This window comes from Labeo rohita, chromosome 8 (genome assembly GCF_022985175.1).
Source record: "Labeo rohita strain BAU-BD-2019 chromosome 8, IGBB_LRoh.1.0, whole genome shotgun sequence".
Taxonomy (NCBI): domain Eukaryota; kingdom Metazoa; phylum Chordata; class Actinopteri; order Cypriniformes; family Cyprinidae; genus Labeo; species Labeo rohita.
Genome location: NC_066876.1, coordinates 20,388,585 through 20,496,451, shown reverse-complemented (window position 1 = coordinate 20,496,451; position 107,867 = coordinate 20,388,585). Strand labels below are relative to the sequence as shown.

Below are 107,867 nucleotides of genomic sequence, written 5' to 3'. Positions count from 1 at the left end.
TTTGTCGGACATTGCAACAGTAACAAAGGAGGGCGCCAGGGCGGGTTTTCGCAAAGGGTCAATTTAACTCAACAATAGCAAGTTTGTCAATTCTGAGGGAAAAAATCCAGAAGTGTCATATCATGAGTTGATTTTTCTTATCAGAATTGTGAGATATAATCTAGGAATTGTGAGAATAAAGTCAGAATTTTGAAATATAAACTCAAATATACCCTTTTTTTTTTTTTTTTTTTTTTTTATTCCATGGCTTCCATAGACTGCTACTTGAAAATTGTCATTTTCTGTCCCATGTTTAAATCCTGACTCGAGGACCTTACCCGATCCAGTCCTCTATCGCTCTCCCACTTTGTTTCCTGTCCATTCTGATCTGTCCTGTCATAATAAAGGCTAAAAAATGCCAAAAATAAATATTTTTTTAAAAAAAGGTAATTTTCTGCCACCACATAGGCTCCGCCCACAAAAAAAAAGCATCATCACTGTTTGCAAACACCTAACTGGTCTATAACAGTGGTTCTCAATCCTAGTCCTGTGGGTCCACTGCTCTGCACATTTTGCATGTCTCCCTTATTTAACACACCTGATTGAGATCATCAGCTCATTAGTTCAGTTCATGGATCTCTCTCCTAATGAGCTGATGATCTCGAAGAGGGGTGCGTTTCCCAAAACCAACTATGGTCGCAAGTTCCGTCTTTACTAATAGAGTTCAATGGACCTAACCACCGTAGTTAGCTAACGATGCTTTTGGGAAATGCACCCCAGATGTGTTAAATAAGGGAGATATGCAAAATGTGCAGAGCAGTGGACCCCCAGGACCAGGATTGAGAACCACTGATCTATAAGAAACTTTTCTTAAGCATCAAATCAGCATATTAGAATGATGTATGGAAGATCATGTGACACTGAAAGGATAAATTCTCTTAAATTTTAAAGCAAAAATGCTCAAAAAATGCTGAAATTTTGAAACAAAAATGCTCAAGAAAGGGAAGAGAAGAAACTGTTGAATAAAGTCTTTTTTTTTTTGTTTTCTTTGCGCACAAAAATTATTCTTGTAGCTACGTAAAACTACAGTTAAACCACTGGTGTCACATGGACTATTTTAATGATGGTCTTACTACCTTTCTAGGCCTTGAACGTGGTAGTTGCATTGCTGTCTATGTAGGGTCAGAAAGCTCTCAGATTTTATCAGAAATATCTTAATTTGTGTTCCAAATATGAATGAAGTGTTTGTTTTTTGTTGTGTAGCTGAAACATTCCAATACAGCTTTGATAAGATATACTTCTCCAGCCTCTCTAATTAAATTATCAATTCCCCCCTGGCTTTAGACTAAATTATATTTATGGGATTATTATTTTGTTCCACACATGAATCTAAAAGTAATCCAAAAAAGCATCCTTTGTAAATCAATAACAAAATATTGTCTTTTAAACTGCTTCATATTCTTTTCATAAATGTTTTTTTTTATGTATTTTGTGGGAAGGAGTTGCTGCTGCATTTACATCAAACCACATTAGCATCGGTTGGTATCCTAGAGTAACAGGATTAGCATTCACTGTTTTCTGTGGGATAATTCCTCTATCATAGCAGCTCAATGTGCTGTTGACAGCAGCAGGTTTGTAGAGGAACTGGGAATTAAATGACTTTACAGTTAATAGTAATTCCAAGACAAAACGTTTGAATGTAAAAAAAGATTGTAAACCATTACTGATTTAATGAAAGATTGGAATACAGCCACTTTTATCGTAAGGTGCAGTGTGTGTTTGTAGTCTTGGAAGTGTCTTTAGAGGTTGGGCATTTTTTTACATGAGGGAACATCTGACATTTCTGACTCTGCGTAGGAGTTCACATAATGCTTTCGAGAAAACCGGTAATTTTTAAAGCTTCTAACTCGCCTTCCTATTTCCTGCCATTAGCCTTTTTCATAGCAGATGACATATCTGCTGTAGAATGGCAGCTGGCATTGAATGGGAAACAAGTAATGATTTTGCAAATGCTTGTGTACGCTTGGCACTTCATGGAACTGACAAAGAAAATTCATTGCAACAGAAAATGAATATAATTCTGCTTGGTTCCCTTGAAATCTTACCTAACATTTCACCTTGTTTTGTGATAACTCTTGTGCTGTATTGAAAATCCTGTATCTATTTTGGTGTTTCCAGCTTTTTTAAAAAATGCTTGTAAATCTTTCATTAGATTGAATCCTGTATTTGGTAATAATATAGCATAATAAGAAATTTACAAGCAATTTTTATAGGCTGGTAATTTTTGACTGGGAACCCCACAAGTGTAACTGAGTGGAGAAAAAAATACAGAAAAAAGTACAACAATTATTTATATAATAATTAATTTGTTATACCCAGTGTGAGCAAAATCAGTAAAGTTTTCACCCAATGCAGGTTTTTCATCCAATTTCCAGGTCAAAATGTCCAGAACACAACATGAGACTTATTTGTGTGTTCATGTGTGTTTTTTCCATGTAACATTTCAGTTCATATTCTGAATATTTTTGAATTTTTGATGTCATCTTTATTCAAGACTTCAATATTGCTTTTACGCTAGGGTATTTAAAATGCAATTTATGGCATTTTTTTTTCCCCTTGGTGTTTCCCAGTACCTTTTTCAATATTCTCTCTATCTCTCCAGGTATCTCCCTCCAATTAAAAAAATATGAAAAACATAGCTCCAGCACTATGTCATTGTCATACACGTACATCTCTTTTATTTTGTATCCAACCCTTAATGAGCACTCAGTGCTCTTTGAGCCGGCTGGTAATAATTAACATCTCCTCTTTCGCGCATGCATATGGTTGGTCTCTGATTAGTGAGTTCATGAATATGTATACGTGCGCTGAGAGAAGAGGTTGAAATTGGGTCATAATGGCGTGATATTCTGTACCGGTGCTATGAGTGAAGCATAGCTGCGCTCTCTGACACCTTAAACCGCCTTCGTACCTTGAACCTTCCTGACCAAAGAACACTGTGTTCTGGAAAGCTCATTGAAACTTCACAGAATACTTTTGACTTAAAATTGGCTACTAGAATCTTATGTCAAAGGACATCTGCTTTTTCCACATTTACAGAATACTCCTTCCTGAACTACACATTGTTCCTCATTGGGCCCTGCGTTTACTTTATAATGACTGAATGAACACTATGAACCTCAACATCAAATCTTAATAATGTAATCTTAATTGTAATCATTAGAATGGCCAAGGATCGGCAATCTCTATGTAAAACTGATCGTGTGAACCAAACCATAAGTTGTAGAGACTTGAAACTTGGAGGGAGGCTCCCCCCCAAATGGCCTGACAGGGACGCTACAGTGATCAAAAGTATGAAATCGCTCATGACTCCTAAACCATCAGTTGCAGGCTCAATTGTCTTATGTTGTTGAAATCCTTGGTTCACGCAGGACAAAATGCATGCCTCAGATTTGATCGTGAGCCTGCCGAAATTTTCCCGTATTTTAAAATTTTTAGAAAAACCTACTTTTGCGAACTAGTCCTAGGTTTTTCACCCGATCAGAACCAAATCAGTGCAAAAAGATTCTCTGGAGAGTGAATATCAATAATTATTCAAAAACATTGAACTTTCGCCATCGCAAAGGGACACCAAAACGCAGCCCCAAAGGTCTGTGAGAAATTTGAAAGAAATCAGCCACTGGGGGGTGATAAACGATTGTAAATTGTAAACAATTGTATTGTACATTGTGGGTTTTTTTTTTTTTTTTTTTTTTTTTTTTTTTTTTACATACACACAATATTTGTATCATATGATACTACAACTCATTCTGGACTACTTTGCCTCTAGAACCACTGCTGTCAATGAAATCATTTACTAAATGATTGAGATGATGTAATAAACCTACTTTAGCGAACTAGCGAAAAACCACTGCAGTACAATTCTCAGGACTAGGTCAATGATTATCCAAAAAATAGTTGAAATTTACCCTTTGGGAAGCTATAACGGGTCATTTAGAAAAAGGGGCCTGTCCAAATTTACTTAAAATCCTATAAAGCCTAACTCAAAACTTCACGAAACCTGGCGAGCACATGCAACAGGTGATTCTAAACAAGCATGCAAAGTTTTAAGGAGATCGAACCACAATTGGCACTATAACATTCATAAATGTTAAAAAACTTATTTATATGGTAAATTACCTGTAATTGCTTTTTTTAAATAATTGATTTAGGTGGTTACAGGCTTGCTAAATAATGTCTTTTTCATATGTGCTTAAATGCCTTAAACTCTTAAACCCCCGGTAATCGCTGCTTGCAGCTATATTTACTTATTTATTATTTGTGTGTTTATTTATGTATCTCCTTGCACATACAAGTGCTGCTTGAAAGTTTGTGAACCCTTTAGAATTTTCCATATTTCTGCATTAATTTGTCTCAAAAGATCCTCAGATTTTCACACAAAGTCCTGAAAGTTGACAAAGAGAATACAATCAAACAATTGAGACAAAAATATATACTTTGTCATTTATTTATTGAGCAAAATAATTCAGTGTTACATATCTTTAAATGGCTAAAGTATGTGAATCTTTGCTTTCTGTATCTGGCATGACCCACTTTTGCAGCAGTAACTGCAGATAAAAGTTTCTTGTAACCGCTGATCAGTCCTGCACAAAGATTTATAGGAATTTTAGCTCATTCCTCAGTACAAAACCGCTTCAACTCTGTGATGTTTGTGGGTTTCCTCCTATGAACCGCTTACTTCAGATCCTTCCACAACATTTCAGTCGGATTAAGGTCCAGACTTTGACTCCGTAACATGAACTTTGTTCTCCTTTAACCATTCTTTGGCAAAATGACTTGTATGCTTTGGGTCTTTGTCTTGTTGCTTGGCCCACTTTCTTTTGAGATTTAGTTCCAAGACACATGTCCTGATATTTCCCTTCAGAATTTGCTGGTATAATTCAGAATTCATTGTTCCATCAATGATGGCAAGCCATCCTGGTCCAGATGCAGCAGAACAGGCCCAAACCGTGATACTGCCACCACCATGTTTAACAGATGGAATGCAGTGTTTTCCTCTCTCTAAACACAATGCTTCTCAATTAAACTCAAGACTTGGTCTCATCCATCCATTAAACCTTTCTTCAGTAGCTCTGTGGCTTGTCCACGTGATCTTTAGCAAATTTCAGATGGGCAGCAATGTTCTTTTTGGAACAAGGAGTGGCTTTCTCCTTGCAACTCTGCCATGCCCAACATGTTGTTCAGTGTTCTCCTGATGGTGGACTCATGAACATTAACCAATGTGAGAACAACCTTTAATTGCTTTGAAGTTACCCTGAGGTTCTTTGGAACCTTGTGGACTGTTACAGGTCTTGCTTTGGAGTGATCTTTGTTGATTGACCACTCCTGGGGAGGGTAACAGTGGTTTTTAATTCCATCCATTTGTACACAGCCTGACTGTGGATTTGTGGGGTCCAAAGTCTTTAGATGGTTTTGAGCAGTTTTAGTTTCTACATACACTCTTAAAAATAAAGATGCTTCACGATGCCATAGAACTTCTTTGTGGTGAAAGAAGGTTCTTCAGATTATAAAAAGGTAAGAAAGAGATGGTTCTTTAAAGAACCTTTGACTGAATGGTTCTTTGTGGAACCAAAAATGGTTCTTCTATGGCATCACTGTGAAGAACCATTTAAAGCACCTTTATTTTTATAAGTGTATATGCATTAGATTGGTAAAGATTACAGAAGTTTAGGAAAGACCTATGCATGATCTTCTGAAAAATTCAAGACGCCGACTTGAAGGTTTGAGTGTTTGAGTGTTGGTCGGCTTCAAACTAGAATATTTGTTTTGGTTTTCCATGTACAAAGGGCAATCATCTCTGAGCCCAAATATTATTTTGACAGCTCACTCTCTTCCATTTTTGCTGCTTCAGCTTGTTCCGTATGTTATCAAAGGTCATTTTTCTTTCTTGGAGAACAGTTCAGCAGAGATTGTTCCTGCGAATATACTCGGCCTCTTCAGGTAGGGATGTGCAAGATGAAGTTCAAAAACCTTTTTTGTATTAGAGTGTATTCTTTATCTCACAGAATGAAATTTAAAGGAATAATTCCACCATCTACTGGACTGGTGTAAAGCACATGCTCACTGCAACAATATTACTGTTAAAATTACTTACATTTTGTGTTGTGTTTCACCAAAGCTGGCCAGTACAGATGGAAAATGTTCATAAGTTTTGCTGTTTGGGTATTTTATTATGAGTTAAAGTGAGCCACAGGCTTTGTAGTGAATTCACCAAAATAAATACTTAACAAAGCTGTATTTTTGTTCCACAGAAGAAAGGAAGTCATGCAGGTTTGCAACGAAATAAGAGTGGGTAAATGATGGGTGGGTGAGTAAATGGCGTAAGCCTCAGTCAACTATGTTGTGCTCAGATTTATTTTGTTTGGAAGTGATTATAATGGTGGAAAAATGACTTTACATAAAAACATTAAAGAAGGAGACAGTTCTCCTGTCACAGAAAAAATCACCTGACCCCCAAACCTACTTGTTACTATGGCATATGTCACCATATCTGCCATCTGTGAGAGAACTAGCTTTGTCACTGTCTTTTATATTGAATTTTTTAAGATCTCTATACAGGGCGACAGCCAGAGCACTGTGGACAATGAATGATCTTTACAAAGCTATAACTTTGCCATCTAAAAGCTTTCATAGACCACTCTTTTTTTTATTTAACACTTACTTTACTTTTCAAACTGAAGTTACATTGCAGTTTGTAGGCTTATTGTAATATGTTTCTCTGAGAACTTATTTTTGACCTAGAAACCAATGACAATATCAGACAACAGTCTGTCTGATATTGTGTTGTTGCTGAAACACTAAATGTATTGCTTCGCCATATGTCTGTCTTTCTCGAATGCAAAATGACAGTTTTCAGAGAAGATATGAAGAGTTCAGATGCAAAACCAACTAAAAGCCATCTTGGTCAAAAATTAGATGAACGCTGACACATAGTATACGTCCTTCAAATTCTTTTACTTCAGACTCACTAAATTCCAGCCTCAGCCCAATCAGAAGTACCAGTACTTACATAGAAACCTATACAAAGTAGCCAGGAAGAAATGCTCATTTTAAAGAAATATGTAAGATGGATTTAGAGGCTTTTGCATCTGAACTCTTCATATACACTACCAGTCAGAAGTTTTTGAACAGTAAGATTTTTAATGTTTTCAAAGAAGTCTCTTCTGCTTACCAAGCCTGCATTTATTTAATCCAAAATACAGCAAAAGCAGTAATATTGTGAAATGTTTGTACTATTTAAAGTAACTGTTTTCTATTTGAATTTATTTTAAAATGTAATTTATTCCTTTGATCAAAGCTACATTTTCAGCATCATTACTCCAGTCTTCAGTATCACATGGTTCTTTAGAAATCATTCTAATATGCTGATTTGCTGTTAAAGAAACATTTTTTTTAAAAATTATTATTATCAATATTTAAAACAGTTGCGTACATTTTTTTTTTTTTTTTTTTTTTTTTTTTTAGAAATTTAGGAAGATCCAAAGATCAGCATTTATCAAAAATTAAAACATTATAGAAATGAATACTTTTATTTAGCAAAGATGCTTTAAATTGATTAAAAGTAATGATAAAGACCTTTATAATGTTACAAAAGATTTCTGTTTCAGATAAATGCTGTTCTTCTGAACTTTCTATTAATCAAACAGAAAGTTTTCAACATAATAATAATGATAATAAATGTTTTGTTGAGCAGCAATTCAGAATATTAGAATGATTTCTAAAGGATCATGTGGAGTGGAGTAATGATTTAGATTTTGAAATCACATGAATAAATTACATTCAAAAATATTTTCGAATAGAAAGCAGTTATTTTAAATATTGAAAATAGTTTAGAATTTTTACTATTTACTATTTTTACTATTTACTATTTTTGATGTACTTTGGATCAAATAAATTCAGGCTTAGTGAGCAGAGGGGACTTTTTTAAAAACATTAAAAATCTTTAATCTTACATCAAAAAACTTTTGACTGGTAGTGTAAACAGACTCCAGCCTGAGGATGACTGAGTTTAATTTGACTACTGACAAATAATATCCGTGTATCCGTTGAGCCAGCGGTGACAGAATCCACCTCACTGAACTGAAGCAACATGTGGCCAAACCCAGAAGGAATCCAGAGAGAGAATCATCTGTGAAGGGGAGATAGACCATGTTCTCACAGCTGCTTTGTTCAGCTTGTGGCAAAATAACAGACAGATGAGCTGCTAAGAACAAAACACTTTAGCAGTTCAGAATATAGTGTGCAATGACCCATCGGTATTAGATGAAATCACGATTTGTAACTTCAGTCAGGCTATTTTTAAAATATATTCAATGGGCTACTATACAGAATGAGTATAGAGAGTATTTTTGTAGGCCTGTGACCAAAAAGTGTAAATTCTGTTGGTTACAGAATTTATTTTTATACAGTAATCCAAAAGCTAATGGAAAAATCCTATTGGGTTTTTGTCCAGGAGACCAGGGTGGTTCTAACTTCCAGGTTGGCCTACAACATCATGTACATGTACACTGCTGCAGCAATGTATAAGACAACAACAGAAAAAAACTGTGCATTTCGGCATGAAATGAAAATGAATTTAGAGCTGCAAAATGATTAGTCACGATTAATCGATTGAAAATAAAGGCTTATGTTTACATACTTCATGTGTGTGTACTGTGTGTATTTATTATGTATATATAAATACACACACATATATGTATATATTTTTTTAAATATTTGTATGTGTTGTATGTATTTGTACGTAAACACTTGTATATAATTGATATTATATTTAAATATTTTACATATAAATCTAACATTTTTCTTTAATATATACATGTATGTGTGTGTACTTATATATGTATATACATAATAAATATACAGAGTGCGCACACATATAGTATGTAAATATAAACTTTTATTTTAAATCGATTAATGGTGACTAAACGTTTTGCAGCTCTGCTTAATTTTTATATATTCAGTAATATTCTTCAAAATGAGATACTATTAATACGTTACTGTCATGGATCACAGAAACCAATGCGTCTCAGCTGGAAAAACTGCTGTGCCATCAAAACTTTCTCAAGCGCCAGCTGTCTGTTTTCAGAAGAGCGCTTGGCATTTTTTCAGCTGGCTAAAAATGCTTTGGTGGACACACGTTAATTGAATATTTATTGTTAGGCATATGGCCGATTAGTCTTTTTTTTTGCATTTATACTGGAGCCAAACCTGAGAAGGGAGTCCAGAAGATTTCACTGCGTTCCTGGACATGTAATTTACGTAGTTGTAATTTAAAGGTGGACATGAAAAACATCCCGCAGCAACACTGTTAACCCTGGGGTTGAAGACTGCACCGGTGCAGTCTGTCTTGTTTTTTCTTTGATGACTGCGAAAGGAACTAAAAATACTCATAAAATAGTCATAATAACATAAAAAAATGTGCTTTTGTAAAATAAATAAAATAATGCCTCACAGACATGAGAAGTATATATGAATACACTGTAAAAAACAAAACAAAAACACAATTTGAGTCAACTTAAAATGATTTGTAACCCTGCCGCCTTAAAATTTTAAGTTCAGCCAACTCAAAAAAGTTTAGTTAACTTGAAATGTTGTACTAAGTGACAACTTAGATATTTGAGTTGACTTAACAAAAGTTTTGGTTTGTTAAGCTTAAAAGCTGGGTAAGTTACTCAGCTGCCTTCAAATTTTAAGTTGAATCAACTCGTGTATCTAATTTGTCACTTTACAACTTAACATTTTAAGTTGACTAAACTTTTTTCAGTTGACTGAACTTAAAGTTTTAAGGCACCCGGGTAACGGCTTGAAATGTCTGCAATTTAATGAAGTTATTCAGGTCGAAAACAAATATTCTCTGATAAAGTAATCCGTATGATACCAACGCGAGCTCTAGTTTTTCCCGTCTAAACTCATCACTAATGTAATCATGCCCACGAGCGGCTCCGCATTTCAAATTTAAAACATCCAAGTGAGACGCACAGACATGTAGGTAAACGCCCACATCACTAACGTAAACAAACATGAACATTCATCAAGTTCATCTCGACTACTTTTCGTTTCTGGAAGAAGACGCGCTGAGAGGATTAAGCCAGAATTTACCTCAGAAGAAGAACGCAACGTGAAAATTATAGTAACAACGCATTTTATTGTCAGTAACGGTAACGCCATTGTAACAGGGAAAACAGTAATTCATTTGATTACTCGTTACTGAGAGGAGTAATGCTGTTAGTAATTCCATTTATTTATAACACCGTTATTCTCTTCATTGGTCCCAATACAAAGCGAAAGATCAGTAGTTACTTCCTTTATGTGAACTGTAAGAAAAAAAATTAACATTTTCTCTTTTCAAATAACATAAATGTAGCTTTGGAGTTGGAGTCTATTCAACCACTAGCTGTTTAACTAAAAACACCCACCTCACACTGAATCCCATGACCTGAGGTCAAAGATATAGGATATGTGGTCTGTATTTCTTTGGGAAGTGATGGATGAAATGATGTATCGGGTTGCGTAGAGGGTCTGTGAGCAGATATGGCAGGGATGACCTGCTACGGATATCTGGACAGATACTACAGGAGTTTTCAGCTTGAGAAAGCACCGAATCTCTGATACACTCTCCCATTACTTTGTGTCCAGCCAGGCTAGCCTGTGGATAAATGTTGTCACGTTCAGGGAAACCACTTGACTAATGGTTTCCTCCATGCATGAAGCCATGAAATTATGTAGCAATGGCTGGTTCAGTGACGGTGCCTTGTTTTCCATTTGGTTTCTGATTTATTGTGGCGAGTGATTTTTGGAGACGGAAATCTAATGGAGGCAGTGTGAAAAGAGGTGTTTGTGTCTGATCCGCCGGTGTGTGTGACGGAAAGGCAGGGCTGGATGTCAATCTGTGAAGTCCTCTGTGGAATTGGATCCAAACCAAGGGGAAAGACTCTGAATGAAGTGTCTCTCCATTTTCACTCTCGGCTCAAGAGGAACAATAACAGATGCAGTTGATAGGAAATACGCATTCTGAGCAGCAGAGTAATTCAAGAGGGTTCTCATTCTGTCTCATATTCACTCTGTTCTCTCTTTATAGTGTTGCTTTTTCACACGCATTCCATCCAAGACTAAAAACCAGTGCAACACCATTGTGTCAGTCAGGGCCCCCCACTGAAACCTGGATCTCTGTGACAGTGGGACTATATAGTGTTCCAGCGTGCCATCCTGTCAGAATGGAGGCCACACACTGTCACCTTCAGCCTTCCACTAGTAACACCCATAATTACCCACTGGGTGGTTTGAAGGAAGTTGGGTGTGTGGGGAAAAAGCCCTGAAATGGGTCAGCAGGGCCACTGGGTTCAGGGTAAATAACAGCATCTGTAATTAAATCTGACAAGTGATTATCTTTGATTCTAAAAATCTTTTGTCTGTACTAGTATTTTTTTTTATTGTAACTTGTTTATGCATTTATTTATTTTCAATTAGTGTTGCTGGATGGCAGGAAAAGGGATGATGGAGCTGTCCAATACTGTGGTGCTGAAATGCAGTTTCAGCATGAAGAACTCTGGGTGGGCTGTCTCACGCTGTGCTTTTTATCAGCTCTAACTCCTGTTGCCCGCTAGACGTAAAGGGATTTTGGGCGATAATTATTCTAGTCCTTTCAAAATATTTGAAAGGAATTGTATAAAATGTTGTGTTATCAACAAAAGCCTCTGTTGCCTTGAAAATGGTTTAAATTAAGTTTGTTCAAAGAACTTTTAACATTCTTTTTTATAATTTATTATTTATGACCAAAATAAAAATGCAGTATGTTACAAGTGTTTTGGTACAGCATTTGCCTGAATTTGTCTGAAAATACATCTATAAGCCTATTTCTTTAAAAAGAATAGGTTATTTTACATGTAAAAAAATATATATATTTATATAAAGTTGTAAATAAAACAAAAACTTACTGGAGTACTTTTTATTAAAAATAAAAATCAGTTTCAGTTTTTCTGCTTCAAAATGTAACATTTAATTCAATGTAATGTAATGTCTTTTTGCAATACAATTTCTGAGTGAAAATTGTTTCTATACAATTTTTTCAGATTATGCTTTTACAAGGAACTAAGCCTATGGGTAAGACTTCCGGTTCATTATCCACTATAGGGAAATAATGAGAACAATAACAACGTGCAGTTAATGGTGAAACTGTTTGCACTACAAACCAGTCTGTTCATAATTATGCAATATTAAGCGGGTTGCTAAAAATAGCTGTACACTGTAAAACAAAAATTGTGGCTTCAACTTAAAACAATTTGTTACCTGGCTGCCTTAAAATTTTAAGTTTAGTCAGCACAGGAGTCTTACGGGAGGTCGATACGGTAAGGTGACTTAACTAGTTAGCTAGTTTGAGTTAACTGCACTGCTGCTATTGGTTGAGAACAAGATTCAAACTGAACTGATCTGGATACACTAGCTGAATTGAATTAATGTTGAACTCACATGAGCTGAATAATGACAATATTTCCTTCATAATTGATGGCTTTTGATTGAACAGAATTAAAACAATATCGAAATAACTGTATTCATTAACTATTTATTTAACTTGTGAATTTTTAACCAAAGTATATTATAGACTTCTCATTAAGACCCTAAAGAATCATATCAACTTGTGGAAAATGGGCATCCGATGACCCCTTTAAGTAAAATCAAAGTACTGCCAAGTAAACTTTGACAAAGTAAAAGTTACTCAAACATTTCCTGGCCAAGCTAAAGTTACTTAATTTGTTAAATTTATTTAACTTGGGTAAGTAGATTTTACTTAATTCTATAAGTGAAATTATGTATCATTATGTAATTTTTTTTTTTCCTTAATTTCTCTTATGAATGTTAAGTTCAATAGTAAGTTGTAATACTAAGTGTCTTTTTTTTAAGTAAATCCTACAAGTTACGTTTTCAGTGATACTGGATACAGTACACAGATGCGCGTTCGCTTTCTGACACAGTCCACGTGCTTGAGTCTGTCCTCAATAGCACAAATGGAATGAAAGAACGTTCGCTTTGAGATGTTTGGTTTAAACAGCGTGTTCGAACAAGTGGATAGTTGATTTTTAATGGAGTATTTTGTTTTGTAAACAAGGCACAGTGTCATGGAGAGATCACAAAGAAACATTTGTTGAAAGATGAAGCGGTACTAGATCTGACTGCAGCTGCATCAAAAACTGTAAGTAAATGATTGCATAATGCTTTGTCTGGAAATGACCTTTTTTTCTCATGTTGTCAAAACACTACTGCAGTAGCTAGAAGGCGTTGATAGTGTTTCCTATGCAATGACGTTAGCCAATCATAATAGTGGCCAATTCCTGACAAGCAGGTCGTTTTAGACAAAGGGTCAGAATGCCTGTTGAACGTAATCGGTTTTTCACACATTAATTTCTTTATATATATTTTTTGTGCGAAAAAATGTATTAACATTATAAGTAAACCTGAAGGAACATATTAAAATAATAATAATAAAAAAATCCATGTCATGACCCCTTTAAAACGCTGTGTTAAATACATTTGACTTTGACCTATCATAGTTGGCCAACTAACAGGTTATTAATGTACCATTTTTGCGTTAATTTCCTCTCGGTCTATTTTATAGTGTGCGTTGAGGGTTGTATTTCAGAAGTTAACCGCCGTGAGAAATAGCTCGGGCAGTAATGAGCCGTATCTGTGGATCAATAGCGTGATGCTGCGCCGAGCGAGAGCAAAGCCACGAATATGTGAAAGAATGCGCGAGGGGTGGAGTTCTGCTCTTTTACTTTCCACTCCACACAGCGCAGACAGAGAGCTCTCACTGTCAGAAGAGTCGCGCACTTGTACTCTTCCTTGAGTGTTTCATTCAGCAAACCAAACCCTTTATGCAGTCTTCTTTTTCTTTCTTGCAACATTGATAATTTCCTAAGATTTTTTTAAGCGCATCACAGGGCATCCGCGGTCTCCAGCGCGCCTCCAGCACAGACGCTGATTCTCTGTCACCCTGCTGCTGCGGTCCTGCGCGCGCCCGCGCATCGCTGGAGCTGAGAGATTTTAGTAAGCACCGCAGGACCCAGAACTGCAAAACTGTTTGAAGTAGAGAGCTTCCTCTTATCCCGTGCGCCCATGGAAGGCGACGTTATGGATAAACTGGAGGACATGGCCTCAGTGTGCGAGTTCGACCCTATCACGGGGGATATTCCCGCCACCAAAGTGGAGATCACCGTCTCCTGCAGGTATGAGGCAGAATCACTTTACATTGACTCACTCAGATGTCTTGGCGTTCATAGTTAATGCTGACCACATAATATCAGTTGTTTGACTATATAAAGATTCTTTAAATGTTGTTGTTGTTGTTGTTGTTGTTTTTTTCTTTTGGTTCAGCAAATAATTTTCTTATTTAAAAAAATTACATGGTTTTAGTGGTCTCAAGATGAGTATTTGGTTATTTGGATAAAAAAAAGTTTGATTTTCTTCATTCTGTGGGTTTTTTTTCCGACAAGCATACTGGTTCTCTTAACTGAGAGCATGAGAATTATAAGTATGTAGATGGTTTTGGTCTAAAGAATCATAGAAATGTTTTTCTTCGGACTTTATTACATATAACTGTTAATGGAATACACATTTGGTTATGAGCTGCCGTGAATGATAAAAAAAATAAAGTTTTAGAAGTAGCAGTTCACATGCAACAATTTTGATTCCAGACTTTCTGGCTCTGCAATATTGATATGAGCGTAAACGTCTAATATATCCAGTGCGTTGCTTCTATATAGACCAATTTTGAGTAGACGTCACAGTGACGTCACTTGCAGCTGCGCGCATAGTGGTTGCAGAAAAACACTGGTAACCAGTGGAGGTAAACGAGTAAATATTTTTGTGCCTTTTGATGTCAAAATCGGAATGCAAATAATTTTTATAGAATACGGTCGTCAAAGACGACATTTAAACCTAAACGCGGATGTTTAAACGGACACACTATGGATGAAACTGCTATGGTTACTCTACTTTTAAAACATAAATTTGATTTAAACAATAGGTCTACATAATATTCACATATGCTGTTCATAGGGGACGTATTGTATTAGCCCTACAGTTACATATTAGCCCTACAGTTACAGCATGAAATATTATGTAAACCTATTACTATTAACATTTTTACATAACTTTTTTTTTAATTTCATCTCACAGTTCTGACTTTTTTTCTTTTTTTTTTCTTTTACAAACGCAAGTTTATATCTCCTAATTCGGACTTTACAGCTCGATTTAACAAAACTAGTGAGTTTGTTAATTCTGAGGGGAAAAAAAGCCAGAAGTGTGGGATATAAACTCTGAGCCGAGGGGAAAAGAGAGAATGACGAGTTGTTTTTTCTTTAGAGTTGTGGGATATAATCTTGGAATTGCAAAAAACAAGTCAGAATTTTGAAATATGAAATCAAATTTACCTTTTTTTTTTTTTTTTTTTTATTCCATGGCTACATAGACTGCCACTTGAACCGCCCACAAAAAAACGTCATCCCTGTTTCGGGTCTGTAAGACTATACCACATTTTAAAAATGACATCTAATCAGTATAATCTATATTAGTTTTTAATCTAAGTATTTTGTGCCGTATCCATGTAATTCTTTATGTGTAATGGCTATCTCTCCCGGGTTTTCTGCAACCATGCTGCGCGCGCATCCCGACTGTTTACAAACAGATAATTGGTCTATAGGCTGCTTGCCCAAAGCACTTATAGTCTCCATATAGAGATGCCATAAGTTGTCAGATGCTTCCCCCAAAAAATCATCTTTTCTTTTCATCAATAATGTTATGTTTGTGTATTAGTGCTGTTACATTAACTGCTTGTTAGAGGAAATCCATCTTCAATTTTTAAAGTAGTTATTTTTTGTTGGCTCATAAAATGTGATATTACTAGTTTCCAAATCAAAGTTCTGAAGCAAACAGTGAATATGCATGAGATGGAGCATAAAACCCCCACCCAGATGTCTTCATGTCAATGCATATAGTCTTCACTACAGTACAAAATAGCAGGGATGGCTTTTTATATTTCGCATCTTTACTTTAAGAGCATACAATGTTGCTCTTATTAAGAATGCATCACTAAAACGCTGCTACTGGAAAAACTGGTTCTAAGATGCAGAGAAAATGAATTTCAGTCATGGGGCTCCGCAGCCAGGACCACAGCCGGTTCATTGCTCAGACTGATAGGTGGGCTATTGGTTTGGGTTTTCAATCATCTTGAGGAGTAATGGATACGGCTGGCGTACTCAACATCTGCTATGTCTTTAATAGTCGCTTATAGTCAATTATACACGCTCCAGTCCAATTTAGACAAAATGATTTTACTGAATTTCCCAACTTGACAGTCAGACCATCTATTTAATGAGAGCAATTTCCTGTGCAAGTAGCTAATAACCATAAGCTCGCCAACTTCTTAGCTGCAAGTTAATATTGCCTGCTGTCTGCATAGAGAAAGAAAGAAAGAATACTGATTATGGGTGTAATTTGGTATGATTGTTAGCTGAATAAATTTCTCTGTTAAAGACCATGACTTCATCACATTAGCTAAATGTGATCTCAACTGTTTTAATAAACTAGATATAAAGTGCTTTCAAAATTGAAGTACATTTGCAACTAAACGATTACATCAAAAAACAAGCAATAGTGCCAATTATACATTACACAAAAACTCTGAGCTCTTTAGTCTTAAATTGCATTTAAATTTGAACTTGACATGAGGTATATTTTTCTTATCAGAAAAAATAAACCCTGAAGGATTGCTAATGGATTCATTATCCATTATCCATTATAAACAGATTTATATCACATATCCATACATCTAATGCATTCAAATAAATTTTTAATGGATAAATCTGGAGGTTAAACTTAAAATAGGAATAAACATTTGTCCAGTAGGAAGATCACTTTTAGATGATTCTTGTTTGATCTGATTAGGATTGGTTCCCAGTTTTAATTATAAATTTCCATTAGCATTGCTTTATTGGACATTTTCACTCTTCTTGCTTCTACATCACAGATAAAAAACCTCATTAGTGTTATCAAATGTGTGATCATATTATAGATTTTTAAAAAATATTTTTGTCATTATTTTTAATTGAATTTGATTTTTGCTACCTTTGTCAGCGCAGAACGTTCTCTCCAGGTCTGTGATGAGACTCAGCATGGTGGTGGTGAAAATCATCACCTGCATTTGTTCTCTGTAATTGATTTGGTTTGGGCCGATTATCAGGGGATTGTGGCAGACATGGAACTGAATCGCTTCACTTCCTCCTCCAGATTCCCTCATAACCTGCTGATGTTTTTGGGGAGCAGAAAGTTTGGTCTGACAAACCAGAGGCTATGTGATAACCCTTATCACAAACACACAAACAAAAGCTGTGCTGTGGGTGAGAGATACGCAATTGATCCAGTTGTCTGGCACTAATTGGGTTTTGGGCTCTGATTGGTTTGTTTTTTACTATAGTCAAATGGCATTAAAAAGTTTTTGGATATACTTAATTGGTCTTAAGCATTAAAGATATACACAAACGTTTGTGCTCAAGAAATGTAATACTTCCATTCAGCAAGAATGCATAAAATTGATCAAAAGTGACAGTAAAGACTTTTACATCATTATAAAATCTTCTGTTTCAAGTAAATTCTCTTCTTTTGAACTTTCAACACACCAAAGAATCAAAGAACACAGTTTCAATAGAAGTATTAAGCTGCACAACTGTTTTCTACATTTATATATAAAAAAAGACAACTGAGGGACTCATATGCAACTATTACAGAAGGTTCAAATGTTCAGTGATGCTCCAGAAGGAAAAACAATGTATTAAAAGCCAGGGGTGAAAACTTTTGAACAGAATTAAAATGTGTACATTTTTATCATATTTTTTCCCATTTAATACTGCCCTTCAAAAGCTACAGAAGATACTTGTTTCCCAGCAGACAAAATAAGTTCAGTTTACCCTGATCTTCAAATTCAAAAAGTTTTTCCCCCCCGGCTTTTAAAGCATTGTGTTTCCTTCTGGTTCATCGGTGAATGTTTGAACCTTCTGTAATAGTTGCATATGAGTCCCTCAGTTGTCTTCAGATGGATCTCAAAATTATACAGTCATTGTTGGAATGGGTTCAAATGCACAAAAATGCTGAAAAAACAAAGACTTTGTTGGACCTGAAGGATTTTTTTGAAGAACAGTTTAAAAGAGCAGTTTAAATGTTCAGGATAAACAAGGGACTCCTGAACAACTATCACTAAACAAACAAACAAACAAAAAACACAGCAACACAGTATTAAGAATCAAATGTATGTAAACTTTTGAACAGGGTAATTTTTATACATTTAATTACAAATTTCTCTTGTGGACTATATGTAAATGTCTATTGTATGCAATATCTTATTCAGGACCGGTACTAAATAAAAAATAACATGCATTGTGTATGATCCCTCTTATTTATTTATTTTTTTTAAATAATTAACATTTTGCAGTTTCTGCAAGATGTATGTAAACTTAGATATTACATAGCTATTTTAGTATATTTGATGGAGTAAAAAAATAGAATTAGTCTTACATATACAGCGTTGTTGTTGAATTTCCTTCAAACGGAATAAATAATTTTCATATTGGACTGGCACTAAGCAGCTCTAACTCTTCTTTACAGCTAACTACACAAATATAAATGACAATATGGCCCAACAAAGACAAAAAGCAGTAACTACTGCAAAATTGGAACTGAGAAAATGCTTTTCAGAGATTTTTGATTGATTTTTTTGACACTTTTTTTCTAAATCTGACCATTCTTCAACTGAACGCACCTGTCAGAACAGATCATAGTCATTTTACTCATGACTCAAATGTGTAGATACACACAATGTGTAGTTACTGCTTTTTACTTACTGCATCCCCTATAACTAGAGGGGTAATGATAAATATCCAGAGCCGATTCTTCCTATAAGCAAAATACACAAGCTGCGTAGGGCCCCCCAAAACACCAATGGGGCCTTTTGCTCTTAAAGATGATTTATTTTTAGTTTTGTTTTTAAAGTGGGCCAGTGATTATCAAAATATGAATGTTCTTTCTTTTAATGAGCTGCGGAAAAGACAGCTGTTTCTCAAGCGCTTTACTTTGATCGCAAAGTGAACCGCAGACAAATGCAATTGCTGATAATGCTTTAAATAACAAATATGCTTTTAAACTAATAAGAACTGTTTACCGCTGCATTATACTATTAAGGATGCTTGATATTGCTCTTTAGGTTTCTTCACCTAAAACCATTTAATCCTAAATATATTGGACATCAACAAAGCTCCTTGCTGCTGGGAAACATGGCTTTAGCAAGGGTGTCCTTGCCAAAACCCACGTGTCCCTGTTGTTACTATTCTCCATGAGTAGCTCTCTGTGTTGTAAAAGTAGAGGAATAAAGTTGCAGTTGTTGGCAAGCTTCAGTTTCACTGCAGATCCACGTCCTCCTCGTAGTTGACCTTGCAGGTGAGGAACCAGATCATGGAATACATCTACATTCACTCTGCACCCCTCTGCTGCTAGACTCTCTAGGCTCTACTCTGTTGAGAAGGGCCCTGTCTGGTGGGTATTTGCAAACCTGCAGATGATTTACGGTTGGGGTTCAGCTCCATTCTCAACGTGTGACTTGATTCCAAATGGATCCGTGGTGTATTGTAAGCTGTTATTGTTCTGTTGCTATTCGTTTGGCTCCGGTGCCTTTTATTGCTGGATTTCCTCATCTGATTATATATGCTAGAAAAATGAAGCACCTCTAGTCCCAGAGCTGTGAATATTAGAACAGATGTTTACATATACCTTAGTATCCTGTTTCCAACATGTCTTCCTTCCTAGAGTTAAAGGTGTAGTTCTCCCCAAAATCGACCCTCAGGTGACCAAAGGTGTATCTAGATGAGTTTGTTTCTTCATCTGAACAGATGAAGCTTCTGGGCAAAATAGACTCCACAATCCATAATAATGCTTCCTAAAAATGAAAAAGTCTATCCCCTGTTATCCTCGAACACCAAAATCCACCAATATATTTGTTTAGAACTGTTTTGGACTGTTTTCTCTTTTGTAAACAGTGGCTGATCTGTTTACATTTCTCTCCTGATTTAGACAAGATGAGTTTTTAACAATATTATGGATACAGGACCTTCTGTTTTTAGCTGGAAGCAATATTTTTTTAAAGTTTAAATGTATTAATGATGAATTTATTCATTACAAACAGAGTTTTAACTTCATAAAACATTATTTTATGGACTGGAGTTGTGTGGATTGCTTGTGGATTATTGTGATGCTTTTATCAGCTGTGGACTCTCATTCTGATGGCACCCATTCACTGCAGAGGATCGATTGGTGAACAAGTGATGTACTGCTAAATTCTTCAAATCTATTCTGATAAGGAAGCAAACTAGGGATGGGCGATACCTCGTATTTTATTTTCGATCCGATACCGATATTTTCAAGCCAAGTATCGTCGATATCAATACCGATACCGATACCTCTAAACTAAACTGATCTTTTAAATTATTAACAGAATAAAATCAGTAATTATACTTACTTAACATTATATTTGAAAGTCATGTGTTTTAAACATTTCATAAGCTTTTTTTTTTCTTTTGATAACACTGTCAGATATAAAATGTACTAAAATTTTGTATTTTAGCTCTTTACTGGGCAGTAACCTCAAAGGTGCACCTTTCTTTACCCCTAAAGGCCAGGGAGCATACTAGTACCATACAAGTACACACGCATTAAGGGTAGATAAGGTACAAAGGTGTACCTCGAAGGGTACCTGATGAAAAACAACCATGGTGTTACATAAGTAGTACTAAAGTAGTACTAATGTTGTACCCCTAAAGGCCTAACTTTAACACAAATTGTTTCTTACAGACAGCAATTACAGGATATAACAACCAATTTGAACTTTTAACAACCAGTTTAGATAAATTTACTTACACAAACTAGCCTAATTAAAATAAATATTTCACGTACACTATACTGTTCAAGAGTCTGAGGTCAGTACGACTTTGTAATGTGTCTTTAACCATGCTAACAAAGGCTGCACTTATTTGAACAAAAACAAAACAAAACAAAACAAAAACAAAAACAAAAAAAAAAAAAAAAAAAAAAAAAAACAGCAAGATTGGGAAAATAAACAATTAAAATAACTATTTTCTATTTTAATATATTTAGAAAAATGTAATTTAAAAAGCATCTGTGATCAAAGCTGAATTTTTTTTTTATCATCATTACTCCTGCCTTGAGCGTCACATGATCCTTCAGAAATCATTCTAATATACTTTGCTACTCAAGAAACATTTTTTTTTTAAATAATGCTTTATTATTTCAATGTCATGAGAACAAGAGGAAGAAACATTTCTGATTATTATCAATGTTGAATGAAGCGTCAGCAGCGAACGCTATCTGTGATCGATTGGTTCTGTCTTACAGCATTTGCGTGTGTTCCGATGAGCAGGAGAAATAGTTCTATCCTACACAATAATTCGTTAATAGTCTGTTGTTCCTCTTAGGGGCTTATTTCATGCACCAAACTTCTTGTAAAATAAATAAAATTAATGGTTAAAAATTCAGTTTATAATCGATATTTTTATGTGAGGATCGATCCTTTCGATACAACGTCAGTATCGAAAGTATCGATATTTCAGGATCGATCCGCCCATCCCTAAAGCAAACTCATTTTTATCTTGGATAACCTGAAGGTAAACAAATCTAGATTTTTGTTTTTGGGTGAACTATTCCTCTAAATACTTTAAATGAAAAACAATCAGGTCTGATTTTGCAGATGATACTTGAACTTTAACTGCTAATGAAGAAAGTATCCGAAGTTAGACTGAGAGAAAGAGAAATGTAGAAAGATGGATAAATTAATTAATTGACTGGATAGATAGATGGATGGTGAGGTCTTCGGTGTGTGCTAAAGACGTAGAATCATTACCAAAAGATGTGAGAGGCCGAATGAGGCTGAGAGATTTACAGTCATTATGTATTCACACTGTAATCTACTGCAGAAGTGATTGTGTAAGTGTGTGTCCTAGTTTATGCATTGTTTTCATCCAGTCTTTATTCACATCTTTTCGTCCTGTTTTTGCAGTGATCTCTGTCTGTAGGATTGATTGGCATAATTGACATCTGGAAGAATCGACCGATATTACACTGTGGCAGTAATTTAGAATCTTTTAAGTCTGTGATATGGCCAATGTGTGATTAAAATGAAATCATATGTTAGTAGATAACAGTTTTTAGGAGGAGGGACTGAGTGTCTGACCTCTGCGTGTCACCGAGGGAAGCGCTTAATATGGTGAATAGTCTAACAGATGGTTGAGGAAAAAAAAAACAGCTGCTGAGCGGATGGATGGGCTGGGTAAGAGCCTGGCCAGTTGTTAATTGAGCTGGCTGATTTAGTATGCGTATAAATGTGTTAGTAGAGCGAGTGTGGGTATGCCTGTGTTTTGATAGAGGATGGTGTCGAATCAAAGAGCTCAAAACGGCTGTCTCACAAACCCAGAATTCTCTTGTGTGCTGTTCTGGAGCATCGTGTGATGTGACAAAAATACTGGGAATAACAAGAGACTTGTCTACACTTGTAGTTCAACTGTGATCATTATTGAGCTTATTCAGTTGAGTGCAGCTGACCCTTTATTGAAATCAAAACACATTGATTGGCATCATAGTTTTGAACGTTCATAGTCAAAACAACAACTGACTCATTGTGAAGTGCTAAATATCAGCTTTGATGCTTCACATTGCTACTAGTATTTTTTTATTATCACCAATTTGTTCTTGGTAGTTGTTGTGATGTTGTTTGTTGGTTGGGTGTGTAACATCACTATGGCTTAAAGGCAACATGAACTGACTCAGTTTACTTGTTTGTTTTCTTTAATCAAAATAGAATTACTTATTAGAATTAAAAAATTCCTTGATTAAAATGATTTTTATTTTTACTAACGTCTCAGGTGGAGCACCACAGCAAACACTATTTAGTGTAGCAAACAGAGATGGCGGGGAGGTCAGTTTTTGGCTTTTTCCTTGCGTGACTTGCATCACTTTTTAAATTTTTCCTTGCTTTGACCTTGGTTTGCTCTGATGAATTTCTCAAAGAGTTTTTCAGTAAATATTATCTGTGGTAATTATAATTTTGTATTCCTCTACCCCTTTGTGTAAAAATATCATTATTTGCATACAAAACAACAGTGCTTTCTCTGTTATCGCATTAAGGGATTAGTTCATTTCCAGAATAATAATTTCTTGATAATTCATTCAAGATGTTCACCTTTTTTCTTTCTTCAATCAAAAAGAAATTAACGTTTTTGAGGAAAACATTCCAGGATTTGTCTCCATATAATGGACTTCAATGGGACCCAATGGATTAAACGTCCAAATTGCAGTTTCAATGCAGGTTCAAAAGGACTCTACATGATCCCAGGGTCTTATCCATTTTCTTAAAAAAAAAAAAAAAAATTATGTATTTTTTTTTAACCACAAATGCTTGTCTTGCACCAGCTGTGTGATGCACGTCCACAACTTGATGCAATGTAATCACGCTGAAACGTCATGTGTGGTTCGTTCTTTCTCTGTGTACTTCAGGTCCAAAACTCTCACCTAGCAATGTTGTTTTATCTTTTTTTTTGGAAAGGTCATTTGACTTTCTTTGCATGTTTACTTTGTAAACACTGGGTCAGTACTTCTGCCAATGTCACCCGTGACTTTTCCAATGTGACTACATAATGTGTGGAAGATTTGTGGTTAAAAGGATATGCATTTTTTTTTTTTTTTTTTTTTTAAGAAAATGACACATCTGTTCACTAGATAATACCCTTATTCCTCGGTTGGGATCGTGTAGAGCCCTGTGAAACTGCAATTTGTACGTTCAACCCATTGGGTTCCATTGAAGCCCACTATATGGAAAAAGTACTGCAGAGTTTTCCTCAAAAACATTTTGACTGAAGAAAGAAAGACATCAACATCTTGGATGACATGTGGGTGAGGAAATTATCAAGAAATTTTTATTCTGGAAGTGAACTAATACTTTAATTTACACTCAATTTAATTTACGATAATATCGTGATATAAAGTCTATGGTACAATATTTATTGCGATATTGGAAGAATTGGAAACATTTTTGTACATTTTAAAGTTAAATTCTTCTATCTAATGCACTTTGAGAGTTCAAATTAAGGTCAAAGTCAGGAAAAAGTCAGTGAATCGACTTGTACCTGAACATTAAAGGGGACTCAACCCTCTTTTTTCTGTGATATAGTGTCTCCGTCTAATGTACATTCACAATGGTGTTTAAGGAAGCCAAACAAATTAGAATATAATAATATTAATAACAACAACAATGACAGTAATAGCCATAAAATGAATATTTCATAGGTATATTATTTTTGCTTTACATTACAGTAGGGAAATTACTTCTTTCCTAATTGCAACACTTGAGATAGTTTGTATTTGGACTGTTGTAACGTTACCCATTTAAACCGCTAGCTGTCAGCAATTTATACTGCACTTCAGTAGAGCTTTTATTTTGACAGGAATCTCACACGTCTCACTACAAATTTAGTGAAATGCTGTAAACATAACTGTTGGCCGTTGCATTCCCAAACGCACACTAAGCTCACAGCACATGCAGTAAATGAGTTCACTGTGAACAGAGACGTTCTGAGGTGCGGAAAGCACTGGATCACAAGCTGATTGCTTGAACGAAGTGTGCGCTTCGCATTGAAACACGCAGCGACTTGAATTAGGGGGTAAGCCATATTGCTCTTTCGGTTTTTGTTTGACAGACACCATGTCAAAACATAATGGCCCAAAACACAACTTTTATGTTAGAATAAGAAGTTTAAATATATTTTAAAAACTTTTTGCCTGGAAGACCTATATTTTCATATCATCATGTGACCACAAATATATCGAATATCGACATCCCTAGTTTTTAGGATTTTTTTCAAATGTTTTTTTTTTTTAAGTCTCTCGTGCTCACAAAGCTGTATTTATTGATCAGAAATACAATAAAAACGGTAATATTGTGAAATATTATTATAAGTTTAAACAGCTGAATTTTCAGCAGCCATTAGTTCAGTACTCACTGTCACATGATCATTGAGAAGTATTTTAATATGCTGATATGATGTTCAAGAAACATTTCTTATCATCATCATCAGTGTTGAAAACAGTTGTGCTGCTTAGTTTTTTTTTTTTGGCAGACTGTGATACATCTTTTCCATATTTTTTATTTAATAGAAACTTCAGAAGAACTATATTTTTGAAAATCTTTTGTAACATTATGTAATGTTAATACTGTCGCTTTTGATCAATTTAATGTATGCTTGCTAAATAAAAGTATTACATTCTTTCAAAAAAAAAGTACTGACCCCAAATGTCTGTATGGTAGTGCATAAATATGCATAAATATTGCATCAGAGCTGTTGGTTATTCAGCGTTACCGTCTGTTAAAATGAGTCATATAGTCCTTACAACTGGTGTAGACTGATAACTAATGTCTTGTTACTCTAATTATTTAATCACACAATTACCAACACTTTTTAATTGCTTTTAAGCAATTTCTGTTTTATTGCGCGATATGACACTTCATTAATATCTGACCGGCTGAACCTTTGTTTTATTGTTTGTATTGTCAGCTGTAATCAAATACTCAACATATCTATCCTATAAAGAGGTAACTCAACTTAAATGAGCACCATAGATCAGGATTTGCTGTGTAACAGTGATTAACCACATTAGTTGTGTTTACAAGCTATTGAGCGAGAGACATGCAAAACGAGATCGTTGGCCCTGTGGCTTCTGACTTCACTAAAGGTTTTTGTGGAGATTTATGCCTGGTTTATGAACAGCACTTGCCAGGATTTAATTACGCTGTTTCATTCTTGTTGACGAGCTGGAAAAATGCTGACACTCGTGTTCTTCTATAATTACTCCTCGAGGAGAGGACAGAGGGATTGTAGATCATATTGTATTTAATGAAACACTATAATAGGAGTTCCTAGGTCTTAGAGGTGGCACAGGACCTGTGAGAGACATTCTAATAATGTTCTGTTTGGTTTCCAGTGGCCAGTGTGCCTTTAGGTGACAGTTAGATGGAGCCCTAGGACGTTAAATTACACCCTGCTGGCCATCTTTTGTTTTGGCTCATGGGAAATGTTTCGGCTGGTGTTGTTCATTCTCAGTCCTGCTCTTGGCTTTGTTCAGAGTTCATCAAATAGCCATGATGATAAGCACTCTCCATTGACCTGAGAGTCTGTCACAGTGGTAATACCCCTGTCAGGGTGGCCACACTACAAGAGTTTTCATCCAGATGACATGATGAGCGGCACAATCCTTTCCTCTACCTCCAGGTCTGTGGCTTCGGGCTGAGATGCACTCTGAAATTTCTCTTTGCCCCTCTTAACCAGATAGCGACTTGAATTACTTTTTTCTGCTTCTTTGAACCAATGAGGATTCATTGGCTGGCTGAGGAGTTTAGAATCTATTTTGATCCCTCCGGCTGAAATAGCTTCTCCCGCATGAGGGTGCCAATTACAGTGCCACTGGGTTCTGGGAGAGTGGGGGTGAGAAGGGGATTGAATCACAAGTCCAATAGTGTCAGACCACTTCCTTAGCAAAGAGAAACAACTGATCTGTGGTGCTAATATCACCAAAGTGAGATGTGTTATAGCATCACAAACATCAACACAGAACACTGTGATCCAGTGCAAGGAGAAGTGTTTACTATGAATGTTTATTGATTAGAGATAAACACAGTTGAGGGCCAAATTGCAAGGAACTGAATCAAATTATCTAAGAGATCTTTTACACTCTACTAGTTTGTTGTACCATTCAAAACTTCCTCTTCAGTGAAAAAAGACCATTTATTAAAGCATTAGTTCACTTCCAGAATGAACATTTCCTGATAATTCACTCACCCCATGTCATCCAAGATGTTCTTGTCTTTCTTTCTTCAGTTGAAAAGAAGATAAAATTCCAGAATTTTTCTCCGTATAATGGATTTCAATGGGGATCAATGGGTTGAAGGTCCAAATTGCAGTTTTGATGAAGCTCAGACGCCTCTACCTAATCCCAGTCAAGAAATAAGAGTCTTATCTAGTGAAAAGATCAGTCGTTTTTCAATGTAGACACTTTGGCAAGGTAACGTGTGTGCTGGCGGAAGTACCGACCCAGTGTTTACAAAGCGAACATGCAAAGTCAAACGCCCTTTACTGAAAAGTTGAAGTTGGAGGAATATAGTTTTTCGCCCGACCCTATCTTATTGAGCTGAAGTATGCAGAGCTAGTGCATCGCAGAGCTAGTGCAAGATGAGCATTTGTGGTTAAAAATGATATACCTTTGTAATTTTTATTAGAAAATGAGTGATCGTTTCGTTAGATTAGACCCTTATTCCTCAGCTAGAGCTCTTTGAAGCTGCATTGAAACTGCGATTTAGACCTTCAACTGATTGAAGTACATTATGTTTTTCTCAAGTAATGTTTATCTCAAAAACCTTAATTTCTTTTTGACTGAAGAAAGAAAGGTATGAACATGGATGACATGGGGTGAGTAAATTATCAGGATATTTTCATATTTTCATCTGGAAGTGAACTAATCCTTTAATATTAAGCTGCAGAAACCATACATATATAAAAGTTTCATTGGTAGTAGCCTATATGTAGACCTCAAAAAGCATGATATGACAAGCAAGGCATTGATTAATGATTTATGTGTAAATGTATGATTAATGTCCTGTCTTTTATGGCTAAATTTAAACCTTACTTTACAAACTTCTCACATTTAAACTGCGGAGTTCTAGGGTTCCTTTTAAGATGTAGTCTTTTCTCAAAGCCCAAAGGAGTTAATTTGAACTTACGGTCTGTGTTTGAACATCACAGATCTGTCAGAGCCTCTATATGTTCAGACATTTAAGCCCATTTCAGCAGACTATAGCATAATGGCTCTCCAGAAGCCTTTATTTCAACAGTTTTAACAGCAGGTCACAATCATACAACAGTGTTGATTCGCTCTTAGTACTGCAAATTATCAGCTTTTCAACCTTTCTAAGGTCTGTATAATGTATTACAGAGAGAAAAGAAACATGGTTTCAAGTCTAATTGATTTTTTTTTTAATGTGAGTTTATCCTGTTTTTATAAAGCACTTCTTGGTTGCAGTTAAATATTTGCTTCTTGCATTAAAGGGATAGTTTAGCCAAAAATGAAAATTCTGTCATTAATTACTCACTCATGTCATTTCAAACCCGTAAGACCTTCTTTCATCTTCAAAATACAAATGAAGATGCTTTTGATTAAATCCAAGGGCTTTCTGCCCCTGCATAAACAGCAAAGCTGTTTTGCAACTGACATGTTGAAGGCCCAGAAAGGTAGTAAGGACAACATTAAAATAGTGACATCAGTGGTTCAACCCTAATTTTATGAAGCTACAAGAATACTTTTTGTGTGCAAAGAAAACAAAAATAACGACTTTATTCAACTGCCATGAACGTGCATTGAAGACTGCCATAGCAGAGAAGAAATTGTTGGTTAAATTAGTTATTTTTGTTATGTTTGTGCACAAAAAGTATTGTCTTAGCTTCATAAAATTAGGGTTGAACCACAATGCTGTCTATGTAGGGTCAGAAATCTCTCAGATTTCATGAGAAATATGTTAATTTGTGTTCTGAAGATGAATGAAGGTCTTATGCGTTTGGAACGACACGGGGGTGAGTAATTAATGACACAATTTTAATTTTTGGTTGAACTATTGTTTCAAGGTGGCAGGTTTTGTTCCTATAAATGGGCTCTTTTTATCTTGTGAAGCATTGAGAGGCTAATTTAGAATGTTTTCAATTGCAAGAAAGTTTAATAGAAGTGACTGATTTTATTTCTGTCTTTGTCTGAGGTTTGATACAACAGCACGCATTAACAATGTGTAGCTGACACTCATCTGTGTTAGAGAACACAATTTCTGCATTTTCAAACAGCCATTATACAGTCCAGAGCCACACATAAAATTTAATTAAAAGCCAGCTTCTCTGACATTGATATTGTGACAGAAATTGGATATTTTTTAAGCCTATCGAATCAAATCAACCTTTTTTTGATTGCTTTCATAGAACCCGTCTCAATTTTCTAGATGTACAATGATCTGTTTATAGTGATTTCAGACTCTCAGAGAGTTTATTGAAACAGCATGCCAGAATCGCTTTCTGATTCAATCTGCTGTGATTCAACAGTCCAGTTCATGATAATTAAATAGATGCCAATTGCTGAATGGGATGTAGCATGGTTAAATATGCCAAGGATACAGCTTTTGAGAATATTTGTGCATGACTTTTATATTATCATGTAACAAATGTAAAGACCGTGTCTTTATGTTTTGAATCATGACTTGTCATTTAGTCATTTAGCAAATTGTTTAATTCAGTAGTCTCCAGTGAGCAGTTAAATGAAATCACAGCGGCACACTGAGAATCTGTCATTTCAGCTCACTTTTGATCCCAGGTTCATTAATCAACAAGACATCTGAGATTATCAGGCTAACTTTCCAGTTAATGATGGACCCCTACCTGGAATCTGAGTGGCATCTCTTTTATAAATCATGTATATGTTCTATGGAGCATTGATAGCAGTAATTCTTCTTTTTTTGTGTTCTGCTAATGTTGTTGTAGCCTTATGTTGCTTCTCATGCTTTCGAATGGATCACTGAATTTTTGGAGTGACTGGAGAATAATGATGAAAGTGTATCTTGCTTCAAAACATGCTGAGAAAAGGATGAAATTTAATGTCAAGATGTTTTGGGCTGCTGCTAATGGAAGGGAATGGATGGAAATAACATGTAAATGAGAGCTCCATTAGGTGTATTTGTGAGGCCTTTGTATCATTTTATGCCTGAACTGTTTGACCGAAGTGACCTAGTTTATTAGCCCTTAATTGACTCTCTTTTTCTCCTTGTTTCCCCAGAAACCTGTTAGATCGAGACACGTTCTCCAAGTCTGATCCTTGTAAGTACCTCTCTTTTTTTCACAGCTGAAGCACTTGTTTTTGAACCTAGAATCTCTTTAAAATCTCTTTTTTTACACACATTCAAAAACTCAGTCTCCAGGCTTCGTACCTCTCTGACACGTTGTTCTCAGGTTCGGTCTATTCCACACACCTCTTTTGCTTTCCACACTTTACCTGCAGTTTGTCTACTCTGCTATTTCTCCAAGTTGCCTAAAACACATGCATAGAATTTGCATCACAATGTGACAGCTTTTCCTCACTATCCACAGAAATGCAGAAGTGCTTAATATATGCAGAGCATGAGCTTGGCCCCCTGAATACAAATGCTTCATGAGTCATGAGGACATTCAGACCTGTGTACAGTAAATCTCTCGCTGAAGACATGAGATTATAAAATAGAGAGCAATGGGTCAAATAGTCTGGCCACCATTGCAGTTCTAATCTTTGCAAGAAGAACATTTATTGTTATTCCTTTTCATCAAGGAAATTTAAAGGGATAGTTCACCCTAAAATGAATATTCTGCCATTAATTACTCACCCTCATGGCGCTTGAAAACCGTAAGACCTTCGTTCATCTTTGGAACACAAATTAAGATATTTTTGATAAAATCTGAGAGCTAAACAAAGGTCTTACGAGTTTGGAATGACATGAGGGCGAGTGATTAATGACAGAATTTTCATATTTTGGTGATTTAATATTTAACATTATTAAATGATTAGAATTCGGTTATGCTTAATTTAAACCTCATGTTGCACAATGTTGTATGTGTAAAATGAATATTTTTCTTTTAAACATTTTTATATGTACCCTTGACCCAATAAAAACCCAGTGGAAGGATATTGACTTTTTAACTTTATGGTCAATCCCAAAGCAAGTGTGAACTTTATGCCCCAATATACTCACAGCGAAGTTCTTTTCCGTTATTCTTTTAGGTGTAAAAAGAAGTTTAATATATGCAGCAATGCAGGGATGTTAGCAAACATCCTGACATTACCTGCTAAGAGTGGTGTTTGGATGAATATGTAAATATGTGCTGCACTTCCCTTTCAATAATAAAATATACACAACAAAAATTACATTGGTGAGAAAACAGCAGTGAAGAAAGCTGATCATAACAATATAGATATTTGCACAAGCTCTGAGATGCAACACTCCAGTAAAGTCCAGTCATGTTTATTTACATAGCATTTTATATAGCCACCTTTACAGTATTTAAGTGTCCAGTGCCACTTTCTGTTAGAATTACTGTACTTGACTACTGTACTGAACGTGACTTTCTATGATGAAGCAGCTCTCCACACTCTAAAAAATGCTGGGCTAAAAACAACCCAGCACTGGGTGAAATTTAGACAAACCCAGCGACTGGGTTCTTTTGACCCAGTGGTTGGGTTAAATGTTTAACTCAACCTTCTGGGTAGTTTTATGTTAATCAGCTATTGCTTAAAAATGACTATTTCGCATAAAATGCACCCAAAATAGGTTGAAAATTAACATGTATTAATATGTTTAATAAATGAACATTTATTAATAAAGTGAGTAAACAATAATTAAATAATAAATATATATTTTTAATTTCTTATTAATAAACATTCACCTTTTGATTATTGTTGATGCCACTAGTAGTTATTTGCCTGATTTTTAATTTACAACCGATTTTTCATTTTAAGCCAGCCATACAGTAATGTTTAAACAATAGTTGAGTTAAATAAAACTACCCAGAAGTTTGGGTTAAACATTTAACCCAACCACTGGGTCAAAACAACCCAGCATTTTTTAGAGTGCAGTGTAAAGCTGGGTAATGTTAAATCTTTTTATTGGTGAATGCAAGGTATTCATAATAGGTTTTTAAAAGAGATAATGTTCTGAATAAATTAGTTTACCTAAAAATAAATAGTGTTATCACTTATCTTTATTTTGTTCCAAATACATTCGACTTACAAAAGAGGATGCTGGGCAGAATGATGTGGCAATCAGTTAATTTTTCACTCAGTTAATTAAATGGTGAATGAGAATGTCTCTTTGTCTGTTATTCCATTGTGTGTACCAAATATATTTATATTGTAAAAATGATTGTAATCGTCTAATAGTAATGTAATTGTTTGGCATTTTTAAAAGCTGAAGTGATTAATTTAAAGTGCCCATTTTATGTTACTTTTAAGATTCCTAATATTGTTTTGGGAGTCTCCTACAATAGGTTTACATGCATTTAAAGGGTCAAACAACGTTTTTTTTTTTTTCTAAATATGCATTTAATGTCACCCTATTTGTATTTGTAATGGACAAAAATACATTATATGGGTCAAAATGATCGATTTTTCTTTTATGCTAAAAACCAAGATATCAAGTAAAGATCATGTTCTTTGAAGATGTTTTGTGAATTTCCTACTGTAAATATATCAAAATTTTGGATCAGTAATATGCATTGCTAAGAACTTAATTTGGACAACTTTAAAGTTTATTTTTAAATAGTTGTATCTCAGTCAAATATTGTCCTATTCTAACAAACCATAGATCAATGGAAAGCTTAATGTTTAATTAGCAAAATAATCATTTAAGCAGCCCTAAATTGTATAAAATAATTTAAAATATAATACAAGCCAAATAATTTGGCTTTGGAAGACTTTAATGAGAAATGTTATGATTTCTTCCAAAATTCTAGACACAAATGATAGGAAATTCTAAAGTCAGTTTCAGGAGAAAAATGTAAGCAGGAAACTGCTTGTCTATAAGAAACAATTAAGACCTCTTTTGTGATGTTTCTTTTCTGTGGGCTTCTTATTGTTCAGCTGTCCTTCAGAGATGCGTCTACAGTAGCTGTAACATAAAAGCTCTTTCTTAAAAATGAAATAGATGCTGATTTCTCTTTCTCTCTTCTTTTTCTCAGTGTGTGTTCTGTACACTCAGGGAATGGAGTCTAAGCAGTGGCGTGAGGTAAGTGTCCACGTTCGGGAACAAACCTACAATCAGCTCTGACACAGACTCCCTCATTTGCCCTAATCAGCTCTGCATATCCTCTCTGTCTCCTCGCCCCCTTCACTCTCTCCGCAGCCCTCTGGTGCCCATCACTGCCCATTGATTCTCCTGTTGAATATTCATGAGTCTGTCCCTATGGCCCAGAGTGATTGACTGTTAAGATGATTGTACACTTTCCGTTAGCGATTAGCATTAAAGTCGATCTGGCTCCGAAGTTACAGGCCAATGCATTTGCAATGCTTCCCAGCCCTCTAAACGTGATTTTTCACACTTAAATCGCGTTGAGCTAGAGGGCCCGGCACTTGAATTTGGCAGGTCATTGCAATCAGCTGAGAATCGGACATCCTCGGGCTATCACATCCGTCACTGAGCTAGCAAAAAAGACCTTGTGTATGAAAATTCGCATTGCGGTTCTCTTGGCTTGTGTTTTAGGCCCTTTTAACTGAATCCCTTGTTAGTGGGTGACAGTTGTTCTAGCAGGTGTTCTCAAGGCCAACGTGAATGCGTCAAAGCGGTCGTAAATATCAGGATGTGCACATGAGGAGCTGTAACAAGTTTTTGACCCAAAATAAAACCGCACCGGTGTTGATCTTCCCTCTTCACAGACGGTTTTGATGGCACACCTTTCTCCTACGATAAAAGACAACAGCTTGCATAACACTGAGCGGGTTGCTAACTCCGATTAGCTGCGTAGACTCTTTCTCCATGCCTCTGCCCATGTAAGATGCCTCTTGTTTCGGCATAATACCAGCCGCTGTGGAAAAGAGGCAGTCAGGCTGTAAAGGATTGATAAGGATGGAGTTTTCTTTGTGCATTTTTCTGTCTCAGCAGGAGATTTGGGAGCATGTGTGTCTCTCTCTTTGTTATTAACACAGCATAAGCGCCTTACTTTGACTGAGTGATTGTGTCCATGCTTCGGCTACGGTATTCCACATTCTTTTTTGAGTTTTTGTTTTTTTTCCCCTTGTTTTTAAAATATATTTAATTGTTTACACATTAATAAGCAACTTCTGAATTTTGCATTAAACCGATCTCACCATGGATAAGAGTATTCTTAGGTGCAAAATACAATAGTAAAATTGCTGTAACACACAGTCTAGAGTAGCTTAATGCTTTTAACTAAATTGTATACAACAAAGAAACAAAAAAGCTCATTATTTACATAATTTACCTTTTATGTCGTTCCATAAAACCTGTGTGACTTGCTTTCTTCTATGGAACATAAAAGAGGATATTTTCAGAAATGTCTCCGTGTTTTTTCTCTACGCAATGCAAGACAGTAGTAGCCAAAATTGTTTGGTTAGCAACATTTTCAAAGATATTTTCTCTTTCATGCTGAAAAGAAGTAAGAAAATCATTCATGTTTGGAAAAACATGAGGATGAGTAAATGATGCCAGAATTTTATGAAGCTGAATTTGGTGTTAAACATGAATGATATGCTTCAACTACCACGCTTTCAGCTTCCTGCTTTCCATATATGAGCTGTGATTGCACAGATTGATGGACAGGCAGAAAACTAATAGCTATATTTTTTGAGCATCATTCCAATATAAAAATCAAGTACAATACCTTTAAAGGGGATATTGCATGCAAAGTTCACTTTTACATGGTGTTTGCTTATAAATGTGTGTACACACCTACAATGATATAAATCCATTAATTCCTTTTTTTTTTTTTTTAAATCCGCAATTTTCGTTCTCGATCAGCTGTAGCGACAATTAAGTCTCATAAGCAATGCAAGTGTTTTGTTGTTGGATATAAATCAGAGACATAAGAGTCACTGAGGATGCGGTGGATTAGTTTTGTTTTTGATGGTAACGCACCACAAAAATACACAAAAAATGGAAGAGAGGGGCGGGGTGAGCAGTAGCTTATTAACATTTAAAGAGACATGCACTGAAATGGGTCACTGTGGACAGAGCCGTTTTTGACAAAGTAAAAGGGAGTTTTAGGCGACCGTTGAGGAATTTTATGGAAGTGCGCTACCAGTCAGAAGTTTTTGAACAGTAAGATTTTTCATGTTTTTTTTTTTTTTTTTTAAAGAAGTCACTTCTGCTCACCAAGCCTGCATTTCTTTGATCCAAAGCACAGCAAACAGTAACATTTAGAATTTTTTTACTATTTAAAATAACTGTTTTCTATTTGAATTTTAAAATGTAATTTATTACTGTGATTTTTAAAGCTGATTTTTTTAGCAAGCTGATTTTTTTTCTTTCTAATTTTCTGTTTTGCTGTTCAGAAGAACAGCATTTATCTGAAATAGAAAGCTTTTGTTCATTATAAGTCATCACTTTTGATCAATTTAAAGCATCCTTGCTAAATAAAAGTGTTCATTTCTATAATTTCTTTCCCATAAAGAATTTCAAATAATTTCAGAATTTCAGATAAATGCTGATCTTTGGATCTTTCTGTTCATCAAAGAATCCTGAAAAATGTACTCAACTGTTTTAAATATTGATAATAATAATAAAAAAATGTTTCTTGAACAGCAAATCAGCATATTAGAATGATTTCTGAAGGATCATGTGACACTGAAGACTGGAGTAATGATGCAAATACTTTAATATTGATCACAGGAATAAATTACATTTTAAAATGCATATGAATAGAAAGCAGTTATTTTACATTTCACAATATTACTGCTTTTGATGTATTTTGTATCAAATAAATGCAGGCGTGGTGAGCAGAAGAAAATTCTTTAAAAATTGACTGGTAGTGCATGTTACAGACATTTCATAAAGACCCTAAAGAATCATACCCAGAAGGTTGGAAGAAGGGCATCCGATGACCCCTTTTAAAGTCGGATGGATTCTGATTCACTATCAGTGTTTTTAATAGGCATCAGCTAGAAAAAAGTTCGACAATATCGCTCTAGTTTATTTGTGGCGGTATTGTTATTGTTGTGCTGCACACTTAGGATTTTCTAACAGAATTAGAACAAATATTAAAATGTTATAGTTGTAGTTATCCTTAGTGTGGGTGCTAATATAGTTATCCTTGTTGTGAATAGAAAACTTCTATAAATCTGAAATATCTTTACTCTGACTTTAGAAAGTCAATGTTTTCGCTTGTAATCTGACTATTAAAATTCAGCACACATGATAATTAATTTCACTTAAATCTTTAACGGTTTTTAATCACAGCCAGTTTCAACTCTAGACATTTTTTAATTTTAATTACATATTTTGCATAATGTCATTTTTTTCTGTTCTGTGCATCATAATTAGCTTAAACTTTATTTATGCACCTGTTGTGATTTCACACTCTTGTCTTGTCACTGCTATTGTGAGGTTCAAAATTTTACAAACGTTAGCCGCCCCCAAATCAGACAATGCTGTGTTTTATCCTTCTCTCTTTTTTTTCCTGAATGTGACCTTGTGCTAATGCTCCTGTAGAGTTTGTTTTGCACAGCAGTAGTCTGAACAACAGGTCCACCTCTTTTTCACTGTGCCTTGGCTGCCTCTTTAACACTCAATGGGAGGTAAAGCTTTTTCAAAAGCAGTTTGGTGATTTAAGTTGAATGTTTTTTTTCTTGCAACTCCTCTCTTCGATGGGATTTCTGTCCAGAGGCAGTTGTGACAAAAGGGTTGGAAACCAGTGCAATACTTGCAGAATAATGCACCACATGACAGCGTACAAGGCTTTATGGCTTTATGTACGGCAGCAGGTCAACAGAATGATTTATAGCAGATGTAATGTCAGACTGTAAGGTCGTATTAGCAGTACATAAAGCATTATGTTCTGAATGCTAATGACTCTGTGCTCTGCTATCACAGAGCTTTGCTTGAGAATGTTCAATCATTCATAACCTGTGCAATTATCAGTGTTTATGGGCTTAAAATATAACTTCATCCTAATTTTTACAGATTTAAGACTGTTTTTTGTGATTCAAGCTTTGTGATTTGGAAAATGTCTTTTAATACGAAAGTTTATGCATCTCTAAACTACAGCAGAGAGCATCAGACAGACACGCCTCGGGCACTAACCATATTACACTGAATGTTTGTGAGATAGTCGGTGTATATCTTTATCATTAACAAGAACACGGTGGGATGGACTTTACAGTATGTTTAAATCACCTTATCGTTCCCTTATCCCTCATAAGCCGTCTCCTTCATTTCTGCACGGCCAGGGTGTTGTAACACCCTTCTGGTGATTCATTTATTTATGCATTTCTCATCTGCCTCATCTTGTTTAATTATTCATGGGAAACACAATTAGCTGAGGGAGCGACTGCAGAGCATCCTTCAAGAATACAGTGAAAGACGACAGGCTTCTGTAATCTCTTCTCTTCTCTTCTCTTCTCTTCTCTTCTCTTCTCTTCTCTTCTCTTCTCTTCTCTTCTCTTCTCTTCTCTTCTCTTCTCTTCTCTTCTCTTCTCTTCTCTTCTCTTCTCTTCTCATATTGTATCGTAATGTATTGAATCATATCGTATCGTATCATAAGGTAGACATTACAGTACTTTCATTTCCTTCCTTCCTTTTCCTTTTTCTTAAACACGTCTATCATTTCCTTCCTTTCTTTCTTCTGTCCTTCCATCCTTCCTTCTTTTTCTTAAACACATTACTTTCGTTTCCTTCATTTCCTTTTTTCCTAAACATGTCTTTCATTTCTTTCCTTCCTTCTATCCTTCCTTCCTTCATTCCTTCTTTTTCTTAAACACATTACTTTCATTTTCTTTCCTTCCTTCCTTTTTCTTAAACACGTCTTTCATTTCCTTCCTTCCTTTCTTCCGTCCTTCCATCCTTCCTTCTTTTTCTTAAACACATTACTTTCGTTTCCTTCATTTCCTTTTTTTTTCTTCTTTTTCTTAAACACATTACTTTCATTTCCTTCTTTCCTTCCTTCCTTCCTTTTTTCCTTTCTTCTATCCTTCCTTCTATCCTTCCTTCCTTCCTTCCTTCTTTTTCTTAAACACATTACTTTCATTTCCTTCATTTCCTTTTTTTCTTAAACACGTCTTTCATTTCCTTCCTTCTATCCTTCCTTCCTTCCTTCCTTCTTTTTCTTAAACACATTACTTTCATTTCCTTCCTTCCTTCCTTTTTCTTAAACACGTCTTTCATTTCCTTCCATCCTTCCTTCCATCCTTCCATCCTTCCTTCTTTTTCTTAAACACATTACTTTCATTTCCTTCATTTCCTTTTTTCTTAAACACGTCTTTCATTTCCTTCTATCCTTCCTTCCTTCCTTCCTTCTTTTTCTTAAACACATTACTTTAATTTCCTTCATTTCCTTTTTTTTTTTAAACGTCTTTTATTCCTTCATTTCTTTCCTTCCTTCCTTCTATCCTTCCTTCCATCCTTCCTTCTTTTTCTTAAACACATTACTTTCATTTCCTTTTTTCTTAAACGTCTTTCATTTCCTTCCTTCTATCCTTCCTTCCTTCCTTCCTTCTTTTTCTTAAACACATTACTTTCATTTCCTTCATTTCCTTTTTTCTTAAACGTCTTTCATTTCCTTCCTTCTATCCTTCCTTCCATCCTTCCTTCTTTTTCTTAAACACATTACTTTCATTTCCTTTTTTCTTAAACGTCTTTCATTTCCTTCCTTCTATCCTTTCTTCCATCCTTCCTTCTTTTTCTTAAACACATTACTTTCATTTCCTTCATTTCCTTTTTTCTTAAACACGTCTTTCATTTCCTTCTATCCTTCCTTCCTTCCTTCCTTCTTTTTCTTAAACACATTACTTTCATTTCCTTTTTTCTTAAACGTCTTTCATTTCCTTCCTTCTATCCTTCCTTCCTTCCTTCCTTTTTCTTAAACACGTCTTTCATTTCCTTCCTTCCATCCTTCCTTCTTTTTCTTAAACACATTACTTTCATTTCCTTCATTTCCTTTTTTCTTAAACGTCTTTCATTTCCTTCCTTCTATCCTTCCTTCCATCCTTCCTTCTTTTTCTTAAACACATTACTTTCATTTCCTTTTTTCTTAAACGTCTTTCATTTCCTTCCTTCTATCCTTCTTTCCTTCCTTCCTTCTTTTTCTTAAACACATTACTTTCATTTCCTTCCTTCCTTCCTTTTTCTAAAACACGTCTTTCATTTCCTTCTTTCCTTCCTTCCTGTCTTCCTTCCATCCTTCCTTCTTTTTTCCTAAACATATTACTTTCATTTCCTCCTTTCCTTTCCTTTCCTTTCCTTTCCTTTCCTTTCCTTTCCTTTCCTTTCCTTTCCTTTCCTTTCCTTTCCTTTCCTTTCCTTTCCTTTCCTTTCCTCCCTCCCTTCCTTCCTCCCTTCCTTCCTTCCTTCCTTCCTTCCTTTTTCCTTTTTCCTTTCCACTGACAGAAGACTCTAAAATGTTCACCCACCCTCTCTAATTCCAAACTCTGGTTTATGTTTCTTACATAAAACCAACAAAGCACACATCCTTGCAGAGACAGTAGAAGATGAAGAGAAGCTTTTATTATTAGTGGATTGAAGGCCTTTTGCATTTCCAGAGGATGTTACACAAGGAATGTATTGAATTGTCAATGTTTATGGTTGCACAGTAATTCAGATGTAGCACAGAGAGCTGGAGCGAAACTATTATTTGTACATTAACATAGAAATCACAGCTGTTCACAGTATTACATGTGCTCTGGTGGAGGAATAGACTGTCGTTAAAGTGACATCCCAAGCATGAGCTCAGACCTCATGAATATTCCTGAATATTTATTACTTAATTTGCATGCAAACACTCACACACACACATATGTGACACACATACGTACAGATTACTAATTCTGAGCAGGGGTTCCTGTTATTCATTAGTAGAAGAGATACTTCACCTTTCAAAATATCACCTTTTGCTGTCCTAGTTTTTCCTAAAGCTGCGGAGTCACAGGGCAGTTAATGGACTGAACAGAGATGTAGACTTTCCCATGTAGTTGTTCTCTCTCTCTTTTTCTATAGTTTGGGAGAACTGAAGTCATCGACAACACCCTGAACCCCGACTTTGTGAGAAAGTACATCCTGGACTATTTCTTCGAGGAGAAGCAGAATCTGCGCTTTGACATGTGAGTTATTCCCTTTGATGCTGACACACAGGAATCTGCCTCGCTCTCCGATGAGCTGTCCCACTCCGGTCTTTCTGCTCTCGCTCTGTTTGTCTTCCTCTCTCCCAGCGAGTCCTCCTTGGTAATTATTGATGCTGCCTCTTGACTGTCATGTGTAAGGGGCTGGATCTGTGAAAGGGTGATAAATATTTCAGATGAGTTTTATCCCCAATCTTCACGCAGCCGTTCAAACGCAAATGTGTGACGCGGGATCCCTGATGATTTACAATGTGTTCTTCCTTTCCCGCGCCTGACTGTCCATCTCACTCTCATTTACCTTCTTAAATGGGCTCTGCTGAGTTGAAAAAGGCCTGCTGCACTGCAGGCTGGACTTAATTGGAGAGTTCAGTGTGCTGTCAGCGAGAAACCCCCCACGTTTATGCCGATTCCTGCTTATACCAATGCAAATATTCACAGAGCCAACCAGCTGTGTCCCAGAACTGTGCTTCCACTTAAATTTTAACAGCATCAAGAATTAAAATGCAGACTAAGGATGATTTGATTTAAAGGGAAATGTATATTTTTTTTTTTTCACTAGTAGCTAAATGAAATTTACAGTATGTTTTATTGTTTGGACAGAATTATTATGAAAAACAGATGCAAATTCAAGTTTTGATTGTTTAAAATCAAAATGCATTTGATAGATTACCAAATCTTTTCTTCTGTTATTGTGAAGTACATTTTGAGAGTAATATATCATTGACATTTATGACATTTTGATTAAATATTGAAACATGCACAGATGAATTGTTCTCAATATCTGTGACATGCATTTAGAAGGTATATGTGAATATGGGGAAATTTTCATTTCATGCTGTCTTTAAGAAATGTTCTCTACAGGAAATCAAAATATTAGCTTTATGGATGACTTAGTACATAGAAATCCCAGATCAAATAATATGAGGATAGCTGAGCATTTCTCTTCATAGCACGTAAAATGGAGATGTTATTGTCACCCAAGAGAAAATGGGACATGCCATCATTTAACAATAAAGACTGAATCTGTTCTGTTGGATTCCAGATATGACATTGACTCCAAAAGTCCTGATCTGGCCAAACACGTGAGTAAATAAAATCACTTTGTATGTGCATGTGCGTTTGCTTGGATGTATATGAAAGTTCTTTGTTCATTGGCGATTGCGCTCATATTTTGACATGCATGCTCTTCATTCTGCGGTTGGTTTTATGCAATATAAAATGATTGAAAACTACATTTTGTGTCATTTATCAAAGCTGTGCAAAACTGAAAAAATGAAATTAAACTCTCTCCTTAGCTTCTGAAGGTTCTGAATGTATCCTGCAGTGTGCTTGAATATCTTGGGAAATCCGTACAATTTGTTCCCTATTAAACTGATAAAAGACAAGCTAAAAATATAAAATGACAAGATATTAAGAGATGTGTTCATGAAACACCACTTTTTTGAGCTTAAAAACAAAGTCATTATCAGAAACTTGTTGTCTTTGCATGCAAATTAGGCTTCAACAAATTAGACACAAAACTGTTTGTTTGATGCAATTAATGAAATATATAAATGAAATTATTTTATACATAAATTATTCTTTTTGCTCTTACCTTATATAAAAGTTATGTAAATATTATAAAATAATAGGTTGATTTGTATAATTATATTCAATAAAGCAGGTGCCAAAACTGTGCAGACAGTGTGAAAATAAACAACATTCAGTAGGGGCAACTTATGAAATTATGATTTTGTATAGAACCACCCGAATGTTTTGTGTGCGCGTATGTCTATTGTTCATTTTTCAGTGAAATTCAGATTTATTTGTTTTTTTTATCTGGCTTTTTTTCTGTAATCGTGATCATCGTGGGTGTTTTTCCCTTTCTCTCTTCTCCAAGATCCTTTCTCACTATTCTCTAACTCTCGTTTTTTCTCTTCTATCCTCTTCGGCCTGACTTCTTCAATTCGTTTGTTTTTGTTTTGTTTTTTTTGTCTTTTTGGTTACATGATATGCTCTGTTGTTATTGTTATATTTGCGGCCTCACCTCCCTACTGGAAGCCCTCCGATTTCAACGTACGTCTCTGCCTTGCACTCCTAGACTTTTCTCTTTACCTGTACAATTCATTTATACCCAGAACCACCCTGACTATTTCTTCTCTCTTTTCTTTACTTTCTGTGTGCCTGTCCCGTCTCCTCTGGGTGTTCTTTTGTTCGGGCCACCCTTCTGTAGGACTTCCTGGGTCAGACCTTCTGCACTCTGGGTGAGATAGTGGGTTCACCAGGCAGTCGTCTGGAAAAGCCTCTTGGGTAAGAAGCTAATGTACTGTTCTGTGAGCCGGGCTTACATACTCAATCAGACTGTGATGCATTCAAAGTTGGAGAAGCTGCATGGGCTCAGTGGCTGTGCCTCAAGCCATCTCAGATAGATTACTGGCCACAGGAAACAGAGAAATGACTTTCTGTGCAGCTGTTCCTAAGTAGATCACCTATTGAGATTACATTTTATTCAGTATATTGGTGTTTTTTGGTCTAATATATTAAGAAATTACTTTTATTCTACATGTAAAAAATGCATACACTACCGATCAAAAATGTGGGGTTAAAGAATTAGTTTCCAGAATAAAAATACTGATAATTTACTCACCCCTATGTTATCCAAGATGTTCATGTCTTTCTTTCTTCTGTTGAAAATTAAGGATTTTTCTCCATATAGTGGACTTCAATGGGGATCAGTGGGTTGAAGGTCCAAATTGCAGTTTCAGTGCAGCTTCAAAGGGCTCTACATGATCCCAGCTGAGGAATAAGAGTCTTATCTAGTGAAACAATCTGTCATTTTCTTAAAAAAAAAATTTTTAACATTTTCTTATCTTGCACTAGCTGGACTTCATGCATTACGTAATCACATTAGGAAGGTCACGCGTGACATAGGCTGAAATACCGACCCAGTGTTTACAACGTGAATGTTCAAAGACAGTCAAACGCCCTTTACAAAAAAAGATAAAACAACAATGTCAGGCACTTTTGAAGTTGGAGGAGAAAATGAGATGGAGTTTTTCACCCTACCCAAACTTTTTGAACCGAAGTACATAGACGAAGAACTAACCGCTTTGACTTTTCTGTCATAATTACGTAATGTGTGAAATCGTGTATGCGCATTGCAGAGCTACTGCAAGACGAGCATTTGTTGTTAAAAAGTATATACATTTTTATTTTTTAATTAATGTATTTATTTTAGAAAATGACATTATTTCGCTAGGGAAGACCCTTATTTCTTGGCTGGGATCATGTAGGACCTTTGAAGCTACATTGAAACTGCAATTTGGACATTCAACCCATTGATCCCCATTGAAGTCCACTATATGGAGAAAAATCTTGGAATGTTTTCCTCAAAAACATTAATTTCTTTGCGACTGTGGAAAGAATGATATGGACATCTTGAAGACATGGAGCTGAGTAAATTATCAGGAAATTTTTATTCTGAAAGTAACTAATCCTTTAAGATTTTTCTAATGTTATTGAAAGAAGTCTCTTTGTCTCACTAAAGCTGATTTTATTTAATCAAAAACACAGTAATATTGTGCAATATTGTTATCATTTTAAACAATAGTTTTCTTTTTAAATATGTATTTTGATGTAATTTATTCCTGTGATGTCAAGATTAAATTTTCAGCAGCTTTTCTTTAGTCTTCGGTTTTACATGGTCCTTCAAAATGGTGTTCAAAAAACATTTCTAATTGTTATCACTACTGAAAACAGTTCTGCTGCTTAATATTTTAATGAAAACACTGATACTTTTAAAAGAGTTCTTCAGAAAAAAATGTCTTTGCTTTGTCATTTTTTATCAATTTTATCCATTTTTTTTTAATGCAAGTATATGACTAGTAGTGTACAGTAGATTTGAAGTGGATCAAAAAAGTTAATCAAAGTTCCTAAGACAAGAAAGGGTGTTGTTTTGGTTTTAGGGACACATTTGACACATGAAAGGTTTTGATCCATTTCAAATGTTAACTAATATAGATTAGTGCTGATTACAACTACATATGTTGTGTTTATAAACTCCCAGCATGCATTGAAGCATGAATAAATAGTTTAGCTTTTAGCTTATGGCTAACTGTTTGTACTATGGTGATGGTGAGAGCTTATTTTGCCACTTCATGATATTTGATGTTGTTGTTATTGAGGTTTGTCTATTGATTTCTGAGGTCTACATTAATAAATTAATGTTTCAAGAAAAAACATTAATAACATTAAACATTAACCAAAAAAACATTAATAAATGCAAATTATCCAAACCAATATTGCTGGCATCATGCCTGCTTTAATAATTTTATATTTTCCCTTTCTGTCTGTCTTTCTTTCTTTTTTATTCTGCATTTGAGTTATTATGGATTATTTAGTGCTGAGCTACATTTTGTGTGCAACCAGTGCCAAAGCTTGTTTGACTAATGAGTCCTTTTTTGCTAATTAAGTCATAAACACAAGACTTTTTTTCTTAATTAACTTTATAGCTGTATGAAGCACACATGCCTTGTATATTTAACCTTGGCCAAACAGCTATGATGTACTTCACTTGACCAGTTTAACCCGTCTTTCTGCTCTGATCTTGCTAAAATGGGCTGTATAGCCTGGTGTTCTGCTGTCATTTAGAGCATTATAGCTGTGGAATGATGATGGATACTCCCATATATCCCTCACCATCTGTGTCTTATGTCAGTGTAGCAGATTAGGCTTGACGGTGCAGATTGCAAGCGTTAATGAAACACAACCAGAGACTTCCATTCTGCATTTATTGCTAAAGTATCCGTCATGCAACCCTAGAGGTGGGGGTGCAACTACTTCAACTACTGCCCGTGGTATTTCTGAAAATAACCTCTTTAACTTTTAAAAACACATTTGTTTATTTAATTGATCCTAAGAATCCCTAAGGAATCTACCTGAACGATGTGTTGTGTTTTATACCATTCTGTGTTGGGCATTTGAAATATTTGCAGAATAAAAACACCTCTTTTTTTCTTGCGAAGGCTAATTTCATGGCTATCTTTCATGGGTTTTACACTTCTTGCATTATAAAAATGCTTCTAGTTGAAGAAACAAACGAGTTTAGTCTACATTAAAGAGAAACATTTTCCCCTTCATGAGCTGTAACTGTTTTAAATCAATGATGCTTGAACACAATGCTAAGAGAATACAATAGAGCTGAAGTTTAGGAGGGAGATATAAGAATTGCAGGGTTTAGTTAGCTTGTGTTAACAGTACACAACTGAGTGAGTGCTAGGGGTGGAGCAGACCCTATTGATCAACCTCAAACACCCACTCAATCTCATACTGCACTGAGACGTGTGAATTGCTTTCATTTATGGGCATTATCTGTGCAGAAAGGAGGGTGTGATTGGAGGTATTTGGTTGTGGAGAAGAGATTGCCCAGTAATGATGAGCTGTTCTGCTCAAAATCTGTGGGAGTTTAAAAGCTTTAGGGGTGAATTTGAGCCCCTGATCTCTGTACAGTTTCTCCAGACTGTGTTAAACTAGTTGGAGACAGACAAAGAAGAGTGAAGGCTATAACACAGACAAGCTGCTTTCACACAGCAGCAGAAAATACTTGTCAGTCCTGTTTTAGAGAGCTAAATATGGTTGTGTTTGCACAGAGTTCAGTTAGTTGTCAGAGTAACAACTGGTTTCTGCAATGAAGTGACTGTCTTAAATTTTTAGGACTCACCAAACAACGTCTGACAGCTGGTTTGCTAGGTAGAATGAACAGTACTGCAGTCACTGTTTTCTGCAGTGTCACTGACATACAATATTGTGCAAGTCTAGACGTTTCACAAAAAGTATTTTCCTTAAGACAGTTTTATTTTTTCTGCTTCCGATAAGTGTAACCAAGTCTACCCTAGTGTTAGTAGAAAACCTGAATTTTTAGTTTTTTGAATGTTCCTTTTACAAATTCCTTGTTTAAAATTCAGTGAAAATTGTGTCACACCAAATACTGTATTTGATTAGTTCATAATAACTTCATTAATGGCATTATTTCACAAGTGGCTATACTTTTGAACAGTATTGTACATATGACATGAGGCATACATAAATTGCTGTGGATCTGATAATGTTAGGGCTGTCAACCTTTGAAAAATGGTTATGATAAATGGAATGGAAAGTCCCCATGAATTCAAAAGTGAAATTTTTTTGGCATTTAGTTTGAACTTATTAGCCATACGATTATCTATAAGCTAATGTGGCATTCAAAATTGCCATTCAGAAGATATAAGCATTCAAAACTTACAGTCTCTCAGTTTTGCCAATATGAATCAGGGATTTTAATGACATCTTCGTCACTTCGTCATCAGATTTTCTGTCCAATTAAATGCCCTCTAACCTAACCTCTAATATCTAACCTAATGAAACTTTTTTTTTTAATGGTATCCAAGTTATATTTCATTTGCAAAAATACTGTGAACTTTTATAAAGATATGCCAGGCCATTAACTTTCAAATGCATTATTATGCAAAAACACAAGGGGAGTTCTTCACATAGAGGACCCCCAACTGGCAGATCAACATGCTGCTATTTTCTGTCCAATCTGGTAAGTATAGCTGACTTGTGTAAATTAAATAAACTGAAATGTGGAGTGTGTATAAGAGGATATTAACTGTGACAAGTTGATTGACAGGCCACGTTACTATGCAACGGAGTGGTCCACTAAAGACACTTCTGCTGAACACTCAATGTTCTTTTTCTTCACCAGAAGAGTATGTACTTTTATGGCATAGTATAAGTAGGCAAACTGGGATGCATCAGTTGACAGTGGCTTAATTTATTTGAATAGAGAGCAGAGGGAACAACTGAAGCAAAGCAACTTTGTACTTTATGTGCAATTGAGGAATCAAAAGAATACCAAAGTTGTGTAAAATGCCTGAGTGCAGGATGACCTGCTTTTGAATAGCCCGTCGACTGTATTACACACACACACACACACACTCACTCTCTCTCTCTCTCTCTCTCTCTCTCTCTCTAATATAGTCCTTCTTCCACACCTCAATAATTCCCCATAGCCAAGGAGCTGTCTTTGTGTATCTATTGCAGGAAACAGACTATAGCTTTCCCTCCATCCTTTGCAGCTGATATAGATGCAGTCATCTCTTGAAATGTATCCGTCTGTTGTGTTGCAATAAGTAAATCAGAGACTACACACTTGGCAGCTGCATACAGAGAATTGTATGTTTGGCAATAAACAGGGTGTAAGGAGAATTTAGCCGTGGGCTGAACTGCTTTAAAACACACTGCAAAAGTAGTTTTATTGGATTTGAATTTCAACAACGTTAATTCATCATCTCCCCTTCGCTGGCCGTGTGCCAAAAGAATACAAAACATTGCCCAGCTTTAGATTCACTTAGAGTTGTCTACTGTTCATATAGGGGATATAGGAAGGGAAGTAACATAAGCCTTATTGAATACAGTACATTTGACCCATCTGTGCCTTAGAAGCTATGCCTTTAGTGGTGTTGTTTTATTCAGATTTACCCCATTGTATGGCAATTTATCTAGCTTTTTACAACTGCAGTATACATAAAATTGTTTATTTATTTTTTTGCTTATTTTGCATTTTCATTAATGCCAAAGGCAGCTTTGTTTTTTTGTGCCCCACTCAGTTTGTATGGTCATGATGCTTCTGGCCCATGGCATTAGGTTATTATGTCATGCTGATGGATTGGGCCTGTGCTTTATATCAGCGTTAAACAGGACTTTTATGCTTTCACTCTGGAAATGCATTATGCTGAGCTGCATTGACAAATAGAAGAAGGGGGTGGAAAAAAGAAAAAGAGAGAGAGAGAGAGAAATATGGGCCAGTGAGTCTTATCTAGGCCTTAGATTCGATACTCTGGTGGGACATCACAGCCATGTGTTTCTGACTGCAGGCTGTTTGAGCTTTTTACTGAAGAAAAAAGACTTTCGGATTTAAATGGTAAGCAGACAGAAAGCACAAGTAACTCTGAGGTGTAGAGTGCAGCAGCAGACAGGATGGACGATTGATTGCAAGCTTTTGCCCTCATTAATGGACCCAGTATTCAAAGAAATCACCCTATGAAAAACAAACTGCAAAAATGTTGTGATGTGGCCCTGATACACTGATGATTACAGTCTACTTTCTTTAAAGAAAGATTGATTCCTTTTGAGACTTTTTATTATAAAAAGGTTTTTTAATAACTCACCCTCATGTCATTCCAAACCCATAAGACATTTATTCATCTTCGAAACATAAATTAAGATATTTTTGATGAAATCCGAGAGCTTTCTGACCCTGTGTCACGCCTGGTTTTGGGGTTTTGTTTCATGTTCATGTTTTCTTGTCTTTTATTTTGAAGTTTAGTCATGGTCCTTGTTTAGTCATGTGTTTCCCTTGATCCTCATGTATCCACAGATTGTCTTACAATAGGGAGATGAGAGGGTCTGTATTACTTACTATTGGAGAAAGTGTAACGGCTAACTTAATAATTCACTGTCCCAAAAAGTCAGTGACTTCCTTACAAAACAGCATTTTTTCGTGGCAAACTCTAAAAATAGTTCAATCCAAAAGTATTGTTTAGTGTAAAACATGTTGAAGATTAGTAGATAGGCTGTCGATTCATTAAATGATTAGCCGTTTCCTCTAAAAATCTGTTTATTCAGAGTAGTAAAGCCTGTCCTCCACTGATGTACATTCAAAAAACAGCCTCTGGTCTCCTTTCCCACGTACTGCCAGACCGGAAGTTTTCCATCTAGTGGCTTTGCATGTATCCCTGCCTTGTGTATGTGTCATGTTCTGATAGCCCTCATCTAGCTATTTTCTCTTGTTGTGTATTAAACATATTAACCTCTGTTTGGTGAGTTGTTTCTTGTCTCAAGTCAAGTCTTTGTTCATTATTTTCCTTTTTGGATTACACTTTGGATATTACAATAAAGCTCCACTTCGATTCATCTTCAACTTGCCATTCAGTGGACCCTCATTACACCCTGCATAGACAGCAATGCAACTACCGTTCAAGGCCCAGAAAGATAGTAAGGACATTGTTAAAATAGTCCATGTGATATCAGTGGTTTTATCGTCATTTTATGAATCATCACAAATCATAGCACAGTATGTCAGAGCCACAGTACATGATGGTACAGGTCAGCAAAACTGTAAAGAAGTAGTAGAAATGTTCACTTATTTCACTTTTCATTTATGCATTTGGTAGATGCTTTTATCCAAGGTGACAGACATTTCTTTCAAAATACACATTTTCTCAGTTCTTGCTTTCATTGGGAGTCAGACCCATGACCTTGGCATTGCAATTGTCTTGCTGTATAATTTGAGGTAACGGAGGGAATTGTATATGGGAGAATATTCAAATACATGTCCCATCTAAATAGTCATATAGAATATGAAATCTTGTGTTAATCCATCACCTTGGATGAATTAAATTTGAGTTCACACCTGCAGCACAGGAATCTGTGATGGTCTAAGCCTCTTTATATTATGCAAATACACAAACATTCACGCTGAAGGATGGGGCTTTTCAGTGGGTTTTTTTTATAGGTCCCCATCACAAAATGAAATTTTAAGCCATTCTGTCACATTCAGAGAGCTCAGGACAGGAAATGCATTTTCCATTCCATCTAGAGCAGCACTCTGGGCTAGGGTCGTTTATGAAAGGGAATTGTTAGAATAATGTATACATTGAGTGCTCGGCTGAGTTTTTAAATCACGGACAGGCTATGTAAAATACCTCCAGTGCTGGAAGCAAATTTTACTTTGTGGACGTTCCTCCTGTTGTCATTTTGACAGTAACTGATTTGTTCACTTAGTGGTCAACACAAGGGCAAGATAAATGTCTCAGGAGGGCACAAAAGCAAACCATCTCAGTGACCTCTAGATGGACTGACTTTCCTCTTTTAACTCTGAGATGCTTACAGTGGCATATTGTTAAACAGACTCCACTATAGACAGCTGCCTGTAGCCTAAGGACAGAAGGAAACAGAATTAAAGCTGCAAGTAGCGTTGTAAGGGTTACCCAGTGGTTTTAGGAAAACAGCGAATGGTGAACAATATGCATTTAAACTGGTAAATATAGGAGGAATATGTCAAAGTCAATGACTATAATTGACTATTGGCATGTGGATGTCTTCAGGCCAGGACTTTTATCAAAAGTAAATGCATGTTGAAGTTAGTGTAAAACAAGTCATTTCTTGTTGCCAGCAGGTGACGCTATGATTATAATGGAATATTGGCATTTAGGTGTTTTTGGGCCAGGACTCTTGTCAAATGTGTAAAGTTTGGGGCAGGTCGGACATTGTACGGCTGAGTTACAACATTTTAACTACAAACATACAAACTTTTATTTTTTCATGATGAAACATTAAACATTGTCAGTCCGCCACGGACACGCCCTTTAAAGAAAACTCAAGATCTTCGCAATTTAACATCGCAAAGGCCTTTAGATTAGACTGACCAAATACAATGTTGTTGTCATTAAACCTCTAGGAGGAGTTTGTTACAGCGTAAAACATGTCACTTCCTGTTGCCAGTAGGTGACGCTATGACTATAACTGTATATGGGCATGGGGATGTGTTCAGGACAGGACTCTTATCAAACATGGATTTTGGTGCAGATCGGACATTGTATGTCTGAATTATAACAACTTTGTGCTTCATGATGAAACATCGAAATTTGTCAGGCCCCTATGGACACGCCCTTCAAAGAAAACTCAAGATCTTCGCAATTTAACGTCACATAGGGCTTTAGGAGGAATTTTTTTAAATACAGCGGTCGAAAATGGCACTTGTTTGTAGGTAGTGGTACGTTACACGTTTCTAACGAATTTCATACTAGTATGTAAAACACTTTGTAGAAATGTTATAGGTGGTGCTATCAAGCCATTTTTCCACACCCACTTCTGAAACCCATATCAGATATAAATTTTCTCCACTTTTGGCACGTGTGCAACGTTTCTGAGCATGTTTAGGCACTCAAATGGGATTTATTGTGGAGTAGAAGAAGAAGAAACAGCAATTCCAGTAGCACCACTGGTGCTCGGGCCCTAATTATAGATATGAATGTTATCAATCACTACGCACGGTCAGAAATATGAAAACGCATCTGCTACGATGTACAAATGACTGATTGAAGAATATTTAATTCAAGGATACCCAGAGTAAGCATAATTTCAGGTCCATAGCCAACATCCTCTTCTCTTCTGCTAGATGAATGGGTTACGTTTAGCTGAGGTAGACCATTTGCTCCATTATTATATTGAACCAAGTGGCACATACAAGATTTGTTTTATGAATAACATTTAATTGTAGACATGCATGCATTCTCACACAATAAACATTAATAGTTCATTTGAAGCTTGTTCAACTGCGATGCGTCTTAAGTAGCTCTGGATGCTGAAAACGAGTCTTCATTACGATGAAGAAATGGTTGGTTAGCCTGGAGGTTTCATATTAATTATGGATTATACAGCCATGTCCAAATCACATGCAGACCTTCAATTTTCTTGTTGAAGCCATTTTGCAGGTGTTTCTCTGGTTGTTCTCTGTTGCTGTGTTTAGGCCATTGAAACACTTAAATCCACAAGTGGTGGAGAATGGTGCACCAATCTTAATTCAAATCCGGGTGTATTTAAGGATTACGGATGCCTGTCTAAGTATGAAAACCAATTGGATTTAAGTTATAATCTCATTCCAACCCCTTGTGGAGTTCTGGAGCTTTATGTAATGCAGCTTGACTGCATTACACTCGCCTGCCACAGTGAATCAGCGATCCGTCATATTTCACCCTCCGCTCTGTTTGTCTTAGTTTCACATGAAAAGAGTCTGGATAAACTTATTCGCTTAATCTCTTTGTTAGACAGATGAATGTAAATGTTCCTAACAGCCCAGTGGTCTGTGAATGCACATCTTATCGCTGTCAAACAGGGCTGTTTATTTCAGGTACTTTAGTTACATACGCGCTCACATACTCAGAGACACATGAAAAATTTAACGTGATAGTTCACCCAGAAATGAAAATCCAGTCATTAATTACTCACCCTCATGTTGTTCCAAACCCGTGAAACCTTTTTTTCTTTGGAACACAAATTATGATGTATGAAGAGCTTCCAGCGATACAACTGACACATTAAAGGCCCAGAAAGGCAGTAAGGACATCGTTAAAATAGTCCATCTAACATCAGTAGTTCAACCATAATTTTATGGAGCTACAAGAATATTTTTTGTGCACAAAGAAAACAAAAATAACGACTTTATGCAGCAATTTCTTCTCTTCTGTGTCAGTCTTCGACGCACGTTCAACATGCTGGAGCCAAAGTTCTGATATAGAACCTGGATGAACTGTGCCTTGTTTACAAGCAGATGAAGACTCACACTGTACATAAAACAGTCTTCAAACATGACTGAAGATTTCAACAGAGAGGATGTCTTGCAACTTTTTGCCTGGCCTTACTTATTTGAATCAGAATATACAGACGATGACCTAAGAGAGAGAACGTTCTAAAGAGAATGTTAATCCTGGCTCCTGCGTCAGCAACACCACACGATGCGTCATGATACTCTTGTGAACGTGCGTCGAAACTGACATGGAATTGTTAAATAAAGTCATTATTTTTGTTTTCTTTGCACACAAAAAGTATTCTCGTAACTTCTTAAAATGTACGTTTGAACCCCTGGTGTCACATTGACTATTTTAAAGGTGACCTATTATACCCCTTTTTACAAGATGTAAAATAAGTCTCTGATATTTTTCAGTTTAATTCAAATTTATTTGTATAGCGCTTTTCACGATACATATCGTTGCAAAGCAACTTTACACCAAATTAACGTTTTTACAATATATGTAGTAGTTGCTTGATGTACATATGGCAGAGATGTGTGGTAAAGATCAATTAATGACGTAATCAAACAGACAAAGAACACTATAAATTAGTAGCAAAATTCGGTAGTGCTGTATGTTGTTTCAGGGTTGGTATCATCTGAAGTCCTCTGTGGGGTTGGCATCATCTCTTCTTAAGTGTTCTGGATCCAGACTGGAGCCTGTGAATTCCTAGTTACCACAGGAAGTCAATCCCATGGCAGAAACAGAGAACAAATAGGAACATAATTAGCGTAGCAGGTATCCCCAGAGTGTATGTGAAGTAAGTTTTAGCTCAAAATACCTGACAGATATTTTTTTATAGCTTGTTAAAATTGGCACTTTTGTGGTATGAGCAAAAACGTGTTGTTTTTGTGTTTGCCCCTTTAATTGCTAATGAGCTCATGCTCCCGGCCCCCTTTTCAGAAGAGGGTGGAGCTTCAAGAGCTCATGCTCTGGCAATACCAGTGCTGGCCTTTGCAAATAAACATTCCACTATTAGAACAATCTGTTATCTTTACAGAAAATGCCCTTGGTTTAAAAGTCTGTCATCTGATGCTTCTGTACTATGCATAATGAATGCATGTTTATGATTTACACAGATGGGAAGCACGTCACAATAAAAACAACAGGATAGCTAGTCTCATGGTGCCATTGTGTGCTACTACAAATTATATAAGTCACTTGCGATTATGAGCTTGACAAATTCAAGCAGTTGAATTCACATTGCTTACATATTCACATTTTTTTTTTTATTGTATTTTATTTTTTCCACCTTTTTATTAGATAGGATGGTAGAGAGTAGACAGCAAAGTATTGGGTGGCGAAGGACGGGATCGGCAAAGGACCTTGAGACAGGAATCGAACTTGGGTCGCAAGCACATGTTTGTTGTGCTATATCGGCACACTAACCATCAGGCTATTGGCGCCGACTCATGCAATTTTTGAGTACCACATTCCTTTTTACGATCATACTGGCAGCATGTAAAGGCAGCATCAGTGAAAACAGGCTCTTTCAGAAAGGCAGTTTAGAAAACAAGCGTGTGATACTTACTTTGTCTGGAGCTGACATTCGCGCAAGAAGCTTTGGTATTAATCTGTAAAAATGTAAGGTGCTTTTTAAAGATTTTGGTGCTGAGATTGTATATGTTCAGCAGTTCAAGCAAGAAAACAGTAATAGCAGTCTGCTGCTTCTCACTCAGGGCTGTGTTTATGCTAAAAGGGCATAGATCATCACAAATAGGTGTGGATTTCTCCCTATGATGACGTGTATGTAGGGAGCATCTGGAATGGCTTGTTCTGTGAGACTGTTTATGATTTGTGCAGCCACACAACTGTGTTCAAACACCTTAGAAAAGTGATTTTTGCATAATAGATCCCCTTTAACAATGTCCACACTACCTTTCTAGGCCTTGAACATGGTAACTGTGTTGCTGTGTATCCAGGTTCAGAAAGGATTCTATCAAAAATATCTTAATTTGTGTTCAGAAGATGACTGAAAGTCTTACGGGTTTGGAACGACATGAGGGTGAGTAGTTAATGAAAGAATTTTCATTTCTGACTGAACTATTACTTTAATCTGCTGTTTTCTCTTATTCTACTTTCTTTCGATTTCTTTCTGTTCAACATGTATTATTTTACATATTTCGACCCTTTTGCGTAACCCATGTGAAAAGTTTGAAAGTTTGAAAACCCCTGGCAAAAAGGACATAAGTTGGCCGCTCATCCTAAGGCCAGGGACAGTGTTCATGGTACCAAGTACAATGTAAAAAACAATTTGTTGAGTCAACTTAAAATAATTTGTAACCTGGCTGCCTTAAAATTTTAAGTTCAGTCAACTTAAAAAAAAAGTTTATTCAACTTGAAATGTTAAATTATACTAAGTGACAACTTATTTGAGTTGAATCAACTTAAAAATTTAAGGCAGCTGGGTTACCCATCTGTTAAGTTTAGCAGACACAAATATCTAAGTTGTTACTTAGTACAACTTAACATTTCAAGTTGACTAAACTTATTTTAGTTGACTGAACTTAAAATGTTAAGGCAGCAGGATAATAAATTATTTTAAGCTGACTCAACAAATTGTGTTTTTAATTTTTTTTACAGTGTATGATGAGACTGTTTGTTCCGCTCCTTTTCTGAATGTGCTCCATTTCTTTTTCCCCTCACCTGTCAACCTGTTGTCTGCTTAAATACCAACATAATTCTTCATCCTAATGATGAAATATGCAAACATTTCCACAAACCTCGCTACCTGCTGTGTCGAATGACAATGCTGGCTAGCGTTAAATACTGTTATGCATCTTAGTCAGTCACGCGGCATGACATTACAGCATTTTCGAATACCAGAGGGTTTTTGGCAGGTTTAAGACATCATGGGACATCGCGTTTAATTGCAATGCAGTTTATTTTATTATTTGGTACAGTATGCAACGTTCTGTGATTCATTAGAGGATGAATATGAAGAGAGATCTTCCTTTATTGTAAACCCTGGACTCTTTGTCAACACTTTGATGAATAGCTTTTGATATAGCATGTAGAATTACCTCACAAGCCGCAAGTAGCAAGCAATTTGTTAGGCTGACGAGTAGCTCCATAAATCACCTCCTCTTCTCACATGAATTGATCAAATCAGGCCTGCCCATGTGGAATGAGATGCTGAGCAGCGACGGATGCCTTGATGAAAAAAAAAAAGGCAGCAATGAGTGCAACAAAGTCTGAAAATATTCGGCATAATACCAACTAACTCCTCTCCCTCTGCCGACTTTCTTTCATCTGTGATCAGTATGTAAAAATATTCCCCGTGTTCCTTAAGGACAGGACTTGGTGCGCATACTTTGTTAAAGGACTGTTTGATCATAGTGAACAGGTCGGGCTGTGTGATGTTGACTTATAAGTCATTTGGCTTTGAATGGCGGATTTGGGACAGTATCATTGATCCTCTGAATCTCCAATGGGTCCAGTTAAAGGTTAGAAAGTTGATATCAAGCTTTCAGCTATGTGCAGAAAGATGCCTTGATCTTCCTTATGCTGGTGTGCACTCTAGATCATTGTTATTGCTTATGTCAACATTATCGAGCTTTCCCTTGGCAGGTGCAATGCTGAAAATGCCAACAGAATCTGCCAATAGTCAAATCACGTTGTGTCTAATGTATACTTAATTATTGCATGCCAAAGTATCTAGCCAAAATACAATTTATTTATTTTTTTTCTAATTTGATTGGATTGTTTAAATGTCAAAAAAATAACTTTTCATTAGTCTATTTGACAGCTAAGACAATCAAAAGTCACTGGAGCTTTTTTATTACAGTATCTTGCTATTTAAATTGATATAACTTTCAAAATTTTGAGGTCAGTCATTTTTTTTAAATATTTTTTTTTTCAGAAATAATGCATTAAATTGATTAAAAGTATCAAGAAAGACTTTAAAAATTTAGAAATAAATAACAAAAATTGTTCAATTTAACTTTTTATTCTTAAAAGAACCTTGAAAAGAAATGTAAGGTTTTCACAAATATAAAATGTTTCTTGAGCGGCAAATCAGATATATTAGAATGATTTCTAATATATCAAATAAATTACATTCTGAAATATATTATTATAAACAATAGTTATTTTAAATTGTAATAATGTTTTACAATCAGTGTTTACTGTATCAAAAGAATGCAGCCTTATTTGTTATAATTATTGTGTTATGTAATTATATAGAATTTATGTACTATTGTATTTATGTATATTTGGCATTTTAATATTTAATTTAGGGCTGTCAGTTTAACACGTTAACTTAATTAGTTAGACTAGTTATGAAAAAATAACGCGATTAAAACGCACTCGCCCCGCCCCCAGACCTGTATGTCATCTTATATTTCATATAGTTGACTGTTGACATATATGATGAAGGCCAACAACTCCACAAATGCAGTGATGCCCTAAAATTCAAGATATTGGTGCAAAAAATGCCACTATATGTGTTTTGTCTCATATTTATATATATCACATATCACAGGATATCACAGGGGTAGCAAGAGCAATATTGCACGAGTGCTGATTTTGTCCTGATTTATCACAAGCTTAAATGTGATTTTATACAACAGTTCAGTAAATAAGAAGTTGATATTGTGTTACACTTTAAACGCAGTATTTTGTGTGTTTGCTCTATTTAGCAGAGAACATATTACCTTTGAAGCCATAGCAGAATTGTTGCGCGTCTCCAAGCAACAGAGCTGTGTTTAGTTTCTGAATGAATCCACGTTTTTAAGGAATCGTGTGAACCAATTCAGAGAGCCATTTACTTAATTCCTGAATGAATCAGCCTTTTGAACGAATCTAAGACATTTACCGTCACCTGCTGACAGATTTAGTTTCTTATTAGAGCATAATTTCATTAAAATAAATAAATAAACAAAATAAAATAATAATAATAATATAAACAAATAATAAAAATAATAAAAAAAAACATTAAAGGGATAGTTCACCAAAACAAATTTAATTCTGTCATCATTTACTCACCCTCATGTCATTTTAAACCTTTCTTTTGTGGAACGTGAAAGAAGAAATTTTGAAGACTTTTGGGAACAAAGCTGTTTTGGTTAGCAGCGACTTACATCGTATGAACAAACAAAATACTGAGATGTTTCTCAAATGATCTTCTTTTCCATAGTTTACGTTAGGCCGTTGCAGCCTAAATGTTTATGTGTAATAAACTCTATTTTGAGTCAAATAAAATACATTTTATTAAACAAATTATTTCTTGCTAAAGCTGCTTTTTGTAATGTCTGTTTTATGCTTTACACATAAAAAACAGTAATTTCTGAGCCAAATTTGGTGTGTGATTAATTTGTGATTAATTAGATCAATTAATTGAAACATCATGTAATTAATTAGATTAAAAATTTTAATCGACTGACAATTATTCAATTATTTTTATGATTTCATTTTTATTATATATTAGATTAGATTAAATTATATAAAATATATTGTACTTTTTTTTTTCTACATCAAGAACCCTTATTAACACTCTCCTCACATGAAAAAAGTCAGTGAACTGTCAGTGTCTGTATTCTTAGATTCCACATCATATTTAATGGCTGAGAAATCTTCATTTTCTGCCAATGTGAACCTTAACCAGCTTATATTATTTGGCTTGGTTCCAGGTCATGATATTGCTTCAATGCACTACTGTATGCGGTTAATTTAAAAAAAAAAAATGTATGGCTTTTTCAATTTAAGGTAGATGAAAGGAAAATTAAACTCTGGTGAGTCTGCATTAATAAGAATAACAACGTGCTGCATTCAATGTCAGCTGAAGGCACCAAGGGGTTCAGATGTTTGATCAGACGCTAATCAATTGGGAATGCAGCAGGGAGAGGCGTGAGCGCCATTGATTTTGCTTTTCTGCAGAGCACAGCTAACACACAGTGTTAAAAGCCACTTTCCAAATAAACAAATGGCCACACCAGTGGGGTTTGCAATAGGAAACACTACCACATTTCAAATAGTTTCATCATTTTTATTCTCCTGTCGCAACGAACAAGTGCATGTAACAACCTGTGAATGAATATGATGATAAAAGACGGCTCCACTTGCGTTACAGTTGTCAGTTTGCTCATGTATTTGCAATTACAGTGCAACATGTTTTAATATTGCTGTCAGTTGTTAGCTTTCATCTTTCTGTAATTTTGAAAGTCTGTCTCTGAGAGCATTAATCAGGGTATAACCCTAGAAAATGAGTTGAACTCCATCAGTTAACCCTGTTTACTTGATTCATGTTCAAGAATTGGATCAAAGAATTTGTTTGGCTCAACATCTTGTCAGTGACTCAAGAGTAAGTTGCTCAGACGCTACAGAAAGTCACTGTAGAACTCATAATAACATACCAAAGTTTTTTTTGACTTTAGTAAAGAAGTAGTTTCTAACACAATAGGTTTCATCTAACAAGTTCTCTCTAATACCTGAGGGAAAAAACATGAGCTGCAGCAAACACTGACCTTTCTAACCTACATTGTGGAGGTGAGACTGAGGCAGTCCAAAACAACTATGGTGATCCCGCACCTTCAAAAGGTTAATGGGGAAACTGGCCTGAAGTCCTTTGTGTGTCTGAATTATTCACCAAGTAATTTTTTACAGAAGTGTCTCCTATAAAGGCAGAAGGTAAATTGTTCTCTCACTTGTCCTGAGACCAAGAGGTTATTTTACATCCTTTCAGTGACTCGAGTGGAACTGGCCTGCTTTTAATTGTCCCAAATTTAGATTGTGAATGTGTTTCTACTAGCCCTTTGAGCTATTTAACAATAAATAATATTATATAATGGATATAAATGGTTCAACATTTTGTGGTCCGTTAAAGCTGCAGTCTGTAACTTTTGGCGCTCTAGTAGTTAACACACAGAACTGCATGTGTCTTGCGGTAGCCAGAACTACATCTCTCTGTTTATGTCTATGACGAATCACGCAGGTACTGGGCTACTTTGCAGTGGTTCCTCCCACAACCAGTCTGAAATATAGAAAATAATATAAAAACTTGATTCAGGTGATTCAGGATAAGCCAAAAACACGGTTTGGAAAATGGATTCATGATGTACCTGCTTATTATATAGGGTACAATGGGGCTAAAAGCACCCCCTAAGAAAAAAAGCTTTTGTGCGTTATTGCTTTTGTGCCCAAAGAATATGATTGCAGAAAAATACATATGTTTATGTTGAACATTTATGTGTGACGTTTAACATTCTTTGTGTGAAGATAAATCAAACAAGTTGTTTATTTTGTTAAAAAAATCTCATAAATGTATGAGGTGGCAAGGGGGGGACAAAGGCACATAATGTTGTTGTTTTTTTTATTTATTTTTTATAATGTTTAAGTTAATACTTGGTCAAAACAATCACTTTAGCAAAGTCTGGTCTATTTTCTGCTTATTTTCATAAATAAAACAGTTATTTTTGGTTCAATAAATATACTGTCATTAAAATATGTTAATAATAAAACGTATATTTTAAAATAGAAACAAAATCATTTTAAAATGTAAAGATTCTGAGAACATCCAAGGAGATCCCATAATAATTTAATATAGATTTACAGTAGTAACAACAAATGATATTTTATTATATGATATGATTAATAGCATGTTAAATAGCATTTAAATATGATGGTTTCATTCTAAACATGGTGATTATTTCTAAGATAGACACCCAACATAATAAATGATATTTACCATCTGAATCTAACAATGTCATGTCAATAAATGGAAAAGCCAGCCCTGTCCCAAAATATATGCATTAATTTTAACGATTTTTATTTTTTGGAAGAAATTAATACTTCAGCAAGGATGTGTTAAACTGATCAAAATTTACATTACAGACATTTATAATGTTATAAACGATTTTTCAAATAAATGCTGTTCTGTCACGACAAAGATTTTAGCATGGTAATGGATATGATAACATTAATGTATCTGGCCTTTGCAAAATACATCTGCTGCGTTATTGAATTGCTGCTGCTGTTGGTCATTGCTGTTGTTGTAGATTATTGCTGCTGCAGTAATTATAGTTGAGTATTTAAGACATACTGCTGCTGCACAAGTAGTTTATATAATAACTGAAGCAGATCTATACAGGTGGAGCTGGGGAGGTGGAGGGTTTCAGAGATCAATTTAAATGTAAAGCAGCAAGCTTATTGGCTGCATGTGCAACATGAACCAATCAGCTTGTACCAAATATAGTTTAATGCTATTAATATCATCAGTTTGCATTAACGACCCATCTAGAGTTTCATGACAGAACTTGGCATTGCTTTTGAAGTTGTTATTTATTAAGGAATTCTGAATATGTATAACAGCACATACATTTTCATCAGTTATGACAGTAAAAAATATTTATTAAGCGCCAAATCAGTCAGAATTATTTCTAAAGGATCATGTGACACTGAAGACTCGAGTATTGATTGCTGATAATTCATCTTTGCCATCACAGGAATAAATTACTTTTTAAAATCTGTTTAAATAGAAAATACTTATTTTAATTATAAATATAATGTACAATATTACTGTTTTGATCTCTGATCAAATAAAAGCAGCCTTGGTGAGCATAAGAGACTTTTCTTAAAAGCACAAATATATCTTATGGACCATAGACTTTTTAACAGTAATCTGTGTACTGTCATGTAGAATTGTGGTTTAAAGTAATTAATTCACAAGGAAGTTACACCCTTTTACAGCATACACAAATTTTACAACAGTTTCACATAGTTTTATAGTAATACACACCATGAAGGAAATGGGAGGCATTTCTGCTCCTGAGCACTTTAATGCATTGTTTATTTGTTCATCTTCAGTTGGCAGTAACCCTGAAGACACACAAGAGGATGCATTTTCTTTGCACATAGAGGGGTCAGCCTAAAATCCTCGCCTTGATTCTGCACCCGTTGACATCTACATTTGTGATCTTGTGTGACTGATAGAAATAAACTGGTGTGAATCAGCCAAAGATTTACACATTAAAACATCTAAAACACATCCTGAGGCAGAGGTTTATTTTAACACTTAATGGTTGCTGTTTGTTGACTGTGCACAGGATGCATTCAGGGCAAAACAATGAACTAAAATATCTAGTTTTGTCAGCAGCACACAACATGACTGTGATCTCCAGCTCCCCAGTATATGGGCTTTTAAAACACTTCTGACATTACCTTTCTGATATTCTGCAGTTGCATGTAGCCATATTCAGTCATGAAATGTCTGCAATTATATGGAAATCAGGTCATTATTAAGAGGATGTTTTACAGTATTTCTGCCCTACTGTTTCCAGTAACTTTTAACTGTTATATGTTTTTTTTTTTTTTTTTTTTTTGTTTTTTTTCCTTCAGTGGCATCCCTGGAAAAAATTGCGGTACCATTATTCTCACTGCAGAGGAACTCGGAAACTGTCGGGTAAGTCAGCAGTTTTACTTTATGCTCCACAGAATAGTTTTACTCTGAAATAATTGTTTTCTCAACCCCTTTTTCTCTTCGAAATGCTTACGACTATTCCATGGTGAAAACCTTTACTGAAATGATTCACTTTGATAAGAAAGCTGACTTTTTTACTCCTGAGATCAGACCATTCACTGCCTGGCAGCCAAATACATTATAGAAATGAACAGGAATGTGCCTATGTCTAAAATATAAGTTATCTGCACAGACAAAACGGAAACAACTTCAAAGCTATTTGAGCACCAAAGCTATGTTTAAATACTTTTATTTCCATTTTACTGACAAAAAGGCATAAATAATGGAGTAACAGAAGCCATGGTATTTGTACGTTTTCATTATTATTTAATACTTCTAACATGCATTATTAAGCATATTTTACACTGGCCATTTACATTATCCTGATAACTAAATAAAGACCAGAACATACAGTAGGCTTGATGCAGCAGCAGTTGAAAAATTACTGAGCATTCAGTAGTGAAGATCACTGCAGCATTGCCCACTGGGTACTCTAAGAGCTTTTGATCTAATACACAGTGAAGGCTTTGTTTGTCTCCCTTGTTCTTCTGAATACTTTTAACTGGTATTTTAAAACCAGCTCTTATTAAACCAAAGGATCATGGAATTGGCATTGAGGTGTTCAAGGAGGAACGAACACACAGTGTAGTGTTGCAGCAACTGGTGTCAAAGCTTGAGTGAAAATAATCAGAGTTCTTCAGATGGCTTTAAAAAAATCTAAGTGAGATATGGATTGTTTGGCCTCACTGAACCTGTTCGAGCATGATGATGTCTCCCTTACAAGTCCCCTTATAAGACCTATGTGCTCATAACAAGTTTTGTTAGACCTGCATTGATTGTCTGGTCCTAAGGAACTGGAGAGGGCCGTGCATCCGGCATCTAATATTCTGCTTATGCATTTTAAATTTGTTCTGACGTCAGTCTTGATTGCTGTTGGATGCCGAAGGGTCTGAAGTTGTATCAGTGAATAGCACTAGATGGATATGATGAGAGGGTTCTTATAAATAGGAGTGATGGCTTGGAAAAATGATAAGCAATAAAATACTAATTAAGAGGCATTTGAAGATAGTAGATGTTCATATGGACTGCAGAAGATAATAAGGCCATGTAGTTTTTCTTGCAGAATTATTTTTATATGCCAAGTTATATAAAGCTGTATATAAAAATGCTATTTTGATAACATCAAAATTCACCATTTAAGGTTTTAATTTAATTTATTGCATTTTAAATAGCATTTATCACCAAAAAATGCAAATATGCATCTTTTAATATGCTCAGCCAGTAATGATACTATCTAATTTTAATAAAATTCTTGAATTCTTTTTCCATTTCAAGTCAGACAGATGTTAAATCAGGATCCACTTTGATGGATTCAGTCATTGTATTCAGAGTTAAAGAAGTTGAAGATACTCCTTTAAAGACTTTTTGTGGGATTCATTAAAGGATCAGTTCACTCCTGAATTAAAATTTCTTAATAATTTACTCGCCTCCATGTCATCCAAGATCTTCATGTCTTTCTTTCTTCAGTCAAAAAAAATATATATATATATATATATATATATATATATATATATATATATATATATATATATATAAAAAACTCAGCTTAGCTCTGTGATGTGGGTCAATGACTTCACGCATTACGTAATCACACTGGAAGGGTCACGCGTGGTTAGGTCTTCGAGTTTGTCTTCATCTTCATCTTCGTCTTCGCCTTTGCCTTCGCCTTTGTCTTCGTCTTCGTCTTTGTCTTTGTCTTTGTCTTTGTCTTCGTCGTCTTCTCTGGTTCAAAAAGGTGGGGTAGGGTGAAAAACTTCCATCTCATTTTCTCCTCCAACTTCAAAATTGTCCGACATCTTTGTTTTACCTTTTTTTGTAAAGGCTTTTTCGCTTTTTAAACACTTCCGCCAACATCACGCGTGACCCTTCCAACTTGTTTACATAATGTGTGAAGTTGAGCTAGTGCAATACAAACATTTGTGGTTAAAAAGTATGTAATTTATTTTATTTTTTTAAAAAATTTTCTTAGAAAATGACAGGTCTTTTTGGTAGATAAGATTCTTATTTCTTAGCTGAGATCATGTTGAGCCCAAACTACAATTTGGACCTTCAACCTGCTGATCTCCATTGAAGTCTACTATATGGAGAAAAATCCTGGAAACCTTTCTTTTCGACTGAAGGAAGAAAGACACCTTGGATGACATGAAAGTATAATTTTAAAAGAGTAAATTACCAGGAAATTTTATTTCAGGAGTAAACTAATCCTTTAAAAGAATTGACTCATCAACCACAGTAATTAGCCAGCAAAGATTAAGAAAAACATGTTTTATTTTGCAGCCCATGGTAATTTCATGTCATCATATTCTCTTTAGACTGCATTGTAAAGTATAACTGTTCCATTTGTAGATTCAGTGGAGGAGGTGAGACAAAAAAGTTTCTATCTCTATCCCTCCCATCTCTTTATCATGTCTTCTCACTGGAACGTTCCAGTTTCGTCCCTCTGTCTAGTAAAGTTTACTCTGTCATCGGTGATAGTACTCATTAAATGGCTGAAATAGCAGTGCAGAGTAAATTACAGCTTTTCCGGGTTGTAAATGGCTATGTTGCGTTGACTACAGGCTCAAACACACACAAAGGACTGCTCATTTGAGCCATCTATTGCACACACTCACAGCCTCACTCAAGCTCATTTGAAATGCTCAAAAAGCTTTTCCCCTCTGTGAGGGTAATATATTGGTACATCTGCTTGATCTATATATATTTCACATGGCAGATCAAAAGATTTTACAGGATGTTATGAAAGGCTGGGTTTTGATCAGGTATATGCAAAGATCAGCTATGAGGAAATGCACCATGTGGAGATGAACCTCCAGTTAATAGCATGAATGAGGTTGGCAAATATCTTCAAAAGTCCATCTCTTTCCAAGAAGTCACATAGATAAATCCCATTCAGAGGCCTGAGAAAACCTACAAACCCAAAATAATGAGTGAAATGTTTCATCTCTGAAGTACATTGTGGCCAAAGACAGGCTGTTACGTGAAGCGCTTTTACTGACTGTCATTTATTTGACTAACTGGGCTGTCGTTTAAGTTGTTTACTGTTGCTGAAGAAAGAATTGCAATCCAGAAGGAGACTGACACCTGTGCTTGATTGCTCATAGATGCTGGATTCAGGTTGATGTTTCATTTTTCTCTGTTCAAATTGTTTTCAGCTTGAATTGATCTTGCAACTAAGGTCCTATTCATGGGATCATAATCGCTGTGAATGCTTGGTTTGAACTGGGCCATGTGCAAAGTCCCCACACACTGCGGTTTAGCTTTAGTCAAGAAACAATTCAAGCAATGTGTAATGAAAGGTAGTGCTCCCTCAGCCGTCAAATATAAGGTGCATTGTCCCTGAAGCATAGAAAGTCCACTGTCCATTCATCAGTAGACATACCATTAAGACTAATGACTTTGCATCAGATAGACCTCACACCATACCATTATGGCTAATGAGGGTTGTCTCCATTGTGTTGATAACATCCCTCTGGCCTGAGAAGCCCCTAGCAAGCAGGTTTACGACGATGTCAGTCATTACTGGAGTGTAATTTACAGTATCAGCTGCACACTAGACATCACGTGAATGATTCCTTTGGAAATGTTCTAGTTCTCCTTCAGTCTCTTCTCTCACTCACTCTTCCTCTCTCCTCACTGACTCCAGCCTACAATTTCATCATTCTCTGAATGGCACTCTCAATGCAAGATAGTGTTTAGTGGCTAATTGGTTCAAATGGAAATGATGCGTGCTGATGGCAGGCACAGATTAACCATTTGGGCCACAAAATAACCATTTAGGAGTTTTTATTCCAAGAAATTGCATGTCATGATAAAAATTATACTGGTATCTTGATTCATGTGGACTGTTAATTTAGTATTATTAGGGGCCAAGCACTTATTGCACTTATTGACCCTATTATAATTGCTTATTATAGTTTCTTCTTCTGTTTGAAAGAACTCATGAAACTTTGCACACACGCCAAAAGTGGTGAAAAATTACATCTGATATGGTTTTCAGAACTGAGTGTGGCAAAATGGCTCGATAGCGCCACCTACAACATTTCAACAAAGTGCCCCTCGAGCTATGTTTCACGTCTACGAAATTTGGTAGACACCAATACCTACAAAAAAGTTCCTCTGTACGAAGTCTGAAACGCAACAGGAAGTCTGTTATTTTGAATTTTCTCTGCTAATTTTGTGCCATTTTTGCCATTTCAGGCGTTGTATTTAAACAAACTCTTTCTAGAGATTTAAACAGATCAAAACCAAATTTGGTTAGTGTAATCTAAAGCCCTTTGTGACGTTAAATTGAAAGATCTTGAGTTTTTGTTAAAGGACGTGTCCGGGGCAGCCTGACAAAATTTGATGTTTCGCCATGTAAAAGGAAGTTGTTATAACTCTTAACTCTTATAACTCAATGTCTGATCTGCCCCAAACTTCAACTGTTCGATAAGAGTCCTGGCCTGAACACATCTAAAAGTGAATATTCTGATATAATCATAGCGCCTCCTGTTGGCAACAGGAAATGTCTTGCTTTACACTAACTCAAACATACCATGTTCAGTCTGCACCAGACTTCATATGTTTGATCAAAGTCCTGAAATGAACACATCTACATGCCAATATTTAGTTATAGGCATAGCGCCACCAGCTGGCAGCAGGAAGTTTGGCACATATAAATGACTTTGACGTATTCCTTCTATATTTACCACTTTAAATGCATATTGCTCACTGTTTGCTGTTGTCCTAAAGCCACCGGGAGGTGGGGAGGCAGGGTGCAAGGGCCCTTTTAACACTGCTTACAGCTTTAATCTTCTTATTCTTCTTCCTTCTACTTCTTCAAAATTGTTCTAGGACGATTGTCCAGTCTTCACCAAAATTGGCTCAAATCATCTTTAGACAATGCTGGTTATCAAAGTTATCAAAGGCTTTTTGATATACCAAACCGTTTTCGTAAAGCGTGTTAACGAATTTGACAATTTGTGCACAAATGGACATGAGGCTTCACAATGCTTTAGCAGATTCAGACCAAACTTGATAAGTGTTATATCAAGCAACACCTGCAAGCACTTGAGTAGTTTTGGCACAGCGCAACCTACTGGACATTTTTATTTATATTTTCTGAACAGTTTGACCAAATATCTCGGAGTAGCATACCGAATCAAACAATACCAAAATTCAGGTCATCGTAGGCCATTTCAAATTTTGTAGTAATATGCTGTATTTTTCAAACGCTTTAACGTATTATGAATCTTGTAGAATTGCTTGTGAGAAATTATGAAATTTAGCACACAAATAGAGGACAGTCTCATCATTAACCACACCAAATTTGGAGTCTCTAACTCAAACTTTCTAGCGCCACCAACAGGCCAAATTTGCACTCATGTTTCTGCTAATAACTTTTGAACCATAAGGTCTAAAAGCAAAATTCTAATCAGCTAATCAAGGTGTTCATGGCAGCTGTATTACAGACAGATGTGTTGTAGTAGGGCTGGAACTTAAGCCTGTAGGAAGGTAACTCTTCAGGAGCAGAATTGGAGAACCATGGTCTTTACTGAGTTATTAAAGACAGCTCCTTAGCTCTTCATTTTACCTCTGTTGTGCTTGGCCCCTTAATTGCTGCTTGCAGCTATGTTTTATATACTATTGTTATTGTTATTTATATTTTGAGTTAGCTTTTATTTTTAGATTTTCAGTTTACATTTTAATTTTGGTTATTATTTTAGTAATTTTGCAGCTTTTTAATATTGCTGTGTTTAGCTGTCATGTCAGCATTTTTAAAATATTTTATGTTAGCTTTATTTTAATTAATGAAAACATCTTTTAATAGTATTAGTTTTTATGTCACTAAAGTACATAATTATTATAGATGCAACAATGATCTAATGGCATTCTATACAATATTATATATGACAAGACTATAATTATTTTCCTGTAAATGGCCAACAATCATTTCCCTACCTCGTGATCAACATGAATTTGCATAAAACTGCTAAACAAAAACATTACATTCTACTATTGAGCCATTGGGAAAAAGATCACATCCATCAGAATGAGAAAATTACAATTGCAGTGTTGTAGGGGGATGTCAGTATTGACATAGCGTGAAATACTGTGATTAAAAAAGGGTGTGTTTTTTTGAGAGCTAAATATTGAGCCACAGTCAGGGTCAGTGGAAATTATGGAAGGAATAGTTCATTAGCAAATTATTTATTTCACACCCTAAAGAAGAGTTATTTTACCTTTAAATCTGTGAATAGAGGGGAGATGCAGGAGTCTGAAGTACATGACTTGATAAAATGTGTGTGCGGATACAGTATATGGCTGTGCTGTATAGACGTGGTGGGGGTTGAATTGCGCCTGAGGGTCTAGAATCTCATCATTCATCTAAGCTACACAAGAAAAAACAATGTGCCTCTGATTTCCCTAGATTTAGCTGCTCTCTGTGCTGTCTTTCACCTTCCATTTTTCCTTCCCTTCTTGTTTCTTTCGTTCTTTCTCTCCTTCTCACAGGACTGTGCAACAATGCAGTTCTGTGCCAATAAGCTGGATAAGAAAGACTTCTTTGGCCGCTCTGACCCATTCATGGTGTTCTACAGAAGTAATGAGGACGGAACGTGAGTTAGCTGTCTTTCTCACTCTGATGCGCAGGCAGGAAAGCGTAAAGTAATGTCCAAAGAAAAGTGAAGAAAATTGGTCTGGGTCTAAGGAATGTCTTAAGTTGTTCTAGTCAATAAAATTCATTTAGTACTCTTAACTCAGTTAAGGCATACTATTGCAAACTTTTAACTGTAATGAGCAACCTGATCTCATGGCGAAAACATACCTGTGGGAACTTACATGCGAAATACGTAGCGCCATGCATGTTCCATGACATATTCGACGTGATGTGCCCATTTTTGTCTCCCTGCCAAATTATCACTCCATTTCAATAAAAAACACTACATGACTGCCAAATCCTAAACCCACACCTAACCCTAAATTTACCAGTACTAGGGAGGTAGTAATCTGGCTGGGGTCAGAATTCAGCACAACACCGGAAAGCGAAACATATGGAACCGTAATTATAACGAATACAAGTGCTTGCTGTTTTACCGCCTCCAGTGTTCATTTCTTTTGGAACCTGCAGTGATATGTACTTATTGGTGAAAAAGTTCCAACAGGTACATTTTTGTCATGAGATCAGGTAGGTAATAAAATATACTTCTTTGTTTGAGTTTAGCAACTTCGGGTCATTCTATACTTGTGGGTACATCTCGTGTCTGTGAAGGATATTTTTAATATATTTTCATCAATATAAAGCCCTCATGCTTAATTTTCTAGTACACAATTATATTTTTTTCTATATGTTGAAAAAAGCCATATCTTTTGTTCAAAAATGATGTTTATATCACATACAACCCTGGTATTCAGCTGTACGATTTTGTAAAGTTGCTCATTCTACTCTGCATTTAAGCAAGAAAATTATCTTAAATACAAATTAATTTCATAGTTTCACCTTCAGTTAGATTAGGTTATCAAGACATTTGGGTGTGCTCCTGGGTGTGTAACTTGTTTTATTTGTGTCTGAAAAACCATTGTCAACTAAGTTACCCACTAGCAAATCCCCCCTCAAAAAGGAATGGTTTGTCCCATTCTCACATAATTTGCACAGTATGATGATATTTCCTCTAGAATCACATGGATGAAACGCTAGAAGTTATGTTCTCTCTCTATCCCCTAATATTGGTTAAACTAGCAAACCTGTGTCAAGAGTGGATTAATTGACTGTCAACAGTGTTACACAAGTATTACTGCTACAAATTTTAAGAAGACAGTTTAACTAAAACTTATGTTTTGTGTATGAAAATATATTTCTAAACATACCATATGCTCAGTAGTTCTAGGCGTCCATGCTGAGCATAGTCCCAAAACACTTAAAATGTCAACTAAGTTACTTGTCAACTGTGTTACCCAGTAAAGGCAACATGGAGGACAGTAGCAAACATAGATGGTATTTTATGCACGTATTCCTACAGATCACCTTTATTTATACAGCACTTTATACAATATAGATTGTTTCAAAGCAGCTGTGTAATGCCATGTTTGGGTTTTTGGGAAACAGGGAAACATTGTCAAATTCTAAATGTACCCCTAATTATAGAATGACCCCTTTATTTTTTTGTTTCACAGGTTCACTATCTGCCATAAAACTGAAGTGGTAAAGAATACACTGAACCCCGTCTGGCAGCCATTTACCATTCCTGTCAGAGCGCTCTGCAATGGAGACTATGACAGGTATACACACAGACGTGCATATTTATACTGTAATATCATAAATAAGAATATACTTTTTTAGAGAAACAAAATTGTGTTATTGTTCGATGCAGTCAATCACTTGTAGTCTAGGACCGTATGAAGGTGTTTAGTTTATGGAGATGTTTAGGCGTGTATTATGCAAATTAATCTGTGGGCAAGCGCTCCCTTGTTTAGAATGGTTTAAGGGTTTAACATTAGAATGAGGATAAGAGCCCATTTATGTGCATGCAGTGTTGTAAATCCTGCAGAAATTTACCATGAGAGTGCTGTTGTACCCGAACGATACCCTGTGTCGAGAGAGATCATGTCCCTGTGCTCTTTGATTCAGTCGCACATTAAGACCAGACTGCTGGTACTCATTGCATCAGCATTATTTGATCACAGACAGCCCTGTTCACGGTGCTGCACTGGTGTGATTTATGTGCTCTACAAGGACACATTATTTTTGCTTTGTACTTTCTGTGTAGTAGATATTTGTGTGTTTACACTGCACTGTTTCTTTGTTGCTCTCCGTAGGCCTGTGTACTATCCAATGTGTGTGTCACTCAGTTGTGTTCATGAATATTTGGTAGGCTATACTTTTGTGTGTGCGTGTGTGTGTATGTGTGCATTTTCATGGCCCAGGTGAGACTTGCAGACGCGTTGGCAGCTGTGTGTCGTCTGAGAGCTGTCAGAGCCAATCAGGACACAGGGAACAGAACCACCTGCCACCCAGTCCCCACCTGGCCTCTGATCCCGTGTGTGTGTGAGAGACCGAGTGAAAGAGAGAGAGAAAAGGGAAAGGGAAACTCCAGCTGTTGTGGTGCTGTGCTAATTATTACCTGCTGCAAGGATGCCAGCAGAGAGGAGTATTTATATTGCAGCTGGGATGTTTTTCTGCTAAAAATGTCTGTAATTAGAGTTTTATATGATATACAGGTTCTGATATATTGGATTGAAGTCAGAATAGGGTCAGAAATTTCATCATGGATGAATATTTACTGGCCTCGAATGACTTTCGAAAGATGGCAGCATCATTATGTTATTTTTACACAGAGATTGGTTGGTCTGTGAGTCAAAACTGTTGACTTTAGCAATCCTTGTTGCATGAAATGCCAATGGTGACAGTTCACCCAGTTTCCATGCCTCACTCAATGAAGCTGAAAGATACCTCAACAGTGCTTTTTCCCATTTGGAACTGTCACCATTGGCATATAATGCAACAAGTATTGCTAAAGTCAACAGATTTTACTAATAAACTTATCAATCTCTATGTAAAAATAAAATAATGATGCTGCTATCTTTCTAAAGTTATTTCGCCCCTGTAATTTGGCTTGAAATCTAAGGTAAAATGAAATTCACAAAATAGTGAATTACTCTGTAAATATTTATCTATGGCATTTAATATTTTGGCTTTCTTCTTCATTTATGTATGTATTTTACCAAGCTATGGAACGACTGAAATTGAAAAACTGAAACCGAATGACTGAATTAATTTCGAGGGGCATTATTTACATTTGCAAGGTTGATTTTTATAATCCCCTCATTATTTTAAAAACCATATTGTCTTTAATGTCAAATACTTAAATTTATCCAATTACTTGAATCAATATTTTAAATTGTTGTCAATAACAATCGACTGTTTAAAATTGTTTCTAAATTATACATGTAAAAATAAGACCTCACAGTAATATGTAATATTATGACAAAAACCATTATTGATTATTGCTCTTTATATTGTAATAATGATTAGTAATATCGATATAGAAAACAATATAAAACATTTTGTTTTGTTTTGGGCATGTCTGGCTTTACAGACAAGTGAGTCAGTCCATGACATTAGCCAAGTCTTGCAAAAGTTGTGCAAAAACTCCCGTTATAGTCAATGAAGCTATGAAAATTAATCTTCTATTTAAATCATATCTGCATGGTTGTTTATGGGGTTGAAAAATTCCATGAATTTTTAAGACTGGAAACTTACATTTAAATTTGCTGAAATTTTTTTGCCACTTTGCAACCCTGGTTGTTTATGATGAGGGAATTTGCAAGCGTGTGCACTTAACACAACTCTGGCTTTTTCAGCACTGACTAATCTCGACACCTCTGATTGGCCAGTGCATTCTTAATTTTAATAGAAACTTGAACCAGCAGTTGATTGGTTGTAAGGTTCAACGCTGCACAAAACAGCACGTAAAAGCAATCTGATGCAGTGTGAGCTAATCTAAATGTAATTCTGTGAATTGACACTTTACATCACTGTCACATTTTGTCTTAATCGCGACAGCCATAATACAGTGTTTAATTTTATGCCCTTTTGTCTTGAATTTATGGGGCATTTTTATTTATTTTGGTGGCATTTTTGCCACAAACTTTTGTTTGTTTTCTAACCATTATTTGATTTATTCAAGAAACATCACATGTGAAAGAGTCCTGCTATACTGATAATCAGCTTAGGTTGTGCTGATATGACCTCAAGTTGAGTTTGTTTTTAGCTGCTGTGACCATCAGTGTGCATCTTCTGGGTGTTTGTCTCTTTCTTTTCACGGAGACAAAAGCATTTGTGGCATCAGGTTAGCAAAGATGGTGGCGCCTCCTTCAGGGTTCTTAAACAAATGAGAGCAAATTTGGTTTGATTGACATGAGGGGAAGCCATAATTTGCCCATAGTGTCACAACTGATCTGCATCTGTCTGTGATCTTAGGGAGAGACAGGAACAGCACTTAACCCTGTCAATCAGCCACGCTCCTGAGGGAAACATCTCAGACTTTACAAAGGAAATTACTGCAGGGCTTCATGATGTATCAGACTTCTCTGGGTGATTGATAGAAAGTTGTGGAAGTTGTTTTCCCGTAGATTGTCCTATAAAATATTGCTAATTATGTTTAGCACTGGAGATTTTAGTGTATAAATGTGGTCAGAAATTATAATCAGACTACGTATTTTCTTATACTTTTCTAGTGTTTTCTTGTTTGAATTGTAAAAAAATGTGTTTATATTTAAAATGTATTTAAAATATAATTCTTTTTTAATATATTCAAATATACGCTACTTTTCAAATGTTTGGGGTCAGCAAGATTTTTTAATGTTTTTGATCCAGTTTATCATTTATTTAATGAAAAACACAGTAAAACAGTAACAGCGTGAAATTTAAAGTAACTGTTTTCTGTTTGAATATGTTTTAAAATGTGTTGGCAACGGCAAATTTTTAACAGCCATTACTCCAGTCTTTAAAGTCACATGATCCTTATTCTAATTTGCTAATTTGGGGTGCAAAAAACATTTCTTATTATTATCAATGTTAAAAACTGTTGTTCTGCTTAATCTTTTTAGTGGAAACTAGGATATTTTTTCAGGATTCTTTAAAAAATTTAATTTAAAAGTCTTTACTGCCACTTTTGATTAATATATTACATCCTTGCTGAATAAAAGTATTAATTTCTTTAAAAATCTTACTGATCCCAAAAATTTGAACAGTAGTGTATAAAATCAGGGGTGCACATAAGTTTTTTAGCCTGGTTCTCATAAGAGTACCTGGAGATTTGGTTTGGTCCTTACACTGCTCATGGTATGACCCATTCATTTAAAAAAAAAAAAAAAAAAAAAGAATAATAGTGATAATAATATCATTGGACTTTATTTATTTAGGTTTATTTTTTATCAAATAATATATAAAATAATAAAGTATGTCAATACTATTATATTTAAAAATATTTTAAAAAGGGAGTATTAAATAAAAATACAATTATTTTATAGTAAACTTAAGAATAAAATTATAATATTTCCATTTTAATATTAATTTTCATCATTTTCAAAACTAAAATCAGCAAGCTTTTATTTTGGTGGGTTGCCGGCAAGTATGTATACGCTCCGCGTTTAGTGCTTCCGATTGAAGAGCGTTCAGCGAAGAGTGTCAGTGAATGAAATCACATTTTTCGCATTGTGCTTTGAAAATGGCAGCGAAAAGCCTAGAATTATGCAACAACCTGTATATAATATAATTTTAGATAATGCAGTTTTCCTCCACCTCATTGTATTATTGTGGTTTAATATATTTCAGGCTAAACATGAAATAATCTGTGATTGGTCACTTTACATGTCAATCAGACTCTTGGCTAGAATAAGCTAATGTGAACCGGACCTTTTGATATTTAGTTGAAATCCTGTGAAACTACTGGTTGCCTGCAGGGAATCTGAGTACTGATAGACAGGATGTGTGCCATATGATCTCTGATGAATCTGCTACATCTGTTCTCTTACTCCAGAGCTAAACCAGTCTGCTTTACCAACAGATGGAGTTTCCCCATGTACTCTATGGAATTACTCAGTAGAGGCTCTTTGTTTAGGTCCATTCTTTCATTCTAACTCAGATGATGCTTTTGTGCCACTGAGATTTCATTACTACCTTTGCAGCAGTGATCCTAATCAAACAACAGTACGAAATTATAATTTACATCCTACGACCGTGGATATTTTCAGATTTACTATCACACTTCCACTTTTTATAGCATAATTGTTTGAAAAAATAAGCAAGGATTTCCATCAACCAGCATGGTGTTTCTTGTGAAGCTTGTTGACCAATAGATGCTTTCTGTTTAAAGGGATAGTTCACCCAAAAATCAAAACCCCATGATTTACTCACCCTCAAGCCACCCCAGATGTATATGACTTTGTTCTTGCAGACGAATACAAACAGTAATATTAAAAAAGTCGTGGCTCTTCAAGCTCTTCAAAAGGGTCAAGATTTTGAAATCCAAAAACTGCTCCATCCATCATTTCCAATCATTTTGGGTGAACTATCCCTTTAAGAAGATTGGTAGAGAAAACAGCATCCAAAACGCTGGGTGTTTAACAGAGGAATGATTGGCTGAATTGTGTTTAATCTTTACAGTTGTCTGTTTTTTGTTCATTAATTTTCATCGTAACAGCAAATTCAAGCACATCCCTGCATTTTGCGATAACAAGTGTGTGACGTGCTTTGGCGCCAAATGCCGTTTAGAGCTATTACCCTCGAAAGCCATTTTTATTAACGAGGCTACAAATCTCGGCTGCCTCTGTGTAATTGATCACGTTAACTTGCTTTGAACAGAATGAATTTCTAATTATTCAAACTTCAGATGTAATTAATGTTTAAATGAAACTCGCCTGCGTCCTGTCAGGTGAAGTGACGCTCCACGGCTGCTCCGTGTCACAGCCCAGGAGTTCAGTCCCTGCCGACCGCTGTTTAATTCTGAGTGCACTGTCTGGATAATGGCCTGTAATTGGTTGGTTTTAGCATGGAGATGAAAAACACAGTGAGACGGAGTCTCTCAGGCCTGTTTTAATCAGAAAGCATCCATCAGTTCAGCTGCTGCTCTGTTTTCAGTATCTGAAATACCGCAAAAGGTGTTTCTAAATGCTCTGTTTTGAATCTTTCAGGTCAATTAAAGTGGAGGTGTACGACTGGGACAGAGATGGCAGGTAGAGAAACATGCACATTTGCTTTTTTCACACTGCACATTTATGTAATGTATTCTCCTATACACCCTACACAAAGGCACTTTATTTTTTTCAAATCATTATTTTTCATAGCTTCCTGCAGTACTGTCAACTCCACTCTAAAATGCCTGGCAGTAACAAATACTGATCATTCCAGATTTCATATAGAAGTTCAAATCCATCTATCTTCATCATCACAGATGTAAGAGTCTCTTTGTTGTTCTTTATGCTTCAGTCATGATTTTATCGGGGAGTTCACCACCAGCTACAGAGAGCTCTCTCGCGGTCAGAGTCAGTTCAACGTGTACGAGGTGAGTTCATTGAAGCAGATACTGGTCCGTTGATCATCGGAGCATCCATTGTGTTTGGATAAAGGACTGATTCTAGATTCATAAATTGATGTCAGAGAAATATAAAAATGCATTGTATATGAGAATACCATGTGGAACAGAGTAAGTTTTGAATAATATAGGGGAGACTGCGCATCATCTTGATATTCAGAGTGTTTTTAATGGTGGATTATTTAAATAGTACATTTAGTTCCACCTCCGGTAAATATTTGGATGTTTTATTTAAAGGTAAATGATGAACAAAAAAACAAAACAAAAGACAGTTGTTAAACATCAGCACCAGTGGTGCAGATGGTAAAGCGTGTGCTGTAGCCTTTTCAACGCCATCGACCTGGGTTCAAATCTGCCTGTTGGCGAACGTTTTCTTCTCCCTTTTCAAATCTCTTATCATATCGTGAAGGCACTTATTTTCAATAAAAATTAAGGAAATAATCGAAAAGTTGAAAATAAACTTTGGGTCAGTGTTGCCAAGTCTGCAGCCGTGGGCTGTTCTTCATGTCCGTGGGTTAAAGCGACCCCGATAACGTAATATTTAGCCCCTGGAATGCTAATTTTACCAGGGGAATCCCGCCAAAAATGTGTTTTTAAGTTGGGTGGGTTTTGTTGTGAAAACCTGGCACCTCTGGTTATGGTTGGTGAAGGGAAGACTTATTGTCCTAATAAGGCAGCATCTATTTAATAATTTGATTTAAAACTATAATTTGCACTCAATACGTTATTATTGCATACTGTTTTATAATGTATCATCAAGGCTTCCTTTATTTTGCAAAAATGCAGAAAGAACAGCAATTTCTTTTAAATATTATTACAATTTAAAATTTTCTTTTTTCATATACTTTAAAATATTTATGTTAAATATGCCAAATATTTAATATTTAAAATATTATTTAAAAAAATATTAAAAATACAGTAAAAACTGTAATATTGTGAAATATTATTGCAGTTAAAACTAATTGTTTTTTGTTTTAATACATTTTATAATGTAATTTTTTCCTGTGATGTCAAAGCTGAATTTTTAGCATCATTATTATTATTATTATGTCACATGATCTTGTATCACAGGTTCCAAACATATATGTATTTATATATATATATTTTATTTTTTACTATTTTGTTTTAAATAACAATACTGTGATAATACTGTTTTAATTCTGTGCCGACCAAACCTGACAACACTAGACCAGCCATGTTGGAGCTGGCTTTACTTAATAATGAACAAAATGTTCAATATTTTGTAAATGTGTTATCTAATGTTTTATCTCAGAACTTGAGGTTTCATTTGCACGCAGTTGGATTTTCTTAATATGAGAGATTCAGCTCACAATAAAAATTGCACTATTTCAAGTCTCCCTTATTCACTCTTTGTGATTATCACACTTTGTCTGCCAGCAAGTACAGCAGCAGCAAATGAGTGTGAGAGATTGTTTTTGAGCGTTTGTGGCAGAAAGCAAGAAAAACGGAAAGGACAATGAGATAATGAGATGGTGTACGACAGGGTACAAAGCATGTGTTTATGTGAGGAAGAAGGAGAGATAGAGTAACAGAGAGCTATATGGAGGTGTGTGTGTGTGTGTATTCACCCTAGCATTAGCCCAGTGGTGGGGTGAGGGGGTGGTGAGATGCTCTACAGGAGTGTGACAGTCTCAGCGGTGTGCTGAAAGGATCTGGGGTTTCCTGGGGATTGAGTTGGACAAACAACACTAGAAGCTGCGGTGTCGGTTCAGTTAAACCCCAATCCATACAAATCACATCATCTGTGTCCTGGTTTCCAAACTGTTAGCCAAGGGTTGCGTATGTAACCGTCCTGAACTGGGTTTCTCAAAGCATCTGCACACTTAGATCAGTTGTGTCTTTGAAAGTAAGTGGAACAGAAATGACAAGCAGCCTGGAAATGATCTAGTAGCAGTGCTCTCAAACTTCTCTTCTTTTGGACAAGTAACAGGTCTAATGAGAACCATTTTCACTCATTCTGTCTCTCTCACACACTCCCACTCTTTCTGTAAATGATGTGTCATTTCTAAATTTTCTGTTTCAGGTGGTAAATCCTAAAAAGAAACTGAAAAAGAGGAGATACATCAACTCTGGCACAGTGAGTCGTGAATTTGCTATTTTAAAATCCTGCACAAAAATCAGCTTTTATGTCTTGTTTTCCAGTACAGACATTTATGCTAAATTTACTTACTGCATAAGATAATCAGATTTATTTTCGATATATCTTAAATTATGTTTACATTTCATATCACACTGTCAAGCAGTTTCTCCTGCTTGAAGAAAATCGAGCTAAATTTTATAGGATTATGCCTGAAACAAGAAAGAACATATTTGGAAAACGAAAACATAAAAATTATTCAAGAGATATTCTACGAAAACAAATTCTCCTTTTTCAGAAAAATGCTTTTCTATCTGTAGCAACAGTGTTAGTTTAGCATAATTCTATACTGTTATAGTATTTATTTATATTTTAAATGATTTTTTATTTTAGTAATGAAATATTTCTAAATATGAAATATTTAATTCTAATTTTTACATTTTATTTTTAGTAATTTTAGTAAATCATTTTATGTAGGTTAGTTGCCAGTGCAGCATTTTTAAGTTTTTCAAGCTTTAAATTTTACATCCAATATTTATTTATTTATTATGTCAGTTTTATTTCAGAATTATTGTCAATTTCAGTTCGTTAACAATAACAGCACTTATGTTTTTCTTGCTTGAAGAAAACTTAACTAAATTTTTGTGAGGGTTATGCCTAAGACAAGGAAAAATTGGAAAACATAAACAATACAAATAATTGAAGAAATTTTCTGTTTAAATGTTTTTTTCGTTTGTATTAGTTTTTCAGTATGTCTAATTAGCTCTAATTTTTTAGTTTTATTTTTAGTAATTTCAGTAAATTTTTTTTTTTTTTTTAGTTAGTTGCCAGCGCAGCTTTTTTTTTTTCTTTTTTTTTCAAGTTTTAAATTTTACATCCAATATTTATTTCATCTTAGTTTTATTTCAGAATTATTGTCATTTTCAGTTTTAGTTAACAATAACAGCACATAGTTTCTCCTGCTTGAAGAAAATTGAACTGAATTTTGTGAGGGCTATGCCTAAAACAAGGAAAACTTGGAAAACATAAACAATACAAATAATTCAAGAAATTTTCTCTGAAAACAAGTTCTTCTTTTTCAGAAAAAAACACATTTTCTTTTTAGCAGCAGTGTTACTTTAGTATTATTTCTATACTATTCTAGTATTTATTAATATTTTATATTTATATTTTCTAATTTTTTATTTTAGTAATTAAATGTTTTTGTTGTTTGTATTAGTTTTTTAATATTTCTAATTAGCTCTAATTTTTCAGTTTTATTTTTAGTAATTTCAGTAAATCATTTTATTTAGGTTGGTTGCCAGTGCAGCTTTTTTTTTTCTTTTTCAAGTTTTAAATTTTACATCCAATATTTATTTCATCTTGGTTTTATTTCAGAAATATTTGTCATTTTCAGTTTTAGTTAACAATAACAGCACATAGTTTTTCTTGCTTTAAGAAAATTGAACAAAATTTTGTGAGGGTTATGCCTAAAACAGGGGGAAAAAATAGGAAAACATAAACAATAAAAATGATTCAAGACATATTTTCTGAAAACAAGTTCTCGTTTTTCAGAAAAACATGCTATTCTCTCTTTTATTTTTATATTTTCATTTTCTAATTTTCATTTTAGTAATTATACGTTTTTGTCATTTGCATTAGTTTTTTATTTTTCTGTTTAGCTTTAATTTTTTATTTTATTTTTAGTAAATTTTGTAAATCATTCTATTTAAGTCCCATCTCAGTTTTATTGTCAGTTTTAGTTTTAGTTAACAATATCAACACTTTAACAAATTTGTCCTATTTTAAAGATTAGATTAGATTAGATTTTTTTTTTCTACTGAAACACTAGACAAAAACACTGAAAGAAAGAAGTTTTTTGCATTATATTCACTGAATTCTTTCATGGATTAATTTCATCCAGCTGTATTCCACAAGGACTCTGAACGTCTGGATATTATTCAGATAAATTACACGACAATCTGAGATCCAAGTCCCCAGACTGAATAGTGCTTTCTGTTTCATACTCTGATAAGGAGAGCAGTGAGGAAGTAATATTGGAGGTCCGGGTGGATAACAGTGATTGATGATCCACAAAAACTCTCCGCATTGACTGCCTTGAATTGGCTTTGAGATTGTAATCAAAACTCAAATGAATAGTCCGTCACCTGTCTTCCTCCCAACATGGAAAGATTCTGGTTGTCTAATGACAATACTAATGAAAAGACGGTGTGGCCCTGACAGCTGAGAGAAGACTCTTTGCATAATGCCATGATGGATTGTTTCATGGCAGATGTGGTTTGTGTTCATATGCTGTTGTAAACCATCTGTTCTTTGTTGCTCAATTACCCAGGTGACACTGCTTTCATTCTCAGTGGAGGCCGAACACACGTTCCTGGACTACATCAAAGCAGGGTACGGACGAAAATACACACAATCACCTTCATGTAAGCGTATGTACTGTAGTTAGACTTTTCTAAAATGCTTCTGAAATCGCACGTCAAAACATGTAATTTTTGTAAACATTCTCAGCGGATGTAAAGGTCAGAATCTTGCTGAAGCCATCAGGATGTTATCACAGTAATGGCGTCAAACAGCTCATCAAACAGCTTTGGAAAAGAGCTCCGGTAAACAAGACCCGAATAACCCCTTAAATGTTAAACTAGAACAACAAACACGGCTATTGTAGTAGTTACTGTAATCAGTATTCAGGGGTTGCCAGGTCCTCTTCAGTTTGCACTGATGAAAGGCTGGCCTTCTGCTTGGGTGCCAGTAGTGTGGAAAACATCTCAAAACTGTCGACCTCATTCTGTGGTCCATTGATATCTCTAGCATTAGGAAGGATGACCTGCTGCCCCTCTATGTCTGTTATCTCTGACATAAAGCCTGAGTTCTAAACCTGAAAAATGCTACACTGACAGGTAGTATCTTGAGTTAGGACGGCATCAGGGCAAGTCCGAATCCAAGGTTTGAATAAAATCCTGCCTATACCTCCAGCTGATATCATCTCATATCCTCATTGACATATTAGGCAGTACTTGGTTAAAGAAAGAAAACTGTGATTGCAGCCTGTCTGTTGTGCTGAGTAAGTAAAACCTGGCTGTCTTCTTCTGAATTGTTCATGGATAAGATTCAACAATCAACTTAAAATCAGACTCAACTTTATCAGCTGTAATGTGTGACTACAACAGCAGGTAATTAATCTGATAAGTGTGCTTAATGGTTTGAATGTTCTGCTCTCTCCACCCTTTTGTGATCCAATATTGATAAGTTCCTGCCATGGTTCCTGTCTCACACCTACAGATAGTGTGTCTCATCCTGCTGGAGACTGATATCACCCAATATCTCTCACTCTGTCAGTCAGGCTGTGCTGTTTAAGAGACTGAGTGAGGGAGCGATTGATTCTAGCTCTAGACTTGACTTTGGTGTTGTGGTCTGGGTGGTTAGTACAATTAGTACTGGTACTGTTTTACATGTTTTGTATTAACTCTTTCCCCACCAAACACGTCTGCTGAATGAGTCTAGAATCTACCGATCAAAAACAGTTTTTTTTTTTTTTTTTCTCAGCTTTTTGCTTAAAATGTTACTTTTTGTTTGTTTGTTTGTTTGTTTTAAATTACCTACATTCAGGTGTTGATAAAAAAAGAATGCTTGAAGCTAGAATAAAAAAAAAATGTTGAAATGTAGAAACTCTTTATTTATTTTGCTGTGTTCCATTTTGGAAATTCATACAACAAAATATTCTGGAGGCCATGATATTTTAGTGAGAATGATCAAAAATGCTGGTGGGGAAAGAGTTCATATCTTGTGCTGTGGTACATTATTCTTCAAAACACAATTGTTGAGCTACCTGTTGGCAAACATTACCAAGTAGTTGTTTTTCCCCTTGTTTTAAACATAAATCTAACAAAACCAAAACTGCATTTATTTCATTAAAAAATACAGTAAAAACTGTAATATTGTGAAATATTATTGCAGTTAAAACAAATTGGTTTTTGTTTTAATACATTTTATAATGTAATTTTTTCCTGTGATGTCAAAGTTGAATTTTCAGTATCATTACTCCAGTCTTCAATGTCACATGATCTTTCAGAAGTCATTCTAAAATGCTGATTTGCTGTTCAAGAAACATGTTTTTCATGCTTAATGTTTTTGTAAAAACTGTGATATATTTTTGGGGATTTTTAAAATGGAATTTTAAAATAACAGCAGTAGAAATTGTTTGTAACATTGTAAATGTCTTTACTATCACTTGTGATCAAGTTAATGCATCCCTGCTAAATAATAGTATCCATTTCCTGCATTTGTAATTAACTGGTTCTTTTTGTGGTTCTTTTAATGAGAGGCTTAATGACAGCCAGTTTGAAGGTTTTTGGCACATATATTCTAATGACAATCACAAATTAATAATATTCAGAAGAGGATCTATGACATCTGGGAGCACCTTAGATGGTATAGAGTGTATGCATCTGACATCACCATCAGCTGGAGTGGCTGTGGCTCTGCCCACTGAGTGGCAGCATTGGTTTCAATGTGAATGCTGCGACAGAACACACAAAACACCTCTAAAACCAGAATGAGCCTTGCGATTGACTGTACAAATAGATTTGACAAGAAACCTGAGGTATATTTTTACAGACTGCTGAAAGCTACTGAAAAGAGAAGCAAATTAATCGCTGCAGTTCAAAGAAACAAATGGTCTCCAGGCAACGAAACACGAATTTGCAGTTATCATTTAATGTTAATATGTTGAATTGTGCAGTAAAATCATATCCTATATATTGTTCATCAACTAAATATTTACCATCTTAAATTCTGCATATCTGGATGTTTTTATATAAACACTGACAAAAACTATATACGTTTTTCAGCTGGACGATATGACGATATATATATAACATTGATATAAGTGATCACCGGTGGTTAGACCAACCTATTTTGTATTTACAAAATGATTTTACAGGCAAATTTGTTTTATTTATTTTAGCCGACGTCAAAGTTAGACACATAAAAGTGTTAGAAAACACGATTCTTGGGTGCATCCGTATCCATTGACCACTGTATATTTGTGAAGTTGTTAGGAACATTATATCAAGTTCAGCAACCTTTAGTTTAAACTGGTTATCGCTTGTTTTACTCGCGTTTTCGCATCTTCCCTAATAAATCCATTCACGCTGTAGGCTCTTTTGCCAATCAGTCCGGTTGAGGGGACGTGTCCCGGCGGCAAAGTGACATCAATGCATACCCAGGGTTGAGTCCTATGGTATAGGGTCTAACATACATATTGTAGATGATTTAACAGGTTTTTACAGTTCTTCCTCTTCTATAGCACAGAATGAGTGAAATTGTTCCTCAGGGAATCTATAGCGAATGTGATACTGATGTGATACTGTAGCTGATGGCTGGTTATAATTTAATCTCTAATAGTATCGATCTTGGAAGTAGTTCATAAAGTTATTACTGCTGTGCTGTTGGGAAATGTGAACGCCTGTTGAGGCTTATTTTAGCCACTGTACTAAATAAATACCTAGGATTGTGTTTGTTTTCTTCTAAAAGAGACAAAAAAGTAATCGGATCTAGCAGTTTTTAAGGCTTTTCTTTAGGCGGAAGTACTTTCCCTCCATGCAATATGAAATACCTCTAGTTTTGTTTTATTCTAGCTGCGCTCGTTTTTTCCAGGCTGCTCTCTTTAGGGTGCAAGTGTGCTCATTATGCCACAGTGTCGGACTGTTTTCTTTAATCTTCTTTAAGCATAAAGGAGCAACCGTAAAAGTGTTAGAAAAGTAAGAGTCCATAGTTTCTGTTAGATCATAAAGTTTTTCTGAGCTGTTGGACATGCTGAGGAATTGAGAAGTCAAGAAAGATTACTAAGAAAGCAACAGTCTTTTGTGGTAGAAGTGATGGTTCTACCATATTTGTAACAAGGAGTTTAGCTATAGCTTTAGCTATATGCAGAATTTAAATTCCATGCGTGACAGCATTATATTTAAAGTATGATTTTGACAATGAGAAGGATCCCAATGTTGATCCCAATGCATATTTTTCAGTATCAACATGGGTATTAAAATAACGAACAATTAAGACTTACTCAGCCAGCACTTAGATAGAAAATCTGCAAATTTTAGAAAAAGTCTTTGGGAAAAAAAAACTTAGAAAAAAGGTACAAAAGTTGTCCTTTCAAGATGTACGATTTTAGGGTAAATAAAATACAAAGGTGTCCCTTTTTCAAAGGTACCGCTCCAGTGACAGCTTTTGTACCTGAGGGTGTAGGGTTTAAAATAAATGTGACAAAAGCTTAAAAATAAAAGCAGAGAGGCGGAGTAATAAAGAAAGCGAGAGTGTAAACAGTCTATGATGTGTGACTACCCAAAGACGTGGCTGACCTTTCACACTAGAGTAATCTATATTGCTCTGACATCACCCTGTGTGCCACGTTCAGTTCACATCGAGTCAGATCACTCTGTCCACACTCAAACTGCTTTCTGTCAGGTTTTCACCTTTGTTATTTTTCTCCATCAGACTCTGACCTTTAATATTGACGCTGAAAGCAGACCTTTGTATGGATTTCCCATTGCTACACTTTTCATTCACTTTCCTCTTCATAAAGAGGACTATATATAACCCTCTTCGTTTTTAAATCATCATATTCTGGTCCAGAGAGAGATGGATTCTCTTTTTACTGCTGCGGATGAGTGAAAGAACCACGTCTTAAGAGGGAACTGTTAATTATAGTGCAGGTCATAAAGGTAGCTCTCAGAGTTAATGTAAAATTCAAAAGCTTTTCTGAGGACCCTATTAAATGTTTAATCACGTTTTTTAAAAGAAACGGACATCAGGAAGAATTTCTGTCTAGAGTAGACTAGTTATTCTCATTTACATTAAGCTCAACATTTATTGGTTGAAAAATATTTCTTCAACAGAAAGAAAAGACTACTTGGACTGAATTTTTAAATAAAATAGATTTAAATTTAGACTATTTAGTCTTGAAAAAATTTGGTAATGAATATTTGAGTTTAAAATGAAATGTGCAGTTTTTGAGTTAAACTGAGCACATTTTGTGATATTGCTCCTCTGAAACCCTTCATTGATCTCCATTATTTTTTTTATCTATTTCATTGCTGTCTAGGTGGAATCATTAAGATTAGATTTGTGATTCATTTCCAATGGGAGATACAGTAGAAAGAAACACAAGCACTTTTTCATGGAAATGTAATGCTTTTGTCCTTTTTTTCTTCAACTAATCTTAGTGAAGCACTTTTTTTTTATAGGTGATCAAATCTTTAGTGGTCTCTTGAACTCATCAGATTGCACTTCATCCTGGGCTAGAGTGAGACATTGTGTAAAATGTCATTGAAGAACTCATAAGGGGAATCTAGCTTTAGAAAGGCACTTCAGAAAGACACAAGACATTCATAACCATACAGCGAGGAAATACAAAACTACCGCATTGCAGAGATGTGTGTGTTCCTGGATCAAGTTGCGCATTAGTACATTTACGAGAAATATTTATATATATAAAAAGTTGTCATTGGATCGTAAGTGTTAATTTGTCATGAATGTAAACTACATTTCTCTGCGCTGTTGCTAATGTGACAGTCACAGTCCCATCATTCAGTTCCAGCTGTTTTTTTTCTACTCTAGTAGATGACATTCAGAATTTCACCATTAAGATAAATGTTCTTCATATAAAAGCTCCGGTCCAAAAGCTCTCGGAGGTTTCTCGTCTCCACCAAAGGAGCTGTTGAGGTTCCCGGTATAATGCAGATTAATGCACCAGCCCTGACTTTGTGCCTGGAGACATCAGTGATAAACCTTGAGATGGACAGAAAAAAAAGAATGAAGATAAAGGAGCATAAACACAGCTTGTTAATCGCCATTGTGCTGCTTCCCCACCTTCCTGTTTATATTGTGCTGAGTTAAATAATAATAATAAAGAAAGGATGCAGTTTTTTGGGCCTTACCCAAGGTCTTTGCATAAACACAATACCCTTGTGTTGCCTATAAATATGATTTGGCCTGAATCAGTCATTAACCGATGTGTGTGGTCATGTTTGCGGATGTATAGTGAATGTTTAAAAATACATAATTATTCTCTGCTGACCCATCACTGATGAATCAGCTCTTAGGAAAACATCTCGCTGCAGGGGTTGCGTATGAATGACAGCCGAAGCCGCATGCTGATTAGAGCTTTTTTTAAAGATGTTTTTTCCCCCATTTCTTTTTTTGCATCATGGGATGATTTCTTTGTCTGTGTGGAAATGTTTCATAAATATTCACTGGCTTCATACATTCTCATCCAGAGCTCATTTTTCATTCGCACAGAGAGCACAACAGAGTTCATGCTGAAAAGGGAATGCCATTGAGAGTCATATTAGACATCATTATATTTTTTCAGTGCTTACGAGGTTATCTGGACAAGTGTTCTGTACTTCCATCAGCACAGAAAAACGTGTTTGTTTCTGAATAATCGGTTCCATTGTTCAGGTGTTCAGATTAGCCATTTGTTTTCTGTGGGTTCAGTGCTTTCAGTTAATTTAAAGGGAAATAAAAATGGATTGTATGCTTTATCTGTATGAGATATGATAGTGGTTAACTGTCAGGAAGGTTTAGGGGAAATAGAACTGGGACTTTTTTAAATGTCAAACAGCACTACCATATTGCTTTAAAGAGATAGTTTACCAAAAAAAAAAAAAAAAAAATCTGTCTTAATTGCTCACCCTCACGTCGTTCCGAACCTGTAAGACCTTTGTTCATCTTAAGAACACAAATTAATTGATTTATTTAGATTTTTGATAAAATCAGAGAGCTTTCTGACCCTGCATAGACAGCAACACGACTGAAAGGTTCTGAAGACCAAAAAGGAAGCAGGGCTTCATACTGCAACCATTTTTTTCTGCTGGTGCGGCTAAACTTTGTGAGAGGTGCTGCCATTTCTGTTGCACATGGGAAATATCAGATGGCAAATGAAAGCATAACAAAAGTGCACTACTCGTTTGAGCTGCACAGTGCATACTGTTTATCAGTTAGGACCACAACACAAACAAACTTGTCCAAGCTTTGAACAAGCTCGGGAACCAAAGTTGACTTTGCGACACTGTGCTCCACTGAGATCTAGTGAGATGCATTTGAATTCGCTGCAGAATGAATGAGGTTGCTGCAAGATCTACTCAGAAGCACTCAAATTCTGCTCCGAATTCTCTGTTATAAAGAGATAAGCGCTGACATATGTCAGAAAACCAGAAGTAGTAATGCTAACTGTAACCATGGCATTGTGGCAGAAATAGTCAAATGTTATTACATTATTCATTTCAGGGACAATGTTTTGAGAGAGAAATCGAGCTTTTAAAGACTTTCAAGCATTTCACACTGCTTTTATCCAGCAATTTAAAGCTCTAAAATGGTCCAGTTTGAATGCTATTTTTAATGAGATGACCAAAATATATTTTGTGGTAAACAAACACTGTATGTAAAATTAAAAAATATGTCAAATCACCATTATTACCAGTAGAAGGCAGCAGAGGAGCACTTATTGACTTATTAGTCATTCATTTCTACTTTTTACTTTATATTTTGAAATTCACTATTGTAAATCACTGTTGTAAAACATCAAATCATCAATAAATCAGATTTTGTCAGAGTTTTACACTTTTTTGTGTACAAAGTAACAAAAGTCACAAAGTGCCTTGAAAAACACAAACTTTTCTTCAATTTGCGACTAAATCACACATAATCACTCAAGTTGTTGGTCAGTTCCATATAATACTATCAAAGAATAATGGTACATTTAATAAGAGTAGAGAATATGTACATTTTCTGTCTAAAAATTAGATTTTGCATGTTGCTAAGTAAATTTTGAATATGCTTTCCAACTCAAGCTTACTGCTTTACTGTCAGATCTGTATAAACATGAAATAAACACGAAATTAACTTATAATATAACTGCACTTACTAATACAAAGCAATAGTCATTTTATAATTAAATTATCAATATTTTTAATACTCCCACACATCACCTCCCAGCGCTACCAAATCTGATCCTGGCACCACCATCTGTAGAACTTACTGGCTCTCAAATGTTACTCTGGAGACTTGCGTAGTAAGGACATCATTAAAATAGTCCATGTGACATTAGTGGTTCAACCGTAATGTTATGAAGCTACAAGAATACTTTTTGTGCACAAAGAAAACAAAAATATCAAGTTATAACACTGGTTCCTTCGTTAGCAGCACCACATGCATGCATCATTGTACTGACACGGAAGAGAATAAATTGTTGAATACAGTCATTATTTTTGTTTTCTTTGCACACAACAAGTATTTTTGTAGCTTCATAACATTACGATTGAACCACTGATGTCACATGGCCTTGAATGTGTAAGTTGCATTGCTGTCTATGCAGGGTCAGAAAGCTCTCAGATTTCATAAAAAAATATCCTAATTTGTGTTCTGAAGATGAACGAAGGTCTTAGAAAGACATGAGGATGAGTAATTAATGACAGAATTTTCATTTTTGGGTGATCTGTCCTTTTAACGAAATTGAACTTGAACCTGGAATAAACTTCTTTTTTTAAATTAAATTACAAATTGAAGTAAAAAAAAAAAATGCCATTTTTACTAGTAGGTTTTGGACCCCACTGTATACAACACACTGATATACATTATAACATTTCTTTTTTGGATTGCTTGAAAGAAATAGAAATTCAAAGGGCTGTTATTTAAAAGACAAATCCCTGCACAGTGCTCTGATGCCCATTGAACTCTAGCTATCAGAATCAGTGGGTAATCACTGGCTCCATACTGTGTCTAGTGAAGGTCCTGACGTCCAGCCAGTCTCTCTGCACGATAAGTATCAGTAATCCACGACTAAGCTGGAGTTCCCACTGATTTCAGTATAGAAACAGAGTTGCGAGCAAATCTGTGATGTTTGGCGGTTTTGTATGTGGAAGTCTTCCTCGACCGCTGTTCTGAGACCAGTTCCGCTGTTGCCCTAATTAAAAAAAAATGAGGAAAAAGGAGTGGGTTTACACAGATGTTGGATCTGCCCACCAGGCAGAGTTGATTGTGAGGAACGTCTGGCTGCTGAGCGGGAGGTTGGCTGTCTGCCTGTCAGGTGAGAGAGACGACACAATGCAGGGCTGGAGGATGGTAATTACACCAACCTCTCGAGCAGCGGGAGTGGAAACATTGGAGTGTTTTGAAGCTGGAATTGTGATCTCTGCCACAGTTTGGGGTGAATCAGGATGCATCACCTTTGTTGAGCCTCACCGTCAGCTTCTCACATCTGTAATGTGTGAAAAATTTGGCTTCAATTGAAATGATTCTCTCTTTCTCTCTCTAGCACTCAGATCCATTTCACAGTGGCCATTGATTTCACTGCATCCAATGGTAAGATTTTTTTTTTTTTTTCAGTGTTCATTGTGTTTTCTGTTTTGGATTTGTTCTCCATGCTGTTGAGCAACAGGTCTGAATCAGTTTTTGCCTTAATTCATAATTTGTCTCTCTTCTTAAACTCTAGGGAACCCTTCTCAGTCTACCTCCCTGCATTACATGAACCCCTATCAGATGAACGCGTACGCCATGGCGTTGAAGGCCGTGGGCGAGATCATTCAGGACTATGACAGCGATAAGATGTTTCCTGCATTGGGCTTTGGAGCCAAACTTCCTCCTGATGGCCGGGTTTCCCATGAATTTCCCCTGGTACCTGTTCCTAGATATGATAGATTATGTGGATTTCACAGCTAGCTGGAGTCATTTCTATTCGAATCCTAAATGCGTGCCGTGTTTTTCAGACTTTTCTGAATAACTTTGCTTTATCCTCTTTGTGAAATGTAATGTGTGAGGGTATGTATAGTTGTTTTGAAGTATTTGTTTAGTTGTTTGCGCATATGTTGATGATATTGTAATTAGTAATGCTCGGTTACATCTATGTGTAATGTGTAAATAAGGCTCTCCTGACACTCCTGCTCATTAACGTTACCCAAGCATTCATGATGAGTGTGAGCCAAAACCTCGTTTCGTCGAGCACTTTGAGTCTCTTAATTAGTTTCCGCTCGCTCTTTCTCTTTTTTCCTCTTTCAGCTACTCCTCCTTTAACCTCTTTTTCCTTGCACTGGAACTTAAGATCATGACTATTCATTTTCATTCTTGCTGCTTCGCTCTTCAAATATCACTGTCCTTAGAGCATGAATAATTATCTAATGATAAATCCTAAAAAACTGAACAGCTTCTGAGATCCCTAAGGGTGACACACTTGAGAAAGTTTTGACGGTACGTTTGACGAATATGAATGTGCAAAATGGCTTTTTAGTATGCAGAAAGAACCACTTTTTGGTTTCATTACACTTTTTTGTCCTTCATGTCTTTAAAATGCACCATCACCTTTGAAATCAATTGATTTGCAGTTGAATTCACTGATGTGGTGCAAATTCTAGTGCGTAGACACCCTAATGAACATCAAATACTCTGTACTCTAGAGTTTTATATTCAACAGATATTTTGAGAAATGTAAAGTGTTATGATACATCTAATCTGCTGATATGGACTTGAAAGTAGAGGCATAGTGTTGATTGATCTCTTCTGTTGTCTTTGAAGAATGGTAATGTAGATAACCCATACTGCAATGGGATGGAGGGCATCCTAGAGGCTTACCATGAGAGTCTGAAGACTGTCCAGCTCTACGGACCCACCAATTTTGCTCCTGTCATTAACCATGTAGCAAGGTAAGTAAAATGAAACAACGCTTGCTTGAAGCAGCATGTTGGCACAGTTGTAAACTTATCCTGTGTAAACCAGTGAAAAGACACAGTGCTGAGACAGATTTCTGGACTCAGATGAATAGAATATGGCTGTATTAAAGTCTTTGTTTAAGGAAGCAAAACTATTTGTTATGACAGACTTTACAGTTTTGAAAAAAACAAAAGATTACATTTTCAGCTCAGGGCACATTGGGTAAAACTTCATAGCTAGAGTTGACATCTTAAATATTAGAAAAATAGAAAATTAGAAAAATTAGAAAAAATGCTTTTTGGAGATGTAAAGGTGAGATCACATTTATGTTCTATTGTTTGGTGAATTTTTGAGGACAAATCTAGTTAGTGCAATAGAAATCTGTGCAATCTGGAATTTGGCTTTAGGGCTAAACATTTTCCAATGCAGATTTCCCGATGTGTTAAAGTTGGTCAGAGTTGTGTCACTAATGTCACAATTGTGAGACAAAGTCACAATTATGTGCAACAAAGTGACAATTGTGAGCTATAAAGTCACAATCATGTGAAACAACGTGACAGCTGTGAGCTATAAAGTTGCAATTGTGTGAAACAAAGTTGAAATTGTGAGAAATAGTCATAACTGTAAAAAAAATAATCACAACTGTGAGAAAGTTACAATTGAGATATTGCAATTATGACAGTCACAACTGTGAGCTATAAAGTCACAATTATGTAAAACTGTTGAAACGGAAGAAACTTAGACACTTAGATGAAAAATGTTGATTAAAAGTCACAACTGAGATATTGCAGTTATGACAAAGTCAAAATTGTAAGATATAGTCACAATTATGTGCAACAAAGTGAAAGTTGTGAGCTATAAAGTCACATTTATGTAAAACTGTTGAAACTGTAAGAAACAGTCATAACTGTAAAAAAAAAAAAAAAATCACGACTGTGAGAAAGTCACAATTGAGATATTGCAATTATGAGTCACAATTGTGAGATATAAAGACACAATTATGTGCAAGAAAGTGACAACTGTGAGCTATAAAGTTGCAATTATGTGAGACAGTTGACATTGTGAGAAATAGTCATAACTGTAAAAAATAATCACGACTGTGAGAAGTCACAACTGAGATATTGCAATCATGACAAAGTCACAATTGTGAGATACAAAGTCACAATTATGTAAAACAAAGTTAAAATTGTGAGAAATAGTCATAACTGTAGAAAAAAATATCACGACTGCAAGAAAGTTACAGTTGTGAGATACAGTCACAATTATGTGCAACAAAGTGAAGTTGTGAGCTATAAAGTAAAAAAAAAAAATTGAAATTGTGAGAAGTAGTCCAAAAAAGATAATCATGACTGTGAGAAAGTCAACCTGTAGCTGTGGTTGCCAGAATTTTACCGTAAAAAAATATGGTAGTAACATTGTAGGTTTTACGGTTTCAACTTAAATTTACAGTTAAATACTGTAATTTCATTAACTGATAGTAGAAGTACTGAAATCTGTTTTGTACCTTTGTAATACACTGATAACCACTGAATGCAGGTGATGATGAGAAAGTCACATGATGAACCAAAGCCCATCACAAGCAGCTTTTAAATAACAACATATATAGAAGGTGCACAGTGTCATTCACACAAACACTAAACACCATCATGTTTACACACATGAAACTGAAATAATCTCCAATGTTATTAAAAAAAAACAAACAAAAAAAAAACATCAAAATTGAAATGTAACAGGGAATTCTGGGAATGTCAATTCACGGTTATTCACTGTAAATTATACATTCTTTTTTTTACTTCCAAAAACTATATATTACCGTAAAATTACATGTAATGTCCAATACAGTTTTTCACCGTATACAGTAGGGGAACTTACCATTAACCATTTAACAGGTTTTTTTTTTCTTTTACCGTTACAGTCTTTTACCGTTAAATTTGCTGTCATGTTTTACAGTGCACAACTGAGATATTGCAATCATGACAAGTCACAATTGTGAGATATAAAGACACAATTATGTGCAAGAAAGTGACAATTGTGAGCTATAAAGTGGCAATTATGTGAAACAAAGTTGTAGTTGTGCAGAATAAAATAACAATTACAAGAAGACTCAATTACAAGGAAAAGCCGCACTTGACTTTTTTCTGTTTAATATTCTGAGGCTTCTGTATGCATGAATACTGTAGCTAATGTGATACTGATTATACATATTGTCAAAATTAACATGTAGATGATTTAACAAGCATAAAATATTAATTTCTTGTTGCTGTGACCGTGTGTGGACCTCCAAGGGGTCAGATCTCCTGTCATAGCTTCTGTAAAGTGTTTTGCATCACAAAGAGCATTATGGGATTTTTTGATGAAGGCGGAAGAGCTGTGTCAATAGCACAGGGACATCCCAGAGCAAATATATATATGCATGAGATTCAGCACTGAATACTAAGTGTTCATTGAGGGTGCTCATTCTTTCATTATTCATCCACGATGTTAAAACAAACAATCAACGATACCAGCATGAAGAGATTTTCATATTTGGGTTATGGTTCATTTGGGTGATTTGGATCATGACGGTTTCTGCTAATATGTTTGTTAATGTGAAAATGCGATTGTGTGTGTGTGTATGTGTGTCTGCTCACACAGGTATGCTGCAGCAGTTCAAGATGGCTCACAGTATTTTGTGCTTCTCATCATCACAGACGGTGTGATATCAGATATGGCTCAGACTAAAGAAGCCATCGTCAATGTGAGTTATCCTTGACCTTTCTCTTTCTCTCTCTCTCTCTCTCTCTCGCCTACTGTCTTCAAAAACTGTTTACATCATCAAGTTCTGGTGCAACATTGCATCACAAGTGCTCCCCAGGCAAAGCCTAAGAAGAGTTAAGGTGCTTTTTGGGTCTTCTGGAGGTCCTCTCCGCACCTAATGGGATTCATCTGTCACCGTTGCTATGGTTACCCAGCAGACTGGATTTAAAGGGAATTTGCGACTGTTTAGTCACATTATTAAAACAGCCACACCTTCCTTTTAAGATCTTGCCTGCTGCTCTGTCTCTTCTTCACTTCTCTACCCATGATGCTTTGGATCTCGGTCTTCGGTCACACGGTAAAAATCTCTGCACTGACTGATATGGGTTCATGCACTTTGAATGACTGAACACTTGCGTTATGCATTTATATGACTTGAGTGATTTTTATTGAAATCCTATGGAAATTCCACTCTTGTGCTCTTTTCTGTTGGTCTTTTTAAAATGATTAGATAAAAATGAGCACTTTGAAGTGTTTCTCATATGCACTCTCTCACTCAGACTGATGATTGTCTGCACTCAATGCTGCTTATATATATTCTAGCTGAAGTAGCTGAAGCAAAATGTAGGTTAATTCCATGGACTGAATGGTCTTTAGTTTTTGTCATCACTAAATTTACTATTTACTACTACTAAACTATTTCAGTTATTTTTTCATGTTTAGTAATAAAAAAAAATCTAAGTTTCTTTAAATAAATAAATAAACATACAAACAAACTTGAGAAGCAAAGATACATTTTTCTTACCCTGTTAGCCTGCTTTGCTTTTTTTTCTTTTGTCTTGTTTTGCTTTGCTTTGTTGTAATTTGCTCTGTAAAAACCATTTCAGTTACTTTTTCTTGTTTTCTAATAAAAATATCTAAATATTAGTGAAAAAAACAAAACGAAAAAACAAACAAACGTGAGAAGCAAAGATAAATTTTTCTCTCCCATTAGCGTTTTTGTTTGTTCGCGTTGCTTTGCTTTTTGTTTTGTTTTGCTTGGCTTTGCTTTTTGTTTCGTTTTGCTTGGCTTTGCTTTTTGTTTTTTATTTTGCTTTGCTTTTTTTGCTTTGCTTTTTGTTTTGTTTTTTGCTTTGCTTTTAGTTTTTTTGTTTTGTTTTGCTTTTTTGTGTTTTGTCTTGTTTTGCTTTTTCTTTTGTCTTGTTTTGCTTTGTTTTGTTTTGTTTTGCTTTGCTTTTTTGTAATTTGCTCTGTAAAAACCATTTCAGTTATTTTTTCTTGTTTTCTAATACAAATATCTAAATATTAGTGAAAACAAAAAAACAAACAAACTTGGGAAGCAAAGATACATTTTTCTCCCCCATTAGCTTTTGTTTTTTGTTTTGCTTTTTTTTTTGTTTCGTCTTGTTTTGCTTTGCTTTTTGTTTTTCTTTGCTTTGCTTTGTTTTGCTTTGCTTTGCTTTTTGTTTTGTTTTGTTTTGCTTTTTTGTGTTTTGTCTTGTTTTGCTTTTTTTGTTTTGTCTTGTTTTGCTTTGCTTTTTGTTTCGTTTTGCTTTGCTTTGTTTTGATTTTTGTTTTGTTTTTTGCTTTGCTTTGCTTTGTTTTTTTGTAATTTGCTCTGTAAAAACCATTTCAGTTATTTTTTTCTTGTTTTCTAATAAAAATATCTAAATATTAGTGAAACAAACAAACAAACAAAAAAAAAAAATTTTGAGAAGCAAAGATACATTTTCTCCCCCATTAGCGTTTTTGTTTTGTTTGGCGTTGCTTTGCTTTTTGTTTTTGTTTCATTTTGCTTGGCTTTGCTTTTTGTTTTTTATTTTGCTTTGCTTTGCTCTTTTGTATTTTGTCTTGTTTTGCTTTGCTTTGCTTTTTGTTTTGTTTTTGTTATCCTGCTGTATCTATATTCTTAGAGTAGCTGAAGTTAATTGTTAGTTAATTTCCATGGACTAAATGGTCACTTTGGCTTCAGATAATTCAGATCATAAACAAAATATACAAAATATACAGCTACACTGTAAAAAAATGTTATTAATCAGTATTTCTGTCTTGTTTCCAGTAAATACAATGATTTGTATTGATTGATACAATGATAAATAAACATTTTTAGAAGCTGTAAATAAAACAAGGATTATTAGAGCATGTTTTACAAAAAAAAATGATGTTTGCAGTGTATGTGTAAAAAATTGTATGTAATATTTAAGAAATCTATTAAATTACTCTGAAGAAGTTTCATCCTCACTGATAGCAGCAGATGTGTGCATGTTGAAGCAGTCACTGAGAATCTAAGAATACACTAAAGCCAAGCAAGAGGGTATGTGGCTCAGCGGACAAGAGAACACTGTAATTCACAGCGTTTATTATAGGCTAGCTGCAAATGTGTCACATCACATAATTCACAGTAATCTGCACTTATTTCATGGCTGAGATAAGTATTTGTTAAAAAAAGTCATGAAAACAGGGAAAAACAAGAGGGAGAGGGAAAAGTAAACACAAGTGAGCGAGAGAGATTGTGAGAGAAGCACTTGAAGGAAAGAGCTACAGGAAATAGAGCAGTGAATACATGAAGTGTGTGTGAAATGTGTTTGTTTAGACTCATCTTCCAGAAGAAACCCAGCTCGGTTTCTTTCAACACGCGACCGCCTCTGTCCCCCGTGAGCATTTCCGGCAATGCCTACCTACTTCCAACCCCATAAATATGTTTTTATAATCCTTGCCCATTGGCACCAAGCACTCAATGTCCTGTCTGCACAATGCATACAGACAGGGAAGACTGGTAGACAAAAAACAGCCTGGGACCAATACCAGATAGAATAATTATTGCCTGTTTACGTGTAAGGGTATGAAGTTGCATGCATTTATACTGAAAATGTATAAGAGATATAGGAAAATACAGTTTGTGTTCACCCGATGTTATGAACTCATCTAAAAACTAAATGCAGAAACCGAGTGAGCTGCAGAGAAAAATGACAGGCTTTATATTAAGGATTTCATACTTACTCAGCTTTCCCTTCTGTAAGTTGGCTGTGCTACTTAATGCGTCTGAGATGTGTTTTTCTCAGCTCATAACTTTCTTCTTAAGATTTTATCCTTATCTCTAAATGTCAAGCAAGCAAGTATTTCCTCTTTGCAAAAAGGCTTGTCTTGACAGCAAGTGCATATCTGTTAGACTTCACTTAAGAAGCGCAGGAGCACGCGTACAAACATTCACACATATACAAATGAATATTTTATTCATTGAACAAATGTATTTTAAAAATTTCTCACTGAAAGCTAGTTCAAGCAGAATCAGCTTTTTATTTATTTATTTATTTATTTTTCTTTTTTTAGAAATAAAGAAACATGCAGGAAAAAACAGATTTAATTTATTCAATTTGATTTCCACTATATTTATGTCTGAAATTCTGAAAGAAGCAGTCAGCTGATTCTGCTTTAGTATTGTTGACAATTTATAGAGTCTATCTTTTGGTTTCCCACATAAAGCTTAAGGGTTATTGAAGGAATCGATCTCTAAATCGTAGTAATTAATGATCTAAATCACTCATTTGGTTTGATTAGCTCTCCAAGCCCCATAGTTTAGGGTTTGTTTGTGCTCTCTGTGTGTATGTGCGTGTGAGTGTGTTTGGCTCTTTTTCATCTTGTGTGGTGTGTTTTCGTGTGGCCCCCCGGTGAAATTCCAATTCTAACTCCATTACAGCCCACAAACTTATCAGTGTGACTGAGGGTGTGTGTCCAGCCAGCTTTATTCGACAAATTATTCATTCCTCTCAACAGGCTTTCACAGGCCCTCTGGGGGAGTACTTTCAAAATTCAAACCCTCAGGAGTCTTTAATATTTCTCTCATTATATATTGGATATATTAAAGGTATATTTCATTATAAACTCTTCAGATTACATTTCATAGAGATCATGTTTTCCCCTTGTATGTATGTCTTGTATTTTAGTCTTTTTCTGCTGGGATCATGTGTAATGCGTTACATGCGATTACTTTTCATTTCGAACCACCGGGAAGTCGCTTTGGGGAGAAAGTGAGTTTTGTTGCTCTGAATATCCTGTGGTTTTCTGGTTGTCACTGGTAAGCAGCCTCTGAGCTAGCTCAGTACAGACTCACTATTTGCTTCTCTGATAAAGGGGATTTGACCTGTCAGTCAGACATCATATCAGGAACAGGGACAGTTAGCACAGGAGAGAAAATGTTGATCCAGGAGGGTCTGAATAATGCATAGCTTTCACCTCACTGTATGGGAAAAAAATCACACTGTGTCAAAATATTCTTTTCAAACCATCACAGTCATAGTTCCAGCATTCTTTCAAACCTGACTGGCTTAACTTGTTCCAAAATAAACAACTCATTCTCTTTTGTTATCACTATCACAGATGTCTATTAAACGTATTAAATGTTTCAACTTTATTGTCAACAAAGGGTTAGTCCACCAAAAAATGAAAATTCAGTCTTTAATTACTTATTCTTATGTCGTTCCGAACCTGTAAGACCTTTGTTCATCTTTGGAACACAAAATTAAGATATTTTTGATGAAATCTGAGAACTTTCTGACATTAAATATTCCATGTGACCGTAATTTTATGAAGCACTGGTGTCACATCAACTATTTTAACAATGTCTTTACTACGTTTCTGGGCCTTGAATGTGTCAGTTGCGTAGCTGTCTGTGCAGGGTCAGAAAGCTCTCAGATTTAATCAAAAATACATTAATTTGTGTTCTGAAGATGAACGAATTTCTTACGTTTTTTTTTTTTTTTTTTTTTTTTTTACTGTACTGTTCGGTGTTTCTTAAACTGCAGATGGGTCAGTCCAACATTGCAGTAAATCTGAATAATATTATCAAACAGTAATTTTAGGATCCTATCAAAGTATATAAACTGCTTATCATGAGGTAGAATTTGTCTTCTCTGTTTTCTTTTTCCCAGGCGGCAAAACTACCTATGTCCATCATTATTGTTGGAGTTGGCCAGGCTGAGTTTGATGGTAAGACCTGAAACTATTTTTATTTAGTTTCATATTTATATCTGCTTCTATATCCTCAATTTTCTTTTCTCTTAATTTACTTTTATTATATTTGAAGAGTTCAGATGCAAAACCCTCTAAAAGCCATCTTGGTCAAAAATGAGATAATGATACTGAGTGAATGCTCTCAATGCATAGGTACTTAGGTAGAAACCTATACGTAGGAGCCTGATAAAAATGCTTATTTTAAAGAAAAAGTCAGGTGGACTTAGAGGCTTTTGCATCTGAACTCTTCATTTCATGTACTGCAGGCATAAAAAGAAGATGTACTGCATAATCCCTTATTGCTTATTTGTATTGTACTCAGCATCTTCCTAATTGTTTCTTAAAGCTGCAGTCCGTAACTTTTGGTGCTCTAGCAGTTAATAAACAGAACTGTCTGCGTCTTGCAGAAGAACATTGTAGCCGGAGCTACTTCTCACTGTTTATGTCTGTGATGAATCACGCAGGCAAGGTTGCCAGGTTTTCACAACCAGTCCAATTGCTACTCAAAACTAACCCAAAACTAGCCCAACTGCTTTTCGAGGGGGGCTCCCCGATAAAAAATCTGGGGGATAAAATACACGTTTTTCGGCAGGGTTACTCTAAAGTTCGCATTCCAGGTGCTAAATATCACAATATTGGGGGCGCTTCATAAAAAACAACCTGCGGCAACAATGTTAAAGTAGCCTAATTCTGCAGGAAAACCACAGACTTGGCAACACTGCACGCAGGTGCTGGATTACTCTGCAGTGGTTCCTACTACAACCAGTCTAAAATAGTCTGAATATAAAAACTTATTATAGGTGTACCATAGTGATTCAGGATAAGCCAAAAACACGGTTTGGAAAATGGATTCATGATATACTTGCTTAGATATTTTGAACATTCTGAACACAAAAAAGTTACAGGCTGCAGCTTTAGCTGTCAACTCAGCTAATAACAGTATTCTCGCATGGAGAGTCAAGTGCATTAATGCAACTTCACAGTGTGCACTCCTGTAAAGTAGAGTTTCTGGATGAAAAGTCACCTAATTGGGAAGGTTTAGGGTTTTGAACTGATAAGCAGATGTCAACACGCAGATCTCACAGCTGTTTAATATAATTAGCATGTCCTGCCATCTGCTACTAGTATTTGTGTTTGGCCCTTCATAATGTTCCAGCAAAGAGGTAAATGTCGGTGTCATGCTAGGGTGAAGGGCTCCAGATTGTGTTATTGGCTGCAGGGCAGATAACATGATAATCTCACTTTTTAGCCATGGTGGAACTGGACGGCGACGATGTAAGAATATCTTCCAGAGGAAAGCTGGCGGAGAGGGATATTGTACAGGTATATCTCTATATGTTTGTATGTTATATATGTATGAAATTTATGTTTATATATTTACACAGGTGGCGACAAGTGGTCAGTAAATCATGAAGAAAACAATGACTGAGTCACTAAATCATTCAAAGGGTTAGTTCACCCAAAAATTAAAATTCTGTAATTAATTACTCACTCTCATGACTTTCAAAACCTGTAAGACCTTTGTACATCTTCAGAACACAAATTAAGATATTTTTGATGAAATCCGAGAGCTCTCTGACCCTGCAGAGACAGCAATGGAACTGTCATGTTCAAAAACTAGAAAGGTAGTAAGGACATCTTTAAAATAGTCCACAAAAAAAAAGAAAAACAATGACTTTATTTAACATTTTTTTTTAACACTTTTTTTGCGCACACAAAAAATTTTCTCGTTGCTAAAATTACGCTTGAAGCACTGATATCACATGGACTATTTTAACGATGTCCTTACTACCTTTCTGAGCCTTGAATGTGTCAGTTGCGTTGCTTTATATCCAGGGTCAGAAGGATCTTAGGCTTCATTAAAAATATTTTAATTTGTGTTCCAACGATGAACAAAGATCTTACAGGTTTGGAACGACACAAGGGTGAGTAATTAATGACAGAATTTTCATTTCTGGGCAGAGGTTGCATTAGACTTTAACAGGGTCGTAAAAATTCTGTCACAATCATTTTAATTTTCATATTTTTATTATAATAACACATTTAATTGCTTTTATTTTTGTTTACATTTTCTTTTTTAATTATGAACCTACAGGACAATATAGGCTTATACATTTATTTTGAAGAGAACAGATGAACAGATGAGATTGTGTAACTTTTTTTCATATTAAACATTTGTAATATATTCTCATTTTTATGAACCAATATCGATTCGTAAATCCCAATCGATCTTTTGGTCTATGCTGTTTTCAGTTGATGAATGAACAGTACATAGTGCGCCTCCCATACAGTACATCAATAGGCTTTTGATATGAAACAAAGTTTCAGATTTCAGTGTCAGACTCTTTAATGTGCCGTGATAAATCGTTGTAGCTTCTGGGTACTCGTCTGTGTGTAGTAATCAAATGCATAGCAAAAGATTTGTGACAGTTTCATTTTTGTTCTGGATCCAGTGCTCTGTTGCGAGACCGGAGCACCCTCTGGACAGGGGTGGGAATTACAGTTAGAAGTTACAATAGAGCACTCAGTGTAATTTGTCAAAGTAAAAGATGGCCTTCAGATTTTTCCATCACTGATTAAAAAAAAAATTCCATCAATGACGGACAATTTTTTTTAGTTAATGCAAAAATTGTGAGCTATCCCTCTGACATGTTCAAAAACACGAATTCAGTCCGGAACGCCATATACGCATATAAATAATATGCACACATCTCAGCAAAATATTTATGTAGCCTAAGCAGTGTCAAAGTAATATAACTGTTTGGAGAAGTTTCCTAAGGAATAACTTTGGGTGACCTACATTTACAGGCATCTCAGATTCAGAAAACACTGCAACATCACACACGAAAAAAATAACTCAAGCTAGCAAACGACAACAAGGCTTGTGCAGCCTGTAAATAATGAAAGAATCCAGATAATTTTTTTGTGAAACTACCAGGTTACATTGTTTACATGGTTATTTCAGTAACCTAGACTTTAAAAAACATGAAAGTGATTCAGAAAATAAATAAACACCTGTAACTAACTACTGTTTAATCTCATCTGCGCCTGCAGTTCGTACCATTCAGAGACTACATGGACAGGACGGGAAACCATGTCCTGAGCATGGCACGGCTTGCCAAGGATGTCCTGGCTGAGATCCCGGAACAGTTAATCTTATATATGAAGTCGAGGGGCATCAAGCCCAACCAGACACCACCAGACTACAGCCCACCTGGGCTCAGCCCAACCCCCACTGTATGAGTTTACCCAGCCTGCTGAAAGAAAACAGGCGATGTTATGTCACCTCCAATTTGGATCTCGTTCAAAGCCAATACAACTGGTTCAATGTGAGGCGTCTAGAAGAGCGGATGGTTTCAATTGCCGGTTTTGGGATCTCATAGACTGGAGAAATTGAAAACTGTATCTGTGTTCTGGAGTTTGAACTAAAAATGACGGTTCTTATTGGTGTGTGAGTTTGTTCACCCCTCATAAATTAGCTAACACTATGAACAGTTATAGTTTGGATCAATCTCATTCAGATTCATACGTTCGACTGTGCTGAATATATGGAGAAGATCTGCTCAAGCAATGCAATTTTCTGCTTATTAAACATCTCTAACATCTCAACATCTATAAAAAAAGCTATAGCTGTGTGCTATATTAGAAACATATTCCTTGTATCCACCAGAGGAGGTAAATGAGAAAGTGTGGTTTAAAAAAAAGTAAAATTATAAGTGGTTGTTTGAAATATTATACCCTGTATAGGTAATTGTTTGGTGAAATGTTTGATTTGTTTTTAGAATTTGTAGATAGTTTGTGTTATGGTGGTTTTATTTTTCCACAGGGGTTTGGGTAAAGTCTTTTTAGTACAAAGTACTATTTCCCATTGCAGTTTCCCATTTTTAGAGCTATGATAAACAAGATTTTTTATTCTAAAGCATGAGATCCAGGTAAAAACAATTGTACATTGCATTAATACATTGTATTAAATGTATTTACATACTTTAGATAAAATCGGTTAAGAAAAATCCAGTATAAAAGTCTAAGAGAAGCACAAATATTTTCTTAAAGCTGTAAAATTTGTAAATGTTAAGGTCACAGATTCAGATTCATCACACTGTACATGAATGAAATTCCAGGCACAATCAGCTCTCAAGAACACCAAATTTACTTTCCACCACCGTTTAATTTGCCCCTCAAATTCCTTAATTCTCTGAAGCCTGTATATCTTGAGATTGTACAGCAGCTTCTCAGACGCACGGGAGCTATCAGGGGAAACATGAGAGATTCCTCGCCGCTCGCTGCTAAAGATGATTGGAGATTTCTCCAATTTCAGCACTGTCTGACTCACCTGCATCTGCCCGTGTCCAGCCACGCTGAACCTTTGCTCTCTCATTGCCGGGAGTCTCCCTAGAGTCTAAAACACTTTTCTACTTTTCACATGACAGGAATTATTACTGGTTTCAAAAGATGAAAGACACATCGCATAAAGCTGAAATTGCATTACTCGCAGTGCAAACATAATGCCGTTTTGTTTAAAAGTTCAATAGCATTGTAACACAATTAATTTAATAAACTTGCCTTACATACAGTAAGTTTACATTAATAGCTGATAGTAAGCATACATTAGAAACAGTAGTTTATATGCAGTATTATTACTAGGGAAGTGCACGTTGATTTATTTTCAGTTATACAACCTTAAAGACATTTCATTAAATCTCAGAAAATGTTAGCTATAAGATTAGCACTAGAAACACTAAAGTGTATAAAACCTCTTTTGTCTGAGGTCCATTTTGAAACTTAATAATAATCGCTATCACAGACAAATCTGTATCTAATAGTATATACTGACTGACTTGCTTTTTTGGACAGCAGGGCCGTTTATACTTGTTCTTACCCACAGTTTTGATACATTTTCTCTTTGTCCAGTAATTTTGTTGTACCAGTGTTTTGGTTTTAAAACATTTATCTGTTAATACAATGTAGATTATAAACTCTAAAGATGAACTGCAGTTTGTTTTCAAATCTGGTTCTGAAACTACAAATTTGTGAGCACTGATGTTTACAAAATGTAATTTTCCTCCTTTTTTAACCCACTTTTACAACAAGACCGGCATTGTTCTTTTGCAAAGATTAAATTTGAAAAATATGCTCCCGGATAACAATACAGCGTGTTTAAACGCACCTTTCTTTTACCGTGAGTTATTAGCGCACCTGGAGTTACAGAGAATGAAGTGATCCATCAATCAATTTAGGAGGTGAAAATTAAGTCTGACAAAGGGAGCATTGGGTGAAAGGGTTTGTTTGAGAGTGTTAACAGGTGTATTGATTTTAAAAAGCTTATTTACTCTTCACTGGATATTGTTAATGGGTATTTAATAACTAGTAGATAATAGTCCTTTTACTGTTGGGAAGAACCTTCCCAGAAAGCACACATACGTCTGCAAGATGTCTGTTAAAGATCACTTGATCTGGAAAGTATCTTCTGTGTACAAACATCTGACATCTGTTTTACATACATTGTAAATCATAAAGATCTTAAAAGACATGTAATAGATGTCCTATTATCGTATTGCAGATGAGCAAACAATCTAAAAAATACATCTTCCAGATGTCAAATAGACATCTCTGTGATGTACGTGTGCTATCAGGGTTATTTTTTATTTGGTGTGTTTTTTTTTTATTTTTTATTTTCAAGGGGCTTTCTATTGTATTCTGTTCTCAGATGTAAACCTGGAATTTCTACTTGCATAGATGTAACCTTTTTTAAATCCTGTTTGATATTTATGAACGCATTGCTGCTAGGTGGCTTGTAAATCCGAAGAACAAATTACAGGCATCCTGAAACACACGTATATCACTATCCAGAGAATGTTAATGGGTTATTTTTATGGCATGGTGTAAATTTAGCAAATACTATTTCTTTTTTTATCCCACCCTAATAAAGCCAGTAAGGCATACAGTAGTTCACAAAACCATTACAAAGAGGTAATAGTAAGAAAAAGTGTATATTATGTGTTAAAGATGTGGCCCTTGCCCAGTGCCGACGTTCCCTCTGTGAGATATGCATGATTGTGCCAAAATGGCCGACGGGTTCAGTGACGAACTGGCCTGTTGCTCTGCGCTAAGCCTCTGCCGCTCGTCTCATAACCGAAATACAGAGCATGACGCATCCCATCCTTGCTGGATTCCTTTTCCTTCTCTCTTTTTCTCTTCTTCTTTACCTCTCTCAGTCGATATGCATGGTGAGCTATTTCCAAACCGAACATAGAACATTGCTGTTGTCATTCCCGTGGTGTGTGAAATTTGTAATGGATTGCCTTAAACATGACGATGAATAAAACAATGACAACGTTTTTGGAGAAGATCAGAGAGAGATTTTTTTTGTATGCATGAGTTTCTTCGTCATGAATAATCCATCAGTTACAAACTGTTGCAGTCTATTACAAACCGAAGCAGCCTTTAATGGGAGAGCAGAGAGATTTTCTCATTAATTCATGTTAGATGCCACCGCTGGGCCCTCCAGAGACAGGTGTGCATTTACATAAGTCTATTCGCTTTAGTTCCTTTGGGTTTGTCACATTCATTCTGAGCGATTAGTCACTAGTCTCTCTGGTCCCAGTGTTTAGATGATGTACATGGGTGAGTTTCCTCTCCTCAAAGGGTAAAAATACCATTAAATGTCATTAGCTAGGTTTTTGTGCGCTGACACTGCAGAAGTTCCAATCTATTCTGTGTTCATTATGTTTACTTGCTAGTCGCCGAATGCTAAACGATTGCTATTTAGTGTGTGGTCAGTTCTGTTTAGGGTAAAATAGACTGACTGCAAAGGGCCATCATGATGCAAATAGAAAAGTAAACTTTAAGTCGAGAGATGGGTCGAATTTTAACTAAGTGACAAGTATTGTTCAGACTTGTCCTTTAATCAAAGTCTTTTTGTCATTGCCGAACAGCAGCCATGGGCAGCTCGCTGTCCAATCAGTTGGCTCCCTGGGGCTGGCTGGTGTGTTTCCTTCCTCAAGAGCACCTGCAGCATTTAATGATTCACTTCTGATACATCAGCTGCATCACCTGAATTGAGAGAAGAAAGGATGGTGAGGGAGATATATTGCTGATACCGAGTTTATTTGTTTTCTCTCTCTCTAGCAAAAATGCATTTGCTAAATTGCCGTCCTGCTTCTTGAGGCCTTCAGCTGCTCTATAATGAGTGGAACCCTTTGAAATCAGAAGCTATTTTTCAACGTTGCCAGGGGAGATGGAAACTCACAATTCTGACAGATTGAGTGATGGTCCCTTCAAAGACCACTGTATTGGTGCTAATGCCAAATTAATTCCATAGATTGCTGTGAAGAAACAGCAAAAGCAATGGCTTTCATTGGCAAATGTTTCACAAAAGAGAAGAAAAATCATTTGCACAATGTTCTATGGAAGAAAAAATCCAAAGCATATCCTGAACAGTCTGACATTTTACATTCTAAAAAAAAATGTTGGGTTAAAAACAACCCAATTTGGATTATTTGGCAACCCAGTGCTGGGTAAATATTGGGCAGAACACATGCTGGGTTATTTTAACTCAGCTGGTTGGGATAAATATTTTTACCAAACATGCTTGGTTATTTTATTTAAGTCAACTATTGTTTAAAAATTATTATATTGCTTGCTTAAAATGGAATGGAACTTATAAAAACAGAATTACTAGAAGCAACAGCAATAATCAAAACATGAACACCTATTTTTAAGCAAGGCAAATTGAATTTATTTGGGTGAATACAGCATAGTTTACAATATTACATACATCTGAACTCGTTTAACAAGCATTTTAGACATAAAAATGTAACATTTAAAAATAGCATTTTAATTTTAGAATATTCTACCATTGTCTCTAATTGCTTTTTAGCGAAATAGCGCTAATTCTCCTGCCGGTGTGTTACCGAAATCTGAGACGGGCTGCTGTTTGCCGGGGTAACTGAGACCTTCAGACCGTGGCCTAGTGTTTCACTCGTAGCTAAAAGACGCCGTGACTGACTCCAAAACTTGCCCATAAACAAAGAGTATATATATACTATAACAAATCCCCATCATGCACAGTGACTGCTACGGACGCATCTCATCCTTATGTTGCATTGCGTGAAATAATACAATTTACAGCACAGTAAAGACTATAAATGAAATCAATTGTATACAAACATATATTTGCTCTCTCCTGTAGTGGACTCAAAAAGCCCGCGCTCTGACTGTAACTCAGCAGCTGAGTTGTTTCGTCAGAGACAGGCTTAACCCAGCAGTTGGGTAGAAAAAAAATAACCCAGCGTTAAAAATGACCCAGCAATTTAGTTACAGAACAACTACCCAGCACCTGGGTAAAAATATTAAAAACACCCCAGTAAAATGACTCGGCTGAGCCCAGCATTTGGGTTAAAAATAATAGCCCAGCATTTTTTTTTTTAGTGTTTTTAGAGTGGGTTAAAAACAACTCAACACTGGTGAAATATGTACAAAACCCAGTGTTGTTTTGACCCAGCAGTTGGGTTAATTTAACTCAACTACTACTTAAAAATAACTTTATTTCTTGATTAATTTGAACCCAAAATAGGTTCGAAATCAACATCTATTAACAAGTTGAATAAATAATAATAATTAAAAAAAAAAGTTTTAAATGGCTGATTATGTTCACCTTTTGATTATTGCTAATGCCTCTAGTAATTTTGTGTCTGATTTTTTTAAAAGCCAGCCATATAGTAATCTTCAAACAGTAGATGAGTTGAAATAGAACTACCCAGAAGATTGGGTTAAACATTTATTTAAACATTTGGTCAAAACAACCTAAATGTATACACCAGCCCTGGTGAAAAAAACAGCATATGCTGGTAGGTATGTTTTGGTGCTGGTTTAAGCTGGTCCTTTGCTGGTTTATGCTGGTCCTTGACCAGCAACATGACCAGCTAAAACCAGCAAAGGACCAGCTTAAACCAGCATCAAAACATACCTAACCAGCATCCCAGCATCAAAACATACCTACCAGCATATGCTGTTTTTTTCACCAGGGAGAACAATCCACACAGATGTCAGTGACAGAATCAGCAGAATGTGTGGGTTCCCAGACATTGCCATAGTAGGACTCTCAAGACCCAAGTTTTATTGATTTTTCTAATCCTTAATATTACAGTGGGTATTCCTCAGTTTCATTCCCCGTAGACCAGAAATGAGGAGCAGTTTAGCAGCTTTGAGCAAAGAACCTGCAGTTCAGTAAATAATTCATATGATGATTCAGTAGTGAGTTTATCCAGTAAAGGATTCCTCGAAGTGATTCAAACCGGAGTTTGTTTTTGAACGATTCACTTAAAGAACCA

The 107,867-nt window shown here is 35.5% G+C and overlaps 1 protein-coding gene across 4 annotated transcripts; it reads left to right on the top strand.

The window, feature by feature from the left end:
- Positions 1 to 13,803: 13,803 nt before the first annotated feature.
- On the top strand, positions 13,804 to 104,874 carry cpne5a (copine Va). Of its 4 annotated transcripts, none has more exons than XM_051117868.1 (21): positions 13,804 to 14,258; positions 30,001 to 30,041; positions 32,928 to 32,974; positions 39,911 to 40,014; positions 41,075 to 41,114; positions 42,073 to 42,087; positions 42,245 to 42,321; positions 61,734 to 61,797; positions 68,407 to 68,510; positions 70,066 to 70,170; positions 75,586 to 75,627; positions 75,881 to 75,956; positions 78,031 to 78,084; positions 80,417 to 80,478; positions 89,402 to 89,448; positions 89,579 to 89,760; positions 90,655 to 90,782; positions 93,424 to 93,526; positions 98,454 to 98,511; positions 99,785 to 99,858; positions 101,590 to 104,874. In XM_051117868.1, the coding sequence occupies exons 1-21, from the start codon at positions 14,149 to 14,151 to the stop codon at positions 101,776 to 101,778; spliced, it is 1,722 nt and encodes a 573-aa protein (XP_050973825.1). In that variant the 5' UTR covers positions 13,804 to 14,148; the 3' UTR covers positions 101,779 to 104,874. The 4 variants fall into 4 exon arrangements, with proteins under 4 accessions (XP_050973825.1, XP_050973826.1, XP_050973828.1 ...); XM_051117871.1 differs by lacking the exon at positions 13,804 to 14,258 and adding an exon at positions 24,705 to 24,803; XM_051117869.1 differs by lacking the exon at positions 42,073 to 42,087.
- The last annotated feature ends 2,993 nt before the right edge of the window (positions 104,875 to 107,867 follow it).

Excerpts from the sequence above, each read along its gene's own strand:
- cpne5a (XM_051117868.1), top strand. The coding sequence starts at position 14,149 with ATGGAAGGCGACGTTATGGATAAACTGGAGGACATGGCCTCAGTGTGC. Across the intron at positions 75,957-78,030 it reads GTCAGTTCAACGTGTACGAG|GTGGTAAATCCTAAAAAGAA; the intron begins GTGAGTTCATTG and ends TTTCTGTTTCAG. Across the intron at positions 78,085-80,416 it reads GATACATCAACTCTGGCACA|GTGACACTGCTTTCATTCTC; the intron begins GTGAGTCGTGAA and ends TCAATTACCCAG.